Source organism: Arachis ipaensis, chromosome B7 (genome assembly GCF_059453495.1).
Source record: "Arachis ipaensis isolate K30076 ecotype BB chromosome B7, ASM5945349v1, whole genome shotgun sequence".
Classification (NCBI taxonomy): domain Eukaryota; kingdom Viridiplantae; phylum Streptophyta; class Magnoliopsida; order Fabales; family Fabaceae; genus Arachis; species Arachis ipaensis.
The window spans coordinates 2,406,158-2,546,315 of record NC_142442.1 but is presented as its reverse complement, the minus strand read 5'-3'; the positions used below and the strand labels follow the sequence as shown (position 1 = coordinate 2,546,315).

Sequence of the window (140,158 nt, the reverse complement as noted above, 5' to 3'; positions counted from 1 at the left end):
TTATTCTATTTCTATGCACCGTATGAAATTTTAGTTTAATTTAATTTAACAACACATTTTTTTATAATGAAGTAATGTCATTTCCATTAATTATTTCAACAACCATCTCATACAAACATTATTTCAACAACCATCCCATACAAATATTATTTCAAACTATAAGTGATAAATTTGTAAATAAATAAAGCAAAATAAAATCATGACAATTTTCTCCTACTTATTAAGAAAATAATATTATTTTGTTACTTCTTGTTTCTAAAATTATAAAAAGAAATTAAAGTAGAAAAATGAAAATACATTTTTGTTCTACTCAAACCTTAAATTTATCCATTTTTATCGTGTTTATGAAAATAAATTCTTGTAATCGTTATTTATATTTGTGACTGATTAATTTTAAAACCCGAATCTTCCTTCGTTACAACCAAATTATAACGCAATTATTTTCATACTTAGCTACTTCATTTTATTCAACATTAATGGATTATAATTGAAATGGAAAAAACTAAAGAAGCTAGCTACATACTAATAGCTAGGATTCTAAAATAATTATTTCTACACATGGCAGTGAAAAAATAATAATTCGTTCCATATATATATATAAAAAAGACAAAGAAATAAACGGGTTATAATTATAGCTTTGTGGTATAACTATAGCTCTGTGGTATAATTATACCAATTCAAAATTAGCCTGCATATACTACATTAAAGAAGAAATCTTAAGCTTGTTCAACTTAACAGCACATAATCCACATGACATAAAGCTAAGCAAGACTCAAGAATTGTTTATTCTGTACAAAAGGGGATCATAAACAAGTGAGTTTGTGGAAGTTCAATGAATAAACAAACAAACTACGCTAATATTTTAATGCAATGCCATAAACAAACCAATGAAAAAGGGTTCCTCTCTTCAAGCTTGTGGGGGACTTGAATCAATCAACAGAGTAGCTGTTGGGATAATCTTCCTTCTTAATTCTTATATACGTCAAATAATTTCCTACAAAATCAAAACTGAGCACAGAATAGGGACTTAAAACAAAAATAAAACAACACTCACAGAGCTAGACATAAGAACATTCACACAGCCAGAAATCACTTACAATCAGCACAATATACTAAAAAGAGCCAGAAATCACGACCAATCAGCAACTAAAATTAAAATACAGCAACAAATAATCACCCTAAATACTAAAATCGATAAATCTATCAACAAAAATTCAAAAACAGTTGAGTCAAGCTAAAAAAACACTAAAACAGCAGCAGCAAGTACCAAACAGCAATAACTAATCCCTAATCACACTAAACCTGAAATTTCAACGGCAACAGGTAATCCCGAATCACACTAAACTTGAAATTTCAACAAACATTACAAGCAGCAACAAGTAATCCCTAATCCCTAAACAAAATTTCCAATAATGATTTCATTTTCACTGTTAGCAGCAGCAAGCAAATGTTTACCAAAATTTCAGAAATCAAAGAAAGAGCAGCAGCACAAAATCAGCAAAAATTATCAATTTCACTTTTTCACATTAAAAATCAACAAAGAGAGACTCTTGGGAGAGAAGACGGAGACACGGCTACCCGGGAGACAACGGCTACCCTTGGAGGGAACTTCCTAGGAAAACATCAAAGCTGTACTTTGCTATGAGAGGTGTGTTAAATTGTAAAAAACATATGTTGTTAGTAATATATATGATATAAAAGCAAATATTATTTAAATTAGTTCGGTATTGGAACGTTTAGTCAATAGTATCTAGCCTCTTTGATTCGTTCCTTAGACGTTAAACCTTGGTAACAATCAAACAGAACCAATATCATTCCTTTTATACAAGATAGAACCAATATAATTCCTTGTATAATTTCTTTTATTCAAAACAGAACTAATCTAATTCGTTTTATACAAAAGAGAACCACAGAGTAAAACAGAACCAAAGAAAAGAACCAAAAATTGAATGATGGTAAAAGACGCATTCTCTCTTACCTGAAACGGAGGAGGCAGATGATGACCAGAGAGACCATAAACACGGCAGCGCACACGATTGAGCACGTGATCCGCAAGAACGAGCACGGCTGAGCCAAACATTAATTGGAGAGGCGATGAACACGATAGCACGCAGGGGTGACCATGGGAGCAATGACGACAAGCACGGCGGAGGCAGACAACAACAAGAGAGGCGATGAACACCACCATGTGCACGGGTGAGCACAAAATGGATATGCCTAGGGTTAGGGTTCCTTGGAACTGAAGACGGCGGCGACGCGGAGGATCTGGATACGGCGGCGACAAAATAGGGTTAGGGTTCCTTTGCTTCAGAGTTCTCCATGGAGGGATGCTTGAAATGAAATAAATGAATGATTGGGAAAAAGGGGGGGGGGGAGGGTTTGGGTGGAACCGTATGGAGTGGATCCGGTTCTTTCTTCCGGTCCGGTCCACTCGACCGGTTCTCGGCCGGTTCAGTAATTTTTCAGCGGTTTTGTTTTGCACGGTTATAAATGAAGGATCGGATCGCTTACATTACTGGTTCCCAATTGAACCGGAATCGACTGGAAGGTCCGGTCCGGTTTTTAAAATTTTGATTATGAGTCATCAAATAATTAATATATATAAGTAGCCAGCACGGCAGCACTAAACAACAATTGAATACTAATTACGATAATTCTAAATAGACAAAAAATATTAATAAAATCTCATTACACCTAGAAAGCATAAGCACGACTATTGGAAGAATGTATAAAATCTCATCAATATAGTGAAAAAGAAAAAATACAAATACTGAACTGATTTTCTTTCCAAAAACATTAAAATCTATGGAGGTTGCTAACTATCACTATCTAACTCAGCCGTTGCTTCGGTACACATTTCGCCATCGTCCGAACCGATTGCTTCATTTTCTATCACGTTGTTGTCAATGTCCTTTTGCCAAGGACATGTTGTCTTCTTATGTCCTTCCATTTGACAAACACTACAATGTTGCCGCTTCTTCTTCTTAGATGGCTGTCCTGAGCCTCCAGTGGTTGGATGCACATACGGATTGCTACTTCTAGCTACACCTGAGTGAGGTTGATTATCTCCTTCGTCTGCAGCCTTGTAAGATGAGAACAATCCCATAATTAAATCACGTGTCTCTTCATATCTCTCTGGTACTTTAGCAGCAATAGCAGCCAGTTGTTTAGAAAATTCCACCAAAGCACTTTGACGACTAATAACAACAGCATCCCTGGTGAACCTACTTGGATCATTGAGTGCAGATTTAATCTTTTTTGTTCATCTATCCAATACCAATGACCGGGGAATCTCACGGATGTCTCTGTCAACCAAAATTTTCACAATATGTTCGCAGGGAATACCAAATGACTCCATTCGTAAACAGGTACACATGAAGATCATTTCTTCTTGACGAAAATCAACGGTCCACGTAAAATCGGGCCTCCCATGCTTACACACAATGTACTTTATGCAATCATCAGTGTTATCTATGTTCAGAACCCGCATTGATCTAGCTCTGGAGAGAATTGGCCGAAAGAAAAGAAATATCTCATGAGTGTATAACTCAGCAGCATATCTCTCTAGCAGCTCTATACAAGTTTGCATGACAGGCACCCCACGTGTAGATTCATAATCAGCATTAAATTCGTTAAAGCGCATGTGTGCTACACACCTTTGAAAATGCTCTACAAAACTTGTCAAATCATACCGCGACCCCACATACCTTCCCACAAATGAGTGTAAACCTTCACATCTTGATGTAGTTCTAAAGCCAGCAAAGAATTTTCCTCTTAGATATGCAGTAGCCCACATATGCTTCTCTTCGTACATGTTGATCACCCACGGCTTATCCTCAATGCCAAATTCTTCGATAAGCTGAACCCACTTACGCTTAAACACGGGAATCTCGTAGTCTTTTGTCATGATTTTTCTAAATTTAGATGTAAACGATGGATTTCCAACATTGCTAGTTGCATTTCGAATAAGGTGCCAAGCGCATAATCTATGTCTGACTTCGGGAAATACATCTCTCACTGCATTCCTAATCGCCATGGCCCCATCAGTTATGATTGAGGTCGGGGTCTTGCCCCTCATTGCAAACATGAGCTGACGCAGGAGCCAAACATATGTATCAGTCGTTTCGTCCGCGATTAACGTAGCAGCAAAAACAATTGTTTGGTTGTGGTGGTTAACCCCGCTGAATATTACTAACGGACAACTATACTTGTTCTTCTTGTACGTAGCATCAAAAGCAATAACATCCCCAAAGAGTCGGTAGTCTAGTTGGCTAATCCCATCAGACTAGAACAAATTACGTAACAAACCTCTTGAATCGTGACATGCCTTGAAATATAATTGTGGATCCTTCAACCGCATATCCTCCAACTTCTTCAACACTCGTGCTGCATCACCAGGAATTTGACGCCTTTGCCGAGCAATCTCATTATACATATCTCTGGGACCATAGCCCACAAATTGGTACCCGCCTGCTTGACTAGCTAGAAGACCAAATATCTGTGAAGTGCTGATCCCTGACTTTAGCATGTTCATCATTTGCATAATATCTGCCTCTGACATTTTTCTGTGGGCAGGCAACATAGCACTGAATTGTGTATCCAATAGATCATGGTTGTGTTCGTCAGAGAAATAAAAGATATGCCACCTTCCACTTTCTGGTACAAATTTAACATCCATTCGGGCTTCACATCCAGTTCTTGTTTCCAATCTAGGCTCCTTCTTCCTTTTTTCCATCGTGTAATATTTCTCCATCCTGAATCCTTGCCTATGGCATACAAACATTTGTCTGTAAATCTCGCCACTACTATTCTTGAAGGTCTTGCTCTTCCTTGCACTAAAGCTCTTCGACTTTGAGTACTTCATATAAAAATCAAATGCAAGCTGCAAAGTAGAAAAGTGGTATTTGCCAATTTCCTCCGCAAAATTCTGACTAAATTTCAAAGATGGAATGTCTTGCACGGAGTCAACCGCATAAGCGGCTTGAACGATATAATCCGACATATCAGATTCAGAAAAAAACGCTCCCTCGGTATATTCATCTCTGAAATCTTGTTCGAATTCATTCTGTTCATCCATCATATCTTGGTGACTTACTAGCTCTTCTTGTTGGTTAAAGTCATCGTCCTCCCGGTATTGCTCATTCATCTCAGTGTCCGTAAATACAACTGACATCTTAAAATGTCCAATTCAAAAAAAAAAAAAATAATCAGTACACTCCATCTTATAACATTACATACAATAGATAGATTCGTATATTGCTAGCAGGGACGGATCCAGAGACTTTAATACTGAGGTGCCAATTTTTATATAATTTATTTTAATCTATACAAATAATTAACATATAATTTATCGGAGTTAGTTTTTTAATAGTTTTATTAAGATACATATAATTATAATTTTTTTCAACAATTTTATTTTTAATATGATAATTACATAAATAAAATATAACTTTAACAATTGTACATTACAAATTTATAAAAAACCATATAATTTATAACGGGATTTGCTAAAAATGATCCCATATCTTATTAATTTAAATTAATTCTTTCAAAAGTTTTAAAAAAAATTGAAAATAAATTATAAATTATTAATTAATTGAAAGACACGGTACCATTGTAGAATACAATATATATGATATCTTTATAAAATTTTTCTTTTACCAATGTGAATTTAGAAGAAGAATTAATATTTTTTACAAGAAAATAATATCTACAGTACATAATGTGATTACCAAAACATAACTACTTAAGTTATTATTAATATAAAAATATGAATGTTAAATATATTAATATAAAAAAACAAATGATTTAAAAAAAATAAATATAGAAATTATTATATAAAAACTAATTTGAAAGGTACAAAGACTTGAGGGTATGATATTAAATTAGTTAGGTAAAAATATTAGTGAATTAACAATTAAGGCATAAATCTATTACATAGTGAAAAATAATACATATAAAACTATTAAATTACCTAATGTTTGTTTTTATTTTTTAAACACAAATTTTATATATAAGTATAATTTCTTAAAATTTTGGGGGGTTCAGGCCACTACTCGCCCCCTCTAGGTCCGTCCCTGATTGCTAGCTAATTACTAATAAAAAATAATAACATCTATTTACTTTTTAGTAATTCTCAATGTCTTGTCAGTTAATAAAAGATACAAAAAATATTTTTTCATTACACAATCAATTTTACGAATAAAGTATCGAAACGAATAATTGGAAAATTAGAGATTCTATCCACTTACCTCGATTTTGTAATCAAAACGATGGATTATTTTTTGAACACTACAATGAAAAAAATTGATTGGACCTTTGCTGATTGCTGCAACGGTGATTGTCAATTAACGATGAACAAAACGTGGATATTAAATAGACGGATAAAAATAAAAAAAATTGGATATTCAGTAGATGGATAGATGTTCGAAAGAAAAACAATGAAATTTTTGATAAAGATAATACACGATTTTAATGGTGGGATTGAATAATGGGTGATGGATTATTCACTAATTTATAATGTTAATATTAAGGAAAAGATAAGATTAGAGTATCTAAATCAAAATAAAACCTTAAAAAAGGAAGATAGAAATTTAAAGATAAGATAGATGAATAAGAAGATAATTTTTAAAAACGAACCCAAGACTGACATAGACGTAATACATCGCGTTCCAATCGATTGAGTGATCATTTCAATCGATTGAATTTGAATTCACACACACTACAATCGATTGAAATTGGCAAATTCATATTGTTTGGGTAAATTCAATCGATTGAGTCACAAAAGCAATCGATTGAATTTGGTGAGACCCAGGTTGTTTTGAAGCATTCAATGGATTGGAACTTCTAAACAATCGATTGAATTACAAAAATCCAATTTTTATTCATCATTCAATCGATTGGATTGATTGACCAATCGATTGAGTTATGCGAAAATTGGAAGTATACTTAAACACAATCAACCAATCGATTGTTTTGTTATTTTAATCGATTGGAGTCCACTTAATTACAGTATCAATCGATTGGTTTTATATGCAATCGATTGAAATTGAAATTGATGATAATTCAATCGATTGCATATAGAACCAATCGATTGATACTGTAATTAAGTGGACTCCAATCGATTAAAATAACAAAACAATCGATTGGAACATTGTTTAGGTGTACTTCAATCGATTGCAATAAGAAAACAATCGATTGAATCCATATAACACCTGATTGCACCCAATCTATCAATCGATTGCATTCAAAACCAATCGATTGAAAAAGTAACTAAGTGTAATCCAATCGATTGCTAGAACAAATGAATCGATTGGAACAGTGTTTAAGTGCACTTCAATCGATTGAACTTAAGAAACAATCGATTGAATCCATACAAACACATTGTTTTCAAGACCTGATTGCATCTTAAGAATATAGATAAACTTAACAAACCCTTAGCTAAATTCATTCCACCATCCAAGAAGGTCTTACAATCCAAACAAACCTAGTACAAAGAAGAACTCTATACATGAATTGTAAAAATCAAAGCAAGGCATGCTTGTACAAGAATATTGCTATAAAACAATTTCTTCATGGTCCAGGCCTTGGGATGATGCCCCTTGGGTTTGTGATGCCCAGATTAATGCACAGACTATCAATTGCTTCTCCTTGACGATTGATAGCTTCCGTTTGCCTGTCTTGACGCTGCCTCATATCAGCAAATTGCTCCTCCATATATACTCTCATGCTTCGCAATTCATCCATCAAATCTTGCATTGTTGGCGAAGGAGGGGGTGGTGGTGGTGGTGGCTCTGTTTGTGCTTGCACCTGTTCTTGTGGTTGCCCTTGAGCCTGAGGTTGTTGGGCATCCGGATCTCTTCCCATCTGTCTTAGAGTGCTGTCATCAATCTTGGCTACATTAGTCAAGACAACACTTTTCTCTTCAGTCAAGTCAATTTCAAGCCATCTGAAAATCTTGGTCCAATGGCAAGCATATCCTAAACCAATACTTGATTTTCCTTTCTTCATCTCACACATATGATGAACCATAAAATAAGGCCAGTTTATCTCCTTTCCAGTCACCATAGCCCAAAGCACTAAAATATCTTCGTTAAACAAGATTCCATGATTATGTTTTCTTGGAATCAATATGTATGAAAACAAATACATCAATATACGCTGCTCAATCCCCAACCCACTGCAACTTATATTACCTCTAGCATCCATGTGTGGATTCTCATATTGTAAGCTCTGCAAACCAACTAATCTGTTGTATTCTCCCCATTCCTCATCTGCCGCAATACCTCCAGTAAATTTTGCCCCATGATAAGCTAGACCCCATTGTTCAGCTAGTTCTTGCAAAGTTACTCTATAATGTTGTTTCCCTAAATCAAACTCAATCAGCGGCATTACCTCACCCTCCTCATCAGGTTCAGGAACAACATAATTCAAAGTACTATAAGCAGCCCTAACCAAGTGCGGGTAATACTCATCCCTAGTTTGTACAAAATCAACTAAGTGCTGTGTTTGCAATGCATTCAACACCACATTAAAACGTCTATCCTGAAGGAACTCGGCTGTTATGTACCTGGGAGGAACAATTGGCCTTGACTCGAACTTCTCCACATAGTTTTTCAGATCCCTTTGAGACGGCAGCCACCTTGCCATGTAATGTGATGAAGCAACCAGTCTGGCGGAAGCAGAGCTTTCTCCCTCAACCCTGGCTCTTTTGGTGTTCTTAGTTCTGGCCATTTTTGGGAAAATTGATTTGGTGGGTTTTGTAAGGAATTGGTTGAGGTTTAATAATACGTATGTAGGACGGAGTGGATGTTGGTGAGATTGGAGAAGAAGAGAGAAGAAGATGAAGCTTTCTGGTTCGATGAGAGAAGAGAGCGGTGCAGAAATGGGGGTTCGAATCAAATGACGTTACTTCTAGTTCAAAACGCATGGTGTGAGTTTAATATATAGCGATTTTGAAATTTCAATCGATTGGCTTACAATACCAATCGATTGAAAGCTGAAAAAAACACATTTAGGGCACTTTCCAATCGATTGAAGTTTCAAACTAATCGATTGAATTACAAGTTTCGTGCAAAGTTCAATCGATTGAATATTGAGACCAATCGATTGTTTGGAAGAATTCAATCGATTGAAAATCATCAACAATCGATTGAACTACATAAATTTCACATTTAATTCATTGTTCAATCGATTTGTTACTTTCACCAATCGATTGATTTATGCAAAACCATGCTTACCAGCATTATACAATCGATTGTTTAGTGTTAAACTGAAATCCAATCGATTGGGTTAAAATTCAATCGATTGGTTTTATAGTCCAATCGATTGGATTTCAGCGAAACACGATTTCATGACTCCTCAAGAACGTCTCGGATCGAATGTAATATTTTAATCGATTGGGATCCATAGAGGATATAATTGTTGTTGTTTTTGTATTTGATTGTTAGTAAACATGATAGATTTATGATAAAATAATTATTTATAAAATAAAAAATCATTTTTATAATTATATAAAATATATAGGGTCAATTTATAATTAAAATTAGTTAAAGAACTATGTAGCAATTGTAAAAAAATCTTAAAAAACATGTTTTTTACTTGGACCACTAAGTAGTCCAAAGATTTACTGGTGTCCTTCTTATTCCTTTTTTTGAATTTTTTTCTCATTCCAGTATTCCACTGCCTCAGTTTTGCGGTATCGACGAACACACACCAAGTCTCTCGAACACCTTAAAAGAAAAGGGAAAACCCTCTAAAACAGAAAGCAACATGCCAATCATACCCTTTTCGTTGTCCTCGTTACCTGCAGATATATCGGCACCCGCACTCTTGACCACCGTGAGCGCCGCTACGGCCACTGCTACAGCCATGTTATTAATCTGCAAGTCTCGTTTCATGCGCTTCAGCCCCTACGGAAAGAACCTCACAAGACACCATCTCGAGCAACCCAAACGCAATCCCAAACGCGATCCACGTGGCAAGATGCTATTCGTTTCCCAAATCGGAACTTCAAAAGCCCTAGCGACGCGCCTCTGCGATTTGTTAGAGTCGAAAGGCGTCGTTTTGGACCTCGTAGATGCCCGGAATTACGAGCCCGAATCCCTACCCAAGGAGAACCTCGTCGTCCTCGTTGCTTCAACTTCGGAAGTTTGGAACCTATATTCCGCACGGGATTTCTCCTCCAATCACGACCTAGCTTGGGGAGCAAGGTTCTTCGTCGATTGGATCAAGGAAAAAGCGAACGCCTTTAAGGTTGGAGCGTTTGTTGTGAATGCTTGCAGTTTCAGTGCCTTTGTCGTGGGCAGCGAGGTTAATGAAGGTGGCAAGAATTTGATGGCTAAGGCCGCCAATGAGATTAGGGGTTTGAGGCACACTGCTGTATCGAATGCGGATTTTGACAGCTGGTGGGGAAGTGTTGTTGCGGTTTTGCAAGGTGCTGTTTTGGGAGCTGCTGCTGATGGAATATGCGGGGAATCTGAACCTGAGGTCCGTTTCTGCATCCTCTTAACTGGAGAACTATGGCGTTTCTATTTATTATCATCACACTGCATAGCTTTCTATTTAATAGTTAAACTTATGGTGATTTAATTCTGTCGTAGATAATATGATTGTTTCCCTATTTAATAGTTAATTGTTTCCCTAATTCAAGGATGCTGGTTCTTCTGATCCAAAGCGTTTATATATGTTGGTGGAAAATGGGGATTGGATATTAGAGGAGACCGAGACTGGTTGGAGCTTCTCTAATACCATCAAGCACAGGATGTTAACTATCAATGACGACAACTTTATGAAAGATGGCACTATTAAACTTGATGAAGTAGGTCGTGTAACTCCTGAATGGCCACTTAAAGATGATCTATTCGTCGACAACAGTCGGTTACCAACTTCTCAAGGATTTTGTTCTGTTGGTCACTGCCTTTTCTTTGCTGGTGGTTTTGTGGCTACTATTTTACCAGAATGGAACTTGAGTGTGTAAATCATGTTGCTTGTATGCGAAGTTTGTATTCGTAGGTTTTGATGAATGACAAACCAACAAACGATATGAAAGACAAACCAACAAACAACTTGAATGAACAAGCATGTTGAAAGATCAACCAACTTCAACGTTGAGGAATGAAGAGTTGAAAGCAACACAACAACAACAAGAAACTCAAGTCCACAACATTTGAAGACAAGTATAGTGTCTTAGGACTTAGGTAACTTCTTGTTAAGAACCAATTGCTAAATCTCTCAACACACACTCACAAAAATGTTTTGATTATCATTTCATATGCACATCTTGCAATTCGATGCTAGCCAAATGGTTTAAAAAACTTGTTTTCAAAAGTACAAAAGCATAGGAATTGACTCCAACAAGTTTGAGATCAATCCTAAGCATTTTGAAGTGATTTTAAGCCATTCTTTAAGGTTTGCATCGATGCACACTCATCTTGCATCGATGCAAAGCATGCAACGACTTGTTGCATCGATGCAAAGATGTTTGCATCGATGCAACCTAGCTGAAAATTCAAATTTCAGCTTCAAAGACACATTTGCATCGATGCAAAGTGTTATGCATCGATGCAAATGATTCAAAAACATAAAAAAACGGCTAGTTTTGATAAAACGGCTTCATCCCATTAACTCCCCAACGTCTCTAAGGTTTGGGGAGTCTATAAATAGATGGATTGAAGCCTTATTTCACACACGTGAGTATTTGCAAATGATCTTGTTCATATTCTTTCATTCTACACATTTTTAAGGTGTTATAATACACAAATTTGAGAGAGCAATATCAATTGGTTCAATAGTGCTAAACCTGTAATCATACACTCTTCTAGAGAGTACTCATTTCATCTCAACAATTCTTTGAGAATTGTTTTTTCTTGTTACACTTTGTAAATTGGAGTGTGATCTCCAAGGTTGAGTCAAAAGTTATAAACACTATAGTCGGTGAGGATACCAAAGAGGTATACTAAGTACTCAAGGCAAATCTTAGAGAAGGTATCTCTAAGTGGAGTGGGTTAGTATACGAGTGGTGATCATATACCGTGAGGTGTTAGAAACTAAGGACTCGGATTGTAAAAGGTTTTGCGCGAGCACCTTGAAGCTTGGCAATAGTGGAACTTCTCAATAGCGATTGAGAAAGAAAGTGGACGTAGGACAAGGATTGTGCCGAACCACTCTAAATAACGTTTGCATCTCCCAAACTCATCTCTTTAATATTATTGTCTTTTACCTTTGAGCAAATAAATTGTGATCGAAAAGTAGCTTCGTAAGTACTTAAGGAGTGGCTTAAGTCCGATTGGTGAAAAGCGTGATCAATTTATTTGAGTTGGTGTCTATTGGAAAGTAAAAGCTCCTTATAAATGCTTAGCAATTGAGTTAAGCTCTTGGAAAAATACTAGTACAATAACACTTTTGTATATTGTCTTTAACTTTTCGTAAAAAGATTCATTGTTGTTGCAATACTCAATTCACCCCCCCCTCTTGAGTAATTGTGCATAGGTTCTACAAGTGGCATCAGAGCTTAACCCTTTGAAAGACTTAACCGTTTAAGGGAAAAGATCATGGCAAGCACAAGCTTTAACAACAACAACACTAGTGAAGGTAACTCAACCGCTAGACCTCCTCTTTTTAGCGGAACAAATTACTCTTATTGGAAAAATAAGATGAGAATTTGGATCCGTTCTCAAGATGTGAGAATTTGGAAAGTGATTGAGAATGGAAATCACATTCCAACAAAGACAGCAAGCGCTAAAGAAGGAGAAGTCTCCGTCTTAAAGCAAGTACCGAAAAGAGAAGATGAATATAGTGACGATGATTGGAAGAAAGTGGCAATGAATGATAAAGCCATCAACTTCATTCATTGTGCACTTAACGAGCATGATTATATGAAGATCTCTACATGTGAAACCGCTAAAGAGATTTGGGATAAACTCCAAATCACTTACGAAGGAACCGACCATGTTAAAGAATCAAAGGTATTCATGTTGGTTCATGAGTGGGAAAATTTCAAAATGAAAGATGAAGAGAGCATTGAAGAAGCTCTTGAAAGACTCTCCAAGATCTTCAACAATATAAGCATGCTTGGCACAAAATACAATGATAAACAAATTGTGACCAAGGTGCTTACAAGCCTTACACCAAAATGGAACTCCAAAGTGAACGCCATTGTGGAAGGAAGACTCTATGATCAACTTACATTCGATCAACTACGAGGTAATCTTCTCACCTATGAAATGACTATGCTAAATAGACAAAAAGGTGAAGAAAGCAAGAAGAAAAGTCTCGCCCTTAAAACAACATCACTACAAGAAGAGAGTGATGATAATGAAGAAGAAGGAGATGAAGAATTTGCACTCTTATTGAAAAGATTCAATAAGTTTGCAATGAAGAAAAACTTCAAGAGCAAAACAAAGGTACCAAAATGCTATGAGTGTGGAGAAGTTGGACACATCAAACCCAATTGTCCAAAACTTCAAAAGGAGGACAAAAACAAGAAATTTAAGAAGAAGGAGAAAGCATACATATCATGGGAGAATGAGGATGAATCCGACTCCGATGACGATGAGGTTGCAAATCTTTGCTTAATGGCAAGCGAAGAAAAGGTTAGTGATGACAATTTCACTTCTTTTAATTTACAAGATGAATATGATGCCTTACTTGAGGTGTACACAAAACTTACCCAAGATTATTCTCTCCTAAAGAAAAAGAATGTGGATCTTTTAAAACAAAATGAGATGTTGAAAAACGAGAATATCAATCTTGGAAAAGATAAGTGTAGCACAAGTAGTGATCCATACAAATCTTGTAAAATGCATGAAAATGAAATTACAAATCTTAAGAACACTTTAGCTAAGTTCAATGAATCTTCAAAGAACTTAGATAAAATGTTGAAAAACCAAAAGCATGTTCATAATAAGGAAGGTTTAGGTTTTGAAAAAGAAAAATTTAAAAATGCTAAAACTCCTATTAGGCAACCGCAAGCCCAAAAGGCAAGCATGCCTAAAAGGAATGAAGCCTTTAAACATCCTCCTCAACATGCTTCATTTAGAAATTATAATCACAATGCATATAGATCAAAAGATGTTGCATTTAGGAAACAACCTAGGCAACCATTTAGAAACATGCATAGGATGCATAATCCAAATGTCATATGTCATTATTGTAATAAAGTAGGTCATATAGCACCCGTATGCTTTACTAGAATTAAACATATAAACTTTCGTAGTCAAGATACGAGATGGGCACCTTATGGGCATTATGCTCATACTAACCATCAAGGACCCAAATTCACTTGGGTACCTAAATTCCAATTTTAATTGTGTTGTAGGTACGTGTTGGAGCTAAGGATACAAATTGGTATGTTGATAGTGGATGCTCCAAACACATGACCGGCGATGAATCAAAGTTCACCGCAATAGAGCCTACAAACGGAGGAAACGTGATCTATGGAGACAACAACACCGGCAAAGTAATCGGCGTTGGAAAAGTTGGTAAAAATCCTTCTACCTCCATAGATAATGTTATACTTGTCAAAGGTCTCAAACATAATCTCATTAGTGTTAGCCAACTTTGTGACAAAGGAAACTTAGTCACCTTTGATTCAAAATGTTGCTTAATAAAAAGGCAAGACACTAATGAAATTGTGCTAATTGGGCACCGTGTTGACAATGTATACATGATTAATCTAATATGATTTGTTTGAATTCATTATATTTATATTGCTATCTTTGTATCTCTTACTAACTTAAGCATTGGAGATATCCAATTAGCCATTGTTTTGTAGGTTTATGGGTTGATGAATGAGTGATTAATCTTGAGGTAGATTGAAGAATTTGAAGAATATAAAGAATGGAGGATCAACAAATTGAAGTTTATAATGGTTTAAGTAAGTATATACATGATGGAATTCAAAGGATTGAAGAAAGAACCACCAAAGGATGAAAATTTGGTGATTTTGGGCAAAATGATGCATATTGCATCGATGCAACCAAGCTCTGCATCGATGCAAAGCACACGACGTGCCATGTGCATCGATGCAAGGCCTATTGCATCGATGCAAACACGACGACTTTGCACAAAAACACGTAAATTTGGCCTTTTTTGAGCAACAAAACCCCACTTTTTCATCATCTTCAACCTCACAACTCATATCCCCACTTCTAACCTCCATAACCTCCAAAAACAAGCTCACATATAGCTTCATATAACTCACAAAACCTTGATACCCACTACAAACAAATTACATATTTTGAAATCCCCACATTCTCCTCTACAAAACCCATAAAACAAAATCATCCACAATGCCTAGAATCAAGAGAACCGTCAAGAAGTCAAAAGGCTCTTCAAGTGTGGTTCCACCTCCAAATGATCATCCTTTGGCAAGGTACTTTGCCTCTAATGAAGACCTTCAATTCTATGAAGCAAGGCTCGCCGGAAGAAAGGAAATTCCTCCGAGGTATTTGGATCCGACTCTTCTTGTCATTCATAACTTTGATACTCTTAAGGCTATTCTAGTTCATCAAGGCCTCATGGATTTTGTTCAAATTAAGAGTAAATATTATCCGGATTTAGTTGCCATAGCCTATAGTACACTCATGATTGAGGTTCATGAGGAAGATGAATCAAATTTCACATTATTCTTCAAGATAGGAAGAAAGGATTATAGGCTAGATGGTGATGAGTTAGCCACCATTTGGGAGTTGCCAAATCAAGGTGACTTATTTCAAGGTGGTAAAACCCCAATTGATGAATGGGGTTATTCAAAAGACAATGCCATGCAATTGTTCAACCTTGTACAAGGAGCTCACTCCAAAATTAGTTGCAATTCAATGAGTGCGGAACATAGAACTTTGTTATATCTAGTCACCTATGTATTGCAACCTAGAATATCCGGGCATGCGAATGTAAATGATGAAGATTTGATTATCATGTGGGCTATGATGAATGGGATTAAGATTAATTGGCCATACTTTATAGTACAACATATGATTAGGCTCAAGATGAAGGATAGGAATGGTGGATTAGGATTCCTTTGCCTATGGTCTAAAGTCTTTGATTATGTTGATATTGATGTATCAAATGAGATTGTCAAGGAAGTACCACCTCAATCTTGTATCAACACTCATCTTCTCAACAAAATGGGAAGAAGAAATGTTGATGAACAAGGTCCTCAAGAGCAAGCTCCTCCACAAGCACCTCAAGCTCAAGAACCACCCTCCTTGGTTGATGTAATGAGAGAATTACAATCCATCAACCAAAACATCCAAAGGATTGACGTAGAGCATGGTAGGCAACTTGAAGCACTTAATCGTCGTGTGTCTCGTGTAGATCATCGCACGGGTCGCTTGGATCGTCGTATTGACGACTTATATGAGCATCTCGGCATCCACCTACCGTATGAAGAGGATACTGATGATGATGAAGACCAAGATTGATTATCTCCTCTTCATCAAGTCACTTTTTATTGCTTTATGTTTATTTGATTATATGAACTGTTAAACTAACTCCTAGTAAGCTAAGGATTTCTATTATGGTTTAAATACTTTGATATTTCCTTCATAATTTTGTTTAATGATTAATGCTTGTATGCTTATTTGGTGAATAACTCAAAATAGGCTTGGTACCCCTATTTTAAGTTAATGTGCATGCTTTAATATATTTCACTTCTTTAGGGGGAATTATGCATGCTTGTTTTATATATAAAAAGAAGAAATCAAATTCTTTTTGAAAGGGGGAATATCTCATCCTTGAAATTAATAGAGAAATTGAACTTAAAAAAAAAAAAAAAAAAAAAATCCTTGTTTTATGCATGCTTCTATGACACATTTCAAACTCCTTTCTTTTTGATAATGTCAAAAGGGGGAAGAGAAGTTTGAGGATATTTGAAATCTTGAACTTTTGAAAAAGAAGAAGTTTGAGGATTTGATTTAAAAAAAAAATAAGTTTGCGAAACAATGATTTCAAAAAGACTTCCGCTAAGCTATAAAACTTTTGATATCTAAATCGTTTTCTTTGAAAAACGCCCTTTAAGGGAACAAATGCACATATTTAGGGGGAACTCCTGCAAAATTTTTGAAAGAAGTCTTCTCCAAAGTTTTCTATAAAACAAAGTGCATTATTGTTGCTTTCAAAATCATTTATAAATGCATATCCTCAAAATTGGTTTGTCATTATCAAAAAGGGGGAAATTGTAAATCATGTTGCTTGTATGCGAAGTTTGTATTCGTAGGTTTTGATGAATGACAAACCAACAAACGATATGAAAGACAAACCAACAAACAACTTGAATGAACAAGCATGTTGAAAGATCAACCAACTTCAACGTTGAGGAATGAAGAGTTGAAAGCAACACAACAACAACAAGAAACTCAAGTCCACAACATTTGAAGACAAGTATAGTGTCTTAGGACTTAGGTAACTTCTTGTTAAGAACCAATTGCTAAATCTCTCAACACACACTCACAAAAATGTTTTGATTATCATTTCATATGCACATCTTGCAATTCGATGCTAGCCAAATGGTTTAAAAAACTTGTTTTCAAAAGTACAAAAGCATAGGAATTGACTCCAACAAGTTTGAGATCAATCCTAAGCATTTTGAAGTGATTTTAAGCCATTCTTTAAGGTTTGCATCGATGCACACTCATCTTGCATCGATGCAAAGCATGCAACGACTTGTTGCATCGATGCAAAGATGTTTGCATCGATGCAACCTAGCTGAAAATTCAAATTTCAGCTTCAAAGACACATTTGCATCGATGCAAAGTGTTATGCATCGATGCAAATGATTCAAAAACATAAAAAAACGGCTAGTTTTGATAAAACGGCTTCATCCCATTAACTCCCCAACGTCTCTAAGGTTTGGGGAGTCTATAAATAGATGGATTGAAGCCTTATTTCACACACGTGAGTATTTGCAAATGATCTTGTTCATATTCTTTCATTCTACACATTTTTAAGGTGTTATAATACACAAATTTGAGAGAGCAATATCAATTGGTTCAATAGTGCTAAACCTGTAATCATACACTCTTCTAGAGAGTACTCATTTCATCTCAACAATTCTTTGAGAATTGTTTTTTCTTGTTACACTTTGTAAATTGGAGTGTGATCTCCAAGGTTGAGTCAAAAGTTATAAACACTATAGTCGGTGAGGATACCAAAGAGGTATACTAAGTACTCAAGGCAAATCTTAGAGAAGGTATCTCTAAGTGGAGTGGGTTAGTATACGAGTGGTGATCATATACCGTGAGGTGTTAGAAACTAAGGACTCGGATTGTAAAAGGTTTTGCGCGAGCACCTTGAAGCTTGGCAATAGTGGAACTTCTCAATAGCGATTGAGAAAGAAAGTGGACGTAGGACAAGGATTGTGCCGAACCACTCTAAATAACGTTTGCATCTCCCAAACTCATCTCTTTAATATTATTGTCTTTTACCTTTGAGCAAATAAATTGTGATCGAAAAGTAGCTTCGTAAGTACTTAAGGAGTGGCTTAAGTCCGATTGGTGAAAAGCGTGATCAATTTATTTGAGTTGGTGTCTATTGGAAAGTAAAAGCTCCTTATAAATGCTTAGCAATTGAGTTAAGCTCTTGGAAAAATACTAGTACAATAACACTTTTGTATATTGTCTTTAACTTTTCGTAAAAAGATTCATTGTTGTTGCAATACTCAATTCACCCCCCCCCTCTTGAGTAATTGTGCATAGGTTCTACAGAGTGTGGACGATCTTTTCCCATCAAACCTGTGGTGCCTCAAGTTTAAGGATTCTACTTGGGTTTGGAGTATATGTGGAAGCATGTTCTGCCACCGATCAAATCCCTTAATAGTCCCACACGATGGCAAATTGTACATCTTTGGGGGTCATGAAGTAGGTGCACATTGGGTTGAGATCTATAGCCTAAAATCAGGTCTTTGGGAAAAAAGGGAAGTGCCCAATTCTGCTCTCTTGCCAGATCTCACGTGCCCTCCTAGCTCTTACTTTTTTTGGGAGGATAGCAACAAGAGTCACAAGAAGACCCGCATTGTATTGTATTCTGTTGATTATAAGTATAACCGTCAGTGGCTCATGTCATATGACGTCAAGGCTAACAGCTGGGAAGCAGTTGAATGCAATTTTCCGTCAGTTCCTGAAGCTTGTTCTCGAAAAGTAGTTTGGTTGGGATGCAGCCATTATCTTCTGATTGTTGACTTCGGTGAAATGGGGTGGACGTGGTATATTTATGACTTGTCCAAGAAGAAGCTTGTGGCAGTAGTGCCCATAGATGATTTGGACAACAGTGGGATGGTATCAAATATTTTTTGTTGCCCCCACACTAGCAAAGAAAGTTTGATCTATGTATTGATGGAATTCGATGAAAGGGCTTTCGAGAAAGGGTCAAATCTTCCTCAGCTTGTTCCTTATGCCAGAGTCAGGCTCCAACTCAAACCCTTTTCTGCCAAGATTGAATCCAAGAGTTATCTTAGAGTTGATCCTCATTACCAATGCTATATGTGAGTATGCGCTTCTCTTTAAACTTGTTTCACCCTATCCATTGATTGAGCTTTGATATTTACTTCTTTAACTCGGTGGACAGATTTGCTGCTGGAGTTGAAGGCAATAAAGAGAAGACTGTAGTTTAGTATACCGGTGTGGTCGATATTAGGAATTAGGATTTCACCATCAATGACAAGTAGCCAAAGAAAGAAGTGATGGATACCAAAGTCATATGAAAGCTCTGGCCACCTTGAATCCAACTTTGTTGCCAAGACATGCATGCCAATCTGCCTTTCTACAAGTATAGAAATATTTTGTAAGCTATGTATTTACCTCTTTGGCCAACATCTCCCAAGTCTAAGTGCAATTGAGATGTATATACTCTTTTATCATGATTTTGAGATATTAGAATCTTCAACTTTCGCTAAGTACTAATGTGACTTGTATCATATGGAGCACAAGATGTTACCTCCTTACAGATCATACTACTAAAACTATACGCTGTATCAAATAGTTCATAACATGGAATTTTTATCTTCATTTATATCTAGAAATAAACAACTTTTATTAAATATGATGGTGGCGTGAGGACGACTTCTCACTTCATCACGGGTCTTCGATATCACCCTTTATGGCCCATTTTTGAAACTTGAGAGATAAGTTTTGCAATCAGTGATGATTTTGTATCTAGTCGAATGGTGGTTCTTTTGGTTTGGACTTTGGAAAGGTTGTAGTAGTGGTAATATTTTAGTAGACTTTTTTAGGTTGTGGTTTCTTTCTATACTCCACAATGACGATTTCTTGCCGAATCGTTTGAGTTTTACAATTCAGCATCCTATGAGATTTCCTGCTGACATTATTATCCAGTAAGATTTTATCCAGTAAAATATCAGATGCTTTTTTGAAAAATTGAGCGTTATTCTTGAAGGAGATGAATTTTTTTTTATTTCCAGTTTCAGAGCTGGTGTGATTGCAACTTGAGGTTTTTGAAGAGAAGATAGGAAGGGAGAGTTTTAAACCTAGTAATAGGTCGTTAAGGAATTTCGTGTCAAACATTTTTGTCCCCCAAAAAATTTATTACGTTCAAGTTCCTAAACTTTATAAAGGTAAGACATATAAGTCTTTCTATCACACTTTTGATAATTTATTTGTCTAAGTGAAAATAGATCTAACTAGAATTTATATGTCTTATATAAAATGGAGAAGTATAGCGTAAAGATCTCATAATGTACACTGTATAGAGATAAAGAAATTTTGTTTTATGCTGGACATTCATAGATGGCTTGTATGTTGGAGTAGCGGCTTTGTTTGCTGGGTTAAGAGTTCTCTCCGTAACGTGATGGCAAAGGGCAACAGAATTGCCTGGGCTGACGGACATAGCGAATAGGCTGATGAGTAGACTCCTCATGCTATGGCTAATGCGTGGCCTCTTGTTGGATTTTAGCGGCACGAGTTCGTTGGCTACATAGAGGTGTATTTGTATGAGGGTGAGATATTAGGAGTGTTAATATTTTGAAGGGAATAGTATATTAAAATAGGAAATCTTAGGCTTTTGGCCCCTTTGTATAGAAAAAAAAGATATTGTTCATATCTGGTTCAAAAAGATAAAGTCAGGCCCATTAAGTATAAAGGTTCACCAAGAGTTTCCACTTATCCGACCTCAACAAAAAGGTTCAGCTTTACTTATCTGAATAAGCAACTACTTTTTTGAATTTTTCCTACTATCTCTATTTTCTCTAAAAGATACATTATAACAAACTCTCAAGTTAATAAATACACTGATACCCCTTATGTATATTTATGTTATAATCTACTAAAAAACACGCGTAAAATCTTTGCTAACTTAAGCATTTGAATCTTTTGCAGGTACCACCTCCCACCTCCTGATGACGAACTCGGATAGCGGCACCTCGGCGCAAAGACAAATCGGGCGCTGCCTGCCTGCCTCACACGAAGTCTGGACCTCACGTTTAGACCCAAGTCACTGTTTCAGATAACTTTCGAAACAGATATCTAATTTTTCCTTCTTTATATTTATGGAGCTTTTTTCTAGATGGGGGTGTCTAAAATGAGAATATGAAACCAACAATTTTATGTGCATTAAATATGTCACTTTTATAAACTATTAGATTTTATAAAATAAAAATTAAATAATGTTATAAAAAATATTGAAAGACTTTAATTAATATAGAGCATATTACTGCAGAAATAATAACATTTTTATTTTTAGAGTAAATTTAAATAAACAATACAGAACATATCAACATATAAAAAAAATATAAATCTTTTTTATTATTAAATTTAATAAGTATGGAGTAACATTTTTTATTATGTTAAAAATAAATTCACATTAAGATTTTTTATTTCAATATGTAAAATATAAAATAATTAAATTTTATTTATATTACTTGGCATATGATAAATTATTTTAGTTTAAGATAAAAAAATATCTTATATATTTATTTTTTAAAATATTACTACATAATATAAAATTATATAAATATTATTAAAATACATACTATTCAAAAGATTACATATATATATATATATATATATATATATATATATATATATATATATATATTTTAAATTAAGAGTGAGACATAAATCTAAGACCTCTATGTAAGGAGAAAAAACTATGTCATTTAACCTATATATAATTCGTTGGCTCAAAAAATTACATATATATTATTAGTTTTTGTAAGAAAATAATAATTCCATAATATTTAATTTGTTGGTTGTTTTATTTATATTTTCAACAAAATAATAGAAACAGAAAATAAACAATAATATTGTTTCTTTAATAATTTTAAATATCTATAAAAATTATTCTGGTTGAGATAAAACTGGTACATAAAAGGTTTTAAGTTATGTTATTATTTTCACATTAGACAATTTTAGTTGCGGGTCGAGATAGGAATAAGAAGCAATTATATTTATAGAATAAATGATCAAATTAGTCCCTAAAAGATCACTTGTTTTACAAATTGGTCCTCAAAAGATTTTTTAAATCAAATTCGTCATTTAAAAAATTTAAATTAGTCATATTAGTCCTTCCATCATTTTGTTTATTGATGGTGTCAAAATTTGCTAATGTGACACGTTAAGTGATATCCCAACACACACCTAGGAGCCTTAATTGACTATCAACATGATTAGTTTATGAAATTAGATTAATCAAAACCTAATTGAGGGGAGAACTTGAAACATTGAAATTTTTTAAGTTGGGATTGATTTAATCTAATGTCATAAACTAATCATGTTAATAGTCAATTAACACTCGCTACAACATTTTGGGTCTATGACTATGGTTTTTTTGTCACATTTTTTTTACAAATAAAAAAATCTATAGTCACAATTTTTTGAAAAAATGGTGACCATAGAGTACCTATGGTCACGATTTTTTACAGTGACCAAAAAGGATTTATGGTCACGGTTTTTTAAAAAAGGTGACTTAAAAGGGTCTTTGGTCACGGTTTTGGGAGTGATCAAAAGGGGTCTATGGTCATGGTTTTGAAGGGTGATCTAAAAGGGTCTACGGTCACGGTTTTGGGGTGACCTAAAGGGATCTATGGTCATAGTTTTTTACAATGACAAAAAAGAATCTATGGTCACGGTTTTTCAAAAAGAGTGACTTAAAAGAGTCTATGGTTACGATTTTGGGGGATAACCTAAAGGGGTCTATGGTCACGGTTTTGGGAGTGAGCTAAAGGAGTCTATGGTCACGATTTTTCGAAAGGGTGACCTAAAATGGGTCTATGGTCACGGTATTGGAGAGTGACCTAAGGGTCTATGGTCACGGTTTTGGGAGGTGACCTACAGGAGTCTATAGTCACTGTTTTAGGGGGTGACCTAAAGAGGTCTGTGGTCACGGTTTTGAAAAGGGTCTACGGTCACTGTTTTTCAAAAAGATAACCTAAAAGGGTCTATAGTCACGGTTTTGGGGATGATCTAAAAGGGTCTATGAACACGGTTTTGGGGGGGGTGATCTAAAATTGCTATAATCACAGTTTTGGGGGTGACCTAAAAAGGTCTATGGTCACAATTTTGAAAGTGACCTAAAGGTATCTGCGATCACGGTTCTAAAAGGTGACCTAAAATGGTCTATGGTCACGATTTAAAAAAAAAGCGATCTAAAATGATTAAGTTGAATACTATTAATTTTAAATTAAAAAATTATTTAAAACTTAAAACTAATTAGTAAGTTGACAACTAAATATTATATTTTTAATATAATTTAAGTAAATTATGATTGATTTTTAATTATTATTCTACCTTCTAATTTTATTAAAATTTCTCCACTATTCTAATCCTAACCCTAATCCTAACTCTAATTACTATTCAAGAATATTTTTGTAACTAAATCAGATTTTGATCATTTGAATATAAATTAATTAAGATTCTTAAATAATTTTTTTATAATTTTGGGTATTTCATATATTTAAAATTTTAAAATTTTAATAATTAAAAACTAATGATAATTTTATATAATTTATTTTAAATATTAAAATTTTTTATTTAATTTTATAAATAAAAAATTAAATATAATATTTTTAACTTTAACTTAAAAAATTATTTAAAATTTAAAATTAATTAATAACTTAATAATTAAAAATTAAAAAACAAATTAATAATTGAATAATATTTTTAAAATGATTTTAAAAAAATTAAATTAAATTTTAAATTACTCTATATCCTACTTGATTAAAATTATTAAATCCTAACCTACCCTATCCCTCACCTACCCTTACCCCCTCAGCCCCTTCCCCACGGTTAGAAAGAAAGAAAGAAAGAAAGGAAGGAAGAAAGAAAAGAGACGCCGGCGCCGGCGGGGATGGGTGTCGCCGTCGTCGTTACAGAACCGAGAAGGAGAGGGAGGAAACGTTGAGAGAGAGGAACGTCGTCGAGCCAAACGCGAGAGAGAGAGGGGGCCACCGCAATCCACGCCGCCGCTGGAGGGATCGTAGCACGTCGCTGCTGCCGTCAAGATCGCGGTCGTCGCCGTCCATTGTCGCTGTCGCGTCGCCATTGAAGAAGAGAGGGAGAAGAGAACGCAGGCCAGTGGCCCAGGGGGAGGAGTTGCCGCCGTTCGTGCCTCCCGTCGCCGTTGCGGTCTCGCCGTCGCCGCTGTTTGGGTAGTCACCGGAGGGAGCCGTGGCTGTCCGCGCCGCCGTCGGAGCTGCTGCTCCATTCCGTCGCTGTCTGCGTGCTCGGGTATGTTTGTTCCCTCTTCCTCTGACCCCTTCACCCAACAATGTACCAAATTCCTAAGCTAAAAACCCCTTCACTTTTTGCTTGCTGTGTTAGATGTTTCTTGCTGGATTTATTTAACTTTTTGCTTTGCTGCTGGTTGCTGTGTATTTCAAATCTTGCTGCTATGTTGCTAGTTTGTTAAATGGTTAAGTTGCTAATTGTTGCTGTGTTAGTTGTTTCTAGTTGAATTTAGTTGTTTCTAGTTGCTAATTACTCAATCATTATAGTTTTCTATGTTTCAGCTGCAATGGACTAAGCAGTAAGATGCCTTTGTTTATTGTTTCTATCTTGGATGATTGTTCTTTCGGTGGATAGGACCTTAACTGGCATGATTTGATTGTTTACATTAACATTTACAGCAAAATATATAATATTGCTTAGCATGTTTAGTGATAAATATCCAACTATCTATATGTTAAGCATAAGCCTAATCTAATTAATTAATTTCCAGCAAAATAAGGTTCAAAAGATATGGATGCATTGAATCCTTCTTGGAGAAAGAAACATCGAATCCTTCTTGGAAGCTCTCCTTACCGCATGTACTTGTGGGGACCCTTTCATCATTTCTATTTGGATACCATCTTGGGTTTGTGCTTTATAGTTTCTCCTTTGCATTCTTCCTTGACTTTGATTGGTAGTCCAGTTAACTTTTCAATATTGATCCTCTGTTTTTTGTTTTATCCAGAGTAGTTAATGAACCACTTGAAAGCATATCTAGGGATCTTGGCTTCCGGGGAAATATCTTGGCAGAAGGTGAAACTAAAAATTCCAATACCATGCTTAATTTGATGCATTCTTAAAAGTTTCAAATAATTTGATCTGGTTTGATTTGTTTATTTATTGTTGTGTGGTTTTGAATGAAGGTCTGGTGGTGAGCATGTGTCTTGGTGGTGCGTTAATTGGAAGTCTATTCAGTGGCTGGATTGCTGATGCAGTTGGGTGTCGTAGGGCTTTCCGGTTGTGTGCTTTGCCAATGATAATTGGCGCTTCGATGAGGTTATATTTCTAAAGCCAGTATATTCTCTTCATCTTTAATATCCTAGGTTTCAATGCATCTTTTTAGGCTATTTTTATTTTCTCTTTTCTGTTTTCCAGAGTTGCTTTTTCTGAAACATCTGACCCCACTCTGATTTAAATTTAGTCAAGTAGCAGATTCCCTTGTTCTCAAATGTGAATCCTTATGGCTAGTTCTCAGTGAAAATTTCTGTGTTTTTAATTTTTCAGTGCAGCAATAAACAACTTGTTTGGTATGCTTGTAGGATGGTTATTTGTTGGGACTGGCCTGGGTCTGGGCCCTCCTGCTGTTGCTCTGTATGTGACGGAGGCATGAATATGGTTGCATCTGCCTAATTGAGTAGGCTGAAAATTTACTTGATTATTCGTGAGATCACAATATTTGGTGGATGGTAGGTTTCTCCTGCTTTTGTACGGGGTACCTATGGAGCCTTAATCCAGATTGCAACTTGCCTTGATATATTGGGACCTTTATTGATCGGAATCCCTGTCAAAGAAATCTCTGGATGGTATGATTTAAATTTGAAATCATGTTATATACTTATTACTAGTCATATGCGATGTTAAATAGACCCTTTTTTGGGCCTCAGGTGGCGGGTGTGTTTCGGGGCATCTACTATTCCTGCTGGCATACTTGTTCTGGGAATGGTCTTCTGTGCAGAGAGTCCACATTGGTTATACAAGGTTGGCAGCTAATATTAGATTTAGATGAAATTTTCTCTGTTATCATCGTTTTATTATAACTTATTGCTGAATCCCATGAAATATGTAATGTTGATAATACAAATTGTTTAAGAGTTCCTCTTATGTTGCCTTTGAATGTATGCTTGATATCAATAAGTGAAAGCTTGAATATGCCTTGTTATGCTGCTGTTGTATCTGTTTACTCTCTCATTGTAGTGTTGGTTTAAGTTTGTCGGTAAAAACGTTGAAGAATATATATGTCCTAGGGTTTGTAGTTCTCCAAAGCTTCTCTTCACTTATTTGCTTGTTCTCATTGTTCTATTTAAAACCTGACTTTTATGGGCGTGAATAAAACATTATCCATAACCGCATCTCTTCTAGCCTCGTCAACGTCAGGTATAAATAAAATAGTATTGATCTTCACTGGTCAGTGAGACAGAAGATCATTCATTACCTAGTGTTTGTAGCTTTTGAATGTTCCTTTTTGCTTCTCTTCATTGCATTTTCATTCCTGTATCTCTCTGGTTTCCATACTTCACATAACACCTGGTGGTTTCTCTCTATGATTATGTAGCAAGGAAGAATTGCTAAAGCAGAAGCCACATTTGAGAGGCTTCTGATGGGTGCTTCAGAAGCAAAATTTGCTATTTGCTATGTCAGAATTATCTAAGTAGATAGAGGAGATGACACTGATCCTGTGAAGCTCTTAGGATTATCTAAATGTAATATATATTTTGATGTGTTTTGTACTTTTTGAAACGAGACTTTATTTGGTATTACATGTAATGGATAAATTACACTCTATTTTGATTTGTGTTGTTTGGACTAAAAACATATCTAGCTTATAATGTAACTTTTATGATTTAGATTTCTTGAATTTCTCATTTTTAGATTTATTTTGTGATTATCATTTTGGGATGTGATTATACTTTTAAAAAAAAATTAAATCTCATAAAATAAAATAGGCTATGGTCACGGTTTTACAAAAAGGTGATTATAGATAAGCTATGGTGGCTATGGTCATGGTTTTAAGGTGGGGTGACTATACAGGCTATGGTCATGGTGAAAGCCGTAGCCATAGATAAGGCTATGGTCACGGTTTTAAGGTGGGGCGATCATAGATAAGGTTATGGTTACGGTTTTAAAGTGGGGGTGCTGATGAGCGGATAATTTATACGCTTTTTGGAATTGTTTTTAGGTAGTTTTTAGTAGGATCTAACTACTTTTAGGGATGTTTTCATTAGTTTTTATGTTAAATTCACATTTCTGGACTTTACTATGAGTTTGTGTGTTTTCTGTGATTTGAGGTAATTTTTGGCTGAAATTGAGGGACCTGAGCAAAACTCTGATAAGAAGGCTGACAAAGGACTGCTGATGCTGTTGGATTCTGACCTCCCTGCACTCGAAATGAATTTTCTGGAGCTACAGAACTCCAAATGTTGCGCTCTCAATGGCGTTGGAAAGTAGACATCTAGAGCTTTCCAGCAATATATAATAGTTTATACTTTATTCGAGATTAGACGACGCAAACTGGCGCTCAACGCTAGTTCCATGCTGCATTCTGGAGTCAAACGCCAGAAACACGTCACGAACTAGAGTTGAACGCCAAAAACATGTTACAACTTGGCGTTCAACTCCAAAAGAAGCTTCTGCACGTGTAAAGCTCAAGCTCAGCCCAAGCACACACTAAGTGGGCCCCGGAAGTGAATTTCTGCATTAATTACTTATTTCTGTAAATCCTAGAAGCTAGTTTAGTATAAATAGAACTTTTAACTATTGTACTAGGCGTCTAGTCTTTTGACCATTGGTCCTTTTTCCCTATTCTCGAATTCTTATGCTAATTATGGGGGCTGGCCATTCGGCCATGCCTGGACCATCACTTATATATTTTCAACGGTGGAGTTTCTACACACCATAGATTAAGGGTGTGGAGCTCTGATGTACATCGAGTTTTAATGCAATTACTACTACTTTCTATTCAATTCAGTTTATTCTTGTTCTAAGATATTCGTTGCACTTCAACATGATGAATGTGATGATCCGTGACACTGATCATCATTCTCACCTATGAACGCGTGATTGACAACCACTTCCGTTCTACCTTAGGCCGGACGCATATCTCTTGGATTCCTTAATCAGAATCTTCGTGGTATAAGCTAGAATTGATGGCGGCATTCATGAGAATTCGGAAAGTCTAAACCTTGTCTGTTATTCCGAGTAGGATTCAGGGATTGAATGACTGTGACGAGCTTCAAACTCGCGATTGTTGGGCGTGATGACAAACGTAAAAGAATCGATGGATTCTATTCCGACATGATCGAGAACCGACAGATGATTAGCCGTGCCGTGACAGAGCATTTGGACTTTTTTCACTGAGAGGATGGGATGTAGCCATTGACAACGGTGATGCCCTACATACAGCTTGCCATGGAAGGGAGTAAGAAGGATTGAAGGAAGACAGTAGGAAAGCAGAGATTCAACAGGGACAGAGCATCTCCATACACTTATCTGAAATTCTCACCAATGATCTACATAAGTATTTCTATCTTTATTTTCTGTTTATTTATTATTATTTTCAAAAACCATCATAACCATTTATTATCCGCCTAACTGAGATTTACAAGATGACCATAGCTTGCTTCATACCAACAATCTCCGTGGGATCGACCCTTACTCACGTAAGGTTTATTACTTGGACGACCCAGTGCACTTGCTGGTTAGTTGTGCGAAGTTGTGAAGAAAGTGCTGAGTTAGTAGATGCGCATGCCAAGTTGAATGTCATTGTTAGAGATCACGATTTCGTGCACCAAGTTTTTGGCGCCGTTGCCGGGGATTGTTCGAGTTTGGACAACTAACGGTTCATCTTGTTGCTCAGATTAGGTAATTTTCTTTTTATTTTATTTTCAAAAAATTTTCAAAAATTTTTTTTTTCCTCTGTTTTCGAAAATCATTCAAAATTTTTAAGAATGAATTCTAGAGTTTCATGGTAACATGTTGTAGCTTGGTTGGCTGTAAAGCCACATCCAAATTCCTTTGGATTGAGGCTTCAACTTGTCAACATAAAAGGCATGTATATTGAATTGGATGAAGTATCAGCTGTTGCATGCCTGATTTATATCCTAAAGCTGGCTGGCTATTAGCCATGTCCAACTCCTGAATTGGAGCTTTAGGCTAACATTGAAAGATTCCTAGAATTCTTATTAAAAATTATGAATTTCTTATTTTCTTTTTCCTATAAAATTTCGAAAAAAAAACCGGAAAAAAAAATTTAATAAAATCATAAAAATAAAAAATATTTTATGTTTTTTGTTTGAGTCTTGTGTCAATTTATAAGTTTGGTGTCAATTGCATGTTTCTCTTTATTCTTGCATTTTTCGAAAATTCATGCATGTGTTCTTCATGATCTTCAAGTTGTTCTTGGTAAGTCTTCTTGTTTGATCCTCATATTTTATTATTTTGTATTGTATGATGTTTTTCATGTGCATTTTTACATTCATAGTGTCTAAACATGAAAGATTTCTAAGTTTGTTGTCTTGCATGTTTTCTTTGCATCAAAAATTTTTTTCAAAAATATGTTCTTGATGTTCATCATGAACTTCAAAGTGTTCTTGGTGTTCATCTTGACATTCATAGTGTTCTTGCATGCATCATGTATTTTGATTCATAATTTTCATGTTGCGAGTCATTTTCATGTTTTTCTTTCTCTTCATAAAAAAATTCAAAAATAAAAAAAAAATCTTTTCCTTTTTTTTTCCATAAATTTCGAAATTTCGGGTTGACTTAGTCAAAAAAATTTTAAAATTAGTTATTTCTTGTTAGTCATGTCAAAATTTCAATTTTTAAAATCTTATCTTTTTCAAAACTTCAATTCTTTTTCATTTTTTTCTCTATTTTTCGAAAATGTAAAAATATTTTTCAAAATTTTCTTCTTAATTTTATTTCAAATTTTTGAAACTTTACTAATAATTAATGTGATTGATTCAAAAATTTGAAGTTTGTTACTTTCTTGTTAAGAAAGGTTCAATCTTTAAATTCTAGAATCATATCTTTTAATTTCTTGTTAGTCAAGTAATCAATTTTAATTTTAAAAATCAAATCTTTTTCAAAATATCTTTTCAATCATATCTTTTTCAACTATATCTTTTAAATCTTATCTTTTTCAAAAATTTGATTTCAAAATATCTTTTCTAACTTCTTATCTTTCAAAATTGATTTTTAAATCTTTTTCAACTAACTAATTGACTTTTTGTTTCTTATCTTTTTCAAAACCAACTAACTACTTTTCCCTCTCTAATTTTCGAAAATCATCTCCCTCTTTTTCAAAATTCTTTTTAATTAACTAATTGCTTCAATTTTTAATTTTAATTTCAATTATTCTTCTAATTTTCGAAAATCACTAACTCTTTTTCAAAATTTATTTTAGAATTTCTCCTTCTCTCATCCTATTCTATTTATTTATTCATTTACTAACACTTCTCCTCATCTCAAGAATTCGAACCGATCCTCCCCCTTGTATTTGGATTCTTAACTCTTCTCCTGCTTCTACTCCTTTCTTCTTCTACTAACATAAAGGAATCTCTATACTGTGACATAGAGGATTTCTCTTCCTTTTCTGTTCTCTTCTTTCTCATATGAGCAGGAACAAGAAAAAAGACATTTTTGTTGAAGCTGACCCTAAACCTGAAAGGACTCTGAAGAGGAAACTAAGAGAAGCTAAATTACAACAATCCAGAGACAACCTTACTGAAATTTTCGAACAAGAAAAGGATATGGCAGCCGAACCTAACAACAATAATGCAAGGAGGATGCTTGGTGATTATACTACACCTACTTTCAAATTTGATGGAAGAAGCATCTCAATCCCTGCCATTGGAGCAAACAATTTTGAGCTGAAGCCTCAACTAGTTGCTCTAATGCAACAAAACTGCAAGTTTCATGGACGTCCATTAGAAGATCCCTATCAGTTTTTAACTGAGTTCTTGCAGATCTGTGAGACTGTTAAGACTAATGGAGTAGATCCTGAAGTCTACAGGCTCATGCTTTTTCCTTTTGCTGTAAGAGACAGAGCTAGAACATGGTTGGACTCACAACCTAAAGATAGCCTAGACTCATGGGATAAGCTGGTCGCGGCCTTCTTGGATAAGTTCTTTCCTCCTCAAAAGCTGAGCAAGCTTAGAGTGGATGTTCAGACCTTCAAACAAAAAGAAGGTGAATCCCTCTATGAAGCTTGGGAAAGATACAAACAGATGACCAAAAGGTGTCCTTCTGACATGCTTTCAGAGTGGACCATTCTGGATATATTCTATTATGGTCTATCTGAATTCTCCAAGATGTCACTGGACCATTCTGCAGGTGGATCCATTCACCTGAAGAAAACGCCTGCAGAAGCTCAAGAACTTATTGACATAGTTGCAAATAATCAATTCATGTACACTTCTGAGAGGAATTCCGTGAATAATGGGACGCCTCAGAGGAAGGGAGTTCTTGAAATTGATGCTCTGAATGCCATATTGGCTTAGAACAAAATGTTGACTCAGCAAGTCAACATGATTTCTCGAAGTCTGAATGAATGGCAAAATGCATCCAACAGTACTAAAGAGGCATCTTCTGAAGAAGAAGCCTATGATCCTGAGAACCCTGCAATGGCAGAGGTAAATTACATGGGTGAACCTTATGGAAACACCTATAATTCATCATGGAGAAACCATCCAAATTTCTCATGGAAGGATCAACAAAAGCCTCAACAAGGCTTTAATAATGATGGAAGAAACAGGTTCGGCAATAGCAAGCCTTTTCCATCATCTTCTCAGCAACAGACAGAGAATTCTGAGTAGAGCCCCTCTAGCTTAGCAAATATAGTCTCTGGTCTGTCTAAGGCCACTTTAAGTTTTATGAGTGAAACAAGGTCCTCCATTAGAAATTTGGAGGCACAAGTGGGCCAGCTGAGTAAGAAAATCACTGAAACTCCTCCTAGTACTCTCCCAAGCAATACAGAAGAGAATCCAAAAAGAGAGTGCAAGGCCATTGATATTGTCAATATGGCCGAATCCAAGGAAGAAGAGGAGGACGTGACCATAATAATTTTCATTTTGCTGCTTTAGGAGATAAACCTCATATTCTTTCTTTCTCAACTACAACTAACATCTTTTTTTCAATACTAAGTTAAATTGTGAACCTTTAATATAATCAGTATTAGAGAAGTTCACTTGGAAATATGCTATTCTTTTCCATCTTTAAATGGAAATGATTGAATTATCAGCCTCAATTTTAAATCATTCCATATTGTGGACATATGGAGTTTATATATGAATTATGCGAGAAATGCTGCTATAGTTATATCATTTTGTTTAGGATGCCATCTAATTAATAATATATATTTTTTTTTGGTGTTCATTATTTTTGTTTTTTATTTATTTGTTTTAAAAATACAGTTGATGCTTAAAATTATTATAATGACACAAATATGCATGTGTATAGTCAAAAACGCATATTGCAGTTGGAAATTCAAAAATAAAACAAAGAGTCAACAAAAATTTAAGACTGCAATAGAGTAAATCGATGACAAATATCCTGGGTCAATTTCACCCTGTTGTCAAGTGCCAACTTATGGGAAGCATAAGGTGTTATTATTATTATTTATTATTATTATTATTATTATTATTATTATTATTATTATTATTATTATTATTATTATTATTATTATTAATTGAAAGAAAAGAAATTAAAGAATTTTGTTGAAAAAAATTAATTGAATCTAAAAATATTTTTTCTATTCAGTATCTCTATGTTTCATTTTTGTGGAAAAAGGAATTTATTATTCTCAAGTCACATAATATTTTTTTATCTACACCCTTTAATAAAAATGCTCTTATTAGTACCTATTTATTATTGCATAATTTTGACATACGTATGAAATAATGTGAATTAAAGTTGACTTTAATATTTTCATTCATTTGTTTGCTTTGATGCAATTATTTGGTAAAAAAAAGCTTAGATTTAGGAGGATGTCCATTTTTCTTCAAAAGAGGTTAGTGTTACATTTATTTTCTACTTTTATAATATTAGTTTAATTAACCAAATTAATTGAGAAGGTAATTTTTTCTTTTTTTTTAAAGCTATTATTTTTCTTTTTATTCTCCATGATATACACCAAATATTAAAAGGCATAACATATTATACGGTGGATTTAATTAGTAAAAAGCATAGAAAATAATAGTATTTTTAGAAATCAGGAGATAAAAATAGAAGAAATTCTTAAGGAGGTTCATCATTACAGAAGAATTTGGGAGAGATTCAGATTTAAAAAGAAATGGACATTAAGTATGTATGCCGCAGGGTCGGTGTGTAGTGATTAGAAGATTTTGAGGCGGCAAATCCGTGATTGTTTGTTTGCAGGATCTTAATTCAATGCTCGGGTTGTTATCTGTTGTATGGATAGTTTGTCTAGAACAACTGATGTAACTATTTTTTTTGTTGTTCTCTTAGTTTAGGTTATCTTTTTGTATCAATTTGTCGTTGGATGTATTTTGTGGAACTAATTTTACTAACTGCCTTTTAGTTTTGGTAAATTAAACATATAAAAAAAAAGCAAGAAAATAATTTGAAAGCATATATTTGTGTTAAGATATGTAATAAGAGACCGTGTTCTTAGATACAAACATTTGTATTTGTCTTCTGCTTTTAATTGTTATCCATTTGTTATTTTTTATAGTCTACTTCTCATCTCATTTACTTAATAGATAACGATTTGAATTATGATTATTTGGCATCTTGGCTAGCTAAAGGTAGCCAATCAAAATAATAAATCTGCATTTGATGCTAACTGCCAGCAAAAGTACACCAATAAACATTTTGTGTAAATGACAACTCTGTTAATTTTATTTAATTAAAGAGTTTTTTATCTTAAAAAAAATATACGTAAATTTGTAAAATTGTACCATATTGTGCAAGTTATTAAAGAAAATAGTTTTATGATAGTGTTTTTATTTTTCGATATGGTTTTTATTTCAACTTTTAAATGCAAATTGAATTGAAATTTAATTATTAGAAATAATTCTTTTCTTTTGAGTTGGTATTTATATTTATTTAATATTTCATTCTCTAATTACTTTGCAGAGAGGTCAATAAACTTATGCAACAATTCATATGTAAAAGTATTTTAAGATAGGCAACACATGTTGGTATAAATGTAATTTTAGAAAATCAATTATGATTAAAAAATTTATTGTCATATAATTTGTGTTGGAATATTTTTTTATAGGACATTGAAAAAGTAAATATTTTTAAATAATGTTATTTAAAATCACAATGAAGTGTAATTTATTAATAGGATATAATATATATATATATATATATATATATATATATATATATATATATTATTACCTTTTTAAATTTATTTTTTACAATAAGATGATATATTTAAAAAATATAATTTATAATTTTTCAGATTTTAAGAATATTTAGTGTTAAAATTTTGTGTGTAAGTGACAATATTGATATCATATTTAACTTATGTACAAGAATATGCCTAAATAACAAAGATCATTCAGATTGGATTTAAGTTTACGATAATTAAATAGAATATATTAATGCATAATAATAATAATGTCTAATTCATCTAAAAAATAAGAAAAATTCAACGAAACGGATTTTAACAAATATTTTTTTTAAAAATGTTTTTTAGTCTAAACAACATTTAATCAAATAATTTTTAATATAAATATTTTATTTAAGATGGTACAAATTGTAAAAGTTTTTTCGATGTAGTATAAATTAATTTTCAAAGATAGAATTTTAAGATTTTATTTATAAAAGAAATAACTACTCGTTTAGGTTGGTAAAATAAATAATTAAATGTCATTTAACTCACAATATACTTATGAAATAATTGTAACTCATGAATACGAAAAATTTGTAACAAATTTATATATATATAATAAGTTAAATTTAAATGTTAATAAAAATTATGAATTATCAAATAGGCAGAGACTCGAAGAACATATAAAGATTGAATCGCATTAAAATTATTTGCTTTTCGCTGCTCCACTATTTTTTTTATAGTTATTAGTCTTTTTTGTTGTTAATAATATAATCCTTCTTATATAATAAAAAAAATGATATTTGATCTCATATCTAATTGTTTATTGTTTTTAACTTTTTTAATTTTAAGATTTGTGTATGTGATGACGATGATTTATATTATTACTATTAAAATAGGTAGTGTTTTTATTTTTCTATTTTTAGATATTATATAAAAATCCTCTACTGAATAATTAAACAAATAAATAAAATTTACTATCTTATTTATTATCATGACAAATAATAGATTAAATATTTTTTTATTTTATTCAAATTTTTGATGATAAAAGACATATTACAATGAAAGATATGATATACTTAAAAATAATAATTATTAATATTAATAAATAAGTATCAATAAATTTTATAAAGGAATAGTATTTAGTCTGGGCATAGCCCGAATTTTATACTAATATATCTAAACAGATATCAACTTTAGAAAAATGAAATTTTAATTATATATCGTTGGATTTAGCATGGGATTATTTGATAGTAAATTTTTTTTTATTTAAAAAACCTAAATTCATCAAATAAATTTTTTGTTGGTGTCGGAACCAATTTTTTCCGTTAAAATAAACAACTCGCACACACTCCCTTTAAAAAAAAAAAAAAACCAATACCCCAAGCACTACACTTAGATTTATTGGATTTGTTGCTAAAATATCAATATTAAACTCAAAACTTTTGACAGATAAGCAATAAGCAATAACTCGTACAAAAGAAAGAATTAATTACATTTTTCGTATAATCTCATCTCTTCTTCTATTATGGATAGACTAATTTTTTTTCAATGATTTTGAATTTGTTTTATTTAAAATTTTTTTAATAATATTTATATATTAGTGGTCGATCAATTGAATTACAAAATTTTTCATAAAAATAATATTTTTTAAAATTCAATACTAGTTTTTTTTTTCAATTGCAAAATCTGTAGTTGTTTAATAAATAAACAGTTTCTAAAAAGATTTCCTAATAATAATAAAAAGAGATTTTCTTTGTCGGATAATATCCGACAGTAACTAGCGTTTTTCCTGTAGTATCAACGCCGCAAGCTGGCTCACGCACTCCTCAAAGACGCAGCCTCGAGCCTTCCACCCTCGTCGTCGCCGCTGGTGGTTCGCCTCTTGTTCGTGTCTGCCTCTGCTTGCCTCTTGTTTGTCCTGACCTCTGTTCCCCTCTTGTTTGTCGTCTGCCTCTGCTCGCGTCTAGTTCGCCGTCACGATTTGCCTCTAATAAGGTGATGTGCAGTAGATTATTAGCTCATTGTTTATTCTGTGAAATTTTGTAGAATATTTTTAAAGTTCTGACGTCATTAATATCTCAGTCCCAATACTCCTTACCAAACGCTACCTTAAGAAATTGAATATGGGTCCTATTAGAATAGGTTGTGGCCGCAAAGAGATAGACATTTGCATTCGGAAAGGGAACCATAGCAGCTGATAAAGGTAGCTGGTGGAGAAGAGCTGGGCTAAGAGCTGGGGCCTTAACAAAAAAGCTGCTGGAGCGACGAGTGTGACATTTGGCTTCCCCGAGAATAACCCTGTGAAAGGCACTCCGCGGGAATGGGGTAATATCACTACTTTCAGAGATGGGAGTGAGAGTTGGGATGAGCTTTGTAGCGATGTGGGGAGTCATGCCCCTCCTTTGAATGCCTTGGACCCAATTCAATCGGTCCTTCAAGTTTACCCTTTTAGTCGCCCTCTGACCCTTCAAGAGTCACATCATCTCATCGAACTCCGTCTTTAACGTATTCATCCTTTCCTCCAAGGCAGCGCTAAAAAGAAAGCTCACAAAGCTTCAAGAACAAGGGCTCTGGTGCCAAATTGTAAGAAACCAAACATAGAAACTAGAAGGAGTAGTATAATAGTGTTATTCACCCTGATGAGTCTAGATCTCAGCAACAATCCAACAGAAATAGGGCCCTATAGGCTATAGCAACCCCACTCTCCAAGCCAATTCCCAAATTCAGCTCGCCTTTCCTTTCCTACCCTTACACCCCTCTTTCCCCGATAGCAATTACACGCGCTATGCACACACCCACAGGTTAGCATGGCATTCCCCTTCTCTCAATGTCTCCCCAAGACCCAAGTTATCAATACTCGAGGACCCACTCAATTTTTCCAAATTTTCCACTCTCTGATTCTTCTTAATTCCAAAATTGTCCCTGAACCTTTTGCGCCTATATATCCACTACACTGTAGGGTATTTATCTGTGTTTTAAAATGGTGGGTACAACAGCGCCATGGCGATATGGCCTTGAGGATTTTGTTCGTTCCTTTCTTTTTGTGTTCTTTTTTTCAATTTACATAGGTTCATTATGTCTACTTCAAGACAACCAATATTTTTTTGTTGAGTTTTTAGTATTTGACTGTGCCATAATTGGCATTTAAGTTCTATGTCTAATATTTTTTGGTGTGTTATGACTTGATGTTATGTTTATTTGTTAAATTTGCTGAATTAATTGCATGTCTTGTCAGTAGATAATTGCTTATATTAATTAGATTTTATAATTTATTACATGTGCAGTTTTTCTTCTTTTTTGTGCATACATGTATTTTTTAGGCCATCTGCCATTTCCTGCAATGCAATACGCCATAATCCGGCATATTTTGGCTCTCAGTGATGACTCGCCATCAACAATAAAAAACTATGATTTATCATCGAAGCTATTAGATGCTTGTTTGCGAAGTAGTTAAGTTACAAATTAAAAAATTGCTTGAGTCTTAATGATTATAATTTTCTTTTGATGTCATGTTTTTTTAACTTAGGTAGAAAGCACGCCATGTCTTTAACACTTGAAAATGGTGACTTTTATTACAATTACGAGCAAGGGTCTAGTGATACCACATTAGGAGAAAGTGGATTTTCAGATCTGCCTTCCTTTCTTCCATACCGGGTGACGGTCCGTCAATTTTCTGAAAACAATGACCATGATAAATTAAGGCGTTGGTTTGAAAGACAACTAGAATGTACTATTTACGACAAGAATATTTTCTTGAGAATGAATTTCCTAGATTCCTCACAAAAAAGGATCATTTCAGATTGCTACGAATTGAATTTAGCTTCTTGGCTAAAGACCAAATCAATTCTGAAGGATAATTGGGATGCAAGTAGTTGGTGGAAAACAATCAAAGAAGATTTCATGTTGATCTTTAAACCTATTTTTGAAGGTTTAAAGAAATTGCATCTCCAGAGACAATATCATGGGAATTTAACTTTGACATATGGCATCAAAGTTAAAAAGTGCGATACACAAGTATGTGGTATTCTCACCGATATGGTGGAGCAAGATGGACGTGCTGATTTGGATAGGATGCTATCTACTGATGTCCAAATGTTGCAGCTCATCATAGAGCAAGTTGTGAAATTCCCAAACCAACAATATTGTATACCTGCAGAGGTTGACGAGTTATGCTTCCGTCAACTCGAGCTCCATACGAGGTATTTTCTTTTTTTTTCCTCTAATAAGTTTAAATGATGTGATACGTGTTTAGGAGGGCATTTTCGTTCCTTCGTTCTTAATTCCTTATTATGAGAGAAACCTTAACTTGAAATAACTTCCATGTAGGCAATACGCCCTAAGAATCGAATGGGCTCTGGATCCGGTTCTCTTCTGGAATGTAAACAGAAGAATAAACTTTTTGGAAGCACTCCAATGGCTGTTTTATCCTCACGGACAAACACCGAATGACGAGATTATACTTTGTTCTCAATTTCGGAAATGGGATTATAATCATAACGATGCATGTTTAACTGAAGTCTACAAGAAGAGCATACGCAGCAAAGCTAAGATTTTTGACGACGACTATAGTGTACTCACATTCTATCGGAACTGCATCCAGCATGGAAACTTTAATAAATGGAAAGAGGTAATTAAAATTTTGAATATGTTTCTCTATGATAGGTTACTTTTTTCATATTGATTAATTCTTTTGCAGGCGAATTCTCCTGAAGAACTTCACGAGACATTTATGAGATATTATAATCTTTTACTTCCAAGTATAGAGACCATGAATGCTATTTTAGCGCTTGAAAATCCCTCTGGAAGGTTAGTAATCTAAATGCTGTTCAATTTGTACTTCTCTCTTTTTTTTTTTTTTTGCTTATTTTAATTATTATTTTTCAGGATGAAAGTCTTAGTGTGGTCATTAGCATATCAAATCGACTTAGTCACATAGAGGATATGTGAAAAAGGTTAGATTCATGTCTACTTGTGTGTTTAGTTTTGCTAATTGATGAGCTACTTCTCCATTTCATAAAGACAAGAATGCATTTGTTCACTCTAGTATTCATTGATCTGATTTATTATAATTGCAACATAAAAAAATATCATCTATATCCGCCTGAAATTATACTACCAAGATTGAGCTTACTGTAGAAAGAATCACTGGATATGGAGTGAAAGGTCAGTGGTCCCATTTTAATTATAAAATGCATGGAAACATTTATCCAAGTTGTATCAATAAATGCCTAAGTCTTTCCATCTCAACTCTACAAATGCAACTAACAGAGTTATTTTTAAGGCTGATGAAATGAAATCTGAAACAAAAGTTGCAATAACATTAACGTAAACCTTGGTGCAATTATGCCGTAATAGCTTTCAAGTGATCAATCTGTCATGGACATAGTATTATTTGACATTAGAGTAGCCATGATTTTTGTTGTTTTAATTTCTAAATAAACAAAACGAAGTGACCAACTATTTGAGTTCGTAATTCTGAAATTTCCATAACTTTCCTTTAAATTTGTGTCTCCTGCGAACTTATGCAGATTTATGCAAATGTGCTTGCCGAAGAAGTTGTTGCAAAGGAAAATCCAAGAGGATTTTTAAAAGAAAAACCTTAGAATTTCTAGTTTGTTCTTGGGAATCTCATCTGGGACAAGTTCCAAAAACCAAACTCCAATTAAGATCTGCAGAGTGCCTAGTACTTTATTATTAATTTGCACTTAGTGACCTGTTTTGAAGTTTTAATAGCAGTGAACTCCTTTAATTTTTAAGCAGATTGTGTTTATTATTTCATGAACAATCGTTTCTGAATTTTAAATTACGAGTTTATATTTATTGTTGTTATTATTTGGATTAGAAATTAAATTAAAATATTAATCAATCAGTACTCGGGTTGATAATGTTAACATAAAAGCAGCCAATAATGGATGAATGCTGTGATAGAAAGTTGACAATGGTGATTATTATAGGATATTATAATTGTAATTAGAAAAATGATATTGCCACTCCTATTTTTAGTGATGTCATTTCACACATGATGCCACATGATTTTTTTGCATTGTATATTTGTATAAATTTATATAAAAAAGAATGATATTATCAAAATAAAAGTCATAATATTCATTCTCTAATCATTATTCTTTTAGTTTCTGTACAAAAATTAAACTTATTTTATTTTCCCTATGATTTAACTCTTCTTTTGAATTTAGAGACATTTTGGCCAACAATCAATTTGAAAAGCTACTAATTTGCATTATTACATATGAGTTGGCAGCTTGCCATAGAAAAATGTTAGGAAATAATACTTTTAGCATAAAAAAATGGATTTTCTAGTATTAATTTAAATATGTAAAATATAAATAGGAAAAAATGTTAATCATTCCAGCATCTCTGGTATTTACTTTATAGTCTCTACTATATTCTTCGTTAATATGTTATCTTCTTTCTTCTATGTGTACATTCATGATGAATATATTAGCAAGTAGCAACCCAAATTACAATAGGAAATCTATTCTATAAAGAAACGCACACAATCAAAATATGTTCTTAATGTTCATCATGATCTTCAAAGTGTTCTTGGTGTTCATCTTGATATTCAAAGTGTATGCATTATTTATTTTGATCTTAAATTTTTATGCATTGTTTCATTTTGTTGTTTTTCTCTCTCCTCATTAAAAATTCAAAAGTAAAAAAAAAAAAATATCGTTTCCTTATTCTTTTCAAAATTTTCGAAATTTTGAGTTGACTTGGTCAAAAATTTTTAAAATTTAGTTGTTTCCTGTTAGTCAAGTCAAAATTTCAATTTAAAAACTTTATCTTTTCAAATCTTTTTCAAAAACAATTCTTTTTCATTTTTTTTTATGATTTTCGAATTTCATTCTTAAAATTTTTCAAAATCTTTTTCATTTTTCTTTTAATATTTTCGAAAATTTTAAAACTAATTTTTCAAAAATCTTTTTCTTATTTTTATTTCATATTTTCGAAAACTTTACTAACAATTAATGTTTTGATTCAAAAATTTCAAGTTTGTTACTTTCTTGTTAAGAAAGGTTCAATCTTTAAGTTCTAGAATCATATCTTTTAGTTTCTTGTTAGTCAAGTCATCAACTTTAATTTTAAAAGCAAATCCTTTTAATTTCTTTTTCAATTCTTTTTCAAAATAAGTTTCAATCATATCTTTTTAAAATTTTAATTTCAAAATCTTTTTCTAACTTCTTATTTTTTCAAAATTTATTTTCAAATCTTTTTCAACTAACTACTTGACTTGTTTGTTTTAATTTTAAAAAGTTTACTATTTCTTATCTTTTTCAAAACCACCTAACTACTTTTCCACTTCTCATTTTCGAAAATCACTAACCACTTTTTTAAAAATCTTTTTAATTAACTAATTGTTTTAGTTTTTAATTTTCTTATATTTCTTTTTCAAATTTTCGAAACTAACTTAATAAACAAAATAAAAACAAAAATATTTTCCCTTTTTTTCTTCTATTATTCGAATTCTCTCTCTCTCCTCTCTCTTTCTATTTATTTCATTTATTTACTAACACTTCTCTTCTCATAATTCGAACCCCCCTCTCTCTGTGTTCGAATTCTTCTTCTTCTTTCTTCATTCTTATTCTTTTATTCATCTACTCACATAAAGGAATCTCTATACTGTGACATAGAGGATTCCTCTTCTTTTCTTTTCTCTTCTTTTTCGTATGAGCAGGAACAGGAATAAAGACGTTCTTGTTGAAGTTGATCCTGAACCTGAAAGGACTCTAAAGAAGAAGCTAAGAGAAAACAAAGCACAACACTCCGAAGAGGACCTAACACAAATTTTCGAAAAAGAAGCAGAGAAAACAGACATGGCAGCCGAACCTGTCAACAATGGTGGAGATGCAAGGAAGATGCTTGGTGACTTTACTGCACTAACTTCCAACTTCTATGGAAGAAGCATCTCAATTCCTGCAATTGGAGCAAACAACTTTGAGCTTAAGCCTCAATTAGTTTCTCTAATGCAGCAGAATTGCAAGTTTCATGGACTTCCATTGGAAGATCCTCATCAGTTCTTAGCTGAATTCTTGCAAATCTGTGACACTGTTAAGACCAATGGGGTTGATCCCGAGGTCTACAAACTTATGCTTTTCCCCTTTGCTGTAAGAGACAGAGCTAGGATATGGTTGGACTCACAACCTAGGGAAAGCCTGAACTCTTGGAAAAAGTTGGTCAATGCTTTCTTGGCCAAATTCTTTCCACCTCAAAAGATGAGCAAGCTCAGAGTGGAAGTCCAAACCTTCAGACAGAAGGAAGGTGAATCCTTCTATGAAGCTTGGGAAAGATACAAGCAATTGATCAGAAGGTGTCCTTCTGACATGCTTTCAGAATGGAGCATCTTATGTATATTCTATGATGGTCTGTCTGAATTGTCCAAGATGTCATTGGACCGCTCTGCTGGTGGATCTCTTCATCTGAAGAAAACCCCTACAGAAGCCCAGGAACTCATTGAGATGGTTGCAAATAACCAATTCATGTACACTTCTGAAAGAAATCCTGTGAATAATGGGATGACTCAAAAGAAAAGAGTTCTTGAGATTGATACTCTGAATGCCATATTGGCTCAGAACAAAATATTGACTCAACAAGTCAATATGATTTCTCAGAATCTAACTGGATTGCAAGCTGCATCCGGCAATACTAAAGAAGCCTCATCTGAAGGAGAAAATTATAACCCTGAGAATCCTGCAATGGAAGAGGTGAATTACATGGGAGAATTGATGACAAGTCATTATATGCCTACTTTTCAAGCTAATTTCACTTGTTTCATTAGTTTTTATGCACTTTCTTACATTGTAAGTTAGTAATTTGGAGTGGAATTGCATGGTTTATTTGAATCAATCAACCACCCTTTAATTGGCATAAAATCATGAGGTTTAAGCTTGAATTAATTGAATTTTATATGAATTTTAAACCTTGTGAATTTGTTGATACTTTGATAGGTTGTTTTGATTACTTGTAGGTGAAGAAATTGAAGAAATAAAGAAAAGCATGGCCTAAGGAATGAAAAGCGTAGCAACACTCAAGAACAAGAGCCCAAAGCTCTTGCCAAGAGCGCTACATTAAAGACAAAGGAAATCGGAAAGCCAAAGCTAGGCTCTCCACCAAGAACCGAGCACTACACTTGAAGGGGAGACAAGGCAAAATTTTCAAAGCTAGGCTCTTGCCCAAGAGCTTTATCGGGCTCTCCTGGGAGGAAATTCAAGGAAAATGTGTCTGTGAGCGTCTAGCCTATGGCATCTTTGTGTTGTTTCAGCACTTGGATAAGTTCTTCTTCTTGCTGCTCGCTCAAGCTTGAGTTGATGATCACAGGGTAAGTGTTGTTCTCACCCAAATATGCATATTTCAAGCTTGGAGGTAGGGTCTTCAGCTCCAGTTTAGGTATCTCTCTTTGATTACTGTCCTTGTGGTTTGTCATGATTGAACTCTCCATGGTTTCTTGTGGTAGTTCTCCATGTGGTATTTGTTGTTCCAATTCCATAGTTCCCCCACATTGCTCTTTTTCCAAAACCCCTTGAACTATCTGTTCTATGGTGTCCACCATCATACATTCTCCTATTGATTCCTTGGGGTAGCTCATTGCCTTGAAGACATTGAAGACCATCTTCTCCTTATGTAATCTCAAGACTAGTTCCCCTTTTTGCACATCAATAATGGCTCCAGCAGTAGCTAAGAATGGCCTTCCTAGGATGATTGAAGTGTTAGCTTCTTCTTCTATATCCATCACTACAAAGTCAGCTGGGAAAATGAATTCCCCCACCTTTATTAATAAGTCCTCCACTACTCCATGTGGGAACTTGAATGTTCTGTCAGCCAGTTGGAGTGCCATTCTTGTTGGTTTGGCTTCCTCAATCCTCATTCTCCTCATCATGTTCAAGGACATGAGATTGATGCTAGCTTCCAAGTCGCACAGGGCCTTCTCAATGTTGATGTCCCCTATGATGCAGGGGATTTGAAAACTCCCTGGGTCTTTCATTTTCTGGGGGAGTTTCTTTTGTATGATAGCACTACACTCCTCTGTTAGCACAACAGTTTCTTTTTCTCTCCAGTTTCTTTTTCTTATCATGAGTTCCTTCAAGAATTTGGCGTAGAGGGGCATTTGTTCCAACGCTTCAGCAAATGGTATATTGATTTGGAGCTTTTTGAAGATCTCCAAGAATCTGAAAAACTGGCTATCCTTCCCATCCTTCCTTAACCTTTGTGGATATGGTGCCTTTGCCACGTAAGGCTTCAAGACTGGCTTTGGTGAGGATGGACTAGGATTGTCTTCTTTCTTCTTACTTTCAGGCTTTTCTGCAGCCTCTTCTTCGTGGTTCTCCTGGCTTGGGGTTGCCTCTTCTACCACCTTTCCACTCCTAAGTGTGAAGAGGCCAACACCCTCCTTGCAGGTTGGGCATTGTTGCTCACTCCCTCTTCAAACACCTCAGCCTCCATGACTTGCAAAAAGCACAAACAAACCAAATGAAACATGGACATTCTAATGCTAGAATGTTGTTAGAGGGTTAGGTGACACAATGTGTCAAACAATTAATGTGCTTAGTAAAAATAAAAAGAAAAAGCTTAATCTAGACCACCAGCTTACTTAATCATTGTCAATCAATTTCAATCTCCGGCAACGGCGCCAAAAACTTGATGTGTGGAAAACGATCCAACACAAAACTCACCGGTAAGTGCACCGGGTCGCATCAAGTAATAATACTCACGGGAGTGAGGTCGATCCCACAGGGATTGAAGGATTGAGCAATTTTAGTTTAGTGGTTGATTTAGTCAAGCAAACAGAAGTTGATTTGAGTGATTTGTGTCTGACAAGAATTAAATTGCATGAAATTTAAAAGGAAAGGGGGAATTGACAAGAATTTAAAGTGCATAATAAGTAAATGGGCTGAATCTTAAAGAACAAGTAAAGTAAATAGCAGAAACTTAGAACGCAAGAAATGTAAATTGCAGAAGCTTAGAGTGCAAGAAAGGTAAATTGCTTGAATCGTAAATGGGTCAGGGAGCAGGGATTGCAGAAATTAAACAAGGGAAAGTAAATTGCAACAAGCAGAGGAGTAAAAGATGAATTGAGTTGAAGTAGATCTCAAACAGAAAAGTAAATCAGCTTGAAGAAGCATTCAGCAAATGAACTAAAGAGAAAATGCATATCTCAGGGGTCAAGAGACTAGAAAACCAAGTCTAGATCTCACTGCCTTCTTTGATCTAATTCAAAAATCAATTGCATGAGAATTAAAGATCAAACAGTAGAAGAAGTAAACTCAAATCTCAATTTCTCAAATGGTGCAGTAAAATGAAAACAGAGAGAGATCTCAAGGTGAGATTGAGACAAAATTTCCTCAATTTTCAACACCCAAGACTCAAGCAAAGTATGTAGAAAAGAAAACAAGAAAACCCAGAGGAAGAGAATTCAATCTCCTTCCCAATTCTCCAGAAAACTCTAAATCTCAATAGCAACAATGAAAAATCAAAGTGAGCTCTCCACCAAAAGTCCAGTGAAAAATTCTAAAGAAAAGCTCCCCTCTGTAAGTCAAGTAAAAATTCTAAAAGAAAAGCTCTCCTAAAACTTAAATACTAAGCTATTTATACACTCTCTTCTAATGATCATTAAGCCTTGAATTTGGGCCTTTGGCCTTGATGGAATTGGGTTGAAGATAGTCTCTGTTGATTGCTTTTTGTCTTGAGAAGAAATCCGTTTGCACTTTGGACTTTGGGATCATTCACGTTTGAGTCAACGTTTGAGGCAAACGTTGACTCAAACGTCTTCGTGTGATGGCGTTATGCAGAACGGGTGGTTGCTGTCACTCACGTTTAAGTTTACGTTTGAGGTCAAACGTGAGCTCAAGCGTGATCCTCCCCAAGGCAATCATCAGCTAACGTTTGACCTCACGTTTGAGGAAAACGTTGGCGCAAACGTGGCTCCTCCTCCAGGGTATTCTTAAGCCAACGTTTGACCTCACGTTTGAGGCAAACGTTGGCGCAAACGTTGAGCTCCTCCAGGGTGGCTATACTGTCATTCACGTTTGAGTTCACGTTTGAGGCAAACATGAACTCAAACGTGATCTTCTCAATGCTGCCTTTATTTCCATTCCTGCCATCCCCTTTCTTCAACCTTCCTCCATGCCTTTTGTTCACCTATCATCAATCAACAAATGTATCAAAGCTATGCTAAAATTATGAGACTTCTTCTTATCCTTGACATATAAGCAATTATAGCATAAAACCTCATGAAAATACATCAATTCACTCATGGTTGACTGAATCCAAGTACACATGAATTTTTACCCAAATGGCTTACTTGTAACTCAAGAAAGTGCATAAAACCCAATGAAAACAAAGAAATAGACTAGTAAAACTAGGCTAAGATGCCATGGCATCAAGGTGAACAATCATGCCAGAGGAGGTGCAGCCAACCCTGCTGGACAAGAGAGGAGAGTTCTAGGATCTTACATCAATCCAAACCTAGGAAACTGTGGTAGCAGCATTCAAAAGCCAACCATCCATGTTAACAATTTTGAATTAAAGCCACAGCTTATCACACTGGTTCAAAACAATTATTCTTTTGGAGGAAGTGCCCAGGAAGATCCTAATCAGCATCTCACTACATTCTTAAGGATCTGTGACACAGTAAAGTCAAATGGAGTTCACCCTGATGCCTATAGGTTGCTTTTGTTCCCCTTCTCCCTAAGGGAGAAAGCATCCAAGTGGCTAGAATCATTTCCGAAGGAGAGCCTCACAACTTGGGAAGATGTAGTCAACAAATTCTTGGCAAGGTTCTATCCTCCACAAAGAGTCAATAGGCTGAGAGCAGAGGTTCAGACATTCAGACAGCAGGATGGTGAAACCTTATATGAAGCCTGGGAGAGATTCAAAGATTTGACAAGGAAATGCTCCCCTGATATGTTCAATGAATGGGTACAATTGCATATCTTTTATGAAGGACTGTCATATGAATCCAAGAAAGCTATAGACCACTCTTCTGGAGGCTCCCTTAACAAGAAGAAGACCATTGAAGAAGCCATTGATGTCATAGAAATAGTGGTTGACAATGAGTATTTTTATACCTCTGAGAGAAGCAACAACAGAGGAGTCATGGAGCTGAACAACATGGATGTAATTTTGGCTCAGAACAAGTTGATTGCCAAGCAATTGACGGATCTCACAAAGAAGATGGAGGCAAGCCAAGTAGCAGCAATCCATACCCAATCATCAGCACAAGAAGAGTCAAATACAGAGGAAGAAGTAGTCAACTACATTGAAAATTCTGCAAGACAAGAGCATGACCCTTATTCCAAGACCTACAATCCTGGTTGGAACAACCACCCAAACTTTGAGTGGAAAAACCAACAAAATCAAAACCAAAATCACATACCTCACAATCCAAACCATTATAACAACTCCACTCACCAACACTCCAACCAAAGACCATATCAGACCACACAAAACAGTTATTCCCAACCACCATATCAAAATCAAAACAATCAGCCTCATCACCCCACTTCTAACCCACCTTCTGAGGACAGGTTTTCTAAGATCGAAGATATGCTTGGAAATCTTTGCAGGGAGTCTAAAGATATAAAAAAATTTCAAGGAGTTCACTACTCTTCAGAATGCAAGATATGAAGTTCAATTTGATTATAACATGAATGCTCAAACCAAGCTCAATTATGTGGTGGAACATCTACCTGGCTTGAACCCAACATTTCCGAGGTATGATCAATACTTTAAGGAGCAAAGTGAGTTGGAAATAGACAGAGTAATACGCCATGAAGACACAGTGGAAAGGACAATGAAAAATCTGGATTCTAGACTAAGTTAAAGGGAAAACAAAAAGGCAAGGGAGAAACTAGCAACCAAGCAGGAGAGAAAAAGAAGAAAGACAAGCAGGATAAAGAATGAAAGGTGGACTTGCTCCTTGTTTATCATATTCAATAAAGAAAAAACATGTCTATTTTAGTTGATAGTTAACTTTTAGCTAAAGTCATCTTGCATTATGTTGTGCTTAATTTAGCCATAAATGTGCTAGACTAGGTGTGAGTGTTTCACTTTCACTTGCTTAAATGTTTGTCTTGTCCCCTGCCCTTTTCAATTTGAATAAAAAAAATGTTTGAACAGAAGTGAATTAGTTCCATTTGGTAAGAAATAAAATAAGGATTGAGTGGTGATATGTATGTCTGATAGTGTAGCTAGCTCACCAATAACTAATAAAAGGTAGAGTGTCCCTCTTTAGTGTAAACTAGGATGCTGTCTATGAATCTTACCAAACAAAATTCCTTGGATGAAAGAAAGAACAAATATGAAAGAAAGAAAAAGAGAAGCCAAAAGTGGCTACAAAAATGGAAGAAACAAAGAACAAGGCCAGACACCAATAGCTTGGACCTTAAGACATATGCGTGTGGTGTCTTTGTACTAGGATCTGGTTGGATGATTAGGTTCTATGGAGTGCCTTAACACTTAGTAACTTGGGTTAACTAACCCGGGATTATCAACCAAAAGTCCATTATCAAGAGCAACCAAGTCACAAGGCATTTAGTAACCCAAAGAGGTGCTGGACACCAATGTCTTAAGGAGAATTGTGAGCCAAGTGTCTGTGGTGAAAATGTGTTGAGTGCAAATAAGCTAAGAAGCTGCTACACCACATGACACTGAGCTGCTAGAATCAAAGAATAAGTTCACAGAAAAAGAAAAATAAAGAAAAGCAATTACCAAAGATGAGTGAATAATAAGAGGTCATAGCAGTATGTTAGTTGATGCTTAAAGGAGACATTCCCTACCTAAGGATCAATACAAAGTGAGCTGCAACATTCTCTGCATAAAACCCCATGAATTACTAATAATGACTTGCTGATATGGACAGTACTTTCTGTTTCATTCATTCTTCTCAATAATTCAGTGCTTGCTTAGGGACAAGCAAGATTTAAGTTTGGTGTTGTGATGCCAGGGTATCTTAGGCTAGTTTCACTAGCCTTTTCCTTTGTTTTCAGTAGGTTTTATGCACTTTCTTAGGCAACAAGTAAGCACTTGGATTGAAAGTTCATGCATACCTTGATTCATGCAAACATAGTTAAATTGATGCTTTTTCATGAGAATTATGCAGTAATTACTTGTGTACTAAGAATGATGAGATTTCTCATGACTTTATCAAGGCTTTGATGCATGTATTGGTTGATGACAGGTGAAGAAATGCATGAAAGGAGGTTGAAGAATGGCATGGAAAGAAGAAGGAGAAGCAACGTTGGTGGCCAAAGTTGGACCACCAACGTTGCCTCAAACGTTGAGAGGGAGGCAGGGCAATTTTCTGCATAACTTGCTAGTGCCCACGTTGGTGGGAACGTTGGCAAGCCAACGTTACCCCAATGTTGTGCTAAAATGTGCTTTCTGGAGATTTGGAAAAGTTGTAGTGACGCGCACGCATGCTATACGCGCACGCGTGGATTGGAAATTCTGACAATCCACGCGTAGGCGTAGGTAACGCGTACGCGTAGATGGGTAACGTTGGACCAACAACGTTGCCTCAAATGTTGGTGGCTAACGTGCGCGATCCTAATTCCAAAATCCTGAATTTGAAAACGTGCAACGACGCGTACGCGTATACAACGTGTACGCGCGAGCTTCACTTTGAGAATCTACGAGTACGCGTACGTGACGCACACGCGTGGATAAGCCAACGTTGGAGGAAACATTGCCAGTCCAACGCTTATGCCAACGTCTTTGAAAAGCTTTCAAAACAGGAGTTGGGAATTTTGGTTGGTTGATCAATCGTTAATTGGAGAATTGTTCTAGTTAAGCTAAGTCACAATGGAAATTGGGATTTGCAGAATTTAAATTGACGGGAAACTTAAAGTGCAAGATATGTAAATAACTGGAGGTAAATAACTGAAATTAAAAGGGGAGAAGGGGAATTGCAATGGATTAAAGTGCAGAAGCTTAAATTGCAAGAAATTAAAAGGGAATGGGGTTGTTAAGCATCAAAGTAAATTGCAGAATGTAAAAGAGAATGGGTAGATCAGAAAAGGGAAAGCTCATTGGGGTCAGGAGATGTGATAATCCTCTGGATCAAATTCATTTTCATCTGTTCCTCAATCAATGCATTCATTGATCTCCTTGGCAATCTTAGGTGACTTGATTCCAATTCCTTGGCAATCTAATGGCTATAAGCATGAACAATTGCCCAATTCCTTGATTTAAGTGCTCATGGGAGAGATGAAGATCGGTTGCTGATTCTACCACACAAATTCATAGATCAAAGTATTGGTAGGATTACATGTCACTATATCCATCCAAACCCCAATCTAATTCAATGTGAGAAAGCAACTCTAGCATGATCTCCTCATTCCTCTTCTAAAGCTTAGAGGAGATCCAATTATGAATAGCTTCTTTCCCAAGATAACTATCCAATTTGATGAAGAACAAAAGCTTTCTAGCAAAATCAAGAGAAAAGAAAGAAGAAGAAGAATGAAAACTAATATTGATCCATTGAATTACACAAAGCTCCCTAACCCAATGAAGATGGGTTTAGTTCATCATAGCTCAATTCAAATTACAAAGAAGTAAAAATTCCGAAAAACAAAGACTGGAAAGTAAAAGTTCCAAAAGTCCCCTTCAAACTTAAATTCAAAGCTATTTATACACTTTCTTCCATTGATCTTCAATATCTAAATTGGGCGTTTGGCCTTAATTCAATTGGGTTGAAGTTGCTCCAATTGGTTTCCCTTGCTGTTGAGAAGAGAGGAGTGCTTAATTGAAGAATTCTGGTGTCCATGTTTGAGTCCACGTTTGAGGTTAAACGTTGAGCCAAATATTTTCTGAAAATTCAGTTCTGCTTGCTGTCATTGGCATTTGACCCAACGTTGGAATGCCAACGTTCTTCTACCCACGCGTACGCGTGCCTTGCGTGTTGGTGCACGGAATTGTGATCCTCAACAATGGCACCAAAGACTTGGTGCTCGAAACGTGAATCACACTTTGTCACAACTCCGCACAAAAATTAACCAAGAAATTCTCAACAATTGAGTAAGAAACTTCAACACCATTATTGAAAGAAGAAACTTAGAAAATAAAATAAGAACAAACTATAAAAACAAAATTAAAATGTAATGAATGATAATATGCAAATGCAACATATAAAAGATGATGAAAATAAGAAAAATAAAGAGTGAAAATTTTGAAAAGAAAGTAAGAAAGGAAGAAAGAAGAAGAAAGAAGGAAGGAAGGAAAACAGGGGAGAAATAGGGCACGGAAGGCGACGCGTACGCGTCACGCACACGTGCGCACGGGTGGGCAGGCGGGACAAGCGACGCGTACGCGCATAGCACGCATACGCGCGGATGTGAAGATGGCAACCGATGCGGACGCGTCATGTACGCTTGCGCGTCAGGTCGCGGCACAGAATAGGCACAACTTTGGCACAACTCTCTGGTTTTTGTACCAGGAGTGTGATATGCACCACCGGCGCGCGCGCGCACAGCGCGCTTGCGCGCAGATGCCCTCCTTCTCTTTTTTTTTATTAAGAAATACTAAAAATGGCTAAAAATCTCCCTAACACTACCTACAACTCAAAAATCAACTACAAATACAAAATTATAAAATTCTTTTTGGTTATTGAAGAGTTTGCAAATATAAACAAGGGAAACTTGCTTCACAAGCAACCAACAACCAAATTATTAAGACAACTATATGAAGAGGAAAAACTACCTATAATGGCAACTCAAATCACTTATTAATCAAATCTAGAAGAGAGTGGAAAGAGTTTACCATGGTGGGGTGTCTCCCACCTAGCACTTTTATTTATTGTCCTTAAGTTGGAGTTATGGGGAGCTCCTCATCAAGGTGGCTTGTGCTTGAACTCATCTTGGAACTCCCACCAATGCTTGGTTCTCCAATAAGCTCCATCATTCAAAATTAATAGCTCCAAGCTTTGATGGAGTTCTTCACAAACCATGGGCTCCCAAATTTAATTTTCATTGTGCGATCCGGGATCCCACACTTTGTTTTGACACCCGTCCTTGAGTTGGTCATCATTATTCCATCCGGGTGGCATGGCCTTGGAATTCTCAAAGAAGCTTCCAAACAAATTCCTAGACCCATACACTTTGGTTCCACACCAACCATTGCTCTTAAAATTTGAGCTTGCAACCATCATGAGTTTAGAATGACGTTTTCAACCATTACACAACTTTTTCCTACTCTTAACTCCACAAAGAGCTCTAAGTTGACCATTATTTTCAATCAAACCATATTCAAGTGAGAAAGTAAAGCTTAGGGATAATAATTTTACCCACTTGAATGTTGTGTAGGATGGTGACTTAGGGAGGGGTGGTCCCAATGATCTTGCAAGCTCCACTCCCTTGTGCTCTTTCTTGACTATCTCCACCTCTTCGCTAGCTTCTTCAATCTCAACCGTTTCCCCTTTATCACTTGGCTTGGTGTTGTCTTCAAGAACTTTGATTTCTTGCCCAATGAGAGGTGATTCCATTTTGGATAGGAATTCATTCATGAGTGAATCCATCTCTTGATCAACCTCTTCATACTCTTCAATTTCGATATACACCACGCCAACTTTTTCCTCTTGGTAGCTTTCTTTCGATTCACTCTCTTTCTTATTGCTCACCAAGGGTATGGAAGGTTGTGCACACTCTTCTATAACTTCAACTTCATGTCCAATGGGGGAAGATTCAATTATAGATAAAAATTCATCCATGATTGAATCCATCTCTTGATAGGCCTCTTTCAAGTCTCCAACTATGACAAGCCTTGGAGGTTGCGCACCCTCCTCAACATCAATTTCAAGCTTCTTGGAAGAGTGCTCCATGATGCTACACTCCCATAGACTTTCAACATCTCCTAAATCTTCAACCACTTCTTCCTTTTCTTCAATGATCATAGGCTCCTCCAATTGTTCCAACACAAAATTCGACTCTTCCTTCTCCACTGCCTTTTCTAACTTCTCCTTCATGCTTTGCTCTTCTTTTGACTTTTCACATGGGTTTATGGAAACAACTTGAGTATTCAAACATTGGTGGGCTAAAGCGTGCACCACCTTGGTCAAGTTGGTCACAAACTCAAGTGTATTCCACTTCATGGCCTCTTGTCCTTGAAGTATCAAAGTAAGAGAATCATCTATTGGGGCTTGGGGTGAATAGGAAGGTTCATTATCTTGGAGAGAGGATTCATGATATGAAGGTGGTTCTTCTTGGTAAGGGTATGGAGATGGTGAGTATTGAGGCGAGTATTGGGGTGGTTCTTGGTAATAATCATGATAGGGTTGTGGTGGTTCTATAGGTTCTTGCTCATAATGGTCATAAGAATATGGTATGGATGATTGGTCATATAGTGGGTATGGATCATAGGGAGGTGCTTGGTATGGAAGGGCTTGTGAGTATGGTGGAAGGCTATGTTGAGAAGGGGGTTCATATGCGTATGATGATTGTGGTTGACAACCACAATGAGGGTCATCACATACATTAGATTGATATGCATTAAGATCAGGATTATACCCATAAGAGTTCGGAGGAGGTTGTTGCCATGAAGATTGTTCATAAGCTTGAGATTCCTCCCATCCTTGATTTCCAAATCCTTGATGCATGTCCCCATTATAGCTTCCATCTCCTACAACATAGTTAGAACCAAACTCATAGCCAAAGTGAGAATTCATAGTAGAAAGAGAAAATAAAAACAAAAACTAATAGAAAATAAGAGAAACAAAATTCTACAACTAGCAAATAAAGCAAAAAGCAAAATATTCACACTATTCACATATGTACAATAACCAATAACATAACACCATTGCAACTCTCTGGCAACGGCGCCATTTTGATGAATGGGATTTTTGTCAGTTTAGAATTTTATCTAATGGAGTCTCGTTGTAAAGTATAGTTTCCAAACCAATCAATAACCCTTTCATGCGAAAATTTAGGTTGTCACATGTAACAAACCCCAAATGAAAGTTAACCGGAGTATTTAAACTCCGGGTCGTCTCACAAGAAATTGCAATAAAGTGCCTTGTTATTGGTTATGAGGTATGTTTAGGGTTTTTGATAAGAAACATGAAAAGTAAATGACAATGGAAATAAACTAACAACTAAAAAGGTCTTGGCAAAGGTTGGTGGTCAAGGATCTCTATCCTAATTACTAACCAAAACATGAGAATTGGCAAGGACCAACCTCACTAAGTTAACCCCTAATTAATAGTAGAGGAAAGTCAAGTGAGCTATGTCAATCCAAGTCCATAAGTCCTAGTTCTCCACCAATTCAATTAGCGGGATCTAGAGTTAATGGCTCCCAATCATCAATCACTTGGACATTAGTAACTCAAGAGTTCCTAAGTTACCTTCCCAAGCCAAGAACATAAAATTCTATTCTAAAATCCAACCAAGCATTTCATCAAACACTTGGAAGGCATAAGAGGAAAGCATAATAAATGACAAGAAATAGTAAAGTCTAACAACTATCAATAGCAAGGAAAATAAGATCATAACTCAAATCATCAATAAAAGAAACATCAAACATAAATTTCATTAAAAGAAAATCAAATTCAACATGAACATCCATGAACATAAAAGAGAGTAAAATAAGAAACTAACAAGAGAAACTAAGAAGATTAAGACAATAAAATACTAAAGTATAAAGAGAATAGAAATCAAAACAAGAATTGAAAGATGAAATTGAGCAAATTAAACCTAAACTACCCTAAATTCTAGAGAGAAGAGAGCGCTTCTCTCTCTAGAATTCTACCCTAAAACATGGTGAAAACTAAAACTATGACTAAGTGTGTTGATCCCATTTCAATCCTTGGCTTGAATAGCATCAGAATTGAGTTGGATTGGGCCCAAAATGAGCTAGAAATTGCCCCCAACGAGTTGCCCAAAATGGATCCACGCTGCTCCATCAGCGCGCACGCGTACATCGCGCGTGCGCGCCCCTATACGTCAGGCAAACATGGCGAATTTTATATCATTTCGAAGCCCCAGATGTTAGATTTCCAACGCAACTGAAACCACCTCATTTGAACCTTTGTAGCTCAAGTTATGGTCATTTGAGTGCGAAGAGGTCAGGCTTGACAGCTTTACGGTTCCTTCATTTCTTCATGAGTTCTCCCACTTTGCATGCTTTTCTCCTCACTTCTTCCATCCAATACTTGCCTTATGAACCTGAAATCACTCAACAAACATATCAAGGCATCGAATGAAATTAAAGTGAGTTAAATTTATCTATTTTAGGGCCTAAAAAGTATGTTTTCACACTTAAGCACAAATTCAGGGAGAATTACAAAACCATGCTATTTCATTGAATAAATGTGAGAAAAGTTGATAAAATCCCCCAAAATAAGCACAAGATAAACCACAAAATCGGAATTTATCAAGTAACTAAATAACATGAAATGTAAAAGGAGAGGGGTGAATTGCAGTAATTAAAGAGCAAAGGAAAGGAAAAGTGCTGAATCTTAAAGGACAAGTAAGTAAATGACAGAAACTTAGAGTGTAAGAAATGTAAATTACAGAAGCTTAGAGTGCAATAAATGTAAATTGCTAGAATGATAAAAGGGGTTAAGGAACTGGGATTGCAGAAATTAAACAAGAGAAAGTAAATTGTAGCAAGCAGAAAAGTAAAAGATGAATTAACTTGAAGTAAATCTGAAACAAAAAGCAAAAATTGCTTGCAGCATCATTCAGCATATGAACTAAAAGAAAATGTAGATCTCAGGGGTCTAGAGACTAGAAAACCAAGTCTAGATCTCACTATCTTCCCTGATCCAATTCAAAAAGCAAATGAAGAGAAATTGAAGATCAAAGCAGTAAAGAAACTTGAATTTAATTGAACTATGCAGAAACAGAAACCAAGAGATCTCAATGTGAGATTGAGACAGAAATTTCTCAATTCTTCACACCCAAGATTCAAGCAAGTGTCCAAAAAAGAAAACAAGAAAACCAGAGGAAGAGAATTCAATTCTCCTTCCCAATTCAAACTAAAATCTAAAGAGGATGAAAATTCAAAACAGAAGCAATGGAATCCCAAAATCTAAAGAATTCAAAAGAAAATTCCAAAAGCTCCCTTCTACATCTAACTACCATCTATTTATACACTTCTAATGTGGATCTAAGAATTTGGGTGGGCTCTAAAATTTGATGAAGAATTGGGTTGATTTGGATTTTTTTTCAATTTCCTAGCCCATGGGTGCCACTCCCAGGGCTAGGCTCGGGTGGTGCCAAGAGCACAGCCTTGTGCGTGCTGCCTTGCCAAATTGTGTGCGTGCGTGATGCCTTGCAAAGGGGGAAGTAGTGCTCAGCTCTTGCCAAGAACTGAGCTTGGTGTTTGTCTCATATGGGGGCCAAGGTTCGAACCTTGGTGAAGGAGTTTGCTGGCCAATTTCCTTGGCACAAGAGAGGCGCACAAGATCTTGCTTCCTTGAGGTCCCATGTTCGATCCTTGATGAAGGAAAACAAGCAAATTTTGCTTGCTTTTCCTTGGTGAAGTAGCGCTGCCCCCTCCCCTTGGTCTTGGGTTCAACACTTGGTGAAGGCATTTGGCAAAGCATTTTCCTTGAATTTCCTCCCAGGAGAGCCCGATAAAGCTCTTGGGCAAGAGCCTAGCTTTGAAAATTTTGCCTTGTCTCCCCTTCAAGTGTAGCGCTCGGTTCTTGGTGGAGAGCCTAGCTTTGGCTTTCCCATTTCCTTTGTCTTCAATGTAGTGCTCTTGGCAAGAGCTCCAAGCTCTTGGCAAGAGCTTTGGGCTCTTGTTCTTGAGTGTTGCTACGCTTTTCATTCCTTAAGCCACGCTTTTCTTTATTTCTTCAATTTCTTCACCTGCAAGTAATCAAAACAACCTATCAAAGTATCAACAAATTCACAAGGTTTAAAATTCATATAAAATTCAATTAATTCAAGCTTAAACCTCATGATTTTGTGCCAATTAAAGGGTGGTTGATTGATTCAAAGAAACCATACAATTCCACTCCAAATTACTAACTTACAATGCAAGAAAGTGCATAAAAACTAATGAAACAAGTGAAATTAGCTTGAAAAGTAGGCATATGATGACTTGTCATCACAACACCAAACTTAAACCTTGCTTGTCCCCAAGCAAGCATCAAACATAAGAGGAAATGAAAAGAGAGGCATGTATATCCTTATTGAGCATATAGTTGAACTTGGTTCATGGAGTTTTTTATGCAGACAATGATAACTTACTTATTGCTTGCTGTTACATAAGAGATGTTTCCTCAAAGGTTTACTAAGCTTGCTGCTATAAGGCTTCACTTTTGCTTGTTCCCTTGCTAACTTTTCTTTCTTTGTTTTGCTTAAAGAACTTATTATTCATTGAAGGCTTGGTGGCAAATGTTGCAGCAGCCTTTGACTTTATTTTTGCTCAACATTCCTTCACCACAGACACATGGCTCACCCTTTTCTTCCTAGGATCATTGATGCCCAGCATCTCTTTGGATAACTAAGTGTTTTGTAGCTAGGTTGCTCTTTATTGTGGACTTTCAATTGGCCATCCTACATCAGTTGATCTAAGTGGCCAAGTTTTAAAATACTCTTTAGAACTTACTTGTCCAAGCATATCCTAGTACAAGAACACCACAGGCATGTGTCCTAAGGTCCAATCTATTGGTGCCTAGCTTTATTCTTTGTTTTTCTTGCCACATTTGGCTTTTTCTTCTTTTTTTTCTTTCTATTTTATTTTGTTCTCAAGGGATCTTTACTGATGTAAGCCTTTATGACAACAAGCTAGTTCACACTTCAATGAAAAAGTCATTATGCAGCATTTATTTCATGAGCTATGCATTTAATCAAACACATACCACCACTAGCTTCCATTCTAACTTATGCAGCATTGGATATTCACTTCCTAATTCAAACAATTCTCTTTTATTCAAACATAAGGTAAAACAGAACAAAATTCAAGCTTAGTGAAAGATGACAACTATTATGCAGATAACCACACTTAATCAAACAACTTCACTTGCAAACAGATGAACACTTTTAGCAAGACTTACAAGAGTTTCTAAATCAAACATATCACAACAACAAGAATCAAGTATAAATACAACCTTTTAAGTTGCAGCCCTTTGGTTCTTCCTTCTGTTGTGTTCCTTTTGAGTCATCATGCACAATGTTTTCAAATGTTGGCTAATTTCCTGTATAATTCTCAAAAGTTGCTTGCTTCTCAAGCCCTTAAGTGAATGGTTAGTATGCATGAATTGAGTATGGTTTTTGGACTTATTTTGGTGTGGGAACACCAAACTTAATTCCTTGCCACTGTCTCTGATGCAACAGACTATCCACTTATGAATTCTTTTGATCTTGCTAAAGTTAATGGAGCTAAAAACTAGAAAATAGTCAAATGGTTAAATGATTTGTCTGATTGCTTGGAGCTAGTATTATGCATAAGGTGAGAATGTGCTTTTAGATGAGATTTTTGGTGGAACACCAAACTTAGAATCCTTCATTCTCCCTTCATTTGTTTTGGTGTGAAACACCAAACTTAGCTTCTTGCAATGCAGGCCAATTATTCAACCTTTTTATTGAAATAGCTAGGGAAAGAAAACTACCTCAGGTTGGGTTGCCTCCCAACAAGCACTTCTTTATTGTCATTAGCTTGACATCCTCCATTCTTTGATTAGTTTAGATCCTGAACCCTTTTTTCCTTGTCCCATTGGCCTCCTAAGTAAAGCTTTGCTCTGTGACCGTTTGCTGTGAAATGACTCTTTGTTGCCTCATCTAGCAATTCAAGGCTTCCATAAGGAAAAACCTTTGTCACCAAATATGGGCCAGTCCACTTAGATTTAAGCTTGCCAGGGAAAATCTTAAGCCTTGAGTTATACAAGAGCACTTGCTGTCCTGGTTTGAACTCCTTGTTCAAAATCCTCTTGTCATGCCACCTCTAAGCTTTCTCCTTGTATATCTTAGCATTTTCATAAGCTTCTAGCCTAAATTCATCCAATTCATTTAGTTGTAGTAACCTTTTCTCTCCTGCAGCTTGGGAATCAAGGTTGAGAAGCTTAGTAGCCCAAAAAGCTTTGTGTTCAAGTTCTACAGGGAGGTGACAAAATTTTCCATACAATAACTGGAAGGGGAACTTTCCAATAGGTGTTTTGAATGCTGTCCTATATGCCCAGAGTGCATCTTCTAGCTTTCTGGCCCAATCCTTTCTAGTAGCTCCCACTGTCTTCTCCAAAATCCTCTTCAATTCTCTATTGGCAAGTCCTGCCTAACCATTGGTCTGTGGGTGATAAGGTGTGGCTACTTTATGTATCACCCCATACTTATGGAGTAGCTTCTCCATCTGTTTGTTGCAAAAATGACCACCACCATCACTCACCAAACCTTTAGGCACTCCATACCTGGTGAATATATGCTTCTTTAGAAATTGAAGGACGATTTGTGCATCACATGTGGTTGTGGCTATAGCTTCTACCCACTTTGAGACATACTCCACGGCTACCAAGATGTATTTAAATGAATAAGAGGGAGGAAATGGACCCATAAAATCAATGCCCCAAAGGTCAAATAGCTCCACTTCTAGGATGTAGTTTTGAGGCATCTCATTCCTTCTTGTCAACCCTCCAGCCTTTTGACACTCATTACATTGATGAACAAACTCCCTGGCATCCTTAAAGATGGTTGGCCAATAAAATCCACTTTGAAGTACCTTGGCTACTGTTCTGTCAGGTCCAAAATGTCCTCCATAGGCTGAGCCGCGATAGTGCCATAAAATATTGCTCATTTCACTCTCAGGGACACACTTCCTTATCATTCCATCTGAACACCTTCTGAATAAGAATGGTTCATCCCATAAGAATTTCTTTGCTTTATTGAGTAACTTCTTTGTTGTTGCTTGGTGAATTCCTTGGGAATCTTTCTTCCAACCTTGTAGTTTGCAATGTTTGCAAACCAAGGGACTTGTTGAATCTGCAAGAGGTGCTCATCTGGAAAGCTTTCATTCACTGGATGTGAGGCTTCTTGAATTGTATCTTGTGGCAATCTTGATAAATGGTCAGCAACTTGATTTTCACTACCCTTCCTTGAATTCGGCTAACTGTTTTGTTAAAAAATCTAATTGCTGATTGAATTCAGTAGCTTGATCTGCAGGACTGAGTTCAGCAGTTACTGTTTTAGCCTCTTCGTTGATGGAAGATTCACTGCTTAGGTACAGATGCTGATTTCTGGCAACTGTATCAATAAGCTCTTGAGCTTCTTCAATTGTCTTTCTTATGTGTATAGATCCACCAGTTGAGTGGTCTAGAGAAATCTGAGCTTTCTCTGTAAGCCCATAATAGAAGATGTCTAACTGCACCCACTCTAAAAATATTTCAGAGGGACATTTTCTTAGCATCTCTCTGTATCTCTCTCAGGCATCATAAAGGGATTCATTATCTCCTTGTTTGAAGCCTTGGATGCTCAGCCTTAGCTGTGTCATCCGTTTTGGAGGAAAATAGTGATTCAGGAATTTTTCTGACAGCTGTTTCCATGTCTTTATGTTGTCCTTAGGTTGGTTATTTAACCACCTCTTAGCTTGGTCTTTTACAGCAAATGGAAACAGTAACAATCTATAGACATCCTGATCTACTTCCTTATCATGTACTATGTCAGCAATTTGTAAAAACTATGCCAGAAACTCTGTAGGTTCTTCCTGTGGAAGACCGGAATACTGGCAATTTTGCTGCACCATGATAATGAGCTGAGGATTCAACTCAAAACTACTAACTCCAATGGAGGGTATACAGATACTACTCCCATATAAAGCAGTAGTGGGGTTAGCATATGACCCCAGAGTCCTTCTGGACTGTTCATTTCCACTTAAGTCCATGATGGAGAAAGGGAGATGATGTGAATTTATTTTATTATATATAAGAATTTTGAAATAATAAAATAAAATAAAATAAAATAAAGACGACAATAAAAATAAAAATAAATAAAATAAATAAAAAAAGAATTTAAAAATATTTTATGAAAATTTTCGAAAAAGTGAGGAGAAAGAAAGTGGTTAAGATATTTTTGAAAAATATATAATTTTTAAAATCTTAAAAGGATAAGATTTGAAAAAAAAATTTAATTTGAAATATGAATTTTTATAAAAAAAAAATTGAAATAATTGCTTAAAAATGGTTAGAAAAGATAAAATATTTTTTTTTTTGAATTTTGAATTTTATGATGAAAGAGAAAAACACACAAAAGACACGAGACTTAAAAATTTTTAAATCTAGTGTTCCTTATTTTCGAAAATTTTGGAGGGAAAACACCAAGGAATACCAAACTTAAAAATTTTAAGATCAAAACACAAGAAAGACTCAAGAACACTTTGAAGATTCACAAGAACAACAAGAACAAAAGATAGAACACCAAACTTAAATTTTTTTAAAAACCAAAATAAATTTTCGAAAATTAAAGAAAATTAACAAGAGAACACCAAACTTAAAGTTTGGCACAAGATTTAATAAAAAAAATTATTTTTGAAAAAGATTTTAAAAAAAGATACCCAATTACCAAGAACACAAACCAACGCTCTAGCTAATTGAGCTATAAATCTAACGTGTTTTAAAGAGGTATTTTTAATAAAGGTTAAATTACACAGTTGGTCCCTATACTTTTGGTGAAATTACAAATTGGTCCTTACACTTTAAAAGTTTGTAATTGGGTCCCTAAAGATAATTAAAATTCGTAATTTAGTCCCCGTCGTTCAAAAAGTGTTTGATTTAACAGAATATTCTCAGAATATTCTCTATTTTGAACATGTGACCTGCACATGTTTGCAATAGGGACCAATTTGCAACTTTAGTGAAAGTATGAGGACCAACTGTGTAATTTAACCATTTAAAAATGACCAAAAACTCCCTAGACTATCTGAATCCACCCTACCCCTCCCCAGCTCTCTCACTCTCACTTTCTCACTTTCCAAAATGGCACCCCAACCCCAACGCTCTCTGTCTCTCACCTCGGTTCACCATCATCGTGCCTCTCGCCTCTGTCACCACGCCGAATTCACTAATAAATTGAGTTGCTATTTTTGTGTTGATTTGTTGCTATTTTTTTCTTAGACATTAAATTGTTCGCTTTGAGCATGCTTGGAATTGGAATTGTTCTCTTTCATTTATCGTCGGTGTTCAGTATTGGGATTGGAAGAGAAGAAAAAGTTGTCGGATGAGAAAGGCGAGATGGAGAAAGGAGGCGAGACCCGACTCGTGAGCACAAATGCGGTGGATCCGGCGTAACGATGGTGAACCGAGGTGAGATATAGAGAGCGGTGGGGTTCAGGTGTCGTTTTAGAAAGTGAGAAAGTGAGAGTGAGAGAGTTGGGGAGAGACGGGGTAGGTTCAGATAGCCTAGAGAGTTTTTGGTCACTCCAAATGATTAAATTACACAGTTGGTCCCCATACTTTCACTAAAATTGTAAATTGGTCCCTGTTGTCAAACATGTGCAGCTCACATGTTCAAAATAAAGAATATTCTGAGAATATTCTGTTAAATCAAACACTTTTTGAACGGCGGGGACTAAATTGCAAATTTTAATTCTCTTTAGGGACCCAATTATAAACTTTTAAAGTGTAGGGACTAATTTGCAATTTCACTGAAAGTGTAGGGACCAACTGTGTAATTTAACCTTTAATAAATAAAAATAATTTTTTTTTGAAAACTAATATTTTGAAAATGCACAAGGAAAACACGAAAACACACAGAATAGGAAAAACCAAAGATCAAACAAGAAAAATTGACAAGAACAATTTGAAGATCAAGGAAAAATAAAGAACATGCAAGTCGAAAATTGAAAGACAAAGAAAAGTGGTGGACGAAATTGTGATCACTACAACTTCGCACAACTAACCAGCAAGTGTACTGGGTCGTCCAAGTAATAAACCTTACGCGAGTAAGGGTCGATCCCACAGAGATTGTTGGTATGAAGCAAGCTATGGTCACCTTGTAAATCTTAGTCAGGAAAACTCAAATGGTTATAGATGAAATATGAATAACAGATAAAGATAGAGATACTTATGCAATTCATTGGTAAGAACTTCAGATAAGCGAATGGAGATGCTTTGTCCCTTCCGTCTCTCTGCTTTCCTACTGTCTTCATCCAATCCTTCTTACTCCTTTCCATGGCAAGCTTATGCAAGGGTTTCACCGTTGTCAGTGGCTACCTCCCATCCTCTCAGTGGAAATGTTCAACGCACCCTGTCACGGCACGGCTATCCAGCTGTCGGTTCTCGATCATGTCGGAATAGAATCCAGTGATTCTTTTGCGTCTGTCACTAACGCCCCACAATCGCGAGTTTGAAGCACGTCACAGTCATTCAATCATTGAATCCTACTCAGAATACCACAGACAAGGTTAGACCTTCCGGATTCTCTTGAATGCCGCCATCAGTTCTAGCCTATACCACGAAGACTCTGATCTCACGGAATGGCTAGCTCGGTTGTCAGGCGAGCGCTCGGTTGTCAGGCGATCAACCATGCATCGTGTATCAGGGATCCAAGAGATAAACATTAGAGCCTTGTTGCTTGTAGAACGACAATGGTTGTCAATCACGCGTTCATAAGTGAGAATGATGATGAGCGTCACATAATCATCACATTCATCATGTTCTTGAGTGCGAATGGATATCTTGGAATAAGAACAAGCGGAATTGAATAGAAGAACAATAGTAATTGCATTAATACTCGAGGTACAGCAGAGCTCCACACCTTAATCTATGGTGTGTAGAAACTCCACCGTTGAAAATACATAAGAACAAGAGTGATCATTGGCTTCGGTCCCAGAGAGGGAACCAGACGGACCAAGATCGATCCTAGGATCTAAAGTGATCAAAAGATGAAAATACAATAGTAAAAGGTCCTACTTATAGAGAACTAGTAGCCTAAGGTCTACAGAGATGAGTAAATGACATAAAAATCCACTTCCGGGCCCACTTGGTGTATGCTTGGGCTGAGCATTGAAGCATTTTCGTGTAGAGACTTCCCTTGGAGTTAAACGCCAGCTTTGGTGCCAGTTTGGGCGTTTAACTCCCATTCTTGTGCCAGTTCCGGCGTTTAACGCTGGAAATTCTGAGGGTGACTTTGAACGCCGGTTTGGGCCATCAAATCTTGGGCAAAGTATGGACTATCATATATTGCTGGAAAGCCCAGGATGTCTACTTTCCAACGCCGTTGAGAGCGCGCTAATTGGACTTCTTTAGCTCCAGAAAATCCACTTCGAGTGCAGGGAGGTCAGAATCCAACAGCATCTGCAGTCCTTTTCAGTCTCTGAATAAGATTTTTGCTCAGGTCCCTCAATTTCAGCCAGAAAATACCTGAAATCACAGAAAAACACACAAACTCATAGTAAAGTCCAGAAAAGTGAATTTTAACTAAAAACTAATAAAAATATACTAAAAACTAGCTAGATCATACTAAAAACATACTAAAAACAATGCCAAAAAGCGTACAAATTATCCGCTCATCACAACACCAAACTTAAATTGTTGCTTGTCCTCAAGCAACTGAAAATCAAATAAGATAAAAAGAAGAGAATATGCAATGAATTCCAAAAACATCTATGAAGATCAGTATTAATTAGATGAGCGGGGCTTTTAGCTTTTTGCCTCTGAATAGTTTTGGCATCTCACTCTATCCTTTGAAATTCAGAATGATTGGCTTCTTTAGGAACTCAGAATCCAGATAGTGTTATTGATTCTCCTAGCTAAGTATGATGATTCTTGAACACAGCTACTTATTGAGTCTTGGCTGTGGCCCAAAGCACTCTGTCTTCCAGTATTACCACCGGATACATACATGCCACAGACACATAATTGGGTGAACCTTTTCAGATTGTGACTCAGCTTTGCTAGAGTCCCCAACTAGAGGTGTCCAGGGTTCTTAAGCACACTCTTTTTGCCTTGGATCACAACTTTATTTCTTTCTTTTTCTCTTTCTTTTTGCTTTTTTTTTTTTTTGAATCACTACTTTTTCTTGCTTCAAGAATCATTTTAATGATTTTTCAGATCCTCAGTAACATGTCTCCTTTTTCATCATTCTTTCAAGAGCCAACATTCATGAACCACAAATTCAAAAGACATATGCACTGTTTAAGCATACATTTAGAAAACAAAAGTACTGCCACCACATCAAAATAATTAAACTGTTATAAAATTTAAAATTCATGCAATTCTTATCTTTTTCATTTAAGAGAGGTGATGGATTCATAGGACATTCATAACTTTTAGGCATAGACACTAATGATCACAAGACACAAACATAGATAAACATAAGCACTAAAATTCGAAAAACAGGAAAATAAAGAACAAGGAAATTAAAGAACGGGTCCACCTTAGTGATGGCGGCTTGTTCTTCCTCTTGAAGATCCTATGGAGTGCTTGAGCTCCTCAATGTCTCTTCCTTGTCTTTGTTGCTCCTCTCTCATGATTCTTTGGTCTTCTCTAATTTCATGGAGGAGAATGGAATGTTCTTGGTGCTCCACCCTTAGTTGTCCCATGTTGGAACTCAATTCTCCTAGGGAGGTGTTTAGTTGCTCCCAATAGTTTTGTGGAGGAAAGTGCATCCCTTGAGGAATCTTAGGGATCTCATGATGAGTGGGGTCTCTTGTTTGCTCCATCCTCTTCTTAGTAATGGGCTTGTCCTCATCAATGGGGATGTCTCCCTCTATGTCAACTCTAACTGAATAACAGAGGTGACAAATGAGATGAGAAAAGGCTAATCTTGCCAAGGTAGAGGACTTGTCCGCCACCTTATAAAGTTCTTGAGCTATAACCTCATGAACTTCTATTTCTTCTCCAATCATGATGCTATGAATCATGATAGCCCGGTCTATAGTAACTTCGGACCGGTTGCTAGTGGGAATGATTGAGCGTTGGAAAAACTCCAACCATCCTCTAGCCACGTGTTTGAGGTCATGCCTTCTCAATTGAACCGGCTTTCCTCTTGAATCTCTCTTCCATTGGGCGCCCTCTTCACAAATGTCTGTGAGGACTTGGTCCAACCTTTGATCAAAGTTGACCCTTCTAGTGTAAGGATGTTCATCTCCTTGCATCATGGGCAAGTTGAATGCCAACCTTACATTTTCCGGACTAAAATCCAAGTATTTCCGCCGAACCATAGTAAGCCAATTCTTTGGATCCGGGTTCACACTTTGATCATGGTTCTTGGTGATCCATGCATTGGCATAGAACTCTTGAACCATTAAGATTCCGACTTGTTGAATGGGGTTGGTAAGAACTTCCCAACCTCTTCTTCGGATCTCATGTCGGATCTCCGGATATTCACCCTTTTTGAGTGAAAAGGGGACCTCGGGGATCACCTTCTTCAAGGCCACAACTTCATAGAAGTGGTCTTGATGCACCATTGAGATGAATCTCTCCATCTCCCATGACTCGGAGGTGGAAGCTTTTGCCTTCCCTTTCCTCTTTCTAGAGGTTTCTCCGGCCTTGGATGCCATAAATGGTTATGGAAAAACAAAAAGCAATGCTTTTACCACACCAAACTTAAAAGGTTTGCTCGTCCTCGAGCAAAAGAAGAAAGAAGAGAGTAGAAGAAGAAGAAATGAAGGAGAAGGAAATGGCTTTGTGGTTCGGCCAAAGGGGGAAGAAGTAGTGTTTAGGGTGTGTGAAAATGAAGGAGTGAAGATGGGTTATATAGGGGTGGAGAGAGGGGTAGGGTTCGGCCATTATGGGTGGGTTTGGGAGGGAAAGTGGTTTGAATTTGAATGGTGAGGTAGGTGGGGTTTTATGAAGGATGGAGGTGAGTGGTGAAGAGAAGGATGGGATTTGATAGGTGAAGGGTTTTTGGGAAAGAGGTATTGAGGTGATTGGTGAATGGGTAAAGAAGAAAGAAGGTGGTGGGGCTGGTGGGGATCCTGTGGGGTCCACAGATCCTGAGGTGTCAAGGAAAAGTCATCCCTGCACCAAATGGCATGCAAAAATGCGTTTTGAGCCAATTCTGGCGTTAAACGCCGGGCTGGTGCCCATTTCTGGCGTTTAACGCCAAGTGCTTGCCCTTTTCTGGCGTTTAACGCCAGTCTGGTGCCCCTTTCTGGCGTTAAACGCCCAGAATGGTGCCAGACTGGGCGTTAAACGCCCAACTGCTAACCTTACTGGCGTTTAAACGCCAGCAGGATCTTCCTCCAGGGTGTGCTGTTTTTCTTCCTGTTTTTCATTTTGTTTTTGCTTTTTCAATTGATTTTGTGACTTCTCATGATCATCAACCTACAGAAAACATAAAATAACAAAGGAAAATAGATAAAATATAACATTGGGTTGCCTCCCAACAAGCGCTTCTTTAATGTCACTAGCTTGACAGAGGGCTCTCATGGAGCCTCACAGATGCTCAGAGCAATGTTGGAACCTCCCAACACCAAACTTAGAGTTTGAATGTGGGGGTTCAACACCAAACTTAGAAGTTGGTTGTGGCCTCCCAACACCAAACTTAGAGTTTGACTGTGGGGGCTCTGTTTGGCTTTGTTTTGGGAGAAGCTCTTCATGCTTCCTCTCCATGGTGACAGAGGGATATCCTTGAGCCTTAAACACAAAGGATTCTTCATTCACTTGAATGATCAATTCTCCTCTATCAACATCAATCACAGCCTTTGCTGTGGCTAGGAAGGGTCTGCCAAGGATGATGGATTCATCCATGCACTTTCCAGTCTCTAGGACTATGAAATCAGCAGGGATGTAATGGTCTTCAACCTTTACCAGAACATCCTCTACAAGTCCATAAGCTTGTTTTCTTGAATTGTCTGCCATCTTTAGTGAGATTTTTGCAGCTTGCACCTCAAAGATCCCTAGCTTCTCCATTACAGAGAGAGGCATGAGATTTACACTTGACCCTAAGTCACACAAGGCCTTTTTGAAGGTCATGGTGCCTATGGTACAAGGTATTGAAAACTTCCCAGGATCCTGTCTCTTTTGAGGTAATTTCTGCCTAGACAAGTCATCCAGTTCTTTGGTGAGCAAAGGGGGTTCATCCTCCCAAGTCTCATTACTAAATAACTTGTCATTTAGCTTCATGATTGCTCCAAGGTATTTAGCAACTTTCTCTTCAGTGACATACTCATCCTCTTCAGAGGAAGAATACTCATCAGAGCTCATGAAAGGCAGAAGTAAGTCCAATGGAATCTCTATGGTCTCATTCTGAGCCTCAGATTCCCATGGTTCCTCATTGGGGAACTCAGTGGAGGCCAGTGGACGTCCATTGAGGTCTTCCTCAGTGGCGTTCTCTGCCTCTTCCTCCTCTCCACATTCAGCCATGTTGATGGCCTTGCACTCTCCTTTTGGATTTTCTTCTGTATTGCTTGGAAGAGTACTAGGAGGGAGTTCAGTAATTTTCTTGCTCAGCTGTCCCACTTGTGCCTCCAAATTCCTAATGGAGGACCTTGTTTCATTCATGAAACTTTGAGTGGTTTTGATTAGATCAGAGACCATGGTTGCTAAGTCAGAGTGGTTCTGCTTAGAATTCTCTGTCTGTTGCTGAGAAGATAATGGAAAAGGCTTGCTATTGCTAAACCTGTTTCTTCCACCATTATTGTTGTTGAAACCTTGTTGAGGTCTCTGTTGATCCTTCCATGAGAGATTTGGGTGATTTCTCCATGAAGAATTATAGGTGTTTCCATAGGGTTCTCCCATGTAATTCACCTCTTCCATTGAAGGGTTCTCAGGATCATAAGCTTCTTCTTCAGATGAAGCATCCTTAGTACTGTCTGGTGCATTTTGCATTCCAGACAGACTTTAAGAAATCATATTGACTTGCTGAGTCAATATTTTGTTCTGAGCCAGTATGGCATTCAAAGTATCAATCTCAAGAACTCCTTTCTTCTGATTAGTCCCATTGTTTACAGGATTCCTTTCAGAAGTGTACATGAATTGGTTATTTGCAACCATTTCAATGAGCTCTTGAGCTTCTGTAGGCGTCTTCTTCAGATGAAGAGATCCTCCAGCAGAGCTATCCAAAGACATCTTGGATAGTTCAGAGAGACCATCATAGAAAATACCTATGATGCTCCATTCAGAAAGCATGTTAGAGGGACACTTTCTGATTAATTGTTTGTATCTTTCCTAAGCTTCATAGAGGGATTCTCCTTCCTTCTGTCTGAAGGTTTGGACTTCCACTCTAAGCTTACTCAATTTTTGAGGTGGAAAGAACTTTGCCAAGAAGGCATTGACTAGCTTTTCCCAAGAGTTTAGGCTTTCTTTAGTTTGTGAGTCCAACCATGTCCTAGCTCTGTCTCTTACAGCAAAAGGGAATAGCATAAGTCTGTAGACCTCAGGGTCAACCCCATTAGTCTTGACAGTGTCACAGATTTGCAAGAATTCAGCTAAAAACTGATGAGGATCTTCCAATGGAAGTCCATGGAACTTGCAATTCTGTTGCATTAGAGAAACTAATTGAGGCTTAAGCTCAAAGTTGTTTGCTCCAATGGCAGGGATAGAGATGCTTCTCCCATAGAAGTCGGGAGTAGGTGCAGTAAAGTCACCCAGCACCTTCCTTGCATTGTTGGCATTGTTATTGTTTTCGGCTGCCATGGGTTCTTCTTCTTTGAAGATTTCTGTCAGGTCCTCTATAGAGAGTTGTGCCTTAGCTTCTCTTAGCTTTCGCTTCAAGGTCCTTTCAGGTTCCGGATCAGCCTCAACAAGAATGCTTTTGTCTTTGCTCCTGCTCATATGAAAGAGAAGAGAACAAGAAAATATGGAATCCTCTATGTCACAGTATAGAGATTCCTTGAGGTGTCAGAGAAAAAGAAAATTAGAGGGAAGAGGTAGAAGAATTAGAACTTAGTCAGACAGAGTTCGAATTGTGCATTGAGAAGGAGTGGTACTCCATAAATAGAAGGATGTGAGAAGAGAGGAAGAAATTTTCGAAAATTAAGTGAAAGATTTTAAAAACATTTTGAAAAACTTTAATTGATAATTTTCGAAAACAAAAAGTGGAAAAGAAATCAAGTGATTTTTGAAAAAAAGATTTGAAATTAGAAATCAAAAAGATATGATTGAAAACTATCTTGAAAAAGATGTGATTAAAAAGATATGATTTGAAAAACAATTTAAAAAGATTTGATTTTAAAAAATAATGACTTGCCTAACAAGAAAAGATATGATTCAAACATTAAACCTTTCTCAACAGAAAAGGCAACATACTTGAAATGTTCAATCAAATCATTAATTGTTAGTAAGTATCTTTGAAAAAAAAAGAAAGAAATTGATTTTGAAAACATTTGATTGAAAAGATTTGATTTGAAAAAGATTTGATTTTGAAAAATTTTGAAAACTTGAAAAAAAATTTGCATTAAAAACAAAATCTTCCCTCTTGTGCCATCCTGGCGTTTAACGCCCAATGCACTACCTTTTTGGGCGTTAAACGCCTAACCAGGCACCCTGGCTGGCGTTTAAACGCCAGTCTGTCCTTCTTCACTGGGCGTTTTGAACGCCCAGCTTTTTCTGTGTAATTCCTCTGCTGCATGTTCTGAATCTTCAGTTCCCTGTACTATTGACTTGAAAATAGAACCAAGATCAAATAAACAATGCATGCAAGACACCAAACTTAAAATAAGACACTAGACTCAACAAGAAACATAAAATCCTTTTTTGGTTTTTTATGATTTTGTAATTTTTTTGGGTTTTTTTTTTTTTTGGATTTTTCGAAAATTAAGTGGAAGAAGAAAAAATAAAGATATCAAAATTCTTAATGAGAATTCCAGGAATCATGCAATGTTAGTCTAAAGCTTCAGTCTAAAGGAATTAGACATGAATAGCCAAGCTTCAGCAGGACATTGCATTCAAGAGCTAAATTGATGATAATCAATCAGCTTTGGTGATGATAAGAACATCACCTTGAAACACTAGAATTCATTCTTAAGAACTCTGAAGAAAAATACCTAATCTAAGCAACAAGATGAACCGTCAGTTGTCCAAACTCAACAATCCCCGGCAACGGCGCCAAAAACTTGGTGGACGAAATTGTGATCACTACAACTTCGCACAACTAACCAGCAAGTGTACTGGGTCGTCCAAGTAATAAACCTTACGCGAGTAAGGGTCGATCCCACAGAGATTGTTGGTATGAAGCAAGCTATGGTCACCTTGTAAATCTTAGTCAGGGAAACTCAAATGGTTATAGATGAAATATGAATAACAGATAAAGATAGAGATACTTATGCAATTCATTGGTAAGAACTTCAGATAAGCGAATGGAGATGCTTTGTCCCTTCCGTCTCTCTGCTTTCCTACTGTCTTCATCCAATCCTTCTTACTCCTTTCCATGGCAAGCTTATGCAAGGGTTTCACCGTTGTCAGTGGCTACCTCCCATCCTCTCAGTGGAAATGTTCAACGCACCCTATCACGGCACGGCTATCCAGCTGTCGGTTCTCGATCATGTCGGAATAGAATCCAGTGATTCTTTTGCGTCTGTCACTAACGCCCCACAATCGCGAGTTTGAAGCACGTCACAGTCATTCAATCATTGAATCCTACTCAGAATACCACAGACAAGGTTAGACCTTCCGGATTCTCTTGAATGCCACCATCAGTTCTAGCCTATACCACGAAGACTCTGATCTCACGGAATGGCTGGCTCGGTTGTCAGGCGAGCGCTCGGTTGTCAGGCGATCAACCATGCATCGTGTATCAGGGATCCAAGAGATAAACATTAGAGCCTTGTTGCTTGTAGAACGACAATGGTTGTCAATCACGCGTTCATAAGTGAGAATGATGATGAGCGTCACATAATCATCACATTCATCATGTTCTTGAGTGCGAATGGATATCTTGGAATAAGAACAAGCGGAATTGAATAGAAGAACAATAGTAATTGCATTAATACTCGAGGTACAGCAGAGCTCCACACCTTAATCTATGGTGTGTAGAAACTCCACCGTTGAAAATACATAAGAACAAGAGTGATCATTGGCTTCGGTCCCAGAGAGGGAACCAGACGGACCAAGATCGATCCTAAGATCTAAAGTGATCAAAAGATGAAAATACAATAGTAAAAGGTCCTACTTATAGAGAACTAGTAGCCTAAGGTCTACAGAGATGAGTAAATGACATAAAAATCCACTTCCGGGCCCACTTGGTGTGTGCTTGGGCTGAGCATTGAAGCATTTTCGTGTAGAGACTTCCCTTGGAGTTAAACGCCAGCTTTGGTGCCAGTTTGGGCGTTTAACTCCCATTCTTGTGCCAGTTCCGGCGTTTAACGCTGGAAATTCTGAGGGTGACTTTGAACGCCGGTTTGGGCCATCAAATCTTGGGCAAAGTATGGGCTATCATATATTGCTGGAAAGCCCAGGATGTCTACTTTCCAACGCCGTTGAGAGCGCGCCAATTGGGCTTCTGTAGCTCCAGAAAATCCACTTCGAGTGCAGGGAGGTCAGAATCCAACAGCATCTGCAGTCCTTTTCAGTCTCTGAATCAGATTTTTGCTCAGGTCCCTCAATTTCAGCCAGAAAATACCTGAAATCACAGAAAAACACACAAACTCATAGTAAAGTCCAGAAAAGTGAATTTTAACTAAAAAGTAATAAAAATATACTAAAAACTAGCTAGATCATACTAAAAACATACTAAAAACAATGCCAAAAAGCGTACAAATTATCCGCTCATCAAAAAGCATGCAATTGACACCAAACTTAAAACATGACACTAAACTCACAGAAAAACTAAAAATTAATAAAGAAAAATAATATTTTTGAAAAATTTTTAAAAAGGGATAATAAAGGATGCAATTCTAGTAACTCTAAACCAAAAAGACAAATTTTTCCTAATCTAAGCAACAAGATTCACCGTCAGTTGTTCAAACTCAAACAATCCCCGGCAACGGCGCCAAAAACTTGGTGCACGAAATTAGAAACCACATTTCTTCACAACTTCGCACAACTAACCTGCAAGTGCACTGGGTCGTCCAAGTAATACCTTACGTGAGTAAGGGTCGAATCCCACGGAGATTGTTGGCTTGAAGCAAGCTATGGTTATCTTGTAACTCTTAGTCAGGATATAATATCAATAATAATTTTTAGTTTTAATTGTAAAGAGTAAAAGAGCATGAAATAAATACTTATTATGCAGTAATGGAGAATATGTTGGAGTTTTAGAGATGCTTTGTCCTCTGGATTCCTGCAACATAATGCTTACTCACTTTCATACATGCAAGGCTCCTTCCATGGCAAGCTGTATGTAGGGCATCACCGTTGTCAATGGCTACTTCCCATCCTCTCAGTGAAAATGGTCCAAATGCTCTATCACAGCACGGCTAATCATCTGTCGGTTCTCAATCATGTCGGAATAAGATCCATTGATCCTTTTGCGTCTGTCACTACGCCCAACACTCGTGAGTTTGAAGCTCGTCACAATCATCCAATCCTAGAATCCTACTCGGAATACCACAGACAAGTTTTAGACTTTCCGGATTCTCAAGGATGCTGCCAATGGATTCTAGCTTATACCACGAAGATTCTGATTAAGGAATCTAAGAGATACTCATTCAATCTAATGTAGAACGGAAGTGGTTGTCAGGCACACGTTCATGGATTGAGAAAGGTGATGAGTGTCACGGATCATCACCTTCTTCATATTGAAGCGCGAATGAACATCTTAGATAGGAATAAGCGTGTTTGAATGGAAAACAGAAATACTTACATTAATTTATCGAGACGCTGCAGAGCTCCTCACCCCCAACAATGGAGTTTAGAGACTCATGCCGTCAAAGTGTATAAAATTCAGATCTAAAATGTCATGAGATCCAAAATAGGTCTCTAAAAGTTGTTTTAATACTAAACTAGTAACCTAGGTTTACAAAAAATGAGTAAACTAAGATAAATAGTGTAGAAATCCACTTTTGGGGCCCACTTGGTATGTGTTGGGGCTGAGACTTAAGCTTCTCATGTGCCTGGGCTGTTTCTGGAGTTGAACGCCAGGTTGTAACCTATTTTTGGCTTTGAACTCCAACTTGCAACCTGTTTCTGGCGCTGAACGCCAGACTGCAACATGGAACTGGCGTTAAACACCAGTTTATGTCATCTATCTTCACGCAAAGTATGGACTATTATATATTGCTGGAAAGCCCTGGATGTCTACTTTCCAACCCAATTGAGAGCGCACCATTTGGACTCTTGTAGCTCCAGAAAATCCATTCCGAGTGCAGGGAGGTTAGAATCCAACAACATCAGCGGTCCTTTTTCAGCCTAAATCAGATTTTAACTCAGCACCCTCAATTTCAGCCAGAAAATACATGAAATTACAGAAAAATACACAAACTCGTAGTAAAGTCCAGAAATATAAATTTTGCCTAAAAACTAATAAAATTATACTAAAAACTAATTAAAACATACTAAAATCTACATGGAATTACCCCCAAAAAGCGTATAAAATATCCGCTCATCAAAGCATCTTCATACGTTTATCTGAAACTCATACATATGAATTACATAAGTATTTCTATCCTATTTTATATTTTATATTCTAATTCTCTTTCAATTATCAAAACCCCATAACGATTTGAATTTGCCTGACTGAGATTTACAAGATAACCATAGCTTGCTTCAAGCCGACAATCTCCGTAGGATTCGACCCTTACTCACGTAAGGTATTACTTGGATGACCCAGTGCACTTGCTGGTTAGTTGTGCGGAGTTGTGAAGAAGTGTTAAGATTATGATCGCACAGACCAAGTTTCTGACGCCATTTTTAGAGATCACAATTTTGTGCACCACTAAGTTTGGTGTTCCACCAAAAATCTCATTTAAAAACACATTTTAACCCTCTGCATAAATGGTTACTAGCTCCAAGTAATCAGGGAAACTACTCAATCATTGTCTGTTTTCTAGTTTTTAGTTTTACTAATTTCAAGCAAAGGCACAAGGTTTCATGTATATGGATGATGTGTTGCATAAGAGGTGTTGGCAAGGTACTAAGTTTGATGTTCACACACCAAAGAAATTTCAAAAGCCTACAAACATTCATGCACGATAAGTACTTGGGGGACAAGCAACTTCCATTATCAGTACAGAGAACCACTCAACTTTTTGGAAGGATTGTACATCATGAGCAAGGAAGACACAAAAGCTAAGAAGGAAGATGAAGGACTAAACAAGAAGATACCAAAAGGTTGTATTGTTACTCAATTGTTTCTATCTGCTATGCTTTTGTTGGAAGTCAAATGATTCTCCTTTCTGATAAGCTTACCCTTATGTGCACTCTGTTAGTTTACTGTCCTGGTGTCATTCAAAATAAGTGATCTAGCCAGAATGTCTGCATCATTCATCTGCTTTAAATTCTGTCTTGTTTCCCTCTGCATCAATAAGAGAAAATGTTTGAAATAGAAAGTAATTATCCAATGTGGTAGGAATTAGAATGAAGTTCAATGGTGGTGATTGCTTGATTGGATGATAAGCTCAATAATAAAAGGTGTAGAATAGAATGTTCTTTGTAGTGTGAACTCATTTGCTGTTATAAAGGCTTCTATTAATGAACACCCCTGAAAAATGAAGAAAAGTGAGAAAAAAAAAAGAAAAGAAAAGCCAAGGATTGGCAACAAAAATGAAAGAAACAAATAATAAGGCTAGACACCAATAGCTTGGACCTTAGGACATATGTCTGTGGTGCTTCTTGTACTAGGATCTGCTTGGACAATTAAGTTCTGAGGAGTCTTTTAAAACTTGGTAACTTGGATTAACTAATCTGGGATTACCAACCAAAACTTCATTATCAAGAGCAACCTAGCTACAAAGCATTTAGTGATCCGAAGAGATGCTGAGCATCAATGTTCCTAAAAAGAATTGTGAGCCAAGTGTTTGTAGTAAAGAGGTGTTGAGAAAAATTGAGCCAAAAGGCTGCTGCAACACTTGACACTGAGCTACCATTGAGAAATAAGCTATCTAAGCAAAAGAAAGAAGGAAAAATCTAACAGGGATCAATCAAAGAGCAAGTCATTATAGCAGCAACTCTAGTGAATCCTCAAAGGGACATTTCATATCAGACAGCTAAGAATAATTGAGCTGCATTTTGTCTACATAAAACTCCATGAACCAAATTTTATTACCTGCTAAATAAGGACATATATGCTTCTCTATTTTATTTCATTCTTTCTCATGTTTAGTGCTTGCTTGGGGACAAGCAAGATTTAAGTTTGGTGTTGTGATGACAAGTCATCTTATGCTAGTTTTACAAGCATTTTTCATTAGTTTCATTAGGTTTTATGCACTTTCTTGTACACACTACAAGAAAAAAGGCCTATAGCCACGCTTTTTTTTGCCACGCTTTAAAAGCGTGGCCAAAAGTGGTCAATGGCCACGCTTTTGTGAGGGTGGTGATTGAAAAGAGATTTGGCCACGTTTTTTCTTGCCACGCTTCAAAAACGTGGCGAAAAGGGTCAACGGCCACACTTTTGGAAGGGTGGCAATTGATTAGAGAAACGGCCACGTTTTTTTTCTGCCACGCTTCAAAAGCGTGGCCATAGAGAGAAACAGGGACATTTTAGAAGCGTGGCAACAGAATTTCATTACAGCCACGCTTACAAAACGTGGCCATATCGTAGTACTCTTTTGGCACGCTTTAAAAGCGTGGCCAAAAACTTTTTTAAAAAAAAACCCTAAGACCCCGCCCCCAACCCAGTCCCCAACCCAATTGACGTTCTTTCAACCCGTCCCCAACCCTTATCGAGCTACCCTCATCAAGCTTATCACATCCCTTGGTCACTCTTTCACCTTTGCTACCCTAATCGAGCTTACATCCCCACCGTCTCCAGCACCACCCTCGCTGCGCCGTTAGCCTCCGCTCCCTCTCCGCCTCGTCTCCTCGTCGCCGTTACCAGCATCCTTACCGTCAGCGTCAGCGCCAATGGCTTTCCCAGTCTCTTACTCGGTGTCAGAGCTTGGAGGCGGCAACTGGTTTCTGCGTCTCTTGCTCGGTGTCGATGTCAGTCTTGCCCTTGTTGAAGGAATAGTTGCTTCGTTGCGTTGTTTCAGGTTCTTCTCCTCTTTCTTTCATGTTTCAATTCGTGCCAGCAGTGCATTTGCTAATTTTAGGGGTTTTTTTAGTGTTGTGCACAATTTGGGGGAGGTTTTGGTGGGGAACGAGAATTGAAAAATAACGATGAAATAAAGGACGGTTTGTTTATGAGTTCAAGCCTCTGGATATTTTGAATTCCATCTGCTTATAAATGCATTCATGAGCCAATTTTTGGGGGTTCTTTAATATGATAACCTTGTTTATAGAATATTTTGTTGTTGTTTTGTGTGTTTGCACCTATGGTTACATGTTTGTACCCGTGATTCTTTTTTTTAAGTTCTGTATTCCTCTTTTCTTTTCTATTTGTTTTCTTCACTAAATTAGCTTCCTTTTGGTACTACTCTGTTGTATTCCTCTGCCCTTGTTTGATGTTTTTTCGATTGGAAATTTGAAATTTTGCTAGCAGGGAAGTATGTGACTGAAACCTGAACTAGATGTAGGAATGATGTATAGGAATGATGTAAATTTCATTGGCTTTTCAAGAAATGTTACTTGTCATCCTTGAGTTTGTTTATTGTTCGAGTTGTGATTTTTTTCTCTCTGATTTAGGGACTTGTATAACCTTGAGAAGTCAAAGCAGGTGAATGCATTTCGTTGTGGAGAGTATGATGAGTGCATCGAGAAGGCGACGGCATCTGCTGCTAATTCGAATAAGAAGGCGGTGAAGTATGCTCACAGGGAGGATGCTATTATTCATGCTCTTGAGCTAGAAAGTGCTCGTGTTGGCAAGGAGCTGTTAGTTGTCTGCTCTAGAACTGGTAAGTTTGTTAATGAAAATGGGGTGTCAGGTGGAGATTCGCTAGTCGTGTCTCATTCTACTGATGTTTGTCAATGGTAAGTTTGTGATATAACATTTGTTACATGCATTGTGCATGGATCAGAGGCAGCCTGTGGTATATATAGTATGGTCCCTCAATTTCACAATCTGATAGATTGGTTGTACGCCATTTTTGTCTCTACTCATCTTAATTAATGCTTGTTGAATGGCTGTTGTGTGTATTTAGTATGCAAAACGCAACATGACAGATGCTTTAATGAGTTAAAATTCCTTAGGTGCAGAGATGTTTTTTATCCCCAAAGTGAAATTATTAAATTCTTCATTCTCTTTCTTATTCCTTTTGTTGTTTGGTTATTAATGAATAGCAAGTTGTTAATTTCGTATGATCCTTAATTTCCTTCATGTTTAGCAAGTAGAGTAGCACACAATGCAAGCACTATATTTGATTCTTGTGCTCTACTACTGATAAATGGATTGTAACTGTGTTGTTGTGTAGGAATTGAAGCTCGGGGATTTATATTCGGTCCTCCCATAGCATTGGCAATAGGAGCAAAGTTGGTACCATTGAGGAAACTAAAGAAGTTACCTGGTATGGTATTATTATCTTATAACACTAGTAGTGTTTGTGGGGTGTTAGGACTAAAAAGAAGGTTGCATTATTGGTTTAATGGCAGGGAAAGTGATATCTCAAGAGTATATTCTGGAGTATGGAAGGGACTGTCTTGAGATGCATGTTGGAGCAGTTGAAGCTGGTGAACACGCTATAGTGGTTGATGATTTGATTGCAACTGGTGGAACACTCTATGCTGCTATGGACTTACTCGGTAATTGAATTCAAAATTTGGTTAGAGAATTGGACTAGTTAGTGGATGTAGGTTTTGTTTTGTTTACTGCTGCTGTTCGGAATGGATTTGTCTTTCCTCTGAATGTTGCCCTGGATGAACTTGTTTATTGTGCTGTTTTGGTGTTGAATTCTGGACTTGTGATTGCTGTTTATTGTATTTTTGTTCATTGTCCAAAATAGATGCTGTGAAAGTGTTACTGTTTCATTAATTTTTCTTAGTTTGTTGTTACTGAGTGCTGCTCTGCTTATTGCTTGGTCCATATTATATGAACTGCAATGATTTCAGTTTGTGGAACTGGTTAAGTCAAATGAATTCTGTTTGCCGCTTGCTTTAACCTGGGAAACATGCTATTTACTGGTGCTGTTTAATAAACAATTGCTTCTATTGACATATCATCTTTTAGTTAATTGGGTTTATGGGCATGCAAGTTCATGAAGGTTAGTTTCACGAGCTTCAAGTGTACAATTTCTGTTGGACACATATGCTCTTCATTTGAGATACGTTCTCTGCAGGTGTAATGTTAAGATGATCCTATTCCTATTTCCTCCTGGCCTGAATGGGTATATGATAATCACTAAAGTTGGTGTGTTTTTGTGCCATGGCTTGTTCGCACTATATACTTATCATTGATTTATTCATTGATTATTATCTTAATCTTTATTAAATTAGTCCCTAAAGGTTGTTAGATTTAATTTTATATAGCATGTGTTATAAAAGTTAACTGTCTCCAATCATTTGCAGCAAGTTGGGTGATCACTCTTTTGTCTTGGATCACTCATTTGATATGGCAATTCTTTGTTGGTAAGCTCCAGCAATAAAGTTATTGATGTCAGAACGAGTCTCACCTTGTGTATAAAGTTTCTCTTTGAGGAGGATTTTGTTGTTAAGGCTAGATCATTGCAGGTAAGAACTATGCCTTTATCTGGGTTTTTTATGTTGGTTCAATCATGAAGTTTGAGGTTTTTTGCATCTCTTGTAGGCACTAGGGTTTATCTTAATTGCCAGGCCTGAATACATGTTGGAAAAGGATATTGGAAAGATACTGGAGGGAACATTATCTTCAAATGCTGACACTTGTCTTAAGGTAATATATTTCAACTTGATATATATAGTGCCTCTCTTTGGATACTAAATCAGCCTGATATCAGATTCAAGTATTGCAAAACATGTTGGAGTATCTCCTTGATGCTGAAAGCAAAATGGGAACAGATGGACTTCAAATGTCATTTATTTTCATGCAATCAATTAGCACTGCTTCTGAAAATGGCAATCAGAAAATCCCATCTAAAATCCCTGTATCTGGAAAAGGGAAACCAAAATTGTCTCACTAGCTCAAGCAAGACTTGGTGTTTCTAGAATATACAAGCTCATCCGGGGGAACAGGAATTCAAGGAATAAATTTATGTCATCAATTGTGCGAAAATTTGACAATCCAAAGTGGAGCCATTCAGTAATAGCTTTCTTATCGCAAGTATTATTTGTTGCTGTTCTTTCTTTGTATGTAAGTTCTTATTAACCTTTGACAATCCAAATTTGATATATTATGAGCAGTTCTAACTTGTATTGTTTCTGTATTTTTTTTCAGGTTTTAGTTTTGGAATTTGAATTTGAGATTTATTTTGTGTTTTGAGTATTAGTTTTTTAATGTATAAAACAATTATAGTAAATTATATATGTCACTAATTATTGTTTGATTTGTCTTGTAATAAAAATTACATACTATATTTTTAGGTTTGGTAATAAAAAAGATTGAAAATTTATATTGTGTAGCAATGAAGATCAAGTAAGGAAAAGAATTTTTTTTTAATTTAACAAGGCTTTTGCCACGCTTTTAAAGCGTGGTTGTATATCTTGCTGTGGCCGTATCTCTACCTATCGCCACGCTTTTAAAGCGTGGCCGTATCTCTACCCATCGCCACGCTTTTAAAGTGTGGCCGTATCTCCCATATGGCAATGCTTTTAAAGCATGGCCAAATCTCCCACATATGGCCACGCTTTTAAAGCATGGCCATGTGTAAAAAGCGTGGCAAAAGAAAAAGCGTGGCGATAGGTCACCAAAAGCGTGGCGATAGAGCAACCGCCACCCTTTCAGATGCCACCCTTTCAAAAGCGTGGCGGTAGCTCAAAAAACGTGATGAAAAGCTATCGCTACGCTTTTTTTAGCTTTTCGCCACGCTTTAAAAGCGTGGCAATAGACGTGTTTTCTTGTAGTGACAATAAGTAAGTGATTGGAGTGGATTTTCATGATTATTTTGAATCAATCAAACATCATTCATTTTGCACAAAATCATAAGGTTTATGATAGAATTAATTGATTTTATGAATGATGCAAAGACCTTGTGATTTTGGTGAGACTTTGATTGCTTGTAAGTGAAGAAATGAAGAAAAAGGGGAAGCAAACAGTAAAGCGTTGCGTTCAAAAAGGAAGCGCCACGCTCGAAAGCAAACACAGCTAGCGTTCACTTTAGAAGTGAGTGCCACGTTCACTTAACTTTTTCGTGTTTTTCAGCTTTGGAGGCAAGCCTTGTGCCATCCGTACCAGGCAGCGTTCAAATAATGAACGTAGTGCACACTAAGGGAGCGCTGGGCAAGGAAACAAGCGCACCAAGGGAGAGCGCTCAATGAGTGAGCGCAGCGCCCATAAAGGGAGCGCTAGGAGAAGCGCTCAACCAAGGAGGCAGCGCTTGAAGAGTGAACATAGCGTTCACTAAGGCAACGCTAGAGAAGCAACATGCGCACCCAAGGGAGCACACATGACAAGTGAACGTAGCGCTTATTTAGCCAACGGAGTGCTCCACTAGAAGGAGCTACAATGCACCCCAACCCAATTTCATTCAAGGCCAACCCAAAAGCCCATTCTAATTGCTTAATGATGGAAATAGAAAGTGTATAAATAGGAGCAATTTTGATTTGAGAAGGACCTGACCTTTAGCTCACTTTTAGTTTTCTTTTTAATTTTCCTTTGGAGAATTTGGGAATTGGGATCATATCTAAGTTTTCTTTGTTCATTTTCTTTCTTCTACAATTTCTATTTTCTGTTTTGGGTTTTGGAACTCAGATTGAAGAACTCCACTGAAATTCTTCATCTGAAAATCACCTTTTACTTTTCCTCTTTATAGTTCTAAGAATTGAAAATTGGATCTGAACTTTCTTTTCTATTTTCATTTTAATTCTTCTGCAATCTCTTCTTTACTGTTTGGTCAAGAGAGTAATTGATATCTAGATTTGCTTTCTGCTCTTGTTACTCTTTTGCGATTGTCAATTTCTCTCTTAAGATTTCATAATTGAGCTAAGCTTTCTTGCTGTTTTGATTCTTCTGCAATTTTTCATTTCTGTCTTGGTTCATCTCGATCTCTTCATCTTATACTTCTCTGATCTATTGCAATTTACATTTTCTAGCTTAATTTGAATCCCAATACCCAATTCCTTTTATTCTTCAAGCAATTTAAGTTTTCCAGCAATTTAGATTCAGCAATTTAAATTTCTTGCACTTTAAGTTTCAGCTCTTTTACTTTCTTGCACTTTAAGTTTCTGCAATTTACTTCTTCTGTTCTTTAAGATTCAGCAAATTTTCATTCTGCACTCTAGTTTTCTTGCAATTTCACTTCTGCTAATCAAATTCACTCAAATCATCAAATACTCGCTTAACTAAATTCATCACCATACTAAAGTTGCTTAATCCATCAATCCTTGTGGGATCGACCTCACTCTTGTGAGTTATTACTACTTGATGCGACCCGGTACACTTGCCGGTGAGTTTGTTTGGAATCGTTTTTCCCTCATCAGGCCCAAGAAAATCAAATACACACATATGATAGTATAATACCAGAAATTTCAGATTGGAATAACTAAAGTAACATTATAGGCTCTGTTAATTCAGAATTGAAATTCACTGCAAAGTTATTTCCAATTTCTTTACACAAAATGCTATTATTATAAACAAAGTAGCTAAATTTTCCTTTAAAAAAAATATCACCTTCATGGACTAAGTTTTGAATTCCAAAATATTCTTCATCTTTTTGTTTAGTGACTAAGGCAAACCAAAGATAAGAATGGAAGGAGTTTCAGAAGGCGTACAAAAGAAGAATTTACACCAGCAGCATTTATCCCAAGATCCTTCCGAAGAACAAAGCAAGGTTTGAACCATCCAAGTGAAATGTTCCTGTCTCTCTGGATTCTAACCGTATCTCTTAAACAATGGCACACAAAGTATCCATAGCCTAGGCAGATTCCCAATTTCAAAATCCCCATATCAACGCACCGAAACACATATCAATAAATTAATTCAATGAGATAAGTATTAGAATAAATAAATGAAGAAAATAGGTAAGAAAGGGTTTTTTCCAAGGCGGGTGTAGGCTTCGAGCACATTGATAAATCAAGAGCTCATGTGCTTATACCAGTAACTTTTAAAAGAAAATAAATAAACAAAAAAAAAAGTCAAGCAAAGTATGATGTACAAATTTTAAAAAATCAATAGAAGAACACTCATAATTCACAATATCAGATTACTACAAAAAAAAATTACACAAAGATAATAAGGAAAAAAACTTTTAATCCTATATAAAAGAGACTGTTTTCTAATAATAGTATTTATTTAACTCATTTTGTGCACTGTAATAAACTTTCTTATTCCCAAATTGATTCCGGAACTTATAGTTATATACTTTAAATACTAAAACTAATTTTAGACATTATACTTCAATTATTGCTGTAGCTTTTTCCAACAACAAATTGAAAAAAATAAAGGAAGACCCAATAGAGCAAGGGTCCCAATGAATGAATACATCATTAGAAAACTTAAATCAATCTAATGCCTACTAACCTGTCGAAGCTATTGGATCACCTCACAATTGCCATCATGAAAGCGAAAAGACGGCTCCATGACCACAAATCCAGCTTTTCAATTTGACCCATATTCCAATCAGCAATCACTCCCACAAATCATCCCTCTCCCTAAACCCTACCCTAAATCAAGTGTGTATGAGTATTAATAGCTCAATAGTTCAGTGTACATTATAGAAAATTGAGTATTAAAATCAACGGAAAATTACAAAATCAGATTTAAAACACGCAAACCCTAGTGAGAAATCAGGAACACAATTGCAAACCCTAATAAAATCACTGCATACTGAAAACGAATAACCTAACGGAAAATCGAAAAAGAATCTCTCTTCATGAAGACAGAATTCAGAAAAAGAATCAAAATTATTCAAAGCTACTATGAATTACATATTAGAAAATCAAATTCAATCTGATGCGTACAATTTTAGGATATTCGGAGAGCAATTGAAGTGTTTTCATATGGATTTTATATAGTTCTTATTATGTGTCTCATTTTCATTGTGTTTATTTTTTCACATGCTTCTGTTTCAGTTACTGCTAGAACCAAAAAATAGCCACATTTTAACTGACAAAGCTAAATGAAGTATGCATCTATGTACAATAAAGGTATGTTTCTTTAATCTCCAAAAAAAAATTAATCAATTAGGAGCAGAGTTTATAACACTTTTAAGTTACAAATTTTACTAAAAGCTGTTTCAGGGTTCATGATCATCCAAAGATCTTATTTATAATGGTAAGAGAATATTATTCATCAAATTCTTCTCATCTTCTGAAGATAAATAAATTTTAACTGAATATATTCTCTGAGAAAGAAACACAATGATTCTTACCTTAACACGTTTAACACGTTCTTCCTGTTGTTGCACCTTTTCACTTTATCCTCTTGTTTCTCCTTTCCATCTAATAGAAAATCGAAAAACAATCTCTTTTCATGAAGATGGAATTCAAAAATTAATTAAAATTATTCAAAACTGTTATGAATTACATATTAGAAACCCAATTCAATCTAATGCCTACAATTTATAGGATACATGAGAAATCCTAAGATATATGAGAAATCCTAAATCAAGATAAACCCAACTAACCTCCGAGATCTAATCGAAGATCTTCACGGCCGACATCATCAGATCTGAGGATCAGAAGTAAGAGAGAAATCGAACTTGTAAAGCTAAATATCTTCCGGTCACTCCGACAAATTTTTTCCAGAAATCGGTACTCATCTCTCTAAACCCTAACCTAATAGCACAGTAGAGCAATGGCACAAACAGGTATCAAATAATAACATTTATTCTCATTTCATTTACCAACATATCAGAGTATACATAATAGTAATTAACATTTATTTGAAACAATATCAACAAATTCCTAAAAAATACGATGGCTAAACATCCGATATCTAACCTATTCTAGTGAGCGAACATTTGGAATTAAAGGACCTCTGTTGTGTTCGGCCTACTTTTCTAGCCCTTCATCCGAGGTCTCCCATTTCAGTCGCGAGCTGGCCATAATGGTTTCCTCTGTGGCCTCCACAATATCTCCGGAAACTGGTAGAATGCAAAAAATGATCGACAAATAGAGAACCCGGTTTGAGAGTGAGAGCGACACCGTGAGAGAGAAATTGAGAAAATGAGAGAGAAAGAGATTGTCACACTGAGAAGAGGGAAGGATCAAGGTCACAACACCGAGAGAAATGATTCAGGCAAAAAAAAAAAAGAATAGCCAATCGAAAAGAGAACGACAGAAATTAGGGGATTAGAGTTTTCGAGAGAGATAGAGAGAAGAGGAACAACATCAAACAAAAGATTGAGAAAGGAAAAAGAAGATGAAGGCCATAACAAAATGCTTTTAAATTATTCCGTTTTTAATTTTTTATTACAAATTAATGTGAGAGTGACGCTGGCTTCAGGAGCCACAGTCATTATACAAGTAATAGATTGGGCACCATTATTCTGATAAAAAAAGATCTTTTTTTAATGAAAAAGATTTTTTTTTATTTTTTCGCGTGTTTGATAAATTTCTAGTAGTAAAAATAAAAATACTAAAAAAATAAAAAAAAATCTTTTTTAAGAAGCTGTAATTTACATTTTTTTTTTAAAATATGTTTTTTATATAATAAATAAACAAAAAAATATTTTTATATTATTATACCCAAATATAATTGATAAATAAAAAAATTTTTTGCATTAGATATTCAAAAATAAAATTATTTTACTTCTTCATAAGATTTAAAAAAAAAAAAAAAAAGATAAACAAGGCCTTAGGTTAGATTAGATTTCTCATTCCACTTCCTCAGTTTTGCGATATCGACAGACACACACCAAGTCTCTCTCCAACACCTTAAAGAAAAGGAAAACCCTCTAAAACAGAAAGCAACATGTCGGCACCTGCATTCTTGTTCACCGTTAGCGCCGCCACGGCCACTGCCACAGCCTTGTTCTTAATCTGCAATTCTCGTCTCATGCGCGTGAGCCCCTACGAAAAGAACCTCACAAGACACCATCGCCAACAACCCAAACGCAATCCCGAACAACCCAAACGCGATCCACGTGGCAAGATGCTCTTCGTTTCCCAAATCGGAACTTCAAAAGCCCTAGCGACCTGCCTCTGCGATTTGTTAGAGTCGAAAGGCGTCGTTTTGGACCTCGTAGATGCCCGGGATTACGAGCCCGAAGCCCTACCCAAGGAGAACCTCGTCCTCCTCGTTGCTTCAACTTCGGAAGTTTGGAACCTATCTCCCGCACGAAATTTCTCCTCCAATCACCACCTACTTTGGGGAGCAAAGTTCTTCGTCAATTGGATCCAGAAAAAAGCGAACGCCTTTAAGGTTGGAGCGTTTGTTGTGAATGCTTGCAGTTTCAGTGCCTTTGTCGTGGGCAGAGAGGTTAATGAAGGTGGCAAGAATTTGATGGCTAAGGCGGCCAATGAGATTAGGGGTTTGGGGCGCACTGCTGAATCGAATGCGGATTTTGACAGCTGGTGGGGAAGTGTTGTTGCGGTTTTGCAAGGTGCTGTTTTGGGAGATGCTGCTGATGGAATATGCGGGGAATCTGAACCTGAGGTCCGTTTCTGCATCCTCTTATCCTTATATACTTAACTGGATAACTATGGCGTTTCTATTTATTATCATCACACTGCAGAGCTCTCTATTTAATAGTTAATTGCTCTAAACTTATGGTGATTTAATTCTGTCATAGATAATATGATTGTTTCCCTAATTCCAGGATGTTGGTTCTTCTGATCTAAAGCTATCCATGACACAGCGTTTATATATATTGGTGAAAAATCAGGATTTTGTAACAAAGCAAACCGAGCCTTGTGTGAGCTTCTCTAGTACCACCAGGCACAGGTTGTTAACTCTCCCTGAGGACAACTTTATGAAGAATGGCACTGTTGAACCTGAAGAAGTATGTCATATACCTGCCCAATGGCCTCTTAGAGATGATCTATTGATCTACGACGGTGTGTTACCAAATTTTAAAGGATTTTGTTCTGTTGGTCGCTGCTTTTACTTTGCTGGTAATGCGCGTAGTGTTTTAACACATCCGAACGTGGGTGACGATCGGTACTACTCAAAGCTGTGGTGCCTTAAGTATGAGGATTCTACTTGGGTTTGGAGTCTATGTGGAACCATGTTCTGCTCCCAATTAAGTCCCTTAGTAGTCCCATACGATGGCAAATTGTGCATGTTTTGGGGTGACTATCAAATTGCAAATTGGGTTGAGATCTATAGCCTAAAATCAGGTCTATGGGAAAAAAGGGAAGTGCCCGATAGTGCTCTCTTCTCAGATCACCCGTTGCCTAGCTCGTACTTTCTGTGGGAGGACAGCACCAAGAGTCCCAAGAAGACCCTCATTGTATTGTATTCTTTTCATAATAATCATCAGTTGCTCATGTCATATGACGTCAAGGCTAACAGATGGGAAAAAGTTGTGTGCAATTTTCCGCCAGTTCCTAGATATTGTCCTAGAAAATTAGTTCGTTTGGGATGTACCCATTATCTTCTGATTGTAGACTTCGCTCCAATGTGGTATATTTATGACTTGTCTAAGAAGAAGGTTGTGGAAGAAGTGCTCGTGGATGGTTTGGAGAAGGATGTGCGGGTATCAAATATTTTTTGTTGCCAACACAGTAGCAAAGAAAGTTTGATTTATATATTCACGGGACACGAGGAAGAGGAAGAATTTCCTCAGTTTATTTCTTATGCCAGAGTCAGGCTCCAACTCCAAACTTTTTCTGCCAAGATTGAATCCAAGGGTCATCTTAGAGTTGGTCCTTATTACCATTACCGTATGTGAGTATGCGCTTCTCTTTAAACTTGTTTCACCCTATCCAGTGATTGAGCTTTGATATTTACTTGTTTAACTCGGTGGACAGATTTGCTGCTGGAGATGAAGGCAATAAAGAGAAGACTGTAGTTTAGTATACCGGTGTGGTCGATATTAGGAATTAGAATTTCACCATCAATGACCAACTAGCCAAAGAAAGAAGTGATGGATACCAAAGTCATATGAAAGCTCTAGCCACCTTGAATCCAACTTTGTTGCCAAGACATGCATGCCAATCTGCCTTAACATAAAGTACTACAAGTATAGAAATATTTTGTAAGCTATGTATTTACCTCTTTGGCCCTGAAACACAGGACTCAACATCTCCCAAGTCTAAGTGCAATTGAGATGTATATACTCTCTTATCATGATTTTGAGATATTAGAATCTTCAACTTTCGATAAGTACTAATGTGACTTGTATCTTATCGACAAGATATTGCCTCCTTACAGTCACAAATATGATTCGATCATTGAAACCTGTAACCAAGTAAAGTAAACTTGGTCATATAATCAATTTGATAGAGTTTTATACTGGCCAATGCAAATTAAAATAGATAACAGAAAGAATGTGTCACTTTTTGTTCACTTATTCCTGTTAATCTAAGAGAATACATATTCTGGACACATATTTGCAATTGTAGCCCTATCAGGCTATCAGCCAATGACATTTCTCCCATGCCTTCACCTGAAGGTATATTTCAATAAGCTGAGGACACCATGTTTTCGCAACACCAGGCAAGATCATACTCATTGGCTGTCACACCAAAAATTTGAATGCAGTTATCATGATCATCAAAGCTAGAAATATGTGAAAACATATGTAATCAGATCATACTACTAAAACTATAAGCTAACATGCAATTTTTATCTTGATTTATATCTAGAAACAAACAACTTTTATTAAATATACTTTACCTGGCCAAGCATTTTTGCCTCTGCTTCAATTCCTCCTATAGAACTTACATTCCCTATTTGCTTGTAGTGCATCATCTGATCTTGCTACATCAACGTGAATTGAGTGATCTATAACAAGCTCCACTGGAACCTGAATGAAATCTATATTAAATTACTCTTCCACCTTAGCCCATGATAACAATAAAGAAGTCTCGTGGCCCACAAATTCTGTCCAAAGGAATACATAAATTCAATTACAATTTTAGTCTTTATTACTTTATCTTTAGTTGTTCTTATCTTATCTTTATTTGCTTTTATTTTTCATAGGACAATGCTCTATATATATTTAGTTTTACCCTCATAGTTTACAATACACTTCAATTCAATTCAATTCAATCAACAAGCAATAAAAGTTCTTTTCTTTGCTTTTTCTATTCTTTCACAATTTTATCATGATATCAGAGCCTTGGTATCCTCTTTGAAAAGGATACATAAGCTATCTTCTTTCCGGTGAGAAATCACCTTACTTCTTTTTCAACCTCCTCCCACAATGAATAATCAATATTCTAATTTAGCTCAGAATTCAACCAATCTTTATTACATCTATCTAAGTAAAAATCCAACATCAGTCTTGGTTATCCCTCAACTATTATTCATGGAAGTCACTATGGCCTGTCTGCGCCTTCTTCCGACAGTTCCATCTGGGCCTTCTTCTGGCAGTCTGCATTCTGTTTCAACAGTCATGCATTCTGTTTTAATCTGCATTCTGTTTTAGCAGTTCCATCTGCATTCTTATCGCGCTCTATGCGCCCTCTCTTATTGCGCTCTACGCGCCCTCTGACCACTCTTATTGCGCCATATGCGCCCTCTTTCTTATCGCACTCTACGCGCTTATTTTTTCATTTTTCTTTTGAAGATTGCTGCTCAAGCACAGCATCTCCTTTTATATTTTTGTCGCCGGCAGTTCAAACTCCGCCGCACGCATCTTAGTCCGCGTCACGCGTTTTCCTCAACAATTTCATCGAAACTTATCCAAGCTGTGGATTATTGACATCTTCCATCCACCAGCTTGCGGGGGCGTATTAAATTACTCTTCCACCTTAGCCCATGACAACAATAAAGAAGTCTCGTGGCCCACAAATTCAGTCCAACGGAATACATAAATTCAATTACAATTTTAGTCTTTATTATCTTATCTTTATCTTATCTTTGGTTGTTCTTATCTTATCTTTATTTGCTTTTATCTTTCATAGGACAATGTTCTATATATATTTAGTTTTACAATACACTTCAGTTCAATTCAATCAATCAACAATCAATAAAAGTTCTTTTCTTTGTTTTTCCTATTCTTTCACAATTTTATCAATCTATATACCTAATTATCCAAAAACATGTTACATTCATTTCATACCAGAGGACTAATCTCATTAGGATCATTGCCAAGGTTCTTCGTGGAATCCCTCATAGAAGCAAGATCAACCAAAGCCGGAACCCCGATGGCATCCCTTCAACAAAATCAAATGGCTAAGAAGACAAAATTCATACATTCAAACTAGTCATTGATTCATGAAAATGGAACAAACCTGAAGCAGAACACGAGCTGGCATGAAAGGAATCTCAGTTTGCTTAGTAGAAATGTTCTTCCAATCCATAATCAATTCGACGTCATTCTTAGTCACTTTAAAGTTGTCACAATTTCTACTTGCGGAATCTAGCAGAATCCTTATAGAATATGGGGAACTACAAAGAGACAATGTAGTTAATTTTCATCAACATAAGCAACATAATCTAAAAAATATCAGTTTATTTAAGTTGGTACCAATTCTAGGATCATTCAGAGCAGGCAAACTATACAATTTTCCACGTTCACCACCTTCAGGATTGGGAAGACTTGTCAAAATTCCCTGAAAACATCTTCAGAAGCTGAAGATATTGAACATTGATTTTAATGCTTTATTAAACTAATTGAATAATAATGCAATCAAGATTTGAACCAATACATGGTGAAAACAGAATGTAACATTTTAAAGTGAATGAAACAAGTTACAAAGTTGTTTTAATCAGAGTTCTACATCTTAGTAACTGATTTAGAAGCTAATATGATATAATGTCAAAAGTTTTTATACCCTTTGCAGCCATTTCTCTATTGAATTTGAACCTTACAATCACAATGGAATCAACTACTCTGAAGACTTGTGAAAAGTGTTTCTTCATAATTATCAATGTATTTCAAATCCTCATATCATTTATTATTATTGATTAGAGTTTATATTTCATTTAATATAAAATACCATAAGCATTATATTCAAATAAAACTAAAACTATTTCTTCTAAATTTGACTGCATTGGATTCATTGTTCTTTGCTTGACACGTAGTCATGCACCTTTGTTCTATACTTATATTCTATCCACGTTTTCATTCGTTATGCTTTGTTTTTTTTTTTTACGATATTTTTCAATCTGACAAGATAAAAATTAATTCGTTGCGGATCTGAACTTTATTTAAAAATTTATCGTTGATTAATAAATTGCTGCATATATAAAATAAGATTCGAACCTCTGAAAGTTATTTAAACAGACCAATAAATTAATTATTTGGCCAATCTAAATTAGTTAGGCCATAATTTTTAATTTAATAATGCGTATATATAAAAAAGTATCTTAGTTATCAATTAGTCATATAAAAATACATATAAATATTATATATAAATTAATTCAATAATTAATTTTTAGTATTCATATAATATTTTTATTTTTATTTTTTAAGTATTTTCTTAACATTTCAGAGCTAGAAAACTTGTGAAATATTATGGTTGAAAAGGACATAATTCTAATCTTTATATACTAGTTTTGTGGTACTAGCTTTATGGTCAAAGCATAAACATTTTTTCTTTCTTTCCACAAAAGTCAAGATAACACAAAAGTGGTTTTGCTGATTCTTAACCTACGTGGATCCAAATAATATTACATACATATATAAAATGAAATTACTCAGGAACCGGATTCTGATTTTTAACTGCCTTGTATTTACATTTCAGAATTCTTAGTGAAAAGATTATAATGACTTTTACTATAATGTTAACTAATTATTATTCCTACTATATTTTATTTCGTAAAAGCATGATTTTAATGCAAAATAAAAACCATTGAAATTTTGGAAGAAATAACTAACTGAAAAATATGAGTCAATATCTAAAACAGAGTTAAACAAGTAAAATAGATTTCTTGACCACAGAACTGGAAGTCCATATCAGTCATAATATTATACTGTATACAAAATCAGAAATTTCAATGCAAACATACTGTAAATAAAAAATTAATCATCAAATTATTTATATAAAAAATTAATCAGAAATTTTTGCTTGAAATTGAAAAATGTTTCATCAAAATAACTACCATTTTTTACAGAAAATAAAGCTTCAAAAATGAAATTATTAATGAGACCATCTACTTACGTAAATAAATAAAAGACAACAATATAGATCATTTTATCTTTATTCTAGTCATGACAAGAGAGAATACTTAAGTCTCAAAGTAGTCCCTAAAGTTGCACTCGAGCTTCAAAGTAATTTCTGAAGTTAATAATTATCCAAATTTATCTTCGAAATTGCACTCCGGGACTCAGTAGTTCCTAAAGCATTTTTCGTTCATCGAAACCTTAAAATGACATCATTTTGAACAAAAAAAAAAAAAAAAAAGCTTAGAAAAGCGTTGTCTTTATATTAAAAAAAATAAAAACAACAATCCCCTTCTTCTACTTCAACTCTGTTCTTCTTCTTCTTCAACATTGTTGTTGTTCTTCTTCTTCAATAAATCACAAAAATAAAACCAACAACACAAAATATCACTAAAAAATCAGTATTAATCAAAAAAGATCAATCAAACTTAAATAACAAGCATTAATCAACCTAAAAAGCAAAGAGCACAAAAAGTAACAACAATAAAAAAATCAGTAATAATTACAGAATAGAAAATAACTAAAATTAACCATTGTTGTTATATTAAAATAGAATCAACAACAATCACTCAAAACATTAAAGAACAACGATTGAATAACTAAAAAAATTTAAAAAAATCACCGTGGCTGAGAGAGAGAACCGTGCCAGAGGAGAGAAGAGGGAGACCGAGCGGAGAGGAGGCTGGCGAGCGGCGCGGCAACAGGACGAAGATTAGCGAGCGGCGCGGAAGGTTGAGGCTTTATGCATCTGCCTCTACTGTATTTGAGTGTGAGACACTAGGTTGGGGTGGGGGATGAGCGGCGCGGGACTGAAACAGATGCCGGCGAGAAGCGGCGACAGCGAAGGTTGAAAAGAGCTCTTGTGAGTGTGGGAGTATGGTTGGGAAGGGGGAGGACATCAGAATAGAAAGGAGAAGGAGAAGGAAAAAGACCTCAGATTGGGAAAGTAGAAGAGGAAGGAAAAGAAGAAGGGCGTCAGGTTGGGGAAGCAAAAAGGGAAGGAGAAGGGTTGGGCCGAGGGAGGGAAAGGGGACGGGTTGGAGATGAAAAAGGAAAAAGAGAAGATTGGGGAAGGAAAAGGGGTTGGGACACAACTTGTAACTTGTTAAGATAACACAAAAAGATGCTCTATTATAACAGCGAGTAGCCTTCTTTAAGTTGTCTCTGATCCAGTCCAAAACTTGAGCATTCTAAAAAAAATAGTGAAGATTATTAATTTCAGTACTAATCCAAATTATTTTTATTATCTATTATTATTATTATTATTAAAAATTGATAAACATGTTATATTGTTATTGTTATTGCATATTAATTATCTATTAATAATAATATATAATTAATAGTGACTAATTTTAGTTACTAATATCGATAAATAAATAATATTTTTGAATAACAATAAGAAAAAGACTTAACCAACTGTGGAAGCAACGCCGGAAAGAAAGTGCCGATATTTGGTGGCGACTTCAGTCTTCGCTGTGAAACCTCTCAGCTCAGTTCTTGTTTCTTCGTTTGATGGAATTCAGGCCCCGCAACTACACCGCCGAGCGTGAATCTCACGCTCTACCTCGCCTACGCGCCGATGCTCACCCTCTCTCAGCTACACTCTCTCCGCCACTCCCTCAGGTTCAATTATTCTCTCTCTCTCTTTTGATCTTTCACTAGCACTTCACTGTTTCGGATATACCACGAATCACGCTGATAGATTTGATTTTGTTTAGTCGTAAGCAAATTATTATGTCTTAGTATTTCAGTTTAAGCTAGTTATTTTCTGTTAGCTTCTGTTTAGTGTAGGTTAATGATTTCAATGTTGTTGAGCTTAGTGATATGATCGTAGTGAGTTTCATAACAAAATCTGGCGAGAGAAAGTGTTCTATAGATCGAGATTTTTGTTATGTTTAACTACACAGCAAAATGCAGGGAGGATTTGGTTAAGTAACTTCATTTGAGGACTTGTTAATATTTGTTGAAATGCTTAGTGAACTTTTATTTCTGAGTAGTAGTTGTCTACGTTATGATTTTCAGGTTGATTCGATTTTTTTTATTGTGTTTGGAATTTCCGTTACTTGCATTGGTCTCAATACTTAGTTGTTGTGTTGATGTTCTTGATTTCTTGTTTTTAGGGTGATGTTGTGGAAAGTGGTAACAGTGATTTCTTTGATCCACTGAGAGGAACTGATAAGGAGGCAAAGGTCGAATCTCCTGATCCTGACAACCTCAGCAATGCGGTTGATCATCATCCAACGAAGGAGTGGACCTCTTTCAGGAGATTACTAATGCAGAGGTTTCCTGTCACCAAAATGGTTTCAATGTCTTCAGTAAGCTTTTCAAAATGGTTTCCTTTTTGTTCTGTAACCCTTTATTTTTTTAGTTAATCATAATGGCTAATTATTTATCTTTTAATTACAGATGCCTGATCTTCTAATGAGAAGTGCAAAATGTATGCCCATATCTATTACATTGTTTATCCTTCTTTTATTTACTTATTTATTTTTAAAAAAATTGTATTTGTCTCTATTTATTTATGTGATGTCATGATTTTCAGCACATGAGAAATCTTCAACAATTATGCATTTGGAGGAACTGGACGATCCACAAAAATTTGCTGACGAGGGTGTCAAGGTGATTACTTGGCAAGAGTATGTGTCTCGGTTACATGAGCTCAAAGATGAAATTAACCGTTCTTGGCTAGCTGAAGATCGTGTAACATCCTTAAAGTTATCTATAAAGGTAGATGTTGATACATTTAACAGTTTCTGGGTTTGTGCATTGCATAGAAGGATTTTTTTCAAAAATTCATATACTTACTGTTTTTATGTTTTATTTTTTCCTTTATAGACCTAGTAGTATTTTGTTTACATATAAGAAGGAAATTCTTGTTTGATTTTGTTGAACCATATGTTAAATAAATAGAAGAGGCTCAGACAGAGATAAGCTACCTAATTAAAATCCAAATCGTGTATAATAGTAAGTTTGCTTGGGTGAGAAGGGACCGCTGGGGGAAGAGGGGATTTGAAATAATTTCTCTTATTTTGGGATGAAATAATATTTTTCTTCATTTCTTATCCTGATATGGGTTGTTTATATGAACTTGAAAGTTGAAACTGATTGTTCTGTTTGCAGGCAGCTAAGCTTCTGATGGATACGTCCGTTTCTGAGTTTTATCCTACACTTTTTGTCCTTGTCACAGATATCATGGACATGCTTGGCGAATTGGTTTGGCAACGCATAAAGCGGAAAGCCGAGTTTACTGAAGATGGAGCCTTACTCTGCAACTTAGCAGGTCTCTTCTTAATTTGAATCTCTCTCTCACACAATTTAGTTTTACCCAGAGTGTTTCCTTAGGCATTTCCAATATCAATAGTGGTTGAGAATCTTCAATCTGGAATCTGTCTCTCTTTTGTACCCCTCAAATGGGTAGCTCATGGTGAACCACAGTGAAGGCAAATAAAAATTGTTGCTACAAGATTGTTGCTTATAGGAGAAACCCCTATATAAAAATTGTTTGCCAAAAGTTCACCCAAATGTGCCAAAAGTTCTCCATGTATTATCGATAACTTGATAAATGGGTTGTTACAGTAACTGCCCTCAGAAGTCTCCAAATGTTAAAATTATTTTCTTATTGCAGCTAATTTATACATCATATAAGCTTGATGGTGTTTGATAATTGATAGTTGCTTCAAAACTTGTATTGGCATCTGATCGTTTATCCAAATCTGTTACTGACGGTGCAGAAAACTTTAAGGCAAGCGATATTTGTAGTGATGCTAAAGAAACTTGCAATAACTGGTTCAACAAAATTGGTGTTGTGCAAGAGCTTCTTCCACGCATGTAAAGTCCTTATCCTTTTCTCTGTATTTAATGTATTCTATGTTTCTTTTCGTGAAATTTTTTTTTGTAGGTCTTGTTGATGTATGTTTCTGAATGTTTTATTCCATCTATTCATTCTAATGTCTTCATCATCACACTTGGAAGCTAAATCAAAGCCAGTTTCAAAAAAAAAAAAAAAAACAGTAGTCATGCTTCTTTTTCAGTTTTTCTTATAGGACCTACATGTTTTCTTTTTCTTGTGAAGAAACCTTATTCTCTTTCTTTGCACTATTTCTTTGCATAAATAAATTTCTGTATTCAACATTTTGGCTTAAAGTTTCCTCCTCAATTTTGTTGAGTGCTTACCGTGTTTTGGGAATTTTACTTTAGTTACCTGGAGTTGGCAATATTGCCTTGCTGGCGATTTCTGCTTGACCAACCTGAAGACAGTCTTTGGCGCTTGGTAATGATGATAAGAGGATTGGGGGATCCTGTAGCATCTGCATATTGTCGTTTATATATGGCTCACTGTGCTCAGAAGCTTATTTCACATGATATAGGTATTTTGGTTAATATGTTTGCTGGTGCATATTTTTACGTATATCATATACACTGTTACCATGGCAACCCAAAACCTCAGTGTCAAACACCTTTTGCTTATTGCTTCTAGTATACCAATGGTTTTGTTTTTAAAGTTCTTGTATTCTTCTGTAATTTGCACATTCAAAATGCTGTAGAGAATGTGAACAGTTTGGTGGTAAAAACATTATTTTCATAGTTATTTCTAGAGTAAGTTAACAAATTATTCCTCTACTGCTGTGCACCAATTTCTACTTTACAATCTGTACTGTTGTTTGTATTCTATGCTCTATCTGGTTGGTTTCTTGAGATTTATTTTCTGTCTTATACCTTGTTCTCAGTGGGATTCTCAGTGGGATGCATGGATCATTTTGTTTACTCATTTTGCTGTTTAATCTATAATGCATCTGATTGCTGTTATATAATTTTTTCTTGTGATTATCTTCAAAAAACTTAATTCTTTATTTCTCCAACTGGGACAGGTTATCTTATAACATGTGTGAATGACATCAGAGTCATTTTGATGAAAATTTTATCAGCAAATGAAAGCACTCATGGAAATGTTAAACACAACAAAAAATTGCAAGTTAGTCTGATGGAACCAACCATTGAGTATATTATGAAGTATATATTTAATGGGTTATCTCAGGTATGTATGTAGTTTCTTTCCATTAGTGTACTTATTTTCTACAATATTATATGTGATCATGGTCCCATAATGGTTATGCTGGTTGGAACTTCTTGAAACCGAAATTACCTATGCTAATAAAATTAACTACATTATTAGGGTTCTTCTCATTATTATAATGGAAAATAAAAAATTGCTGATTGTTTGCCCTGCTTTTTTCCCTTCTTCAACCTGTGTTTTATGGTTTTCTAAATATATCTTTACTCTGCCAAAGGGACAAGTCAGTGAAGTTCTTGCAGAGCTGGGATTGATGAAGAATCAACAGGATTTTGGGAGTGTTTCATGTGTTTCAGTTGTTCTGCATCATTTACTGAAGGAACTCCCTATTGAAATAGTTAGTTCAAACGCTCTACAGATGCTTCATCTAATTGAATTTAGCAAGGATTATTCCTTTGATCAGGTATGACACATTTTGCAGTGTTTATCATGCCTTGAGTACTTCTGATACACATCAAAATGTAATTTGCTATATTATAGCTGTCTTCTTTGATTTGCTTTTTCCAAAATGCAGTTTTATTGTTCTTCTTTTTGGTGATACAGCATATGAATTACAGATTGCTTGGGTTCAGGCTAAATGAAAGGAAAACCTCAGTTGACCTTGTCAATGCTGTGTTAGATAAAATCATTCTGGTATTACAGATTTCTAGTCCATCTTCCATTATTTGGAGTTGCATTGTTACTTTCTTTGCAATTGTATGTATTCCATTTTTATATCTCCATCTCTTGATTCAAGATCCTTAATTCCTTATCCCATCAACAGGCTACTTGGCTGGCAAGTTATTATCTTATCTTCTGTTTCCCAACTACTGTAAATTGTGTTTTTGCTTAGATGTTATTGTATTTTGAGAACATATTGCTAAGGACCTCTGATCATTCAGGAATTGACCCCAAAAGTTAGGGTCATCAGTTGGGGCAATGCTAGGTGGCAGATTGAAAGCTAAACAATAACGTATTCTTACCTACCATTCATGTGCTACTATAACCTGGATTTTTCAATTCTTGACTTGTTTCTGATATTTACATAAATCTGATCAATTTTGAACTTTTTGTCATACCATCATAAACCTTATTTTTATTTTTAATCTAGACAAAATGAGCAATTGCATCAGATCTCTGGGGAGGTCGAAGTAGATTATACCATGGAACAACTAACCTTGTACTCTATAAACATTAGGCTTCTTAGCATTGAATTCTTTGGTCAATATGGCATTGCTTCCAACTCCAAGTTTTCTAATTTTATCTATTTTGGCTGCAATGTCAGGTTGTTGCTCAGTATGATAGCCTCGATGAGTACCTAAAGGTTGTAGATGCTTATGCTGATCTTATTCTTCAGAATCACTTGGTAAGTTTGTGTGTATACAGTCTGACGGATGTTCATTCTCTATATAATGTGGTAAATGGATTCTTTGTAAGGATGCCTTATCCTCCTTTGCACTCTTCTCTTCTTTTCTAACAAAACCTCTTTTTCTTATAAAAAGAAAAGAGGTTTCTTTGAGTTAGTGACTTACTGAGAAGATGATACTTCTAATAATAAGTCGATATAGCAATATTATTTGGTATCTTAATGTCAATCTTTAGTCAACTTGCGTCTCAAAATTAATATATTATCAATAGAATCAGCATGCTAGTAGTTATTGCTTCAAAAATGGAGCAAGTCTTCCTCAACAGTATCTATAGAAGTATTAACAAATATTTCAGTTGAATAGATTATTAGAATTTGATTTAAAAAATGATATGTAACAATAAAATAAACAATGACACTTAATTCCATTTTCAAGGGACTGAACTTGCTCCTTGAGATGAAGCTTGTTGTCGCATGTTCAAACAGATGAGTAGCTAAATGCTTTGATCTTTGATGGATTAAATTGTGGTTCGATAACAGTTTATTCTGATCCTTGATATACTTTCCAGTCTCTAATAACTGAGAAGAACGTTAATGCTTTCATCTAAAATAAATTCCTTAATATCAGGGTGATCTTCTGAATACCATTTTGGAAGGCATTTCGCAGCGTGCTCGGAATAAAGGAGTGACAGAAGCTGAAATGCCAAGCTTGCAATCTCTCTTGGGGAAGATTCTGTCTCATTTTAAGTGTCTTGAGGATGTATTGTGTCTGGTAAATTCCTACTCATATGTTGTTTGTCTTATCATCCTTTTTTTTTGTCTTTGTATGTTAATCTATGCTATTCTTCAATAGATTAGGAGCAAAAAGAAATGTGATGATGTTTACTATTTTGTAGAATTACTTTCCAGAGATCTTAGATTTAATGTTTGGGAGCTCACAAGATGCTGTCTTTCTGCACATCCTTAATCTGGCAACAAGGTACGTACCATTTCTATGCGTATTAGCAAAAGAAAACTCTTTCTCTCTTGACATCCTTGCTGCTGCTGCAGCATCATCTTACTGGATTCTGTCTACTGTTTAGGAGTGTAATGTTTTAAGACTTCATTTTGCTTGGGAATTATATATCATTATCCGTTAAGCAGGAACGATCATATTAGGGATCCATTGTGCATACAGCTACTTTTTGAAATTTCTCGAACTTTACATGATAACATTGAAGCAAAGAATGTGAAAGATGGTGATAGCCAAGTGGCACATTCAATATCCCGCTTTGTGCACATGGTAACTTTTTTCGTTTACTTATCAATTGCCTATATGCTAATTTTATTTAGTTGTGATAATGGCATTGTCATGATTATGAATTGTTGGCAATTGTTTTCTACCACTAGGTAGATTATGGGGCAGAGATGGAACACCAGTTAGCTTTTCTAGTTGATTGCCGAGGAGCTTTTGGTAGATTTAATGAACTAAAGGTTTCCTGTTTTTGTCTCAGTTGTTTGATTAAACCGATACTTTTTAATTAAAAAGATTACACGTCATAGGATAATCGACCACTCCATTCCTCTATCCGTTCATGTTAATCTTTGTAATGACATAGCAATTATTCTTACTTGCAGGAAACCCTTGTTCATTCCAGCAATTCCTTAGCAATTCAAGCTTTGAAATGTGCTAAGAAACACTTGAGTTTGGTCAAAGCCTGCATTACATTTAGTGAAATCACAATACCTTCTATTTCTGCTCAAAGAAAGCAATTTGATCTTTTCCTAGAGACTGCCGAGGTTGATATTCAGTTTTTGGCACATCAATATTGTGTGTTTTTTCTGCTACATCCATACATGTCATGGACTCATCCTATTAATTTGTCAGGTTGCATTCTTAGTTGGCTTGGTTTCTCATTCTGATGGATTGATTGATTCGGCAGTTGGCTGTTTGCAGACCTTAAATATCACGGATGGTTAGTTTATTTGTAAACCATGTAGAGTAGTACAATGTTCTATTCATTTATTACTTGTCCCAGTTATCAATAATTATCAGTTATTTTACTTGAGAGTTAATCAGTACATAAACTGAAATGGAAAGCAAATATAGCCATTCCTTGGTTATGGTTGTATTTTGGGGTCATTGTCCTTATTGTATGTAATGGTGGATGTTACTGCTTAAAACTTGTATAAGGAAGACAACTCATTCAACAAATGCTTCTTCTTGCATATAATTTCCTAAGCAATAGCTCTTGGGAATAATTAATATAACATTGACTCTTACAATTTTACAAATCACAATATGCTATAGATGAAGACCAAGTCATCATTGTTTTCTGAGATCGATAGATTTGAGAATCTGTATCTTACGTTTGGCTGCTTAGTTTTTAAGTGAAGTGGTGAATTTGCATTGCTTGTGCCACTAACTGTACCGTCTCTCTAGAAGATTTATTTTCTGTACTCCCAACACCACAATAAATACATCTGGTTTTTAATTTGCTTGATTTTTAGGCTTGCAAACCCCAGCTGAAGTTGAAGGACTAGTCTCATCAATTAGAAAGCTCTGTGGCTTCTTAGTTATGGTTCCAGGTTGTTGATATTATTATTTTTCAGTGTTTTACCTGGAAACTCCAAAATTCTTTATATCCCTTCCTCATATATTTGTTTTGAAAAATGATTTTCTTAACTTCATTGAAGGTGATCTTAGCAAAGCAGGCACCCACTTCCCAAATAACTTATTTTCATTGATCAGCTCACACTCGTGGTAAGTTTTCTTTTGGAATTTATCATTATTGGAACCTCTATCCCCCCCTTTTTTTTTCCTTTTGGAATATAACATCTATCTTTTCTTGATGGATTATTTGAAATAACCTGGCAGCTTTGAACCAAAAATGAAGACACAAATTTTTTCTTCAATCTTATTGTTGTTGACATCTTTAGCACAGAAGTCTCTACCATATCATGTAGATACACAGGTATGCATTCCGTTCAATTCAGTACATGTGTTTTTATGACTAAAAGAAACTTTTGTATTTTTACATTTATTCTGTAAAAGGTGACAGAACATCATACCCTCCTTATATATTTATTTATACTGGACATATCCATTGCAAAGATCAATGGTTTCATAGACTGGAGTCCAGAGTCTTCTTGACCAGTTTGTAGCGTTTTTGCTCTGTATCTTAATTCCAAATGCAAAAGTGAATCCATTTTTATATTGTTTCCAGATTCCAGGCAATGACCTGTTATTCTATGGGGATTCCTCTTATAAGCAAGAACTTGTTTCTTTGACTAAGCTTGTTCTTGAGAACCTGCTTCGTGCCATTCAACAAGAACCTTCACGGGTATACCATTTTTACTTAATTGATATTTGTTCTGATTTATAGACTAATGTTAATTGGTAGTGATTTACTATGTGCTGAAAATGAAGGCCGCACGTGGAGCAATGGCACTTGAAGCTTGCAATTGCATTGTATCATCTTTCATGGTAGGCCGTGTTGTAATTTTAACTCAACTTCGTGTTTAAAGTTCTATTGGATATCATCATTATTCATTTGTAAAACTGAAAATTAAGAAGAAAAAGGGAGGATTGCATTATAAACTCTTAACAACCTATATCCTAATTTGGAATAACTAACCAGGAAAAATCCACACAAATCCTCCAGCTCTGTTAAGTCAAATATTATTTGCTTGTTCTTTTTAAAAAAGTACCTCCTTTAGAAAATGGAATGTCCTTGTCCCTACATGTTTGCTACACTAGGCTCTGAAATTCAGTTTCTCTGTCCCATTCATGGATTGTGGTTGGTTGGATTACTAATAATGGTTTCTTTCTTCGTCATTGGCAGGTAAATGATGAATTATCGTCCGTTTGCCTTAACCTGATCGAAACTGCCAAGTCAGGTTTGAGTGATCACGATAAATACCTCCGATCGACCATTGAACTTGTAAAGAAGAAATCCCAAACTCCTTCAACGGCCACGGTTTCTGTTTCTGTATGACTTGTCTTCATCCTCACCTAGGTTGATATGTCACACTTGATATGTATAGTAGGCAGCTTAAGGTTTAAGAAACAAAAGAAACACCCAAAGATGGAAGAACACAAGGATGTCGCAAGTCGCAACCACTATAACCGGTCGAATGTATGAGAGATACTCTCAGACAGGATGAACAAGAAGAGAAGGAGCTTTCAAGGAGGAAGAGTACAACAAATTCTCCTTTCAATAACAAGCATTGTCTCTCACCAGTTGGTTTGGGAAACTGATGTTGCTCCTACATTTTGTGATGTCCTTGCTTTCTGCACCATTTTTTCGGCAATGGATCTATCAACTTATTCAACTTCAGTGGTGATCAGCAGTCATCAGATTATTTGGTCATTCATTCCTTACATTATAGTTTGATTTCTTTCGCATATTGTAACCCTCATTCTTTTTTCTTTTTCCCTCCAAATTATGGGCGACGGAATTATTTGTTGTTAGTTATTATTCACCTGGCTTAGTCCATAAAAAAAAGAGCGTGTATAAAGAAAAGATATCATTCTCCCAATTATTTTTATTTGTTTTTATTCGAGTTTGTTCCTAATCTATACATTCATCAACATCTATTATTCACACATATAATTTAATTGAAAATGTTTGGTAGACAAAAAAAAAAAAAGTAAAAATAGCTTAAATTTATCTTATTTAATATTTATTAATTAACCAACTTAGGTTGGTCGAGTGGTCAGCTCACTCGTCCGTTTAAGCAAGTGTTGGGAGTTCGAATCCTGTCTTCTGTATGCAGCAACAAGATAAATTTAAACTGTTTTTTTTTGTTTCCTTAGTATTATCAAATTGGAGTGCTGCTTTCCTTAAGAAATTTTAGCCAGAACTAAATTACAGTAATACTATACTATATAGACATAAAAAATAGTTCAAATTTATCCTATTTGACACTTATTAATTATAAATTTGTCTGATTTTTTTGTCTTTCTATTTGAAGAAACAAGACACAACTATATATGTATCAACCATTATGTACTTTTGCTCATTTACGTTTTATAAACAATGAAAGATAATTTGGCAAATCACATAAATTCAAGTCAAACACATTTTAAGGTGTATTTACAATAAAAGTGCGTCCCACTTTAATTATGAAGATACATGAGAGTATTTTCCAGTATTTTTTTACTAACTTTTACACTCTTGGTTTCAAGGATATATAACATGATAGACTCGTGGTTTTTTATTTTTCCCCTCCTTTTTGTTTGGTCATGTATTTTTTTTTCCCTATACAAAATCTGTATTTAAAATGTTTTCTTTCCATAATAAAAAAACGATTTCTTTTCTTTTTTTTGGTTGCCCACCGTATCTCCCAACTCGATAGACCAAGGACTAATCCGTCGCGAAACGGAGCTCCATTTAAGGGTCTGTCGCTGGCCAATGGGTTGCTGCATGTACAAGACGGAATTTGAACTCCCGACACTTGCTTAAGCGGACGGATGAGCTGACCACTCGACCAACCCAAGTTGGTTAAACGATTTCTTTTTTTTTTTTTTTTTTGGTAAAATGTTAAACGATTTCTTTTCTGTGAATTGATAGAAATAGATTTTGAATCGGTAAAGGCCCAAAATGATCATATCTTGAATTGGGCTTAGCCCATAAAGGTTAGGGCACTACTACGACAAAAAAGAAAATTTCTCATTCTTTACTTCATTTACCTTTTCCCTTCTCCCAAAATAAAACACACCAAAATTAATTGAAAGGATTCATTCATTCATCATCGCATTCGCAATCATAATAATCATTGCAACACACCGAAACTCAAAATTCCAATCCAATTCGATCTCCATTATTCTGAGTTCATCATTAAACCCAATCTTACGGTGTAGAATCGATGGATCTGGAAGTAGTTGGTCGCCACGCCATGTTCTTCGACGACGACGCCATGGCGGCGTTTGCAAACTCGCCGGAGGCTCTGGTTGACTGGAACTCTCTCTCCATCGATCGCTACGACGTCCGCCACCTCCTCTCCGGTCCTCTTCCGCCACGCCCCAAGCGCCGCCCTCCTCCGCCGTCTCTCGAAGCTGACCTCGATTACGAACGCTACCTCGATCTCCCTTCGTCTTCCTCCGAAGATCAAGATCAAGCGCCAGGTATATACATACATACATATAATAATGCCTCTGTTTGATTTATTTATTTAAGTGTTTTTTCTATCTTAATTTCATGATTCAGTTCTGTTTATTAATGATGATTTTATGCTTTGAGCTGAAATTGCTTGAATGGGATGTGTCACCTATGAGTTTCTGTTCTTATACGTTTTTTTCCCTCTTCATTTTAAAACCGTGATTTTCGTGTTGGTGTTTGGAGAGAAACTGGAATTTTCTTTTTGTGCGAGTTGAATATAAAATATAGTGAAAGGTTTTAATGAATCGCGAATAGTTTTCTGTTATTACTCTCCGACTTAAACTTGAAACTAATAAGGTTAACGAAGTTTGTTCAATTTGTTCTTATGTTTGGACAGATTGATATATTTGGGTTTCTCATACATACATGACATTTAGTTCACGCAAATAGGGGATGGTGGGTTGTTGTTTTGTGCAACTTCCACCTTTAGGCTATGTACAGTGTTTCTTGTTTGTGCAACAACAGTCTCCATATTTGCAGGATGGAATGTTATTTGCTACGGTTCCTGTGTCCGAATACAAGTAAGGATGTTTTCACCTGGCTTCCATTTACCCTCAGCTTCTTCGGTGTTAGTGCCGTTACTCTTGGAGGTGGATGACTTTGTTATAATTGAGAATCATATTAGTTCTGATTATGGATTTCATCTTTCTTTATTTGTTCAGATGATGATTTAGAAGCTGGGAATTCAGCTGGCTTTCATGCTGTTGCATTTTCATATGAGAATCCCAACGAGTCCGCTGTGATAAAGGACGATGACACTGAGACTGGTTTTCATCCTCAATTCCCAGTGCCAGAGAACTTGCTCAATAACCTGGTGAGTGACCTTCGTCATAAAAATTTTCTTCGTGTGATTTTCAAATGTTTAACATATAATTGACCTTTCTTGTTTCTTTTTTTTAACCAATGTGATTAGGTGATAACTGTCTAGGGTACATATGTTATTCTAAGGCTTACAATGTCTAAGTTTCAGATGCTTGGAGCATAAATGGAGTTCTTTTGACTCAAGGTAGCCATTCACAGGCACCTTGATTCCTTTTGATGTCATGACAAGGGGTCGTGCAGGTGGGATTAGGATGATATAAATACGTTGGTTCTTTACCTGTTGAGAGCAATGGGATGAAAACATTTCTACATAAAGTTGTGTTTCTTGATCTTTATGATTATCCAAGTATATGTGAGGTTATCTTGTGTCTGTTTACTCAGATCTTTATAAATATTCCTGCTTGGCATGACCCTTTTAAATCCAGAGTTATATTAATCTGTAATTAAAATTTATTGATGAATATTCTTTTTTTCTCTTCTTTTTTTCCCCCAGCCTCCAAATGAGAAGGTCCATCAGATTATTTCAAGGACTGCAATGTTTGTCAGCAAACATGGAAGCCAGTCAGAGATTGTTCTTCGAGTGAAACAAGGAGATAATCCTACATTTGGGTTCCTCATGCCTGATCATCGTCTTCATTCATACTTTAGGTATCTTGTTGATCATCAAGAACTTCTGACAATTGACAATAATGGAAATTCATCTATGGACAAGAATAGAAGTCAGGGTCTTGATCAAACAGGTGGTGCATTATCCTTGCTTGGATCTGTATATGGATCTGGAGAGGATGAGGAGGGTACAAACGAGAATACTCAGGAAGTAGAGAGAAAGGTGTGTGAGGATTCTGTTGGTGCTGCTAATAATGCTTCCACGGAAACAGAGCAAGCAGAATCTTCTTCAGATGCAGCAAAGAAGGATGGAAGCATCTCTAAAAATCCAGTATCCTCTTTGAAAGAAAAAGTTCCCGTCATAAGGCGCAATCATTCTATCAGCAATGTCAAGGCAGTAGCTGCATCTAAGGAAAAGACAAGTGATGCCTCAGATTCAGTGACTAATGCAGCGGACAAGTCACATACTCCTGTTCCCAATACAACTAAGATTAGTCTCCCTATCGTGGAACCACCATCTGACTTAAAGAGAGCTATTGAGAAGATAGCTGAGTTCATCGTAAATAATGGCAAACAGTTTGAGGCTGTTCTTGCTGAACAGGATCGTGCTCATGGAAGGTTCCCATTCCTTGTGCCATCAAATCGATATCATACATACTATTTGAAAGTTCTTCAAACTACTGAAGAGGTGTGTTTCTCAGATCCGTTAGTTTTTCCTCTAATTTATCTGTTTTATGTTAAAAGCCCTCCTGCATCCTACTGAAATAAAAATAAAAAAATAAGAACAAAAGATCATCAGCATTGCCCTAACATCGGTTATTCTTTTTATACTATATTTATATTATATATTCCTTTTACTTGGGTTTTTTTGCATGTTTATGACATGAATGAGCAAGGCTCATCTAATGACATGTCATTGTGATACGAATCTCCGAGACAGTCATGGCTTCTTTTCTGTTTGTAATTTGTGAGTTTCCTTGGGCACTAAATTAAAAACTTTTTAGTAATGGGTTTCGGAAGAAACTCAGGCAGTGAGTACATTCCTTTAATTTTTTTGGATGCTTCCATTTAGTTTATTTTATGATGTTTTTAATTTGAATGTTGAGCTTCAGCTTACTGGGCTTTCTAATTGCATGCAGTCTAAGTTATCAGGCAAGGTCTCCGAAAAGCAGAATTCAGCAGGTCGTGCAGGTGAAAGAAACACTGTACGCGAAGAAAGTGATAAACATTCATGTGGATCTCTGGGTTCTGATCTACCATGTGATAAGGACCGGAAGGAGAAGTTCAAGATGATTGTTGGCAGCAAGTCAAAGAAGGATGATCAAGATCAGATTCCCCAAGACAATCAGTCTCAAAATGTAGTAAGCGTGAATGCAACAGCAGCAGCAGCTATTCTTCAGGCTGCCACTAGGGGTATTAAAAAACCAAATTTAGAACTCTTCACCAAGACATCAAGCAGTAATGGCCAAGGTCTTGGAAGTGATGGTGGCCATTTGTCCAGCACTGGGAGCTTGTACTCATCTCAACTCCAGCGATTGGTTGAAAGTTCAAATCTGAAGGTAGACATAAGTGGTTCTGCCCGGGCTATTGCTGAAACAGTAGCTATTGCAGCAGCGCGGGAGGCGGACTCCTCCGAAGCACATATGACCAAAGAGGAGAAGCTGAAGGCTGATAGATTGAAACGAGCAAAGATGTTTGCAGCCATGTTAAAAAATGGAGTTGCTCCAGTTAAAAGTGAAACCACACGGGGATTATCAGTTGATCCCCCAGGCTCTGGACTTTCAGGTTCTGATGCTGAGGCTGGGAGTCTTGTGGGTAAAGAAAGGGAAGGAAGTTCTGTTCCATTTGATGTTGATAATTCAGATAGAAGTCAAAAGTCTGAGGAGAAGCATTCCGTTGATAATTCTGATACAAGTCACAAGTCCAAGGAAAAACTCGCCATTGATAATAACGAGCAGCAGAAATCGAAACGGAAGTACCGTTCGAGATCTGGAAAACAGGAAGAGGAAGAGGAGGAGGAGGAGGAGGAGGAAGAAAACACAGAAGACAAAAGGGATCACAAACAATCGAGAAAAAAACACCGATCTCATCGATCTTCACACAGCAGCCACGACAGGCATAAGCACAAGCACAAGAGAAAACATTCCTCCTCCAAAGACAGGTATTCTCACAAAAGGCATAAGGATGACAGCTCCTCCGACGAAGAGGATCACCACTCGAGGCATCATCATAAAAAAGATAGCTCCGATGATGATAAGTATCGTTCCTCCCGGCAACGGCACAAAGAGAATAACACGTCAGACAACGAACATAGACGTTCTCGGCATCGGAATAAGCATTACAGTTCATCAGACGATGATGAGCAAAGGCATAGAAGCAGAAATGTAAAGCACAGGAGCAGATATCATGCAGAAAAGGAAAGGGACCTTGAGGAAGGGGAGATAGTAGCGAAATCAGACAAGTCAAAAGCCAAAGAGGTTGGAAGTGATAGCAGGGAGGCTTCTGTTGCAAGGGTACCATCCCAATCTCCAGAAACAACTGAGGTCTCTGATGAGCTTAGAGCCAAAATAAGAGCCATGTTGATGGCCAACTTGTAAAATTCGCCTCTTAACGATTTATATTGTATCATATTATTCATACTTAACAATCAGCCCATCATATTTGTGTTGTTTCATGCTGAAATCATTCGTTTTTACTTTTTAATCATTCCGTTGTTAGTAGTAAGTTGTGAATTATTGAACATCTAAGTTGCGCTTAGGATAATTGTTTTCGTGGCTCGTTGTTCATTTAATAGAATCGTGACAATTGTGAACCTTAAAAAACGTCCAATATAATGTAAATAAGGAATTCTTGGTTGAGCAGATTTATGTGAAGATACCATCACATTCTTGGTTGGACATCAAATAATTAATGGGATCATATATGATCTGCAAAGCCAACAAAAAACTAAGCCAAGAAATTCAAGTATTGTTTGTAGTCCATGATGTATGCATACTGTTTTCCTAATGGTGGACATGGATCTATCAATCTCAGATTAGTCAATTCAACACACCCATTATAAAATTATAAAAGATAGAATAAAATCTTATAAAATATGTGAAAAAGAAGAAAAATGAGGGAAATTTCTTCAAACCTTATTGTGTGTGAATGTGTGGTGGATACTAATCTAGTAATCTTATTTGACTTCCTCAAACAACTGTCTTCAATTTTCTAATTATTACACACATTATTAGTTTTATTATTAATTCATCATTATCATTATTATTTTCCCTTTGTAAGCCTATAGAAAAGTGCCATTTGGACACTTACGCACGATCTTACCTCAACTTCTCAAATCTGAAAAAAAAAAAAAAAGTAATACAATTAAGTTTAGATCAAATAACAAATTGGTCTTAGTCAAAACCCTTTTTGTTGCCGAGTCCATTGCAAAACTCTCTGTCTCTGACTTGTACTTATCACACCCTTCTCTCTCTAATGTTTCTCCATTCTCTCTTCTTTTGTTAGAAAAAAACAAAAACAAAAACAAACCAACTACATGACTCTTCTTTGATACTCATCCAACCACTGTCTTTGTCCACAAAACCATACTCAAAATCATTTGACACCATATCTCTCTTCTTTAATTTCATCTCTTCTATGATCTTCTTTTACACATAGATTATTATTGATTCATCAAAATTCAATAAAAGGGTCTAAGCCTATTTATATGATCAACATGGAAACCGCATGGAATAATGATAATGATGATGGCATTGACATGATGGATAAGTCTAGTCATCATCATCATTATCATCATCATCATGATCATGATCATCCACATTCTTCCTTCACTGACCTACATCATCATCATCACCATCATCAGGTCATTGATGAGATGGATTTCTTCGCTGAGAACAAGAACAAAAATGATAACAACAACATCCATGATAATATCCAAGATGATCATGATAATAATGATCATGATCATGATGAAATGGTGCACAGTTCTATGGAGCTTCATGTAGATGTAAGAAAATTAATTTTTTTTTCCTCCATTAATCATCCATATATTGTTTTAATTTTTCTTGTTATATATATATATAATTGTGTAGACTAGCTTAGATCTTCGTATGAAGAACACAGATGGCAATAGCTCATCAATGGAACCATCAGAAACTATGGATGACAAGAAGAGTAATGATGTACGTTTATTAGTTATTTGTGTGTGTTCTTAATTATTAATTTTAATTATATATTAATTAATAACATCATTTTTAGGGTAAAATACTGAATTAGTCCCTACGTTTAGGTGTAATCTTGTTTTGGTCTTTTATTTGAATCCAAAAAAGTTTTATTTAACTTCAATTTAGTCCCACCGTGAGGTCAAAGATAAATAATTAACGAAATGTCCTACATGACAGCAGTATAAGAATAAGGTCGATAATTTAGAGAATAGGTACAAACTCCAAAGACACAAAATCAACTGTGGATGCATGTATTCAATACATGTATTTAAATTTTTTTTTTTAGTTTTATAGAAAATATTTCATTTTAATTATAAGAAAAATGATAAATAAATGTATTGATGCATCAACGGTTGATTTTGTGCCTCTGGGGCTTATACTTATTCTCTAGATTATCGATCTTGTTCTTATACTGCTGTCATATAGGACATTTTGTTTTTTTTGGTGACTATAGGACATTTTGTTAATTATTTATCTTTGACCACAGGTGGGACTAAATTGAAACTAAATGAAATTTTTTTTTATTCAAATAGAACACTTTAAACCTTAAGGACCAAAATAAAATTACACTCAAATATAAGGAACCAATTTGATACTTTATCCTAATTTTTAAGACTAATTTAATTTATTGTTATTTTCTTGTAGTTGGGATTGCTAGCAGAATTGCAACACGTGAATGCTGAAAATCAAAGATTGAGAGAGCTTATTGAAGAACTTAACAATAACTATAACACCTTACACATGCAACTTATCAACCTCATGCAGCAAAGGGATCAAAATCATGCGGTAATTACTAATTTGTAATTTCTCTAATACTTTTTAGTTTTTACTTAATCCAAAATCAAATAAAAAGAAATATCAATATATAGTAGTGCAATTAGTATATTATCAAGCACAAAATGAAAGTGCCACAACTAGTGCATAAATAATTAAACTCGAAAAATGCTATTTGTACACTAAAATCAGCCACTATAAATACATGTATGATTTAATTTATTTTTAATGTGTATTTGTATTCAAACATGTATTTTATATCAGTGACTGACTTTGTAGCTGACACGTAGCATAATCCATTAAACTCTCACAGATTTTATTTAACGAATGATATATAAAGTCAAACATTAATTTTTTTTTTAATAATTGTTTTATAAAAGTACTATGTACATACTAAAAATTAGCTACGAAATCAATTACTATATATTTATATATAAACTCATGTATTATATAATTTATTTTTAATTTATATTTAAATATATTTTGTGTAGATAACTCATTTGGTAGTTTTTTTTTTTGTAATGTAATATAATTGTTGATTAATACTTTTTCAATGAATGTTTTTATGTTTAAGCAATTTATTTATAAAAAGAAAAAAATATTATTTTTTAAATTTAAACTTGTAATTTTAGTGAAGTAAAGAGAACTGCACATGAATTTTAAAGTAGTTGGAAGTTTTAACATAGGAAAGAAAATTAATTGAGAAAAAAGAAAAAACTAAAACATGTGGTTTTTATTTGATTGTGTTATAGATGAAGCAAGACATAGAGGAGAAAAGTAAGAAGGAAGATATGGTGGGAAGAACATTCCTAGACATGGGTGTTGCTGGTTTTGGTGAAAAGGATAATGATCCTTCTCAACAATCTTCAGATATCAAACTTGGAGCAGGAGGAGAAAGCAAAAGCATGGTTGATAATAATAATAATAATATTGTTTTGGAGAAAGACAATAATAATAATAAAGTTGATGGTGGAAACAGAGAGAGAAACACAACAATGGTTACTGATGAAGGATTATCAGGTTGGCTCTCTAACAAGGTTTCAACGAGGTTGAATTCTTTCAGGGATGTTGATCAAGCTTCTGAAACCATGTCTATGATCAAGAAAGCACGTGTATCAGTGAGAGCAAGATCAGAATCTTCCATGGTAATAACCAACCATATATAATCATTCTTAGATTTAATATTTTATTTTGCATATCTTGAAATCGATACTATTTTAATAAATACTTAATAACACTATTCCTCTACACATCATTAAATAATTTGACACTTTTGATTAAATTATTATCTAACACGTTTGATTAAATTATTATCTAACGGCTATCAATTATCGACTTTACATGAAATTAATTGATAACCACACATGAGTTTCCATCAAAATCCAAAGTGTTCTTAATTAATTATGTATTTACATTAATTGTTTGTTGATGCAGATTGCAGACGGATGCCAATGGCGAAAGTATGGACAGAAAATGGCAAAAGGAAATCCATGTCCGCGAGCTTATTATCGTTGCACCATGAGTACTGGTTGTCCTGTTCGCAAACAAGTACTATACACTTTCTTTTCAATTATTATATTAAATATTAATATATTATTTATAAAAAAAATTTCAAGTGTGCCGTTTTACCAATGTTTCAGTGATTTTTAATCGTTGATTTTAATTATAAAATATATATATATATATAATTAAGATTAACGGTTAAAAATTACTGATATACCGACTTCCTTATTTATAATGTGGTCAAATATCTCAAAAGTCTTCTATTTTTAGTTTGATTTTTTTTTTTTATCATTTTCAATGTTTTTTACTTTTAGATTTTGTGAAAGAGAATATTAAGATTGTTTCCTCTTTTCGCTTCCCTATTTTCGTTTCTTTCTTAACAAAATCCGAAAAATGGAAATAGAAAATAAAAACACAAATTAAAAGTTATATTTAGAATTGGTTTTTATTTTTATTTTTATTTTTCATACTTTTAAAATTTTATGAAAAAAATAGAAAATAATAAAGAAGTAAAGTATATTTTTTATTTTTAAAGTTTGATAAAAGTTTTAAAAATATTTTTAAGTTTTATTTTGTTTCAGTTTTTATTCCACAAATTTTTAATTTGTAACAAATATATTCCCGATAACTAAATTTTAAAAATATTTAAGACCAATTCAACAATAATACATGATAATTATATTTGATTTACTTGTGTTAAAAGTTGTTTTTATGTAATTGTTGTTGAATTGGTTCTAAATTTTTTAAAAAGTTAATTGTCATAGGTATATTTGATACAAATAAAAAAATTTTAAGATAAAATTGTAATAAAATAAAATTTAAAGATATTTTTAAAACTTTTATAAAACGTTAGAAACAAAAAGTATACGTTATCCGTGATAAAAACTAGAGATACATAATCAAAAGTAGTGTTGCTTAAAATATTAACTATAGTAGAAATTAAGGTTTGGTTTGGTAAAGCTTTTTGAAGGGGTGCTTGTGCTTTTTAAAAGTTCAAGCACCTCATTTTGTGTTTGGTAAATAAAAAAATCATGTGCTTGTGTTTGCAGCTTTTAAAAGATTGGGATACTTTTGAAAGCACCTAAGATAGAGCTTTTTAAAGTTGGCTTGTGCTTTTCAAAATTTAAAAGTCTAATATAATCTCACATATTAACTAATTTTCAAATTTAATACTTTCATTTATGTCTATTATAGTATTTTTAAATTTTAAAAACTATTTTACTAAATGCAATTATTGTTGCTTGTATTTATTAAAAGCAATTTTTAATTTGATTTATCAAACATAAATACTACAACTTTTAAAAAATTATCTTTTAAAAGTTAGCTTTTATAAGTTACTTTTGAAAAGTAAAAGCTTTATCAAACTAAGCCTAAGTATGATTTGATGATAGGTACAAAGGTGTGCTGAAGATAGAAGTGTGTTGATAACAACATATGAAGGCCAACACAACCATCCACTCCCTCCAACTGCCAAGGCAATGGCCTCAACCACCTCTGCCGCCGCCTCCATGCTCCTCTCCGGTTCGATGCCAAGCGCCGACGGCCTAATCAACCCCACCATACTCGAAAGCGCCACCCTTCCTTGCTCTCAAAACATGGCTACACTCTCAGCTTCAGCTCCATTTCCAACCATAACTTTGGACCTAACACAAACCGCCACAAATAATAATAACAATAATAACAACAACAACTTTAACCCAAATTCTTTAAGGGATTTGCCTAATAATCAAAGCCAACAACTTAGTCTCTTAACACCCCTTTTGGCTCAGAAATTTATGTCAGCTCCAAACATGTTTGGACATGTTCTTAATGGTGATCAAAGCAAGATTATTTCAGGATTACAAGGATCAATTGACACAACAACAACAGGTTCATCTTTTGCTGATACAATAAATGCTGCAACTGCTGCTATCACTGCTGATCCTAATTTCACTTCAGCTCTTGTTGCTGCCATATCTTCCATCATTGGAAATTCAACACATCATCATCAAAGCAGTAACAATAATGATGCATGAGATGACATTGAGAAGATCATCATCATCACAAAGTTAATTCAATTTTGTTAGTGTTTCATTTAATTAATTTAATGTTATTATTATAGCTAGCTAGCTAGGCTCATCACATCATCAAATTCTAGATAGGTAGAGACAAATTTAATTAATTAGTGAAGTTCATAAAATTGATGAGTCATTAGTAGTGAGTAGTAGTAGTAGTATGTAGTATCAATCCATATTATTTTTTTGGTAATAAGCTTATTAAGGTTAGTGACTAGTGATGAGTTAGCATGACCAGTCATAGTTGTAGAATCCACAAAATAAGCATATATTAAATGCATTCTCTTTTTCAACTTATTATTGTATTTAAAATATTTTTTCTCTTATATTACGTAATATTAAACTTAAGAACATTTGTCAACGAGTTATAACTCAAATGACATAGTCTCTCTATATTCAACTAAAAGTCGCAAATTCGAGTCTCTTTAAGAAAAAAGGAGTAATAGTTAATGTTATTAATAATATACTTATGAATAATATCAACAATAACGAATATTAAGTCACCAAAAGAAAAAACCTAAGAACATTTGTGTGTGTTGGTAGTGACAGTGACAAAGGTTTCTACTCACATGAAGATATAAGATAATTAAGATGTGGATACTTAGTATATCATAATATCAATAAATTTAGTCAAATATTTTATATTATTTAATAATTAATAATTATTAATTTTATATAAAAATATCTTTATGTGAGTAATCTTTTAAAATTAAATTATTTTTATGTTTTTTACGTATTTTTTAAGCCGATAAATTAAATATTAATCCATGGTAAATATTAATTTTATTTAAAATTTTGTCACTTACCAATAAATTAAATGATTGTATATAAAAAATAATATTTAAATCTTAGATTTTTTTTTTTTGTCCACGGTATCCCCTAACCTGATAAGTCAAAGACTAATTCGTCGCGGATCTGAGTTCTATTTAAGGGTCTGTCGCTGACCAATGGGTTACTGCATGTACAAGGCGGGATTCGAACTCTCGACACTTGTTTAAGCGGACGAGTGAGCTGATCACTCGACCAACCCAAGTTAGTTAAATCTTAGATTTTTATTTAAACGAACGGTGAAACTCTAATCACAATTATAAAAACAATTTGAAGAATGGCCCAAAAGAAAGAGAAAAGACATAACAAATTTTGGCCCATTAATAAAGTTTCTTTTTGTGTAAGTGCCCACTATATATATACACATATATTTACACACTACATTTCATGGAAGATGCAAACACTGCTGCTCTTCGTAGCCGTTATCTTCCTTCCTAAGTCCTAACACTCAAACCAACTTCTAAGTTCTAAGTATCTACTCTTACTCCTTTGTTTCATTCTCAATGCTTTTTCTTGTTATCTCCCCAATATCTATGTTTAATTGACCACACTTCCTCTGTTTTTGTTTTCAGCTTCTAGTATTCAGTAATCTTTCGGTTCTGTATTCTGCCGTCTCCACAAAAGCGTAGTTTGTAAGCATATACCTTTATTACACTAAGGTGATTCCTCTTTTATCTCACTTTTTGCATTAAAAAAAGGTTCTTTTGTTCACTTTTGCTTTTGCTTCTGTTTTTTTTAATGAACTTCATGTTGCTTTCATGACCCTTTTTTTCTAGCTATACTTAACAAGAATACAATAAGGAATTTGGAAACTTTTTCGTGTTCTATTAATTGTTTTGTGTTATTGTCTTTGTCTTTGTGTTCTGATTGTATAGAGATCTATAGTTCATTGAAGAAACTTTCTATAGAGCAAAAATGGCTGCTACTTCATTGTTATCCTCGTGCTGCATGCATATGGGAATGGTTCCTCCCAAAATGGCTGCAAATTATTTGAGCGCTCAGCCATTTGATCATCTGAAGTTAAGGTCATTTGGGGGTCCGGAATCATCGGAAAAATTAAAACTTTTGCACAAAGGTGATGAGTTCCTGTGCCGGGTTGCTCAGGTTGAAAGAGTGCCTTCCTTCTCTGTGGGGCAAAAGTTTCAGCTTGATGATGTGATTGAAGCTCAGCAATTTGATAGAGATACACTTGGTGCCATATTTGAAGTTGCAAGGAACATGGAGAATATTGAAAAGAGCCAAATTCTAAAGGGATATCTCATGGCTACCTTGTTCTATGAGCCATCAACAAGAACTAGGCTTTCATTTGAATCTGCAATGAAAAGGTTAGGTGGGGAAGTTCTCACAACTGAAAATGCAAGGGAGTTTTCCTCCGCGGCTAAGGGAGAGACGCTTGAAGGCGAGTCTGCCTTTAAATTAACAATGTAGAGTTGCTTTATGTGTTCATCATTCTATCTAAATTTTTATTTTTAATGTCACTCTACATCTTGAACAGATACCATAAGAACAGTTGAAGGTTACTCTGATATAATCGTGATGCGCCATTTTGAAAGCGGAGCTGCCAAAAGAGCAGCAGTAACTGCTGGCATTCCTGTGATCAATGCCGGGGATGGACCAGGAGAGCATCCCACACAGGTATATTATATAGATATGGACTCTTCAGCAACATGCTATGATGCATTGTTTGTTAGATAGGAAGATGATACATTGTTCCAAGATCCTAGTCTCTGGCTTCACCATATAAATTCATCTTCATTTATGGCATGTGTTTTACAATTTATGTTTGTTTAATCCATGAAAAAGTATTTCTATATAATAGATAAGCTTTTGCTGCTGAGAAATTATGTGAAAGCACAACAATGAGATTCAATGAACAAGTTTATTATTGGCCAGACTTTGTTTGGTGGAAATCAAATTTCTTGATGAACAAAATCACTTGAATATGTTACTTTTGCCACATAAACATTTAGATAACTATTTTGTTGACAATGGGATTTTAGCAGAAAAAGTTAGCCAAACTTTTTTTCTTTTACGATATTCTCTAACAATTTGAATGATAGAAGAATGATATATACCATTTTGCATTCGTTACAATTTTGATTTTCAAAACCTGGTCCTTGATTAGGCACTGCTGGATGTTTATACCATTGAAAGAGAGATTGGAAAACTTGATGGCATTAAAGTTGGACTCGTCGGAGACCTTGCTAATGGAAGGACGGTTCGGTCACTAGCATACTTACTTGCCAAGTATAAGGATGTGAAAATTTATTTTGTCTCTCCTGAGGTGGTTAAAATGAAGGTAACTGTTGCAAATGGTGGATATGGCATTCTTCTTTTAAATGCACTAGATTGAACTTGGTGCATCATGGTGCTACTCCCTCATGGTTGAAATGATGAGTTACAGCATTAGAAGCAATATCTTAAAGGCACTTAATTAAACTCAGTACATCATGCACTAAGATAATTCAATGGTTCAAATATAGTGCATAATGCACCCGGTTCAATTTGGTGTATCATAGTGTTGTCCATAGTTAAAATGATGAGTTATGGTGTTTCTTTTATAGGATGACATAAAATATTATTTGACATCAAAGGGTGTGGAGTGGGAGGAAAGTGGTGACTTGATGGAAGTGGCTTCAAAGTGTGATGTGGTTTACCAAACTCGCATTCAGAAAGAGAGATTTGGAGAGAGATTTGACCTTTATGAAGAAGCAAGAGGCAAGTACATTGTGAATCAAGATGTTCTGAATGTGATGCAAAAACATGCTGTGGTTATGCATCCTCTTCCTAGACTTGATGAGGTAAGCATATTTATATGCATTGTACTTTGTTTATGAACATAAGCTTAGAGTTGAATTGATATATGCCTGACATTGAAAGAGTTTTGCACTGCTTAGAGTTGTATACCAAACAATTTCTTTTTAGGTGACTACCGACGGAAAAATTTCATGTGAAAATGATAGTTACAAATCATTAGATAGTTTGACATGTTTAACTAAACTACTTAACATCTTAATTATCATCTTCACGAGAGTAGTCACCTTTCTCAATACTATATGAACTAAATTGATCCTGTAAATTCAATGCAGATTACTGTGGATGTTGATGATGATCCAAGAGCTGCTTACTTTAGGCAAGCAAAGAATGGTCTATATATTAGGATGGCCCTTTTAAAGGTTTTGCTTCTTGGTTGGTAAAATGTTGCATTTACTTTCCAAATGATGTTCCAACCTCAAGTTGTTTTGGGTGTAATTGGTACATTTTATGCTGTTGTCTCCCTTCATGGGAATATTTATAGTAGTAGTAATAAAAATATAAAATACTAGTTTTGGTAGACATTAGTAAAATAACTTGTGAAATGCAACCCATCTTTTTCCTAGCCAGAAAAGAAAAAGCACTTCCAATAGCAAGAGAAATTATGAAGGGCTCATTTCAACCAATACTCAAAAACCACCCAAATTTAAACAAACTCTACAAAAGAAGTAACATGCATACACTATAAGCCAAAGAAAAATTAAAAGGGCATCCTTAATAGAAAAGAGTACATAACTGCCTACAGAGAAGGCTATCTGGATCAAAAGTGTAATTTTGATGAAAGTATACATTGCCCATAAGGGTAAGCTAATATGTAGGGAAGCTTGGATCCACATTATGGGCCCAAGACTCTAATCCCCCAACAATATCTTTGGCAGAAGTGTAACCCATTTTCTGAAGATACTGAACAGCCCTTTGAGAATCATTTCCCCTTCTGCATATAACATACAATTGTGCACTTGAGCCAGAAGCTACACCTTTCTCTTCCTCTTTCTTCAGAGCTGTTGATATTTCAGGCAACCTAGTCTCTAGAGTTGACAGAGGAATGTTGAGAGATTTGGGGAGTGATACAATCTTGAAATGGTGACCTGGTCTAACGTCGAGTAGCACGTGCGGTTCCTTGTTAAGGACTATGTCGCTGTACTCCTTGCTGCTGATCCTTGATTCAGTGGCAAGTAGGTTTAGCCTCAAAGGACCCTGGGTATATACACAACTAAGTTGGAAAAGATATAATGTAAATATAAAGGATTTGGAAGCATAAGCTGAGCATCAACGAAGTCATACCACAGACAAGGGAGTTTGAGTGAAATTCTCATAGTCAAATTCTTGGAATTGCTGTTGCTTAAAGGTTGTGTTTTCTGCGCAAGCTTCGCATTGCATGGATCTTCCTCTAATTTTGACCTGTTAAATAACCATAATCAGTAACCATAAAAGCTCTTGTTGAAGTATCATGTCAACCAAAAAGTTACCCAAAAAAAAAATGATTTATTATTTATGGCCTATATAGGTTCCATCTTGCAGGAGATAGTAAATATGTGCACAATAAGCAGAGTGGTGGAGTTATTTAACATACTATTCGAATCCTTGCAGACAATGCATCAAAGAGAAGCATCCTTCCTGAGAGAGTTTCACCAACAGATGCTGCAATCTTGATTGCTTCAAGAGCTTGGAGACAACCAATTATACCAGGAACTGAAAAAATAAAAAAAAAATAATAAAATAAAAGATTGTCAGAAAATAATGGAACGACTAAACTAAAGTAGATTCAACTTTTTGCTATCATAAATGAAAGAGTACTAAAACTGATTTGGCTCATGAATACACGGGTAAATTTACCTACTCCTAGAACTCCACTATCAGCACATCTTTGGCACGCTGTTGTAGGTGGTGGAGTTGGAAAGAGACATCGATAGCAAGGACCACCATTATAATTGTAAACAGTGAGCTGCAGCACAAGTTTTCATTAACCAACTCTGAAATTTATCAAAAACTTTGGTGTGATACTCCTCGAAATACTAAAAAATGCTAATAAAGACATATACCTGCCCTTCCAATCCCAGTGCAGCACCAGATACAAGAGGCTGCATGTAACACACAAAAGCAATAAATACAAAAAAGTAAGTTGAAGAAACATAGGCTTTCCTTTAAACCATTTATATATGTATGCACCCAAAGCACATGAATATGTGAAACCTTAAAACATGTAGAACTCATCAAAATATTTAAATGTCGTATCATTTTATAATGAGTTCTAAAATTTTAAAGCCCAGTGAGATAAATCACAGATTTCAAAGGCAACAACTCATAATATCATATATACTTCTTGAAAAGGTTTAGAAATTCCCCATAATCTATAGCATAAATAATCCAACTCAAACTCTAAATATTGTTCGTGGATAAATATGAAAGTTCACATTTTGAAGTTTGAACACGACTTCTTTGCTGAATTGACACAGGTAATTGCACAAAGTAACAAACCAAACAACAATAACCATATGGACATGCAATGGACATTTGTTGGGGGAAATACAAAAATTTAAAGTATCAACACAAAAGCACAGATAACACCAAATTCAAATGAAGTCACTCAGTACAAACCATTAGGATTTACCTTTCCTAGTACCACACAGCAATCATTGATCATGTACCGGCTAGGAGCATTATCTGTAGCATCTACTATTATATCATATCTAACAAAATGCTGAGAGTCATGGAAACCACCAGGATTCACCGACATAAAAAATTAAAAGAAAATATTCAAATGAAATGAAAGGTAATCACAGAGGGATGAGAATCCCCAAGCAAGGAAAAAACTAATCCCATTACAGCAAGGATACTGGCTTAGTATTTCCAAAGCATTGGAGGTCCGCAAAGCTTCTTGATGCTCCACAATCTGAATAGTGGAATTGATACTGATATTCCATACAAAAAATAAATAAACAAATAAATCAGTTCTAAGAACAGCGATGCAACTATTACAAGCAATTCGAGTAAACTTGATATGGGGATTTCGTCTCAGTCTCTCCTTGAAAATCAATGCAATGAATTTTAGGTAAGAGAGTATCATACGAGCGACAAGCAGCAGCAGCAGATTTCACTTTCGGCTGGCCAATATATGCTTCTGTGTGAATAATCTGAAATACAGCATGAACAAGCCAAATTCACCAATAGCAGCAGGGTTATAAACAAATTCAGTAAATGAACTTGGAACACAAAAGAACACACTATACACATTAACAGTTTGTTCTGGCAAAAGTGCAAACATGTACCTGCCTATGCATATTATTCAGCTCAACCACATCATGATCTACAATACCCAACCGACCTGAGAATAATTTTTGAAACATAAGCTCTCAAAAGAGTATATACACAATCCTACATATTATTGGAAAAAGCTTGAACTTTGAAGTATAAAATGAACTAAAACAAAAACTATAAGGTAACACTTATTGAAGCATGATCACAAGAACTTACCAACACCACAAGCTGCAAGGTATAGCAATGCAGGGGAACCCAATCCTCCAGCTCCCACAACCAAAATTGATGCATTCAACAGATTTGCCTGACCTGCAATACAACTCAATTGTAATATGATGATGATGATGATGATGATGATGATGATGATGATGATGATGATGATAAAATCAAATATATATGTAAGTGAAAGTGAAAGTGAGAAAAATGAGAACTTTGAGGACCTTGAACACCAAAGGAAGGAAGCAGAAGGTGACGACTGTATCTGTAGATCATGTGAGGCTCCAAAGCGTTTGATGAGTGCGACGAAGAACCACCATTGGATACGACACCGTTTTTGAGATGAAGATGGTTCAGCTGAGATTGAAGCTCAGATATTTTGGCGTCGATTGTGTCCCTTTCTTGCTTGAGCTCATTGATCTGCCGCCGAATCCGAGAGGCCTCTGCTTCCTGCGTCTCCGACGACATTTCAAGACTCAGGTGACCTTCAATTCAGGGTTCTTTCTGCTTAATCGCTCAAAACCCTAAACCCAACTAATAATTAGGGTTTTCTTTTTTTTTTTAAATATTAAATTATGTCACTCACTTGGTTAAGTTATTATATACAAATACAATTATGGGTCAATAAATTCAATCTTATTTTTAATATATATTTTTTAAATAAATTTAAAATAATATGCGTCATTAATATTAATGTAAAAGTTCTTAAAAATGATTTACATAATGGAAAATATTAGAGATCTTAATTTGTACATTAATATGGATAAAATATTGATATATTATTATCACTTAATTCATTTTTTTTATATTTTATAGATATGTCATGTATTTTACAAATTAATATATATATATATATATATGATGTATCTGTGTGGAAATTTGATGCATTATAGAGAGGGGTGTTTATGGTTGGAGTAAAAATTGGATTTATCCTGATTCAAATTTGACTCTAAATATATATGAGTTTATTAAAGTTTTAACAATAATTTATAAAAAAATTTATTTATAATGTACTCATTTATAAAAAAAAAATTGTTATAAAAAAATTGATATTCATATTTGAATTTAAATTTATCCATAAATTCTAATTTAATGCTTCTTTGATCTATTTTTTAATTTGATTAAAAATAAAACAATAAGCTTATAATTAATATAACATAATACTAAAATTAATTTAAAAAAATACATATATATATATGTATATATTAGTTTTCTTAGAGTGCACATAGAATTGACTTAGATCCGAACTCGACTCGAAAATAAAAATCGAGTCTATTTTTTGAGATCTTAGAGTGCACATGGAACTGATTTTTTTTTTTTTCAAAGATAGAATATAATATTATTAATTAGAAGATTAAACAACAAATAAAATTGGTCCAACTTTGAACAGCACAATAATATAAAACCAAAATAGGGTATTCCCACTTAATTTACTTTAAAACAACTGAGACTAAAGTACTCCCACTTAGCTTATTCTACTAAGGTACTCCCACTTAACTTATTTTAAAACAACAGAGATTAAGAATTGGACCATGCGCACCCCTAATCCTATAATAGATAATAACCAATAAATGAATAAACTAACTACCTTTAAGAGATTACGATGTTAAAAAATTTATAATAAACAAAATTAATCTTGTATCTAATAAATAAATAAATTAATTAATATTTTTATTCATAAAATTTAAAATACTAATAAATATATATCTGAAGAAAATTAACATTTAACTTAATTTAATTTAACAAAATATATGAATTTAACTTGAGAGATATATTGGAATAAAGAACGCATCTCTCAATCATTTTTCCTTTTTTAATTATATTTTAGCATTTGATAGTCAAGCTTTATCTAGAGAAAGGAAAAGTCAAAAATCATTCTTTTCAAAATAGTGATTATATCTATCAAGTATTCAACTTGTTTTTTTCCTTATGCCGCCTTATATGATAAATTAATATTATAAAATGACTTAATTGAGATAAGTACATCACTTTCAATTCTGAAATATATGTTACACTTACTTTTACATTTTTTTATGAATATCTAAAACTTTTTAATAATTTGCATACACCATTAGTTCATCTCATGACACGTTCTAGAAATAGAAATTATTAATCAACTGTTTATCTACCCTTAATCACATGTCCTGTCACAGAATAATCCTCGGTTTGATTATAAATAGATTTATAATATAAAAAGAAATTAAATTATATTTAAACTAACCTAGAAATCAATAAAAAATTAATTGTCTTCTCTACTAATAAGATGTTTAAAAATCAATAAAAAAGTACTCATCATATTCAAAACTTGTTTAAAATCTTTTTTATATAAGTAAGGAATTGTTTGGAGTGAGAATAAATCATCAGATTTGATAAATCGGTGTTATTCCATTTGTTAATTTTAATAAACCCTTCATTTATTTCAACGGCTAAAGGTGTAAGCAAAGTAGATGTCAATTACATTCCTACAAAGAAAAGCAAAATATTTCTTTAACATCTTTATTAGTGTATGGTGTTGATACCTGTTTTGTTGTTTTTTCAATTTTAGTATTTAATTTGAATTTTTAATATGTATATTATCTTAGAATGTTAATGTGATCCTACACTAAACCCACAAAAGTTTTTTTCTATTTGTGGTTTAATCTCATTAAAAATATTATATATACACTAAAAAAATTAGTTATTATGTATTTTTTATATTTATATATTTTTTAGTTAAATAATTAATTATTAAAATAATTAAATATATTATAATAAATAATTAAATATATAGTAAATAAATAATCAAATTTATTTATAACAATAAAATAAAAATATTTATAAAATATTAAATATATATTTATATGTTTAATAATTAATTGATGATTGAATTTTAACATATACGTAGAATGATTGTGATTCCATTAGTGTAACGTAAACACCTTTAAAAATATAATTTTTCTTTGAGATAAGGGAAAACTAAAAAAGGTAATTATTTATTGTATTGATTTATGAATTTATCACCATAGAATATTTAAACATACATAATAAAAAAAAGGGTAGTATATATTATTAAAACAATTTTTGTAATGATTTTTTTTTTTAGTTTCTCTATAAAATCGGATAGAATATATATCTGATAGTTAAATAGATGATGAGTCAATTAGAAGTGGATTAGCATATAAAAGAAGAGGGAACAAATGGCAAAGCATGGATATGTGTATGGAGGTAATGTGCAATTTTGTCCTTTTGCTTTTTGGGTTTGCATGAAGTGGCATATTTATACAGCACCCAACACCACATCACTTTAGAGTCTCCACCTTATTCTTCATTACAATTATAAAATTACCAAATAGTCTCCATCAAACTCAAAGCATCATCATCATCCATGGCTGGTTCTCATTTCCTTACCATTCTCAATTCCACTTCAAGATCCTCCTTGGTTAAGCCTAATACTACTAGGCCAATCTTCAACAATTCCACTAAGGTATACCTTTTATTTTGTAAATTTCACCTTTAATTTAATTTTTGTACCTAGATATTTTGTTGTTGAATTACTTGCCTGCTTGGTAATTTACATGACCTACTATAGCTTTGAATAATTTTGTGTTATTTTTTCATTAATGGGTAAGAATGATCCTAGAAGAAAAATGAAATTGGAGTAACCAATGTAAGATATAAGGTGAAAATTTATGTGCAGTGAGGTTGATAGTTAAAGAGTCTTTAAATAATTTGATAAATTTGACTAAATTATTATTTAACAGCTCAACTATCAACTTCACACGAGGTTAACTGGGTTACTGAGTTTCCACCAAGATATAAACTTTTTCTTTGATTTTGATTTATCATATGAATGAATGAATTGGGTCATGCATGTTTCAGAATTATGGACAAACAAGCAGTGCTAACCGCGGCCGATTGACGGAAGAAAGGGCACCATCAACAGCTGAAGAATTCGAGAGAGTTGCTGAAGAGAAGAGCAAGAAAATCCATGAAGGTGGAGCTAGAAATGATGGTGATAATAATGGTGGTGCAAAACATGCCACAAATGGTGATGACTCTAAGGTTGATTCCTCTAAGAAAAGGTACAAAGAGTGCTAGATTCTGTGTCACAAAGGTTGCAGCACATGGGGTTCTTAGGAACATGCTTTGTCAATTCTCAGATATGTTTCTGTTGTATATGAAGCCAGAATAAGGTTGTCTTGTTTTTCATTGGCTTCATTGTTAACATTTGAAAGCTTCTTAAGTCTTTGTTATCAATAATATGATTATCTTGGTCTATGCATATGCAACTAATTTTAAACTCCACATTGATGTTGGTTGATACATATATTGATTCAATGTGTTAAAAACAATCCAAATAGTATATTAAAAAAACAGGGGAATATGTAAGAAGTGGAGTATTGAGATTTCAGACTCTTCTTTTCATAAACTTCTTGTGCTCATGTTGTATTGTTGGTAGACATTAAATAAGGTAGAAATTCGGGTACAGTCGACTTCGACTTCACGTGAAGTTGGTATTTGAGAGCCGTTAGATGATTTGACTGATTTGACTAAATTTTTATCTAACGGCACTCAGATATCAATTTCACGTGAAGTTAACTGCACCAGAGTTTTCACCCAAAAACAACAATCACACATGAGAAAGAATAAATTTGCAACAAGAAATATTTTGGACATAGAAAATCTATATGAAATAGGTATCAAATCCTATCCAATACAGAATAAAATAAAAATATGATTTTAGAACAAAAGTAATCAATTTTCAAATTTATTCTTTCAAATATTATCTAAATACATAAATCTAATTGAATGCAAAGGGAGGAGAATTTGTGGCCATTTAAGCAATTCTTCCTCATCCACAAAGCTTTTTCCTATGAAGGAAATTTGGGTGTGAAAGGGTCCCTCCATCCAATGAAAGATTTGTTCTTATCCAACTCCTTTGTAGTTGGGAGGTAGCATCTATTTTGAAATTGATTGATATGACCCTTAGAACTTGTGTTTAGGGTTTACTAAGTACTACTTCAATTTATTAATTAAGACATTATATTCATATACATACATATATTCTCTTTATTAGAAAACAATAATAATAATTAATAAGATAATGTTTTGAGCAATTCCTATTGATTCTACCTTTTGAGGATGTTTTGCAACACAAACAATAAAGAAGTGGACCAAGAAGCCAGCCAGACATTTGAGCACTCAAATTCAAAGGGGGGAATAAAGCTATAATATTTGAATATTTCATTACTAGAAAAGGAAATAATTGGTTATATATAAGAAAGTTTGGTAGGAGGATATAGATTGCAAAAATGGTAGGTGAAAATAATGAAAATAATATAATGTGAATTTAATGGAGGATTTTGTACTTCACTACTATTTTGTGTGGTGTGTGTGCTTTGATAGATGATGGAGCAACTAACAAATTTCTTAGTTATCAACATAGAAGTATAGAACTAAGAAAATTGATTTTTGATCATTGAACCGGTCAAAAACCGATGAACCAATTGAACCGGCATTAATTTTTACAAAAAAAAAAAAAACTAATTAAAATAAAATAAAATCACATTTTATATATGAATATATTATTTTATTATATCTTATTTAAATTTTACTATTGATCTAATTTTCCAAAACCTTGGATATAAGTTTAATATAGCTGATGGGAGGAATAAAGCTTCCATGGAAGTTAGTGAGTAATACTATGCAATATTTAGCAATGCAACAACACTCCTTGCTTCCATAGTTGTTCATTTCCAAAAGCTTAAAAAGCCTCCCCAGTATTTTGATGCTACATGTGTCATAAAATGCACAAATCATCAAGTGCCACATGCCAATTGATGAATCTTTTTTTCCATTACAGTAGGTCTTATTCGTTGTAGATCGAAATTCTATTTAATGATTTGTCGTTGATTAATTAGTTGCTTTATACAAAAGGTAAAATTTGAATATGTGACACTTGCTTAAACAAACAAGTAAGTTAACCACTCAACTAACTAAACTAAATATTTTTTTGTTTCCTATGGTATCTCTAATTCGGCAGACTAAAGACTAATCCGTCACAGATTTGAACTTTATTTAAGGGTTTGTCACTGGTCAATGAGTTGCTCTGTGTATAAAACAAGATTCGAATATCTAATACCTAAGTGAACTAGTAAACTAACCACTAGAGCAGTCTATTTTTTTTTTTACCTAAACCGTATCTCCCAACCCGACAGGTTAAGGACTAATCCGTTACAGATCTGAGCTCTATTTAAGGGTCTGCCGCTGGCTAATGAGTTGCTGCATACACAAGACGGTGTTCGAATTTCCGACACTTGTTTAAGCGGACGAGTGAGCAGTCTGTATTAGTTACCAAACTAACCTTTTTTTTGGGAACAGGGTCTCAGGCCCGAAAAAACAGTTTAATGTGTTGTCTTTTATCTTGAGACACTTTGAAAGATCATTTACGTAAATTGATCCATCTTAACTACTGTTGAGTACGAGCCCAAAACAGTTGGATTTAGTTTTCTCTTTTTCATCAGAAACTTAGGAAGGATCTTTTTCATTTATTTTGGGTAGATAAAAGAATTGATCATTGGGCTTGGGCTCACCAAAATTTTTACCAAAACTTGTATGAAGGTTTCTCTCAAAAAAAAAAAAGACAGGTTTATTCTGATTGGTTTATTGACTTTATTCACCCTTTTTATGATTTTCAATCACAAAACTTACATTGGTTTATTATTATTTTACACCTTTTCCCCTCTCCCCTCTAGTTTTGACTGTTATTTTAATGCTAGTTTGGTGCATTGAGTAATTATTTTACCAATTTCACTATTGTCTCTAACCTAGTCCCTTGTTTCTAGCTGAATTTACCTTTTGAGTTCTGTCACACACACTGCCTTATACTATATAGTACATTAGTACTTGAGTTCTGTGGTTTTGATAACATGTTTTTTAGAATTTCTTGAGTGTCATGACTTTCTTGCGGGATCATTTATTTTGCTTCATTCAATACAATATTTAAGAGTCACTCCCTTGTACCATGAGAAAGCACATACCCCATTTGTTGAACTATGTTTAGGGATAGAAAAAGGCCAGACCGTCTGTCAGGGTTTGCAGCCTGATCTGTGTTTGACCTAATCTGATCTGACTTGTTATAAAAAAGGTACGGACTTAAGCTCTTTTAAAAGTCTTAATATGTTAATAGATTAGGTCCATACTCACTAATTAGTTTTATTGGTCTGTCAGGTCTATCTGAACCTATTAAAACATAATTAAATATATAAATAATTTTTTATTATTAACAAAATTATAAACTATTTTAAATTTATAATATTATTTATTATAAATATTTTTGTATATAAAATTCTTATAAATATTAAATATGATATATTATATATAAATATTTTTATTAAAAAATAATTTTTTTAAATAATATTTTTATTTTTATAAGAAAAAAATATCAAGCCTTTTAGCAGGTTTCAGGCTAGGCTAGACTAAATAATAGGTCATGCCTAATACTTTATAAAGAGTCTATAGCCGACTGTAGGCCAATTAACTACATGACAGACCAAACCTGTTAAGAGCAAAATCTGGCATGACTTAGCCTGTTTCTACCCTTAACAATGTTATATCTTTTTTTTTTTGTTATTTTTTCTTTTTATTGGTTATTAAATAGTAGCTAGAGAAAAAATGCATCAACATTTCTCAAAACTCAAACCATAAATTCCCTATTGATTTTTGTTTTGTTTTGTTTTGGTACACTAATAATAAGCAAATTAGACTTGTTGTAGTATCCTAATGCATTATTGTCTATTTCGTTACTAGTTATTTATCATTTCAACTTTACTTCTAGCAACATGAATATCTATAATTCTGTTGCATATCTAAATTTTATTTAAAAGTCTATTACTGGTCAATAGATTGTTCCATGCACAAATCGAAATTCGAACTCCTGACATTTGTTTAAGCGAACGAATGAACTAACTACTCAATCAACCTAAATTGGTTACACACTTAACCTATTTAGCACTGCCACGCGCCATCAACGCGAGTTCCTTCAAAGTAGTATAAGAAAAAAAGGTAACATGGCATTGGTCTGACGTGCAGAGTTAATTCAACTCTGAACATTGTTTGTGAATTGTGATTGTGACCAATGCTTGAATTTTTAGGACACAAAACGAGCAAAGCATGCTTCCACTAAATTTTGCTTGATTTTCGTTCTGCTTCCTTATTCCATTCAATTCAAGGCCATTCCCCATTAACCCCCGCTAATTTAGTTACACACTAAAAAGAAAAATAAAAATAGATTGCTTTTTAGGCCCTTTGAGGTTTGAACCCTTTTTTGTTTTTTCATTATGTTGCAACCGCAATTAAAGGGACCAAGAAATGGATCATATAATCACCAGCATTGTGGAGACAAACCCATGAATCCCGTGAAACATTATATGATCTTCCATCTTCAATTCTTACTTTCTCCAAGTGTTGCAAATCAGACTCACCTTTTTGTCTTGGTAGGTGTCACTTTTCCTATTGATTTGATTAGAACTTCCATTTTAATTATTGCATTCACATTGGTTGCAACATTTTTATTAATTTATTAGTAATTGATAATATTTGTCCACGCCAAAAGTGAATGTCTAAATAAATACTCTAAAATTTCTGCGCTTTTTAATTTTATTATAGAGAAGGTAATGGTGTAGGACAGCGATATGGAGCAGCAGCGTACTTTATAAGCCTATGATGTTAAAGAGTTATTAATTGGACAGTGCGAGTGCTCTCAAACAAATCAGATGGTCCAGTTTAAAAAAAATAATAATAATCAATTCGGACCATCCGATTTGAATTTTGTTTTATTAAAAAAATTTTTTATACAATACGGACAGTTCGATTTGCTTTTTCCAAATTTCAAAATTTCCCCTCTGCAAATCGGACTATCCGATTTGTCCATGATATTTTCTTTTAAACATAACTCGTATGGTCCGACTTGTCTATAGCACAAGTCAGGAAAGGCTACCCCACAAATTGGTCTAGCACCACTATGCCCCATAAAACAGCACATCACATACATGCCTCCAATAACAAAAAAAATGAGCCAATTTTTTGAGTTCAAACAAATATTATTGACATATTAATAGCATGAATCAAAATTTTCTAAACTAAAAAAAAATATTAATAAATTAGTGATGTTTATATATAATAAAAATTACAAATTTAATAATAATTAATTCTTATTTTATTACTTTACAAATCTCTTAACTTTTTAAAAAAAAATTAGTTTATGATATTGGTGGTTTAGAACATTGTATAAACTTTTAAAATATGAACAAAGAAAGGAAAACTAAAAAATGAATTTAATTTTGATATACTGTTAGTGTAAAATTATTTTACACGTGCATTTAATTACATAACGATCACATTAATAAAATTAACTACCTTTTATATTGATTACCTGAATAATCATCCAAAAGAACAATTATAATTGTAGAATATTTTAAACTGATAGTACATCAAGATTAAACTCATAAAAAATTTAAGTATAAAATACTCTCATTCTTGAGCAACATTTTTTAATTGCCAAACTAAGTATAATGTAAAAATTTACACTTTCACCCGTATTTGTAGACTCATTTGGTAGAATAAGTCGATCTAGTATACGATACAAAATGAGTATATAACGATAACTAATTTTAACTAGATGCTACCAGAAAGGTATCATTGTAATTGTGATGAAAATGAGTTTGTGATCCATGCAACCTTGCAAAAACCCCTACTAGTGGTGCAGTGTTATAGGTACATGCCTCAGTTTGCATGTAATTGGATCTCTCATCTTTGAAATTGTCTTTGATATCTGGGCCCCCAACAAGGGCCCCAACAAGAATGTTAGGGTTAGGATCATGCCTTCCATACCAATTATCATACCCTTGAGTGCACCCTATAAAACCCTTGTTCCCTCTATATGATTCAATGGATGCACCCCTATGGTGCACCCTCACTGGAAAACTTGTACCGTACCCTACCAAGTAGCTCATACCCGTTGGATTCGAACCCAAGATGTAATCAACTTGTGATTTTGCAAATGTTAAGAGATTGTTGGGACCCACTACTCCTTTTGGACACGTCAGCTTTTGATCTACGGCTAGAAGATGATCAGAGTAAACTGTTAGAAGAAATGTGGCCGTCGATACGTATTGCATGTTGTTCCATTGGCGGATGTATAGTAGACCGCCCGGGGTGCGGTCTACGTTAGTGTTGTTGTCTTGGTTGAGGCCAAGACATGCACAAAGGTAGTGCTCTACCTTTGATCGATACTCTTCGAGTATCAATTCATGTTTCTTATGCTTTTCTTCCATTAAGAGCTGCCAAATTTGTTAAAAAAAAATGTTAGTATGATAAAGGAAAAAAAATAAATACTAAGAGTACGTTTAGTTTATTTTAAAATTTTATTAAAAAATACAATTATTTAAGGATGGAAATTCGGGTGCAGTCGACTTCACGTGAAGTTGGTAGTTGAGAGTTGTTAGATGAAAAATTAGTCAAATCAGTCAAATCATCTAACAGCTTTCAACTATCAACTTCACGTGAAGTCGACTTCACCTGAGTTTCTATCTTATTTAAGATAGCAAGTGGCTTGTTTTATTAAGGTTTAATTATTCTGTTGGTCCCTATAGTTTCGTGAAATTTTCAATTAGGTTCCTATACTTTTTTTCTTTTCAATTGAGGCCCTACACTAATTTTTTTTTCAATTAAGTCTTTCTTAGTAGTAATTGGCTTAATTTTATAGGGACCCAACTAAAAAAAAAGAATTGGTATAGAAACCTAAATAAAAGGAAAAAAAGTGTAGGGACCCAATTAAAAAAAATTGGTGCAAAGACTCAATTAAAAGGAAAAAAAGTATAGGGACCTAATTGAAAATTTCGCAAAACTATAGAAACCAATACAGTAATTAAACCTTTATTAAACTCAAAATTTTAAGAGATGTTTGTTAGTTAGCAGTTACCATGGAAGCAATGGCTTGAAGACCAGCATACTTTACATCCCAGCTGAATTCAGTGATGAACCAAGTGGTCCCACCAAAGTGTTTGGCATTGTCCAAGAAATACATGAAATATTGTTCCTTTTGTGTGGCGCTATATAGCCAAATTGCTGCCCAAAGCAACTCATCCATGTACCCACTAACTGAAGCATAATACCCTTTTGCCACTCCAACACTCTCATCATATTTCCCCTTGTACTTCTCACCAAACTCAAACAACTGCAAAACACAATCCATTCAATATAAGTACAAAAATATTTCTTTCACTAACTTTTTGTACTTACTCTTTGATTTTCATTTTGGATAAGTTTACATTTTATTTTATGAATTTCATTTTAATTATTTGCACACAATCAATCCTATATTTCTAATAGAATAAAGTGACAAATAAATTTATGAGAATTTACACGTTGGACAGATTAGTCTTAAAAAAAAATTAAATAATAAAATTATTTAAAATAGTAAATGTAGACACTTTATCTTTAAATTAGTCCATATAATTAGAGTGAAAGCTCTTAATTTAAAGGTTTAATTATTCTGTTGGTCCTTATAATTTCGCAAAATTTTTAATTAGGTCCCTATACTTTTTTTATTTTTATTTGAGTCCTTGCACAATTTTTTTTAATTGGGTCTCTACACTTTTTTTTCTTTTATTTAGGTCCCTATACCAAATCTTTTTTTTAGTTGGGTCCCTATAAAATTAAGCCAATTACTACTAAGAGTGACTTAATTGAAAAAAAAATTAGTACAGGGACTCAATTAAAAAAAAAAAAAGTATAGGGACCTAATTGAAAATTTCATGAAACTATAGAGACAAACAGAGTAATTAAACCTAATTTAAACTACTACTCTGTACAGTTCTCATGAAGTTTATTTGTCACTCTACTCTTTCTAATAAAACAAAGTCATCTAAATGTATAAATTTAGTTGGATGATGGTGTAAAATTATAATATTATATACGTAGTGTATTAAAATTAAACTTAAACTGTTATTTTATTTGGACTTTGTTAAGTAGACAATAATTTTTGTGAACAATGTGAACAATGACTCTAAAATTAGCCTAATAAAGTAAAAATACACTACACCCTCAAATTACTCACATAAATCTTAATATTAGGATAATCATCCGTATACCTAGTGAATTGAACATAAAATATATCCATTATTTATATTGTTTAGTATTTTCATTATCCACCTATACTTTTCCTATTTTATATACATTGATGTATCTTAATGAATATATTTATCATTATTCATCATAATAATGTGTGTGTGACATGTTAAAACCAACTAACCATGATTAGATTTTTAAAATAACTTTTCTATTAGCTAATCCTACTATGGGATTTGAATAGTAGTACTATGTAATAATTGTAACTTGGTATAGCTAACTAACATACCTGTTTTGCATGATGCAAAAGTAGTTGAGAATAGTGTGGGTTTGTTCTCCTAAACACAATGGAAGCCGCCGCCAATGCCGCCGCCGTTTCGCCAGCAACATCCGAGCCGGGGTTGTTTGCATCAACCTTATAAGCTCGCCGTGATGTTGTCATGTCCTCCGGCCGCTGCCAACAATAGTGATCGGTGTCTCCATCACCCACCTGAAAAATTGAAACTTTATATAATTCACAGCAGCAATTAAATATAGCTTCACACCTTAGCTACATGAAACTCAAAATTAACGGCGGTTATTATCATATTAATATTAATGAAGGAAAAAAAAATAGAAAAAGGAAAGCAATTTAATGACACGCGCCAGTCAAGGCGAGTAGGAATACACTGCAGACAAGCTCATGATGAAGCCGTTGATTCTTCCGATATTTGAATCTATTTCCCACTGTGAACTTGGAAGAATTATCCCACTCTCAACGGCGGCGCGTGTGATGACCAATTTTTATTACAATAGATAAAATTAGAGTGCGCTATTATTTTCTGTTTTTATTTGCAGTAATTTTTTATTTTTTGAATTTTATAAAAAAAATAAAAACGATAAAAATGATAAGGAGACCGATTTAACAAAGACACTAAAAATGTATATTTTTAAAGATGTTTATGTGTGTCATATTATTATTAGACATCTTTATTAAACTGATTAATAATTTATTTTTTAATAAATCAGACCAAAATCGGACTATAATAAACTTAATTGTCTGTATTATAATTATTAGACCCAGTTTAATTCGATCGAATTACACAATCTAAATTAAATATCTTTAAATTTTTTAATAAAAAAACAAATTTTTAAAGCCCTAAAAATTTAAAAATATAATTAAATCCTTAAAAAAATTGAGTTTATTGTTATTATTATAAAAAAATCGATTTTATTCTAATTTATTAAGAAATTTAAAAATAATCGATTTATATAAGGCGTCTTTTACAAAAAGACGTTTTACGCGTCTTTATGAAACATTCCCAAACGATAAAATCTTTTTTTTTTTTTTTGGTTACTGTTATTCACCAAATTAAAAAATTAGAAAACGCTGAAAATGAAAATTGGAAGATATAAACTAAAAGCACCCTTAATTTCAATGGAATCATGTGAATTGAGATTGATGAAGATTCATATTACCTCAACCCAGAGGACATTTGGGTGAGTATGAGCCTTGATGAAATAATCAGTCCCCCACTTGATGGCTTCAAGCGCGTGAACATACTCGCCGGCACCGGCGAGCTGTTCGCCGTATTCCATGGCACCCCATGAGAGCATTGTCACGGTGAAAGCCATGGGTAACCCAAATTTAACATTGTCCCCAGCATCATAGTATCCTCCAACTAAGTCCACCTACAAAATCAAAAACATAAGAACATGTCGGAGAATGAGAATTGAATGTGATGTTTAATATGCATACCCCTTGTTCAAGACCATCGGTGAGACCAGAATGGTGGCGCCAAGTGACCCTTTGATTGTAAGGTAAGCGACCTGAACGCTGTGACTCGAAGTAGAGAAGGCTCTTTGACAAGGCTTCGCCATAGTTGAATGCCTCACAAGGGAAGAAGAATGTTGTCTTCATTAATATTATTAGGAACGAAGCAATGCATTCTTTTCTTAGACAGCATGTTTTTTTCTTCATGTTTTTTTCTTCTTCTTTTCTCTGTCTCTAACTCTCTATGTATCTCCCTGTTTTGTGTTACTACTCTTTTATATGGGATATATACGGTGTGTTTGGTATGGGCGATTGTAAACGGTAAAGTCTTAAGTAAATTTTATGTATTTATTGGGGAGAGAATTTGAAGAAGGTTGAGGGGTCATGGGGATGTTGTGATTTGTGGGAGAAGAAATTTTTTCTTAACATTATTGCCATTGCATATATAAAAAAAAAATTATTTTGATGCACTGTGATATAATTTATAAAATAATTTTATACTTGCATCCAATTATATAGTGTCGCATTAGCAAAAATAATCACTCTTTATTTTGACTACATGGTTAAAAATGGATATGATTAGACAATTTGATAAAATATTTTATAAAGTTAATACATTAAAGCTAAACTAAAAAACATAGTGTATTAATCTAACCCTTTATACATTTCGAGAGAGTTGAGAGATTATTTTGCAATATCTGAATATTTAGGGGACCGAATATAATTTTTTCTAAAATATAATATGAGAAAATTTGTATATTATTGAGTGCTCGCTTGTAGACTCTGAACCTTCACGAGTCAAGTTTTTTTAACAGGATACCATGTTGAGTTTTTAATATTCGTCCATAATGGTCTTCAAAAAGTACTGTATTAATGCTATCAGAGAACCAACATGCTTGTAAGCTACATGTTTTAGATAAGAAAGCCCTTATATAGTTCAAAGCGGGAAAAAAAACTAGCCCAATGTGCAAATAATCTATACTAATTATCAATATCCTCTGTTTAAAATGAAAGAATTACTCATCTTTCTAAGTAATTTTTATTTTTCATACACAATCCAAAGCAAAGCATACCATTTCAAAACTACATAAATTAATCCATTTTCATAAGAGCCCCCATCCACGTTGTTTTCTTCTCTCAGCCTTACGCTCACACTCACAATCAAAGATACAGATTCCTCCCCAGTTAAAGAAACCTCCTCTTTCAACTTTTGATCGAACACACGGAGTGTGAAATGGAAGGTAGTTGTGATCCATGCCATGTCATGGGGATCAGAGAAAGTGATGCTGCTAAGGTCATGGCAGCAGAACTTGGCTTTCCTCCGTCTTTATTCCCCAACACCAGTCGCCTGCGGCGCAAGGCATTTCTAGGTCCAAGCTGTATATCGGCAGGTGGCGGCACAGGGCATTTCTAGGTCTAAGCTGAATACCGGCGGGTGGCGCACAGGGCATTTCTAGGTCTACGCTGAATATTGTCATGTAAGAAGTTGTCATCCCCTAATTTTTTTTATTTTAATCACACTATCATTGACATGGCCATTAAGTCATTCACATATCCATCTGGGTTCCCTTTGAGATCACTTTCTTGAGGATATGGGAAGCAAGCAAACCAGCCACAATATCATAAAATAATACATGGTATCATAGATTATTTAAGATAGTGAATTTAAAACACTCGTATATTGGTTATAAGCTTTCTTAATAAGTAAAGGGCAATACTCACTCTTCTGAACAAAAGCAAACGATTAGCATATCAAGTCAGCCAGAAACTGCAGTATAATAAGTAGCTGATATAGAAGATGCTTCTCAGGCATCACTACTAGTTAATTAACCTAATTCTACTCCCGATGATGTCGAAAACACGACTGCCATGCACGCTGCATCATTCAGACAGCTGCACCTCCTGTCTGATGAAGCATGGCATCTATTTCGTCCCCATCCTCCATTTCGAGCTGCAGTAGAAACATTCATGTAGAGCCATAAGTGATTGATCCAATTAAACACATATCAGAACCTAAGCTGAATTCATATAACATATAATAGCAAATACATACCTCGTCTGGAGTCTGATCAGCTCGGAGGCGACGGCCATCGAACAGGAAAGCAATGGAGTTGAAATCCACTGACTGTCTGTCACAGTATGCGTTCATCAGCTTTTTCAGTTGAGTGCTTCTCTTGATCCTGAAGAACACTTCATTCCCATCCTACAACATCCAAGAACATCTCAATGTTATTCAAGTTGTTTCATATCTCTAATTCTATTATGTCATCACATAGTGAAAACATTTCGACAAGCCAAGATAGATAACAAAGAATAAGATATCAGAATCTGGATATAGATAAAACTTATGAGCCATGATTATACAATTTGGCAATCGAGCACCTAGATTCTGAAGACCACAACAAAAGCATACGAAAAGAAGTACACAAGATCCAAACTGTGATATTCACAATTTGCACCAGACAAAGAGGTTTAAATGAATCTTTTTCAAAGTTAAAACAATGTTATTAACAACCCTAGCCCTTGATGCAGCTTAGCAAAGTTTCCATTTGAGAATTCTTATCTTAACTATCTGTAACTTTCCATTATCTACCTTAACATGTTTGGATTTTCTGTTTGCAACTCCAAAAATAGGGTTTGGGCAAAAGCAATAGAGAAAAGCTTTGGCCACAACCACGATCCAGAGCTTTTCTACACAGAAATTCAAACATGCAGTTACTTAGAAAAGTTAACCACCCATAGAAACAACTATTTAGTTGAAGTTGCATAAAAAGCACACAAATTCAAACATCTTCTATTTAAAAATAAAAAACTTAAATTTAAAACCTGATCAGTTCATAAACATTGTCTACGAATTTTTAAATTTTAAATTCATCAGCTTCTACTTTCACTCTACTTTCACTTGCATGTTAAAAAATCTCAAATTTACAACAATAAAACAAAACATCAGCACAAATTTGATCACGTATCAGCTCATCAGCCGCCATAAACTTCACAACAAAACAAATCCAGAAAATTTAAACAAATTTAAAATTAAACCATGAGCACAAAACCCTAAAACAATGTTTCAACAAAAAAAAAATTCCGAAACTAAACTTTGAAATAATGCAAAAGAAAAAGCAACAGCAACAACAACAAATGGATCTGGAATCGAAGAGGAGAATGAAAATTACGAACCTGACCCTTGACCTTGAGGTTGATGTGAGCTCCACCTTGCTCCGTTGGCTTCTTGTCTTCCTCGTTCGTCACGCCCGACATCTTCTTCTCAATTTCTCGAACCGAAAACAGAAACTCACTCTTTTGAATTTTTCTCCGCCGTGAACTACCACTCAAAACCACCGTGTGCGACTGTGAATGGAAACAGAGAATAAGAGCCAAAAACTATTGTAAAGTGGAAGTAAATATAAATAGTGTTATAATAAAGTGGCGTCAGAGTCACAAGAGAGAAGAAAATGGACGGTTCTGATTTCGATTGGTCCACTTGGATCTGACGGACCAAAATATCTCTCTATCTTTCTCTATTTCCTGGTCATACTTGAACTCTTTTTTTTTTTTTGTTAATGGATTTTGTATTTGTAATACGTCACCTTTTTTAGTGTTATGGCTTAATTGGGCCAGCTCAACCACTTTCTCGTTCTTGCTTTGAAAGGTCTTTGTTATATTGGGCCTATAAGCCCAATAACTGTTTGGCCAACCTTAGATTGTTCCAATCCATAACTAGCTTGACCAAAAATAATGTAGGCAAACATCTAATTCTATATAATAG

At 35.0% G+C, this 140,158-nt stretch overlaps 13 protein-coding genes, 4 long non-coding RNA genes, 2 other non-coding genes and 1 pseudogene across 33 annotated transcripts; 10 read left to right on the top strand and 10 right to left on the bottom strand.

Annotated features, from left to right (window-relative positions):
• Window positions 1-661: 661 nt before the first annotated feature.
• LOC148550146 (uncharacterized) lies at window positions 662-2,351 on the bottom strand. Its single transcript, XR_015892188.1, has 2 exons — window positions 1,979-2,351; window positions 662-1,008 (listed from the first exon to the last, which is right to left on the bottom strand). It is a non-coding gene; the product is annotated as an uncharacterized LOC148550146 (long non-coding RNA).
• A 464-nt stretch (window positions 2,352-2,815) lies between these two features.
• Window positions 2,816-5,077, bottom strand: LOC148550145 (protein FAR1-RELATED SEQUENCE 5-like; annotated as a pseudogene).
• A 4,694-nt stretch (window positions 5,078-9,771) lies between these two features.
• Window positions 9,772-19,609, top strand: LOC110264609 (uncharacterized). The gene is made up of 4 exons (XM_088494010.1): window positions 9,772-10,488; window positions 10,652-10,972; window positions 18,705-19,480; window positions 19,564-19,609. The coding sequence occupies exons 1-4, from the start codon at window positions 9,772-9,774 to the stop codon at window positions 19,607-19,609; spliced, it is 1,860 nt and encodes a 619-aa protein (XP_088350136.1).
• Window positions 19,610-23,255: 3,646 nt separating this feature from the next.
• On the top strand, window positions 23,256-26,188 carry LOC148550144 (putative plastidic glucose transporter 2). Its single transcript, XM_088493411.1, has 6 exons — window positions 23,256-23,323; window positions 24,498-24,677; window positions 25,168-25,302; window positions 25,402-25,469; window positions 25,580-25,712; window positions 25,941-26,188. Exons 1-6 carry the CDS (start codon window positions 23,256-23,258, stop codon window positions 26,044-26,046), a joined length of 690 nt encoding a protein of 229 aa, XP_088349537.1. The 3' UTR covers window positions 26,047-26,188.
• A 10,326-nt stretch (window positions 26,189-36,514) lies between these two features.
• Window positions 36,515-40,493, top strand: LOC107610185 (uncharacterized). 7 transcript variants are annotated; one of them, XM_021106937.2, is made up of 6 exons: window positions 36,515-36,732; window positions 38,264-38,936; window positions 39,064-39,364; window positions 39,434-39,543; window positions 39,622-39,689; window positions 40,266-40,493. In XM_021106937.2, the coding sequence occupies exons 2-5, from the start codon at window positions 38,278-38,280 to the stop codon at window positions 39,671-39,673; spliced, it is 1,122 nt and encodes a 373-aa protein (XP_020962596.1). In that variant the 5' UTR covers window positions 36,515-36,732; window positions 38,264-38,277; the 3' UTR covers window positions 39,674-39,689; window positions 40,266-40,493. The 7 variants fall into 7 exon arrangements, with proteins under 7 accessions (XP_020962596.1, XP_088349860.1, XP_088349859.1 ...); XM_088493734.1 differs by lacking the exon at window positions 36,515-36,732 and adding an exon at window positions 36,751-37,062; XM_088493733.1 differs by lacking the exon at window positions 36,515-36,732 and adding an exon at window positions 36,751-37,320.
• A 2,481-nt stretch (window positions 40,494-42,974) lies between these two features.
• LOC148550143 (small nucleolar RNA R71) lies at window positions 42,975-43,078 on the bottom strand. The gene has a single exon (XR_015892819.1). It is a non-coding gene; the product is annotated as a small nucleolar RNA R71 (small nucleolar RNA).
• A 4,472-nt stretch (window positions 43,079-47,550) lies between these two features.
• Window positions 47,551-47,657, bottom strand: LOC148550142 (small nucleolar RNA R71). Its single transcript, XR_015892511.1, has one exon. It is a non-coding gene; the product is annotated as a small nucleolar RNA R71 (small nucleolar RNA).
• A 29,726-nt stretch (window positions 47,658-77,383) lies between these two features.
• Window positions 77,384-81,063, top strand: LOC107609884 (uncharacterized). Its single transcript, XM_016311937.3, has 8 exons — window positions 77,384-77,685; window positions 78,278-78,486; window positions 79,003-79,095; window positions 79,181-79,330; window positions 80,093-80,254; window positions 80,331-80,435; window positions 80,500-80,852; window positions 80,937-81,063. The coding sequence occupies exons 1-5, from the start codon at window positions 77,558-77,560 to the stop codon at window positions 80,167-80,169; spliced, it is 657 nt and encodes a 218-aa protein (XP_016167423.1). The 5' UTR covers window positions 77,384-77,557; the 3' UTR covers window positions 80,170-80,254; window positions 80,331-80,435; window positions 80,500-80,852; window positions 80,937-81,063.
• A 3,222-nt stretch (window positions 81,064-84,285) lies between these two features.
• On the bottom strand, window positions 84,286-85,440 carry LOC148550141 (uncharacterized). Its single transcript, XR_015892039.1, has 3 exons — window positions 85,282-85,440; window positions 85,027-85,096; window positions 84,286-84,314 (listed from the first exon to the last, which is right to left on the bottom strand). It is a non-coding gene; the product is annotated as an uncharacterized LOC148550141 (long non-coding RNA).
• A 1,028-nt stretch (window positions 85,441-86,468) lies between these two features.
• On the top strand, window positions 86,469-88,925 carry LOC107606431 (uncharacterized). Its single transcript, XM_088492785.1, has 3 exons — window positions 86,469-87,254; window positions 87,418-88,487; window positions 88,571-88,925. The coding sequence occupies exons 1-3, from the start codon at window positions 86,571-86,573 to the stop codon at window positions 88,614-88,616; spliced, it is 1,800 nt and encodes a 599-aa protein (XP_088348911.1). The 5' UTR covers window positions 86,469-86,570; the 3' UTR covers window positions 88,617-88,925.
• A 516-nt stretch (window positions 88,926-89,441) lies between these two features.
• LOC110264776 (uncharacterized) lies at window positions 89,442-91,138 on the bottom strand. Its single transcript, XR_002350964.2, has 3 exons — window positions 91,001-91,138; window positions 90,829-90,922; window positions 89,442-89,568 (listed from the first exon to the last, which is right to left on the bottom strand). It is a non-coding gene; the product is annotated as an uncharacterized LOC110264776 (long non-coding RNA).
• A 1,838-nt stretch (window positions 91,139-92,976) lies between these two features.
• LOC148550140 (uncharacterized) lies at window positions 92,977-93,978 on the bottom strand. Its single transcript, XR_015892062.1, has 2 exons — window positions 93,497-93,978; window positions 92,977-93,221 (listed from the first exon to the last, which is right to left on the bottom strand). It is a non-coding gene; the product is annotated as an uncharacterized LOC148550140 (long non-coding RNA).
• A 278-nt stretch (window positions 93,979-94,256) lies between these two features.
• LOC107609155 (uncharacterized) lies at window positions 94,257-103,811 on the top strand. The gene is made up of 23 exons (XM_016311003.3): window positions 94,257-94,497; window positions 94,995-95,189; window positions 95,281-95,311; window positions 95,417-95,601; window positions 95,995-96,154; window positions 96,606-96,702; window positions 97,072-97,241; window positions 97,743-97,909; window positions 98,163-98,348; window positions 98,489-98,578; window positions 99,210-99,290; window positions 99,919-100,062; window positions 100,187-100,269; window positions 100,434-100,572; window positions 100,680-100,763; window positions 100,908-101,069; window positions 101,158-101,245; window positions 101,781-101,858; window positions 101,967-102,033; window positions 102,148-102,244; window positions 102,497-102,613; window positions 102,700-102,756; window positions 103,115-103,811. Exons 1-23 carry the CDS (start codon window positions 94,387-94,389, stop codon window positions 103,265-103,267), a joined length of 2,742 nt encoding a protein of 913 aa, XP_016166489.1. The 5' UTR covers window positions 94,257-94,386; the 3' UTR covers window positions 103,268-103,811.
• Window positions 103,812-104,953: 1,142 nt separating this feature from the next.
• LOC107608912 (SWAP (Suppressor-of-White-APricot)/surp domain-containing protein) lies at window positions 104,954-109,549 on the top strand. Of its 8 annotated transcripts, none has more exons than XM_016310694.3 (5): window positions 104,973-105,399; window positions 105,914-105,954; window positions 106,096-106,247; window positions 106,749-107,549; window positions 108,001-109,549. In XM_016310694.3, exons 2-5 carry the CDS (start codon window positions 105,915-105,917, stop codon window positions 109,456-109,458), a joined length of 2,451 nt encoding a protein of 816 aa, XP_016166180.1. In that variant the 5' UTR covers window positions 104,973-105,399; window position 105,914; the 3' UTR covers window positions 109,459-109,549. The 8 variants fall into 8 exon arrangements, with proteins under 8 accessions (XP_016166178.1, XP_016166180.1, XP_020962584.1 ...); XM_021106925.2 differs by having other exon boundaries at window positions 105,262-105,399; window positions 105,771-105,954; XM_016310692.3 differs by lacking the exon at window positions 105,914-105,954 and having other exon boundaries at window positions 104,954-105,399.
• An 875-nt stretch (window positions 109,550-110,424) lies between these two features.
• On the top strand, window positions 110,425-115,747 carry LOC107606432 (putative WRKY transcription factor 31). Its single transcript, XM_016308497.3, has 6 exons — window positions 110,425-110,867; window positions 110,953-111,042; window positions 111,730-111,870; window positions 112,611-113,003; window positions 113,293-113,406; window positions 114,753-115,747. Exons 1-6 carry the CDS (start codon window positions 110,568-110,570, stop codon window positions 115,374-115,376), a joined length of 1,662 nt encoding a protein of 553 aa, XP_016163983.1. The 5' UTR covers window positions 110,425-110,567; the 3' UTR covers window positions 115,377-115,747.
• Window positions 115,748-116,625: 878 nt separating this feature from the next.
• Window positions 116,626-119,584, top strand: LOC107609061 (aspartate carbamoyltransferase 1, chloroplastic). 2 transcript variants are annotated; one of them, XM_088493960.1, is made up of 7 exons: window positions 116,626-116,707; window positions 116,816-116,902; window positions 117,119-117,642; window positions 117,739-117,878; window positions 118,369-118,542; window positions 118,808-119,044; window positions 119,333-119,584. In XM_088493960.1, the coding sequence occupies exons 3-7, from the start codon at window positions 117,159-117,161 to the stop codon at window positions 119,438-119,440; spliced, it is 1,143 nt and encodes a 380-aa protein (XP_088350086.1). In that variant the 5' UTR covers window positions 116,626-116,707; window positions 116,816-116,902; window positions 117,119-117,158; the 3' UTR covers window positions 119,441-119,584. The 2 variants fall into 2 exon arrangements, with proteins under 2 accessions (XP_088350086.1, XP_088350085.1); XM_088493959.1 differs by having other exon boundaries at window positions 116,626-116,714.
• A 170-nt stretch (window positions 119,585-119,754) lies between these two features.
• On the bottom strand, window positions 119,755-123,149 carry CNX5 (co-factor for nitrate, reductase and xanthine dehydrogenase 5). Its single transcript, XM_016310890.3, has 11 exons — window positions 122,756-123,149; window positions 122,532-122,624; window positions 122,327-122,382; window positions 122,127-122,191; window positions 121,895-121,969; window positions 121,669-121,747; window positions 121,100-121,138; window positions 120,894-121,002; window positions 120,631-120,749; window positions 120,342-120,458; window positions 119,755-120,254 (listed from the first exon to the last, which is right to left on the bottom strand). The coding sequence occupies exons 1-11, from the start codon at window positions 122,997-122,999 to the stop codon at window positions 119,865-119,867; spliced, it is 1,386 nt and encodes a 461-aa protein (XP_016166376.1). The 5' UTR covers window positions 123,000-123,149; the 3' UTR covers window positions 119,755-119,864.
• Window positions 123,150-125,768: 2,619 nt separating this feature from the next.
• Window positions 125,769-126,795, top strand: LOC107609034 (uncharacterized). The gene is made up of 2 exons (XM_016310852.2): window positions 125,769-125,994; window positions 126,390-126,795. The coding sequence occupies exons 1-2, from the start codon at window positions 125,896-125,898 to the stop codon at window positions 126,606-126,608; spliced, it is 318 nt and encodes a 105-aa protein (XP_016166338.1). The 5' UTR covers window positions 125,769-125,895; the 3' UTR covers window positions 126,609-126,795.
• A 5,237-nt stretch (window positions 126,796-132,032) lies between these two features.
• LOC107609033 (endoglucanase 11-like) lies at window positions 132,033-136,715 on the bottom strand. The gene is made up of 5 exons (XM_016310851.3): window positions 136,378-136,715; window positions 136,098-136,310; window positions 134,929-135,129; window positions 133,492-133,746; window positions 132,033-132,850 (listed from the first exon to the last, which is right to left on the bottom strand). The coding sequence occupies exons 1-5, from the start codon at window positions 136,597-136,599 to the stop codon at window positions 132,182-132,184; spliced, it is 1,560 nt and encodes a 519-aa protein (XP_016166337.1). The 5' UTR covers window positions 136,600-136,715; the 3' UTR covers window positions 132,033-132,181.
• A 1,305-nt stretch (window positions 136,716-138,020) lies between these two features.
• On the bottom strand, window positions 138,021-139,783 carry LOC107609035 (small ubiquitin-related modifier 2). Its single transcript, XM_016310853.2, has 3 exons — window positions 139,570-139,783; window positions 138,446-138,595; window positions 138,021-138,343 (listed from the first exon to the last, which is right to left on the bottom strand). Exons 1-3 carry the CDS (start codon window positions 139,648-139,650, stop codon window positions 138,278-138,280), a joined length of 297 nt encoding a protein of 98 aa, XP_016166339.1. The 5' UTR covers window positions 139,651-139,783; the 3' UTR covers window positions 138,021-138,277.
• Between the last annotated feature and the right edge of the window lie 375 nt (window positions 139,784-140,158).

Bases quoted from the DNA above. Each gene is read 5' to 3' on its own strand.
- LOC110264609 (XM_088494010.1), top strand. From the start codon at position 9,772: ATGCCAATCATACCCTTTTCGTTGTCCTCGTTACCTGCAGATATATCG. The intron at 10,489-10,651 runs GTCCGTTTCTGC...CCCTAATTCAAG, and splicing joins GCGGGGAATCTGAACCTGAG to GATGCTGGTTCTTCTGATCC. The intron at 10,973-18,704 runs GTGTAAATCATG...TAGGTTCTACAG, and splicing joins TACCAGAATGGAACTTGAGT to AGTGTGGACGATCTTTTCCC.
- LOC148550144 (XM_088493411.1), top strand. From the start codon at position 23,256: ATGGTCACGGTTTTGGGAGGTGACCTACAGGAGTCTATAGTCACTGTT. The intron at 23,324-24,497 runs GTCTGTGGTCAC...TCGCCATTGAAG, and splicing joins TTAGGGGGTGACCTAAAGAG to AAGAGAGGGAGAAGAGAACG. The intron at 25,470-25,579 runs GTGAAACTAAAA...TTTTGAATGAAG, and splicing joins GGGAAATATCTTGGCAGAAG to GTCTGGTGGTGAGCATGTGT.
- LOC107610185 (XM_088493737.1), top strand. From the start codon at position 38,242: ATGTCATGTTTTTTTAACTTAGGTAGAAAGCACGCCATGTCTTTAACA. The intron at 39,365-39,433 runs GTAATTAAAATT...ATTCTTTTGCAG, and splicing joins ACTTTAATAAATGGAAAGAG to GCGAATTCTCCTGAAGAACT. The intron at 39,544-39,621 runs GTTAGTAATCTA...ATTATTTTTCAG, and splicing joins CTTGAAAATCCCTCTGGAAG to GATGAAAGTCTTAGTGTGGT.
- LOC107609884 (XM_016311937.3), top strand. From the start codon at position 77,558: ATGGCTTTCCCAGTCTCTTACTCGGTGTCAGAGCTTGGAGGCGGCAAC. The intron at 78,487-79,002 runs GTAAGTTTGTTA...GTTGTTGTGTAG, and splicing joins AGTTGTCTGCTCTAGAACTG to GAATTGAAGCTCGGGGATTT. The intron at 79,331-80,092 runs GTAATTGAATTC...AATCATTTGCAG, and splicing joins TGCTGCTATGGACTTACTCG to CAAGTTGGGTGATCACTCTT.
- LOC107606431 (XM_088492785.1), top strand. From the start codon at position 86,571: ATGTCGGCACCTGCATTCTTGTTCACCGTTAGCGCCGCCACGGCCACT. The intron at 87,255-87,417 runs GTCCGTTTCTGC...CCCTAATTCCAG, and splicing joins GCGGGGAATCTGAACCTGAG to GATGTTGGTTCTTCTGATCT. The intron at 88,488-88,570 runs GTGAGTATGCGC...CTCGGTGGACAG, and splicing joins CCTTATTACCATTACCGTAT to ATTTGCTGCTGGAGATGAAG.
- LOC107609155 (XM_016311003.3), top strand. From the start codon at position 94,387: ATGGAATTCAGGCCCCGCAACTACACCGCCGAGCGTGAATCTCACGCT. The intron at 96,703-97,071 runs GTAAAGTCCTTA...ATTTTACTTTAG, and splicing joins CAAGAGCTTCTTCCACGCAT to TTACCTGGAGTTGGCAATAT. The intron at 101,859-101,966 runs GTTGTTGATATT...ACTTCATTGAAG, and splicing joins CTTCTTAGTTATGGTTCCAG to GTGATCTTAGCAAAGCAGGC.
- LOC107608912 (XM_016310692.3), top strand. From the start codon at position 105,141: ATGGATCTGGAAGTAGTTGGTCGCCACGCCATGTTCTTCGACGACGAC. The intron at 105,400-106,095 runs GTATATACATAC...TTATTTGTTCAG, and splicing joins AGATCAAGATCAAGCGCCAG to ATGATGATTTAGAAGCTGGG. The intron at 107,550-108,000 runs GTGTGTTTCTCA...AATTGCATGCAG, and splicing joins TTCTTCAAACTACTGAAGAG to TCTAAGTTATCAGGCAAGGT.
- LOC107606432 (XM_016308497.3), top strand. From the start codon at position 110,568: ATGATCAACATGGAAACCGCATGGAATAATGATAATGATGATGGCATT. The intron at 110,868-110,952 runs GTAAGAAAATTA...ATAATTGTGTAG, and splicing joins CTATGGAGCTTCATGTAGAT to ACTAGCTTAGATCTTCGTAT. The intron at 113,407-114,752 runs GTACTATACACT...ATTTGATGATAG, and splicing joins GTTGTCCTGTTCGCAAACAA to GTACAAAGGTGTGCTGAAGA.
- LOC107609061 (XM_088493960.1), top strand. From the start codon at position 117,159: ATGGCTGCTACTTCATTGTTATCCTCGTGCTGCATGCATATGGGAATG. The intron at 117,879-118,368 runs GTATATTATATA...GTCCTTGATTAG, and splicing joins CAGGAGAGCATCCCACACAG to GCACTGCTGGATGTTTATAC. The intron at 119,045-119,332 runs GTAAGCATATTT...AATTCAATGCAG, and splicing joins CTCTTCCTAGACTTGATGAG to ATTACTGTGGATGTTGATGA.
- CNX5 (XM_016310890.3), bottom strand. From the start codon at position 122,999: ATGTCGTCGGAGACGCAGGAAGCAGAGGCCTCTCGGATTCGGCGGCAG. The intron at 121,970-122,126 runs GTATGATACTCT...ATGGAATATCAG, and splicing joins GCTGCTGCTGCTTGTCGCTC to TATCAATTCCACTATTCAGA. The intron at 121,003-121,099 runs GTATATGTCTTT...CTTGTGCTGCAG, and splicing joins CACTGGGATTGGAAGGGCAG to CTCACTGTTTACAATTATAA.
- LOC107609034 (XM_016310852.2), top strand. From the start codon at position 125,896: ATGGCTGGTTCTCATTTCCTTACCATTCTCAATTCCACTTCAAGATCC. The intron at 125,995-126,389 runs GTATACCTTTTA...TGCATGTTTCAG, and splicing joins TCTTCAACAATTCCACTAAG to AATTATGGACAAACAAGCAG.
- LOC107609033 (XM_016310851.3), bottom strand. From the start codon at position 136,599: ATGAAGAAAAAAACATGCTGTCTAAGAAAAGAATGCATTGCTTCGTTC. The intron at 136,311-136,377 runs GTATGCATATTA...TTGATTTTGTAG, and splicing joins CCGATGGTCTTGAACAAGGG to GTGGACTTAGTTGGAGGATA. The intron at 135,130-136,097 runs GTAATATGAATC...TCAATTTTTCAG, and splicing joins CAAATGTCCTCTGGGTTGAG to GTGGGTGATGGAGACACCGA.
- LOC107609035 (XM_016310853.2), bottom strand. From the start codon at position 139,650: ATGTCGGGCGTGACGAACGAGGAAGACAAGAAGCCAACGGAGCAAGGT. The intron at 138,596-139,569 runs GTTCGTAATTTT...TGGATGTTGTAG, and splicing joins ACCTCAAGGTCAAGGGTCAG to GATGGGAATGAAGTGTTCTT. The intron at 138,344-138,445 runs GTATGTATTTGC...TTTCTACTGCAG, and splicing joins CTGATCAGACTCCAGACGAG to CTCGAAATGGAGGATGGGGA.